The 144179-nt window shown below is 31.5% G+C and overlaps 9 protein-coding genes and 2 long non-coding RNA genes across 14 annotated transcripts in view; 6 read left to right on the forward strand and 5 right to left on the reverse strand.

The window, feature by feature from the left end:
- Nucleotides 1-553, reverse strand: part of LOC108459410 (protein ATAF2-like) — a 1668-nt gene extending 1115 nt beyond the window's left edge. The window contains exon 1 of the mRNA XM_017758773.2: nucleotides 198-553. Coding sequence (XP_017614262.1) covers nucleotides 198-357 — 160 coding nt within the window. The 5' untranslated portion in view covers nucleotides 358-553. The remainder of the gene's footprint in view (nucleotides 1-197) is intronic.
- A 21416-nt stretch (nucleotides 554-21969) lies between these two features.
- On the reverse strand, nucleotides 21970-23068 carry LOC128291746 (uncharacterized). Its single transcript, XR_008281571.1, has 2 exons — nucleotides 22916-23068; nucleotides 21970-22227 (listed from the first exon to the last, which is right to left on the reverse strand). It is a non-coding gene; the product is annotated as an uncharacterized LOC128291746 (long non-coding RNA).
- A 6960-nt stretch (nucleotides 23069-30028) lies between these two features.
- On the forward strand, nucleotides 30029-55505 carry LOC108460715 (beta-galactosidase 6). Its single transcript, XM_017760320.2, has 18 exons — nucleotides 30029-30571; nucleotides 37647-37742; nucleotides 37837-37949; nucleotides 38080-38146; nucleotides 38324-38416; nucleotides 38522-38665; nucleotides 38778-38872; nucleotides 39353-39458; nucleotides 39538-39622; nucleotides 39712-39830; nucleotides 39954-40118; nucleotides 53040-53221; nucleotides 53318-53409; nucleotides 53534-53643; nucleotides 53748-53855; nucleotides 53960-54067; nucleotides 54775-54920; nucleotides 54990-55505. Exons 1-18 carry the CDS (start codon nucleotides 30401-30403, stop codon nucleotides 55138-55140), a joined length of 2151 nt encoding a protein of 716 aa, XP_017615809.1. The 5' UTR covers nucleotides 30029-30400; the 3' UTR covers nucleotides 55141-55505.
- On the reverse strand, nucleotides 55148-61318 carry LOC108460716 (uncharacterized). The gene is made up of 10 exons (XM_017760321.2): nucleotides 60528-61318; nucleotides 58970-59067; nucleotides 58824-58869; nucleotides 58554-58636; nucleotides 58403-58467; nucleotides 57430-57491; nucleotides 56559-56618; nucleotides 56307-56339; nucleotides 55628-55693; nucleotides 55148-55529 (listed from the first exon to the last, which is right to left on the reverse strand). The coding sequence occupies exons 1-10, from the start codon at nucleotides 60978-60980 to the stop codon at nucleotides 55485-55487; spliced, it is 1011 nt and encodes a 336-aa protein (XP_017615810.1). The 5' UTR covers nucleotides 60981-61318; the 3' UTR covers nucleotides 55148-55484.
- A 622-nt stretch (nucleotides 61319-61940) lies between these two features.
- LOC108457770 (uncharacterized) lies at nucleotides 61941-64169 on the reverse strand. Its single transcript, XM_017756899.2, has 2 exons — nucleotides 63887-64169; nucleotides 61941-62901 (listed from the first exon to the last, which is right to left on the reverse strand). Exons 1-2 carry the CDS (start codon nucleotides 64000-64002, stop codon nucleotides 62298-62300), a joined length of 720 nt encoding a protein of 239 aa, XP_017612388.1. The 5' UTR covers nucleotides 64003-64169; the 3' UTR covers nucleotides 61941-62297.
- A 13142-nt stretch (nucleotides 64170-77311) lies between these two features.
- On the forward strand, nucleotides 77312-79432 carry LOC108459528 (amino acid permease 4-like). Its single transcript, XM_017758914.2, has 4 exons — nucleotides 77312-77481; nucleotides 77708-77941; nucleotides 78024-78117; nucleotides 78202-79432. The coding sequence occupies exons 1-4, from the start codon at nucleotides 77382-77384 to the stop codon at nucleotides 79211-79213; spliced, it is 1440 nt and encodes a 479-aa protein (XP_017614403.1). The 5' UTR covers nucleotides 77312-77381; the 3' UTR covers nucleotides 79214-79432.
- A 9439-nt stretch (nucleotides 79433-88871) lies between these two features.
- On the reverse strand, nucleotides 88872-117246 carry LOC108458099 (NAD-dependent protein deacylase SRT2). Of its 3 annotated transcripts, XM_053026945.1 has the most exons (12): nucleotides 116985-117243; nucleotides 116189-116231; nucleotides 115863-116082; nucleotides 115689-115754; nucleotides 114689-114734; nucleotides 113525-113685; nucleotides 113319-113448; nucleotides 112717-112881; nucleotides 111669-111796; nucleotides 111280-111379; nucleotides 111113-111178; nucleotides 88872-89119 (listed from the first exon to the last, which is right to left on the reverse strand). In XM_053026945.1, the coding sequence occupies exons 1-11, from the start codon at nucleotides 117036-117038 to the stop codon at nucleotides 111125-111127; spliced, it is 1167 nt and encodes a 388-aa protein (XP_052882905.1). In that variant the 5' UTR covers nucleotides 117039-117243; the 3' UTR covers nucleotides 88872-89119; nucleotides 111113-111124. The 3 variants fall into 3 exon arrangements, 2 of the variants coding, with proteins under 2 accessions (XP_052882905.1, XP_017612839.1); XM_017757350.2 differs by lacking the exon at nucleotides 88872-89119 and having other exon boundaries at nucleotides 110668-111178; XR_008281572.1 differs by lacking the exon at nucleotides 88872-89119 and having other exon boundaries at nucleotides 111129-111178; nucleotides 111280-111575; nucleotides 116985-117246.
- LOC108460932 (lipase-like PAD4) lies at nucleotides 89628-96103 on the forward strand. Its single transcript, XM_017760640.2, has 4 exons — nucleotides 89628-89773; nucleotides 89904-90237; nucleotides 94317-95039; nucleotides 95110-96103. Exons 1-4 carry the CDS (start codon nucleotides 89754-89756, stop codon nucleotides 95905-95907), a joined length of 1875 nt encoding a protein of 624 aa, XP_017616129.1. The 5' UTR covers nucleotides 89628-89753; the 3' UTR covers nucleotides 95908-96103.
- Nucleotides 117247-129393: 12147 nt separating the features above from the next.
- Nucleotides 129394-130721, forward strand: LOC108459693 (probable carboxylesterase 18). The gene has a single exon (XM_017759093.2). The coding sequence runs from the start codon at nucleotides 129492-129494 to the stop codon at nucleotides 130602-130604; it is 1113 nt and encodes a 370-aa protein (XP_017614582.1). The 5' UTR covers nucleotides 129394-129491; the 3' UTR covers nucleotides 130605-130721.
- Nucleotides 130722-137591: 6870 nt separating this feature from the next.
- LOC108459323 (uncharacterized) overlaps nucleotides 137592-144179 on the forward strand; it is a 9140-nt gene continuing 2552 nt past the window's right edge. Inside the window, exons 1-3 of one of the 2 annotated variants that reach the window (XR_008281688.1) lie at nucleotides 137592-137740; nucleotides 137941-138019; nucleotides 140350-140531. This is a non-coding gene — a long non-coding RNA (uncharacterized LOC108459323). The remainder of the gene's footprint in view (nucleotides 137741-137940; nucleotides 138020-140349; nucleotides 140532-144179) is intronic. The other variant, XR_001867342.2, reaches the window with a different exon arrangement.
- Nucleotides 141910-144179, forward strand: part of LOC128291796 (uncharacterized) — a 3567-nt gene continuing 1297 nt past the window's right edge. The window contains exon 1 of the mRNA XM_053027196.1: nucleotides 141910-144179. This exon is cut by the window's right edge and continues 122 nt beyond it. Coding sequence (XP_052883156.1) covers nucleotides 144057-144179 — 123 coding nt within the window. The 5' untranslated portion in view covers nucleotides 141910-144056.

Below are 144179 nucleotides of genomic sequence, written 5' to 3' on the forward strand. Positions count from 1 at the left end.
CTCTCCCAAATATTTCAAATCGGCAGGGCCTTGGCCCTAAAAATGAATAACTCTAGTTTTAGTCCCTTTTAAAATGGTAAAATTGCAATTAAACTCTCCAAAATTTTGCAATTCAAGTCTGGACCCTAAATTTCTTTACTGGGTTCGGCCCCTTTTTCCCGAAACCAAACAAATCAAGCATATATAAAAGGACAAACCTGGAAGCTGCCATGGATCAAACTTGTAAAGATCAATCTCAGCAATGATGGGCACAGAAATAGGCTGAGAAGCACATTTCCTACACAAATAATGATTCACCAATTCGTCATCTGTAGGATGGAATCTGAAACCAGGTGGCAACTCTAACTCTCCCTTCATTCTCTGAACTCTTTAAACTCTTCTTCCTTTTTAGACTTAACTTTCTTAAGCTCCTCTTTAAAAAAGCTGTAAATATGCCTTCTTTGTGTTGTTGGCTGTTGGTACCGGGTGGTCTTTTGTTGGCGGATGTTGAATTGAAACGCAGAGAACGAGTGAGAGGGAAGATTTTATAGGGAAAAAAGGCACGTGCGGATGTCGGCTGTCTTTGGATTTTAGTTAGAACGCAAAAGAAGCTTTAAGGTTGTCATGTAGTAGCTGACGCAGCCCTATTTGGCTTTTGGAGAGGACGAATGAGGGATATTGTAGGGACGTCATCGCTTCCATCATGGACTTAGGGACCTACTACCTATCCAGTAGTATTCACCGTCGTTGACTGTTTTCTCATCTGAAAGTGTTGGACAGCATCTTATACGCTTCCCACACTGCTACTGGTTGTCCACCTCGTTTGACCCCTTGTTAAAAGCTTACAGTTTTAAGTAAAAATAAAATCATTGTAGGAATAAATAGACTCAACTAAAAATTGATGGTTTCATGGGTGATATAAAATTTTTAATTTTTTTCTTAATTTTTAATTATTGTTGAAGTAATAATTGAACGGATCGAATGAAAAACTGATGATTTAACCGATTTAAAATTTAAAATGTTGATTTAAGTTGTTTTTGCTTAACCTAGTAGATATATTAGCTCTCTTATCCAAAACTCCTCCCTAACCCATAAATAAGAAGATAATGTGCTTTAAGGCACTCGAACTTATGTCTTCCTACATTAACAATAATGCTCATGTCAATCGAACTAAAACTCAATTGACCTTATCCTATTTACCTTTAGATAAACGATATTGTATGAAAGTATGATTTCTTCTATTCTCTTTGTAAGGATTGAAGACTTTTTGATTGGGTGAGTTCAAAGAAGTATTGTTTAGCCTGCCTTATTTTTCTTTCTTCATTTTTTTCCTTATATCAAAAAACATATTAATAACTCAATCAAAATTATCTCCAAGAACAAAATTTTGTTATGCTTAATATCTTTAATTTGATTTGTATCTGTTTTAATTCTACCCTTTTTTCGAGTAGTTTTTTATTTGCCAAATTGCCCGAGGCTTATGCTTTTTTGAATCCAATCGTAGATTTTATGCCAGTAATACATGTTCTCTTTTTTCTCTTAGCCTTTGTTTGGCAAGCGTTTCAGGTCGATGGATCTTCTCAACTGGAAGATCCCCTATATGGATAATATATGTATAATACACATTCAAGCTGATCGAGCCTAATTATATTCTAATTGTTTTGTTCCGAAGCAAAGATATCCACGGGGTGGTCGCCCTATTTAGATATTCACGACCGAGAAGTACTGGATTCTCTTTGGGATAGGTCCTGAAAGGAGAAGGAAAGCTGGAATGCCACTAGGCGTCTATATTATTGAATTCACCCGACCCGATAGTACCCATTTTTGAAACGTCTAGTGCCAAAGTCACGGAATGGGTAAGTCGCCAATCTCTAAAATGGACTATGTAATGTACTTTATCCTCTGAGTTATCGGGGGGCATTTTACCAGAGGTTTATATTGTATCAATCTACCCTTGTGTAAGTGATTCCTGTTGAAGCATATACTTGGAGGTAGGTGCAAGGTGAACAATTTCAAAGCGGACTCCCCATTCATTAGATAGAGAAGATCCCTAAGATCTCGTGATCTACTGCCGAACTTATTCCAATTTAATGAGCATTCTCAATATTATGCCTTGAAAAGGACTTGAACCTCCACGCTCTTTAGCACGAGATTTTGAGTCTCGCGTGTCTACCATTTCACCACCAAGGCATCTTGAAAGTGAATCGTATTCCATGAATATGATATCTATCTAGTGTGATATATGGAATATACGACAAATGTGGAGTGTTGGAGTATTTCTATTGATCGGTCATGTCATATAGGCTCGAGTCGGACATCCAATTGCTTCGATTTGAAGTACCCGAAGGATGTCTATATTAAAATTATATTAAATATATATAGATTATATTAAAAAGATGGACAATCAAACCTATTTATTTCTTGATTCAATAGAAGAAAAAAAAGAGGTTTCAACTTTTATTAAATGTAAATATATATTAGGTCTTATCATCTCTGTATTACATTTAACTTAAATATTCAGTTTATATACTTTAATTTAACATAAATCAATTTTTCTCCTATTATTAATAATAAGTTGATGCTTTAATGTCTTTTATCAACAAAAAAATATTTATGCTTTAGTTCAAACCGCCAACCCCTTCTGAAAAAAAAAATGAAATTCCCCACTCGTTTAGTAGGTGAAGTCAAGGATATTAAAATAATTATGTTTCATGAAATTTGTTATTTTAAAAATAAAATTAAGTTAGTCTCATTATTTAGACCATTGGGTCTTGACCCATGCTCTATGCGGTTCGAACCTAGGGTTCGTATTTAAGGAGCTCGCATTCAGGACATCCTTATCAGCTTACTCAATTGTGATCTCTACATGTAATTTTTCAATATATTTTTAGCAAGGGAGAGACTCTCTTGTAGCATCTTATTCTGCTCCACTAATTTCTTATTTTCTTCATCCAAGCTATTATGTAATTCGTGAGCCATTTCTAGTGCTCCCATGGTAGACTGGTAAGCATTTTTAGTCTCTTTCTTTTTCACGTCTACTTCGTCAATACCCTTAGTGATCCCCACACTGACCATGCCAGCTTCAACTAAGACAACTTGAAAAGAAAGTATAAGCTCCTGTAAAAAAGGGTTTTCTTATACAGCTGGACGATCTAGAAGGATAGATATGCTCTTTTGCCTCTTCGAGTATGAAATTTTTCCACTGTTTTCTCATTTCATTAGGACTGTGAGGAAACTTTTGTATGTTGAGATGCTCGTACCATGAAAATAATTTTCCTGTCTCAACACCAGAAACAGTAAACTTCATGAAACCACTAGGAGGGCCATAATCAACAATTACCCCGAATGTATCTTCAATTAGTGGTCTTGGTGGTGTTTAAAGATCAGTAGGAGAGTTAAGGGGAGAAGCAACTACAACAGGGACTGTACCAATAGGAGCTACATTGTCGAATGTTGCAACATGATCTTTTCTTTTATTCTGACGAAGCTCCTTTACTAGACTGCCCTCATCTTCACTACTCAGTACAATACTAGCAGTTCCTGCAGTAGTCTTCTGTTTCTTTCTACTGCTTACACTCCCTTTCCCAGCAGCAGTACCAGAGGCACCAGCTCATACATTTTGCATAAAGGATCGCACGTTCATGTATCGTTGATCTTTTTGGATAAACTAGCGGATACTTCTGAACTCTCTTCAACATCGTGAACTGTGCCTGCATCAAAAAGTGTATTATCAACACTAACAATTAGCATAAGAGCATTCGCACCACTTTTTGGATCCCTTGAAGGTTTCAAGAACTATGGACGAGGCTTTAGTTTATAAAAACTATAAAAATAATTCTTAAGTTCCTTTTTCCTCCCTAAGTATATAAGCCCCAAATCATCAGTGGTTCCATGCGGCCACGCGAACTGTGTAGGCAGTACTATCACAGTGTTTGCACCATTACCATCATCAATAGACCGTCATCCATTAGGGCTTAAATTTAAGAGGAAGTGCTGAAACATATTTCTAACAATTAACACCTCCTCCAAATTTAGTACGCAACCCTTGCAAAGTCTATAATATTGATCACACCCAATTTCAAACATAATTTCTTGCTTTTTCAAGCATATACTCTTGCTAGGTATCGACCATTCAATTGAAAAATCAAAACCACTTTTAAGCTTATACTTAACAGCTATGTACTTGTAACGATTTAAATGAAGGTTTAAAGACCAATTCAAGATGATTGATTCTACATCTTCAAGAGGAGAAAAATAAAATAAACCCACCAAACTACCCTAATTGCATGTTTTCAATTGGTAAAAATTTTGGAAAACGATAATTAATGACACTTCCTCCCGCTGGCAACATTCAATGAAATATGTCATTGCGACCTGCTACGAAAAGCCAGAAAAAAGTCCCGGAGCTATCCTATATTCATCGAGAATGTGGCAGAAGAAGGGGTAGAGTGATAAATGGAAACCTGCATCTATCATATGCAGTAGAAGTAGGAAACTCCCGTCGATGGTATTGCTCAATCGGTTTAATATTTCTCTTTAGTGGTGCAAACATAAGCCTTTGCCTCCACTGAAGTATTCACTTCACGACGTTATGAATAGATGTTTTGAATAACACAATCACTTCCTCTCATCCTAACCACTGTGTTCTAATAAACCAAGAAAAAATCACAAGAATAATGGAAATTTTAAGAAAATTACATATAATGTTGCTCTTCTCAACAACGACTTCTTCTTCAAAATCTCGATTTCAAACAGTTTAGTTTTTAAGGCTCAAGCAACCTCCTTTTAAAAGGGTATTGTGCTTTAATGATTCATGTCTCTGAGAATAGGGTCACAATCAACTATATCACTCCTTAATACATGGCGAAGTATACGTTACAAGTTAAAACGTAAGTCGCACATAATAAGCTTCTCCTTACGTAACCTCTCGTCTCATAAAATCAGGTTCTAAGAAGAGTCACTTTATTACTTTTTTTTGAATCACGTGGTATTAAACGCAAATTAGATAAGAAAAATTTAGTATCATTATGGCATAGGCGCTTAGGTCATATCTCAAAAGTTAGAATTGAACGCCTTGTGTCTGATGGTATTTTAAAGTCCCTTAACTTCACAAACTTTGATGTTTGTATCGATTGCATCAAGAGAAAACAAACCAAAACCAAGAGATTGGGTGCCAATAGATCTTCAGACGTCTTAGAATTAATTCATACAGATATTTGTGGGCCATTCCCTACGGCATCATGGAATGGTCAACGATATTTCATAACATTCATAGACGACTACTCACGTTATGGGTACTTATATCTCATTCATGAGAAATCTCAATTTTTGGACGTGTTCAAAATTTATAAAGCTGAAGTTGAGAATCAACACAACAAAAGGATTAAAAACGTTACATCTGATCGTGGTGGTGAGTACTATGGTAGATATGATGGCTCAGGAGAACAATGTCCAAGACCATTTACGAAATTCCTAGAGGAATATGGTATTGTCCCACAGTACATCATGCCAGGATCACCAAGTATGAATGGTGTAGCTGAAAGACGAAACAGAACTTTTAAGGATATGGTAAAGAGCATGATTGCTCATTCTACCTTACCTGAGTCCCTCTGGGGAGAAGCATTAAAGACAGCAGCTTACATTCTGAATAGAGTACCCAATAAAGCAGTTGCAAAAACACCTTATGAACTTTGGACAGGTCAAAAGCCTAGTCTAAAGCACTTTCACATTTGGGGATGTCCAGTTGAGGTAATGCTTTATAAGCCACATAAAAAGAAATTAGACTCCAAAACAGTAAGCAGCTACTTTATTGGCTATTCTGAGCAATCTAGGGGCTATAAATTTTATGATCCCATAATAAAGAATATTTTTGAGACAGGAACTGCAACATTTTTTGAGGATGTTGAGTTTGGAGGGAGAAATAAGGTTAGAGACATTGCTTTTGAGGAAGAACTGGATTCTAACTCAATTCCTACTATCACTTTTGACGATGTTCAGGTTCTTATACCTATCATTGATCAAGAAGTGAATCCAGAACCTCTCCAAGACAATGTTGAACAACTTCCCATTCAAAATAAGGTGATTGTTCCAGAAAAACAAACTCAACAACCTCAAGAACAAGTGCCATTAAGGAGGTCTACAAGAGAAAGGAGAAATGCTATTTTAGATGATTATATTGTATTTCTCCAAGAACATGAGGATGATAATTGAATGATGGAAGATGATCCAATCAACTTTCATCAGGCCATGAAAAGTTTTAATTCTCAAAAGTGGATTGATGCCATGAAAGATGAGTATAAATCTATGCAAGACAATAAAGTTTGGGAACTTGTCCCATTACCTGAAGGTGCAAAACTAATTGGTTGTAAATGGATATTTAAAACCAAGAGAGATGCAAATGGTAATGTGGAAAGGTATAAGGCACGCCTTGTAGCTAAAGGATATACTCAGAAAGAAGGCATTGATTTTACAGAGACCTTCTCTCCAGTTTCATCGAAAGACTCTTTCAGGATAATCATGGTACTTGTTGCTCATTTTGATCTTGAGTTACATCAGATGGATGTTAAGACTGCGTTTCTTAATGAAGACATCAAAAAAACAATTTATATGGTACAACCAGAAAATTTTGAGTCGAAAGACTCAAAGAATATGGTTTGAAAATTGACAAAATCCATCTATGGACTCAAACAAGCTTCCTGTCAATGGTACTACAAGTTTTATCAAATAATTGTTTCATTTGGTTTTGAGATGAATATTGTTGATGATTGTGTGTATCACAAAATTCAATGGGAGTAAGTACATATTTCTGGTTCTATATGTTGATGATATTTTGCTTGCCACTAATGATATAGGCTTATTACACGAAACCAAGAGATTTTTATCCAAGCATTTTGAGATGAAAGATCTTGGGGACGCCTCTTTTGTTTTAGGAATTCAGATATATCAAGATTGATCTCGAGGTATTCTTAGATTATCACAAAAGAGCTATATCGATAAAGTACTCAAAAGGTTTGGGATGCAGAATTATAGACTAGGTGACACCCCTGTCGCTAAAGGAGACAAATTTAGTCTTACTCAATGCCCTAAAAGTAACCTTAAAATTTAGGAAATGCAAAAGATTCCTTATGCATCAGCTGTTGGGAGTTTAATGTATGCTCAAGTATGTACGCGTCTGGACATTGCGTACATTGTTGGGATGTTAGGCAGATATTTAAGCAACCCTGGTATAGAACATTGGATAGCAGCCAAAAGGGTTATGAGATATCTTCAGAGAACAAAAGGTTACATACTTACTTATAAGATATCAGATCTTTTGGAGGTCATAGGGTATTCTGATTCTAATTTCGCTGAATGCCAAGATTGTAGGAAATCTACATTAGGCTATATTTACCTGTTAGCCGGATGAGCTATATCTTGGAAAGTGTCAAACAAACGCTTGTAGCTTCGTCCACTATGGCAGCAGAGTTTGTAACATGCTATGAGGCATCAAACCATAGAATATGGTTGCGGAACTTTGTCACAGAGCTGCACATTTTGGAGAATGTAGAAAGACCACTCAAATTATTTTGTGACAATAAGTCAGCAGTGTTGTATTCTAATAACAACAGGAGTTCATCTAAGTTAAAGCATATTGATATAAAGTTCCTAGTTGTAAAAGAAAGAGTACAAAATGCTCAAATATCCATAGAGCATATTGGGACAAACTCCATGATAGCGGATCCGCTCACAAAAGGTTTACCATCCAAGGTCTTTCATGAGCACACTGCTCACATGAGTGTTACATTGTTTGAGGATATCATGATTTAGTGGGAGTTTATATTTCAGACATTTATGTATTTGGTTATTTTTTGATCAGAAATGAAGTATTCAGTTTATTCACTCTGTTTATTATTTTGAAATTGACCTCACTTAAGTTTAAGGAGGACCAGATGGAAATAGACATGTTTAGATCATATTGCATGTAATTTCCATGCTACACATCCATTCTTGATCTATGTCATTTGGTTGTGTTAATATACGTGATCATGGATGGATTTAGTTATGATATTTGTAACAAAAGTCGCCTTGGTTCTATGTTAACATAATTAATAGACGAGATTGTACAGAATGCTTTTTGGATATGATAGTAAAATTTTGAGCTCATAAGGTTATATAATGACATGTAATTATAAAGTAATTAGTATATATATGTGGTCCAAGTGGGAGATTGTTGGAAAATTTGGACATTACATATATAATAAGGATAATTACATGTTATTATTTACTATCATGATAGGTTAGCCCAAATTAAAAGTGATCTAATTTAGTTAGAATTTTATTGGGCTTTTAATTATTAAATAAAGTATGGGTCAAATATGTGTAGATACTCTTCTAATCAAATTCTAATTAATGATGGGCTAATTAGAATTTGATTAGAACTAATATGCTAAGGTTATAAATATTAGGGTTATGGTCCCAAAATTATACACAAGATATCTTTTCTAATATCCCATCATTAGGAAAGAAAGAGCAAATATTCTCTGAATTTATTGTGTGCTAATTTGGAAGATCAAATCCCCAAGTTCCAGAAAGTTTCAAGGAATCCATGGATTCAGGTACGCTTCCGCATCTAGTTTTGTTCTTGATTTATTCTTAATGGTTTGACATGATAGATCCTAGTTTATTAAGTTATATTTTAGATTTATTTTATAAATTCTAACATTTATTACTTTTTTTTGAACCAGGTTGGGGAAAATTATTATGACTCATTACCCAATTAGGTCTTGACCTGTACTCTATGCGGTTTGAATCTAGGATTCACATGTAAAGAGCTTACATCCTTCTATGATAAGACCGTATAATGTAGGTTGGCACTATCATATAGGCGAACCCACACCTTGCAAACACGTGTTAACCCTAGTATAGGGTACGTGTCGACATGCATGGGAATCTACCTATGATGTCACATCCATAAACAGTAACAATATCATATAAATACCTACTTTAACCCGCTTAAAGGGGACACACTCTCTAAAATACTCAACAAGACCTTTAAAAGATATTCACATCGGTGTACTAATCAAATTTTAATCGTATTGTTTATTTAAAACAGGAATAATAATAATTTAAAATTTAAATTATATCAAATTAAAATATAAATACTAAAACATCAAGTTATTCAATAACTTTTAACCTAATGACAATAGTATTATATTGTAAGCATGAAAACTTGAGTTCGATCTCAAATAATCTCATTCTCTTGTCCTCAAATAAAAAAATCATCTAATCCAAAAATAAAGAACTATAATTTGATCATAATATGTATTAATTACTTTTATAAATGTTATCGTAATCCGTATCATTAAACATTTATAAAATACTAAATATCTTTAAAATAATCTTTGACTCATTAAATATTATTGTTTTGTCTCCATGCACGTTTAACGACGTAAATGAGATCACCAGCCCTCTCTAATTTTTTTCCTTAAATTGATATTTTATTATTTAATAATTTCTTTTATTTTATTTGACATTTGGTTATAAACATGTGACCAATTAAAATAATTATAAAATTAAATATCATATGATGATTTGATGGTCAAAAATTTATTATTCTGAGTATAGTTTAGGTTTGAGTTAGATTAATTATATAATTTTTTTTGAGCTTTGTCTTATTATTATAATTTAAAAATATATAAAATTAATATTTATTTTTAATGCTAGTATGAAAAGAAAAATCAAATTGAATATAGAAATGGTCAAAAGTGGAAGAGTGTTATTGAATAAAATAAAGCCTTGCTCGGCCATTGATAAGTTGAATCCATGGGGTTTCGCCGCAGGCAAAAGCTTAAATATTTTTAATTATATATTTTATTTTTGTTAGCAGTGACATTTAATAGTTTATTGAAATGGATTTGCAATTTGAAAATTCCTTTCCTTGCCTCCCAAGTAATCTACTTCCAATTAGGAAAGATAAAACTGGGCTGTTCTATGAATTTCCCATTAATCTGCTCTTTTTTGCTTTAAACAACAAGTGTGTGCACAGTGACCCATCAGTTTTGGTAAATATTATTACTCTCTCTAATTTTACAAAAAGATTCTTTTTAGCCTTTATTTAATTTTTTTATCATTTTAATTAGTCACAAATTTTAAAACTGTTTCACTTTTAGAGTAAAAATCGAACTCTCAATCACTAGTTAAAGTAGAAGAGATTTTTATCATCTCACCTAATTCCAGTGGTTAATGAAAAGTTTATCTTTCGATATTAAAAGATTTTTAAATTCTTGATTAAATGGTATGATAGAAATTATTAAATTTTATGACCATAGCTAAGAAATTTGGATTTTTTTTAATTTGAAAATGAACACATTTTCTTCACTTCCAAATTCTTTTCCTGTCAAAATTGTTTGTTTCCATTTTCATAGTTAAAAAATTATAATTAAAAGAACATTTATATATTTTATGTCATTTGCAATTTAATATTTAAATCTAGTTATTTTTCAACCAGCAAAAGATAAAATATTTACATCCATCCCAGTCCTATTCATCATAAAGTAAATGTTAAATTATGTTATTAGTCTATATATTTTGTAAAAGTTATAAGTTTAATCTATGTACTCTAATTTTATCAATTTTAGTTTATGTATTTTCCGAATTGATCAATTTTAGTTCATGTACTTTTTTAAAATTTGAAATTTAGTCTTAACTTATACATAAAGGTGATCAATGGTTGAGTCGTGTGGTAACAAAATTTTAAGCCCGGTCCAAAAAATAGGCCTAAAATTTTACCCCAAACCCATTTTTCAAGCTTACATTTTTGCTTAAACCCTCCCACTTTTTGGATGGGTTTTTCGGGCTGGGCGATCAGGTATATTCATACAGTAGTAGTTAAATCCATTTGGTTAAATTCAATGACTAGTCTTGTACTATGCGTATAGTTATACATTTAGTCCATATTCACTTATTCGATTATTCCAAGACCATATACTTTTTCAAAATTTGAAATTTAAGTCTTAACACAAATGAATAATAGTTGTTAATCTATTAATTAAAATTTTAATGAGTAATATATGGAAATAACAAACTAACATGACATTACACATATGATAATATGTTTATCGCATCCAATTTTGGAAATAACAGAACATAATGAATTTAACAATTATTGTTTGGTGAGGACTGAAATTTTAAAATTCGAAAGTACAAAAATAAAAAATACCCAATTAAAGTACAAAGACTAAATCTACAACTTTTTTAAAGTATAGAGACTGATAGAATAACTTAATTGGAAACAAATGGAGAACATATGTGTGCTTCTTCAAACCCTGACTATGGTTCCATTTATAATTTGAGGTAATATCGGTTTGGTTCAATTATGTTAGTTTTAGGTTTTTAAACCGTTAATTATAATTTGATTATCGAGTTTTCATATTAATTTTTTCTTTTGGATTTTATGTATTATTAAATTTATAAAAATATTTAAAGTATTTAAAATGCAAATTTATTAACTGTTGTTCTAAATAATATTATCTTTAAATTTTGAATTTATATTTTTCCTTTAAGAAACAATTTATCTTACAATTACGCTTAATATTTATTAATCAAATAAATAAATAAATAATGTTTAAATTTATATTTTTTTAAAATGTAATTTATTTTATCACTGCAACTAACAATTACTGAACAAATAAAAAAAAAATAACGTTAGTAGTAGAGTTGATTTCACCAGCATAACTGATTTCTCACCGCCGGCCAGCCGATTCAACGCTGGCGGGCTGGGAATGGAATTGAAAAAGAAGAACATACGTCAGGAGTCAAACATGATCTGACCTCATCTCTCACGTAATAAAGCCTACATCATTGCTGTCCAAATCCCAAATCTGAACCACTCAGGCACTCACAAAAACTCCTACTTTTCCATTTTCTTATCCTTTTAATTTCACCACATCAAACATGGGGCCTTTTATGTCTCCTCCCTATTCTTAATTGGAATATCATATTTTTTATTTATTTTTTAGGCTATTTTATTAAATTAATCTAAAAAATTTTAATATTTATAAAAATGACTCAGGTTAAAAAATAATTACAAAATTAACCTGAAATGAACAGTAAAATTAGGTTTTGACCTATCAATGGCCGGCATCAACTCGTATTTTACACCCATGATTGCCAAATGATTGTGTGAGGCTTTAAAAAATTAATTTTTTTAATTTTGGCCTGTCAATGGCCGGCACCAGGGTATTTTTTTTTAAATCGTATCATATTAGTATACAAAATACGAGTTTAAAAAAAAATTTTAGTGTTGACCTGTCAATGGTCGGCACCAAGTAAACAAAAAATTCAATTTTTTTTTAAAACTCGTATTTTCGAACAGCAAAAAAAACTTTTTTAAAACAAAACTTAAATTTTTTTTTTACTTGGTGCCGGCCATTGACAGGCTAGCACCTAATTTTTTTTTAAAACTCATATTTTTGGAGAGCAAAATTTTTTTTTAAAAAAAATTTTGAATTTTTTTTTGGTACTGGGTGCCGGCCATTGACAGGCTAGCACCCAATTTTTTTTTTAAAACTCGTATTTTTGGAGAGCGAAATTTTCTTTTAAAAAAATTGATTTTTTTTGTACTTGGTGCCGGTCATTGACAGGCCAGCACTCAAAATTTTTTTTTAAACTCGTATTTTCGGAGAGCAAAATTTTTTTTTTAAAAAAATTGATTTTTTTTTGTACTTGGTGCCGGCCATTGACAAGCCAACACCAATTTTTTTTTTAAACTTGTATTTTGTATACCAATATGATACTATTTAAAAAAAATACCCTGGTGCCGGCCATTTATAGGCCAAAACTAAAAAAATTAATTTTTTAAAGCCTGACACAATCATTTGGCAATCATGGGTGCAAAATACGAGTTGGTGCCGACCATTGACAGGCCAAAACCCAATTTTACTGTTCATTTCAGTTTATTTTTGTGATTATTTTTGAACCTGAGTCATTTTTATAAATATCAAAATTTTTTGGGTTAATTTAGTAAAACAACCTATTTTTAATTAAAAACAAAATGTTAATATATATTTTGACTATTAGAATTTATATTCCGTCAATTAAGTTGATATTTTTACATTAATAACATTAGTTTATGTTAACATGACATTGCTAGTAAATTTAGTGACACCATGTGGCAACCTTGCAATACGTCATGCGACAAATATAAATTAAAAATATAATTTTTTTCACATCAATAATGAACCTAGACAAATGGTTTTCCAGATACAAATATCTAGACAATCATTTATCTAAGGTCATGCTAGATGTGTTTTTAACTATTATCAACAAACAATAGTTAGTGTGTATATATATATATTTTTAATTTTAATTTTTAAAATTATATATTTTCTTCCTTTTTAATTTATATGATTATTATGTTTCAGAGTTTTACTTTTAACAAAATTGAATATAAGATGAATGATTAAAAGCTAAAGAGTATAAAATGCCTTTAAGAATTTTTAAAAATCAATTAAATCATTGTATTTTTCTTTCATTTAATTGAGCTCTTAAAATAAAGAATTTAATTAGTTACATTCTTTGATCAATATTGATTGTTTGAAACTAGTTACAATATCTGTGTCATGTCATCATAGCTAATTTTACGGAAGATCGCAAACTCATGACATTGTCCCGAGAAGCTTTTTGTGGTCGTTCGACTAGTACCCTAAATCTACGGGTTTATCTCAATACTTGTGCGATCTGTAAATTCTCTTATTTTTTCAACTAGACATTTGGGACCCAAATTTGAGACTTATAATGCTTGGATTTTTTTGGTCAAAAAAAAAAATTTCAGCTCAAAATCCAAAATGGAAATAGCCTAAAAAAATTGTCCATGTTTCAGACAAGTATGGAAACTCGAGCCCCATCGGAAATGAAGGCCTTTGGTGGTACCATGTCAACCTTCAAAAGTTGAATAGCAAAAATAAAAATTCTCAAAAAAAAAATTAAAAAATAAATCCAAAATGAATTTAGAAAAAAAATATTTCTTAAGCTTATTTGAATGAGTGTCTAGATTCATTTTAGAATTATAAAAAATAAAATATGATAAAAGTATTCATTTGGACGACCGGTTGTCCAAGTTCATTATGAAATTATTTATAATTTTTTTTTACCGGCACTACTATATTAGTAATCAATGTTGATATGGCATTTGTCAATGGTGATGTCCCTTTTATATTATTAAGCCATGATTAAATTAGCATTAAAAGATTTTTTTTTTTTTTTGATTTCTTAAAGTATCTACCGAAGCAAGCTCAGTAATTAATTCTTCGTATTCTGTAGGTCCATTAAGAGGTAGATGCTGGTCACGAATTTTAAAACTGTTCCATACCCAGGGTAAGGATTAAGCTCTCAACCACTGGTTAAAATATAAAAGACCCTTATCATTTTACCTAACTCCCGTGGTTATTAAAAAGATATTTAATGACAAGTAAAAATATATATAAAATTGAATTTTGGGACTTTTCATGTATTCAATTGTAACGCCCCCTTTACCCGAGACCGTCGCCGGAGTCGAGCACGAGGCATTACTAAACTTATTTGAGCACTTAAACAAATTCAAACAATTTATATCACACTTTCCAGACAAGCTGTCCAACTGTGTCATAGTTGCTAAATAATTCATATCTCGAGTTATAAAACTCGAAATCCAAATCCGTAAATTTTCTATGAATTTATACTCATATATCTACTTACCAATTTTTTCTAGAATTTTGGTCAAGCCAATTAGTACAGTTTATTATTTAAAATCTCCCCGTTTCAGGGTTTGACTACTCTGACCTTTGTGTATTACGAATCAGATATCTCTCTGTACAGAGCTTCAATGACTATGCCGTTTGTCTCTAATAAAACTAGACTCAATAAGGAATCTGTACATATAAAGTATGATTTCTAATTATCTTTGTAAAATTTATGGTGAATTTCCAAAGTCAGAACAGGGATCCAGAAATTGCTCTGGCCCTGTTTCACAAAAATTTAAACATCTCATAAAATATAGCTCATATACCTGTTTTGCTTCTTCCATATGAAAATAGACTCATCAAGATTCGATTCCATAATTTATTCATTATTTAATTCCATTTCTACTATTTTTAGTGATTTTTCAAAGTCAAACTACTGCTACTTACGAAAACTATTTTAGTACAAATATTGTTAACTAGTTTATAACATCTTTACTTCAATTCATTCAAACTCTATACATGCCATATAAATCTTCAAACATAAAACAAAAGCTACCGAATTGATCTGGATAGTGTGCTTTGTTGTGTTGATCCGATCTACCCACTTCACTTCAAGTCAATCTACATAAAATATTAAACACACACAAGTAAGCTTATTGAAGCTTAGTAAGTTCATAGGTTAAAAGTAATGCTTACCAAACATAATATTTCCAAACAATACCAAAACATTTACTAAAGTTTCCTGCGATTCACAACCATTGTTATAATAATTTACATAGTTGAGCTCAACAAGTAACAACTACTCAATCTCTTTCATTTGGATCACTTCTCTTTATTTCTTATAATCAAATTAGGAAACGGCTTACGAAATTGAGTACGTCGTTGCTCAATGCCACGATTCACAACTCAGTATGGTTTTCCTCATTGAAATACCATACCTACATTTTTTAACTCGGTATGGGAAATGCCATACCTACATTTCTTAACTCGGTATGGATTTGATAATACCATACCTACATTTCACATTTCAAGATGGATAATACCATACCTACATTTCACAACTCAGTATGGATGATACCATACCTACATTTCACACTTTGCCATGGAACAACCATGGTCTTATCCGTCAATTCATCACACGTCACGATTGAACGTACTCAATCCTGCGTTTTTCCTAATTTGCATTTCCACATTTATTCTTTCATTAACAAAATCTACACAATCCCACAACAAATTAGTATATAATAACACATTATATACTTCAATCATTCACAAATAAACATCTAATTTCAACCATATGAACTTACCCGGCTAATTTGTAGAAGATATTGAAATTTTGGGACTATTCCGCAACTTTTCTTTTCCTCGTTCTTCTTGGATTCTTGATATGATGTAAAAATATGAAAACCAGCTTTCTCCAGACCTTCTATGGCGTTTTGGCTGAGAAATTATGAAGAAAATGTCTAGATTTTTCAATTACATCATTATTTAACTATTAACTTTTATCTATTTCCAATTTTGCCCTTGTTCACATTGTTTTCTTGCTTATTTCATACCCAAACCGTCCAGCCATTAACCTTTGGGTCTAATTGCTCTTTAAATCCATCTTTTTAAATACTTAAGCTATTTACTCACAATTTAACAAATTTTGTGCTATTTTCAATTTAATCCTTTTCAATTAATTAGCCATCCAAACGTTAAAATTTTCTAACTAAACTTTAATACTAACTCAATGTCACTCCATAAATATTTATAAAAATATTTATAGCTCGATTTTCAACTTTGAGGTCTCGATACCTCATTTTTGACCCGTTTGACCTAATAAATTCTTTTAATTCACTAATTTCACCATTTCACAAATTCTTCTAAATTCTTACTTGACTCATAAATATTAAATTACTATCTTGTTCAATCTTATTTGTCGAATTTAGTGATCTCAAATCACCATTTCCGACACCACTGAAAATTAGGCCGTTACAACTCTCCCCCCCTTTAAAAATTTCGTCCTCGAAATTTGTTACCTGAAAATAGATTTGGATATTGTGATCTTATTGACTCCTCTGTTTCCCGTGTTGCCTCCTCCATACCATGTCGATGCCATAATACTTTAACCAATGGTACTCTTTTGTTCCGCAATTCCTTAACTTCACGAGCCAAAATCTTCACTGGTTCTTCTGAATAAGTCATATCTGGTTGAACCTCAATTTCAGTATGGGAATTACGTGTGAAGGATCGACCTATACCGCCTTAGCATAGACACATGAAACACATTATGAATCTTCTCAAGTTCGGAGGTAAAGCCAAACGATAAGCCACAGGACCAACCCTTTCCACAATTTCATATGGCCCTATGAATCTCGGACTTAATTTTCCCTTTTACCAAATCGTAACACCCTTTTCCATGGTGAAACTTTTAAAAATACTCGATCACCCATCGTGCATATTCTATGTCTCTTCGTTTTAAATCCGCATATGACTTCGACGATCCAAGCGACTTTTAGACTATCTCGAATAATCCGGACTTTCTCTTCGGTTTCTCGAATCAAATCAACCCCAACTATTTTTGATTCACTCAATTCGACCAACACAATGGAGTCTTGCATTTTCTACCATAAAGAGCCTCAAATGGTGTCATTTTTATACTAGATGATAGCTATTGTTGTAAGCAAACTCACCAACGGTAAATACCTTTCCCAACTGTCACCAAACTCGAGTATACAACATCTTAACATATCGTCTAAAATTTGAATCACTCGCTCGATTGTCCATCTATTTGAGGATGAAATGTCAGACTTAAATTCAATCTGGTGCCTAAGGCTTCTTGCAATTTATTCCAAAATCTTGAAGTAAACCTCGGATCCGATGCGAAATGATAGATATTGGAACTCCATGTAGTCTCACAATCTCGACACATACAATTCGCTAACTTATTAAGTGAAAAATCTATTCGATGGAATAAAGTGTCTTGACTTTGTCAATCTATCAACAATCACCCATATCGAATCTTTCTTTCTCGAGTCACAGCAATCGACACAAAATCCATTGAAATATGCTCCCACTTCCATTCAGAATCATAATGGGTTGTAATAAACCCGTTGGCACTTGATGCTCGCTTTAACTTGTCGGCAAATCAAACATTTTGCAATAAATTCGAAATTTCTTTTTCATACCAGCCACCAATATGTCTTTTCAGATCACCATACATTTTGTACTACCGGATGAATAGAATACATACTATTATGTGCTTCAGAAAGAATATCATTCTTTAAATCGAATTATTGGGAACACAAATCCTATTATGATAGCTTAATATACCTTCATCATCAATCTTGAACTCGAATCTAAATTATCCCGAACCATTTGTCGTTTCAAAGACCAATTTTGGATCTTCATTCGCAACTTCGAATTTGTTGAAGAAACATTGGTTTTACCTTCAATTCTACTAATACAACACCTTCTTCATTAAGAGCCAAATGAGCATTCATTGCCGAAGTGCAAACAAGGATGACTTTCGACTCAAGTGCATCAAGAACTACATTAGCTTTCCCGGATGATAGTCAATAACCAAATCATAGTCTTTCAAAGAACTCTAACCACCGCTCTCGTCTTAAGTTCGGTTCCTTCGAGTCATTAAGTATTTCAAACTTTTGTGATCCGTATACATATAACACTTCTCACCATATAAATAGTGTCTCCAAATTTTAAGGCAAAAACAATTGCAGCTAACTCAAGATCATGTGTAGGGTAATTCTTTTCATGTGGTTTTAATTGTCGTGAAGCATAAGCCACTACCTTTCCGATCGCATTAACACACAACCCAAACCACTTAAAGATGCATCATTGTACACAACATACGGATATACGATTTCGGTTGAGTTAAGACCGGAGCTTCATTAACATTTTCTTTAATCGATCAAAGCTCACGACATTCATCGACCACATAAACTCAACATTCTTTCGTAATAAACGAGTCATTGGTGAAGCAATCATGGAAAAATTCTTTACAAAACGGCGATAGTATCCTCGCTAATCCCGAAAACTTCGCACTTCAGTTACATTCTTCGGTGTTTTCCAATTCACCACTGCCGAAACTTTACTTGGATCCGCACGAATTCCTTCAGCTGATATAATATGACCCAGAAATCCAACCTCATGAAGCCAAAACTCACATTTACTAAATTTCGCATATAACTATTTTTCTCTCAAAGTCTGTAGTACAATTCTCAAGTGCTGTGCATGTTCAGATTCTGTCTTTGAATAGACCAATATGTCATCAATAAATACCACCACAAATCTATCCAAATAAGACTGAAGAATTCGATTCATTAAATCCATAAATGCAGCAGGGCATTAGTTAAACCAAAAGGCATTACCAAAAATTCAGTAGTGACCATACCGAGTTCAAAAATGTCTTTGGCACATCACACTCTTTAACCTTCGGTGATAATACCCGGATCTAAGGTCTATTTTTGAGAACACTGCAGCACCTTTCAGCTTGATCAAACAAATCATCGATACGAGGTAATGGATATTTATTTTAATTGTTACCTTATTCAACCGCAGTAATCAATACACAATCGCAACGAACCATCTTTCTTTTTCACAAATAAGACAAAAGCGCCCAAGGTGATGTACTCGATCGATGAACCCTTTATCCAATAACTCTTGCAACTGTGTCTTCAACTCTTTAACTCATTTGGTGCCATTCTATACGGTGTTATTGATATTGGAGTTGTACCCGTAATTACATCAATTGTGAATTCAACCTCACGATCTGGGGGTAAACCGGTAATTCCTCAGAAACACATCAAGAAACTCATTAACAATCGACAATTGTTCCTTCTTCAATTCGAACCCGAGTATCAAGAATATAAGCTAGAAATGCTTTATTACCTTTCCGAATCAATTTTCGAGTCAGAAAGGTGAAATAAATCGACATCATTCTTTTTATCCCCAAACTCAGCTGAAACTATTTCCCCTGTCTGACATTTTAAATCAATCCATTTTTCTCTACAATTCACTATGGCATCGTGTTCAATCAACCAATCCATTCCAAGAATAACATCAAATTCTGGAAAGGTAACAACATTAAATCGGCAGAGAATTCACAACCTTGTATTTTCAAAGTGGACAATTCCGACATATTAAATTAACCAACACACTTTGCCCTAGTGGATTAGTGACTTGCAATTCAAGGTCAGTGGACTCAATAGGTCATTTTCTTTTTCGACACTAATGCAAAGGCAAATATATGAATGTGTAGATCCGGGATCAATTAAAGCATACACAGAATCATCAAAATATAGAAATTACCACTATCACATCCGGAGCGAAGCTTCTTCCCTTGCCGGATAGCATATGTACGCAGGTACTCTTGTCTCGATCGGTCGCAGATTCTCGTTCTCGAATGAACAGTCCCAAAGAGCACTACTTTGACTGAACGTTTACCTTTCGAGGAGTATTTGCTTGCTTCTCCCTTGTTCTCTATCTTCTTTAATAATTGAGGACAGTCCGAATAAAATGATCAGTTCCACCACATTTATAGTAAGCTCGGCTCTTCCCCAACACTCACCAATATGAAATCTACCACAATTTTTACATCTAAGTCTCGAATATTTTGCACACTACTAACACTAGCTGCTGGTTTCTTAGTTACTCCGACATCTTGTTGAGTCGTTTTACTTTTATTCGATCGTTCGGGATTATAACAGTCGACGAATCATCTCGAACTTTTGGCGGAAAAGTCGAAGTTGGTCTAGAGAAACTTCTTTTGTATACCTCTTTACCTCTTCTTTCTCTTTGCATCTTTCGTTATACACTTCTTCCATCTTTTGAGCTCGATCGACAGAATCACAAATTCTCGAATCTCTGTACCTTCAATCATCATTTTGATTTCATCATTAAGCCCTTCTTCAAATCTAATGCACATTTCTTCCTCTCGTTTGCACAACATCCCGAGCATATCTCTTGAGATACACAAATTCTCTTTCATATTCGCCATTGTTTTATTCCCTTGTCGAAGATCAAGAAATTCTCTTCTTCTTATCTAAATATCTCTTTCCCACATACTTCTTCTTAAATTCGTTTTGGAAGAATTCCCTGTAAGTTTATCTGCGGTACCATCGCCTCAATGGTTTCCCACCAATTATACGCTTCTTCTTTCAATAGCTAAACTGCACATCCCAAATAGTCCTTCGGAGAACACATCATCTGCTTAAAACTCTCTCCAAACTCTTTAACCAATACTCGCTTTAACCGGATCATCGTCCGATCTCCCTCGAAATTCTTCACTCCAAACTTTTCGAGTTTTTCAATTGGTGTTCTTTTGCTAGATTCATCTATTAAAGGAGGAGCAACCGGGTTGTAAATCGGTGGTACAAGAGGGGAGGAGGAGGTTGTTGTGCTGACTTCTTCCTTGTATTGTTTCATGAGACCACCGATTCATTAATCCGTAAATCATATTTTTAGTTCTTCCTCTCTCATCAAAGAAATCGGACATTACCACTTGTTCCCCGCTCAGAAGTCTGCATTCTACTATTAACTTCCTCTTCCTGACTAGCACCATCGGGTCTATCAGACATCTTTACAATCTATAACAAAAATTAGTAATTAGATCGGATCATTCACATCACACTATCACAGATTTATATGGCATGTATTTTTAAACACTTTACACATCAAATTCGTTCCGAGAATCGACTAAACCAGGCTCTGATACCAATAAATGTAACGCCCCCTTTACCCGAGACCGTCGCCGGAGTCGAGCACGAGGCATTACTAAACTTATTTGAGCACTTAAACAAATTCAAACAATTTATATCACACTTTCCAAACAAGCTGTCCAACTGTGTCATAGTTGCTAAATAATTCATATCTCGAGTTATAAAACTCGAAATCCAAATCCGTAAATTTTCTATGAATTTATACTCATATATCTACTTACCAATTTTTTTCTAGAATTTTTGGTCAAGCCAATTAGTACAGTTTATTATTTAAAATCTCCCCTGTTTCAGGGTTTGACTACTCTGACCTTTGTGTATTACGAATCAGATATCTCTCTGTACAGAGCTTCAATGACTATGCCGTTTGTCTCTAATAAAACTAGACTCAATAAGGAATCTGTACATATAAAGTATGACTTCTAATTATCTTTGTAAAATTTATGGTGAATTTCCAAATTCAGAACAGGGATCCAAAATTGCTCTGGCCCTGTTTCACAAAAATTTAAACATCTCATAAAATATAGCTCATATACCTGTTTTGCTTCTTCCATATGAAAATAGACTCATCAAGATTCGATTCCATAATTTATTCATTATTTAATTCCATTTCTACTATTTTTAGTGATTTTTCAAAGTCAAACTACTGCTACTTACCGAAAACTATTTTAGTACAAATATTGTTAACTAGTTTATAACATCTTTACTTCAATTCATTCAAACTCTATACATGCCATATAAATCTTCAAACATAAAACAAAAGCTACCGGAATTGATCTGGATAGTGTGCTTTGTTGTGTTGATCCGATCTACCCTCTTCACTTCAAGTCAATCTACATAAAAATATTAAACACACACAAGTAAGCTTATTGAAGCTTAGTAAGTTCATAGGTTAAAAGTAATGCTTACCAAACATAATATTTCCAAACAATACCAAAACATTTACTAAAGTTTCTGCGATTCACAACCATTGTTATAATAATTCACATAGTTGAGCTCAACAAGAATAACTACTCAATCTCTTTCATTTGGATCACTTCTCTTTATTTCTTATAATCAAATTAGGAAACGGCTTATTTAAATTGAGTACGTCGTTGCTCAATGCCACGATTCACAACTCAAGTATGGTTTTCCTCATTGAAATACCATACCTACATTTTTTAACTCGGTATGGGAAATGCCATACCTACATTTCTTAACTCAAGATGGATTTGATAATACCATACCTACATTTCACAGCTCAGTATGGATAATACCATACCTACATTTCACAACTCAGTATGGATAATACCATACCTACATTTCACACTTTGCCATGGAACAACCATGGTTTTATCCGTCAATTCATCACACGTCACGATTCGAACGTACTCAATCCTGCGTTTTTCCTAATTTGCATTTCCACATTTATTCTTTCATTAACAAAATCTACACAATCCCACAACAAATTCGTATATAATAACACATTATATACTTCAATCATTCACAAATAAACATCTAATTTCAACCATATGAACTTACCCGGCTAATTTGTAGAAGATATTGAAATTTTGGGACTATTCCGCAACTTTTTCTTTTCCTCGTTCTTCTTTGGATTCTTGATATGATGTAAAAATATGAAAAAGCAGCTTTCTCCAGACCTTCTATGGCGTTTTGGCTGAGAAATTATGAAGAAAATGTCTAGATTTTTCAATTACATCATTATTTAGCTATTAACTTTTATCTATTTCCAATTTTGCCCCTTGTTCACATTGTTTTCTTGCTTATTTCATACCCAAACCGTCCAGCCATTAACCTTTGGGTCTAATTGCTCTTTAAATCCATCTTTTTAAATACTTAAGCTATTTACTCACAATTTAACAAATTTTGTGCTATTTTCAATTTAATCCTTTTCAATTAATTAGTCATCCAAACGTTAAAATTTTCTAACGAAACTTTAATACTAACTCAATGACACTCCATAAATATTTATAAAAATATTTATAGCTCGATTTTCAACTTTGAGGTCTCGATACCTCATTTTTGACCCGTTTGACCTAATAAATTCTTTTAATTCACTAATTTCACCATTTCACAAATTCTTCTAAATTCTTACTTGACTCATAAATATTAAATTACTATCTTGTTCAATCTTATTTGTCGAATTTAGTGATCTCAAATCACCATTTCCGACACCACTGAAAATTAGGCCGTTACATCAATAATTTTTAATTATTTCCATTCATGTGTTAATCGTGTTATATATGTTCAACATATTGTATATGTCATACAACGATGGTGCCATATATGTTATACATAAATTATAAATCTAAATCATGTTAGTCATGTTTGAACTTAATATAGTCACACAAATTGACAAGTCTACTCTTAACCAAAACCAATAATTTAGTGGGTAAAGTGAGAGAATAAGGAAACCTTAACAAAGTAGTTAATAAGTAATTCTAAAAGAATTTATTAAAATTTGTCATCCTCGTTTCTCTCCTTAAATAGTGTATTGATAAAAAAGAAAGAGTAATTAAAAAGTCCAATAAGACTTTGACTTGATGATAAAGTTAAAGTTTGAAGAATTTTGAGATTTTAGGTAGAGTGTTAGTTGTGTAAACTATTTATGGGTTCCTTTTTTTGTTTAGGTTTTACCGTCATCATGCATTGAATCTTGTGTAAATTCATTCTGATTTAAATCCGTTATGGTGAGATTATTAATTCACTTGTACATTGTAAGATTTTAATTCTAATTATAATTAATAAAACTAATTAATACACACCCACGGATGTGGGTGAAAAAAATTATATAATAAATTTATTTATAAAAATTTTATATGACAAAACAAATAAGAGTTTGGTAGAATTGATAAATTTAGGGTTTCTGAAACCGTGATGGCTTGCTTATCAAGGGGAATATATCTAGAATTTTTTTAATAGGGACATGAATTTAATTATAATATTTCTAAATTTAATATTTATAATTCATCATTTTGAAGGATTAAACAATTTTTTATTTTATTTTTAGGGGTTTAAAATACAAATTTTCTATATATTAATTTATAATTTCTTTATTCATTGAAAGACTGCATTTTTTAGGGAGCAAAAACCCTTACTTACCTCCCTCCAATTCACATTTGAGACATATGTTCAAATCCCACCAAACATATTTATTAATCTTGTAGTAACTCGTGACATTAAACCCACCAAACAATATAAATACGTGTTAATTAGGGGTGTTTAATTGGTTAACTGACCCGAACTAGTATTAATCGAATTAACTAAACTTTTTAAACCATTTACCGTTAATTGAACCGAATTTTTTTCAAAAAAATTTAATTGAACCAAACTTTTTCGGTTAATTCAGTTTGGTTAAAATAAATATAAAATATATAAAAATTAACTGATTTTAATATATATAAAATGTATATAAAATATAAATTTTCAGTTAATTTAGATAATTAACTGATTTCGAACTAAATTAACAATTAATCAAACGTCTAAAAAATTATTAAATAACCTTAGTTAAATTAATTTTGTTCGACCAATTAAATCGATTTTACCCAAAATTTCTACCCATCTATTGTGAATTATGTCTTATGGAGTTTAGGCATTAATTTGAAAAAGAAGAGAAGATGAGGTGAGCGATGGAATTGGAAATGGATAATGATACGTGGGAAGTTGCTTGGATATTTACATAATGGTTTAATATTGACATTGTCCTCGTACCAGTATGTGGAAACTCGTCCCATCACTTATTAATTTTAAAAAAGTCAGCAAGTTGCAAAAATCACCGCCGTCCTAGGACTAGAGATGAAACCATGAACATTACTGGGAAACATCAATGTCAACATGTCATTGAAAAGCTTATAAATATTATTTTGGAAAGGTGGTCCAAGTTAAATGAACATCCCTTCATTTCTACGAACCATCCCACCCTTTTATTATCCCTTGCTCCCCAAGTTGCTGTCCTATTCTTTATTCTGCCCATTTGTCTTTTACTGCTACACTTGCACGACTTGGGTCGGTATCTCGCTATTTGCATAACAATCTATTTCAAATCGTTCATTTTTAGTATAAAACAACACCCTTTCACTTTTTTTCTTTTATCTTTTAGCAATGTTTTCAAAATCGAAATTGTTGAATCGTATAGGGTGTTCATATTTATTGGGTAAATTTTGATAATAATAAATTTAGATATTTAGATTTTTATGTTTAAAATGAAAGAAGATTTACATAATGAATATTTGAATGTTAATATCTATATTTACTATGAATCTTATAGAGATGGTAAATAAAATATTTGAATCTAAATATTATTTGAGTTGAAATATATAGCTATGTAATTTATTTATAGATTAAATTAAATATCTCAAAGTTAAAATATCAAATTTGATGAAATGATTTAAGAGTTTAATTCATTAAAAATTCTAATGACTTTGTATAGTTTAAGAATTATTAATGATGAGAAATGACAAACCACTAATGTCTGCCTATCCATATGATCATCTATGAAGGATATGGGAGCAACCTATGTTCTGAAGATCTATAGAGATGATTGAAAAGATTGCTAAAACTCTCTCAATCCATCCACATAAACAAGGTGCTATAGAGTTTTCGCATTGATTCTTGTCTACGGTGCTAGTGTACATTGATGGAAAAATATGACTCCAAAAACTTTGGAAGAAAAGACAAGATTGGAGAAGATGCCATTTGCTTTGGGAGTGGAATGTATCTTCTATGTCATGCTGTGCACAACACTAGAGGTATAATATGCTCTATGTATCATAAGCTTATATTAAGGTAATCTTGTTAATGGTTATTAGACTATTTTAAAGAATAATATTCTTAAATACTTAGAAAGAGAAAAATGAAGGATATTTTACTAGTCTATCGAGAGTATGAACTCTAAACTAGAGTTATATAAAAGTTATATTATGAGATTGTGATGATAAAAAATCGCGATATGAATTCATGTTTATATTAAAATCAGCTGGAAAAGTTGTAAACATGCATTGAATGCAAACTTAACAACTAAAGCTGAGTAAATGTTTACGAGTGAGAATAAGATTATTTGGATTTTAAAAAATTCGTTATCGAATTGGGTGGGTTTTCGTGCATTGTTGATCTGGTGCCATTATATTGTGATAACAATGCAGTCGTAACGCAACATATGGAATTAATGTATCATCACAAATTTGAACATGTATTGCGATGATATCAATTGATTGAAGTATGGAAAAAAACATTCACAAACAATAATTTAATTAATCCATTCGATTACGTTTTGATCAATAGAAATACAATCTTCACATAAAAATTCCAGCGCCAATCAAGAATTACTTGTAAAAACACTAATCAATATTTGATTATATAAATATTATTATAATTTTATAATATTTAATATATTTCTTTATCCAAAATTAAAAAAGTTAAATATTTAGACTTGCATAGTTAAAGCCCATGTATCATAGAAGACCTTGCAAGGAAATTGTACAATAAGTTTCAATTATGAGATATTCATGGTCAAAGTTGTGATTCTTAAATTGTTCTTGGTTATCATATTATCGAGATAGAGCATCAATAATGCTAAGATATCAGCATATGGTAAGCATCCATGTATGAGCTGCATGCAATTGATCTCATAAGTTGAAGTATGAGAAACTTCACTAAATATGACTCGTTATGAGAGTTTTGTTCGGTAGTTCACTCAAGTGCATATGGAAATACTCTTATGTGTTGGTAGCACTAGTCAGACTTGTAGCACTGACGCTTCTTGAACGTTGAGTGTCATCATTTGATTCATCACAAAATAGGTATACAACAAATGAATGTAGGTTGTTTTGGGCATAATGCATATGAAGGTGGTGGAGTGGTTTAGAAAGGATCTGTCATCCCAATGATTTTAAGGATAGATTCGAGTTATAACTAAGAGTTGCAAGACTAACTAGGATACCATACACTAATGATAGGGCGAAGCTAGGAATTTTGTTTAGGGAACAAGATAAAATTATAAAATTTGATGGAGGCAAAGCTAAAAATGTTGGGTTAAAGATGCTTAGATAAAATTATTTATTTTTAGAGGGGCCAGAACTTTAATTTTTTCATTTAACTAAAAGCTTAAAATACTTAAATTGAAGAGCCTAAAATAATAATTTCACCATTTGATCTAAGGCGCAAGGCCACTACCCCTAGCTATGCCCCTCACTAATGGAAAGATTGAATTGCATATAGATACCATACATCGAAAGGCTATGTTGAAAACTATTTTGACCCTTGCAAAATTTTGGGGTCATGATTGGCTGCAAGATTCTCCTATCTAGATAGGAGAAACCTGTTGTGTTTTGAATTTCGATGCTTTGACTGTAGTGGGTGAAATCAAGAATTGCATTGACATGATTAGGTTGGAAAAGTGAGTTTTGGAGCTAGGGAAGGTTTTTTCGGTTGCCTTGTGTGGGCCACTTTTAGTTTTCAACAGTTGAACTCCACGTATATTCAAAAGCAGAGGAAGAATTGAACAAGGATGCCCTTGCACCTTTTTTTGAGCTACATGTTGTTCATATTTTAAAGATGGATTTCATCTGATCAAACCCAAGAAATCCGACATTCAAGCTTTTGCTTTTACTGCCGTTGCTTTATGTAATTGAATGACAAAGTTTGAAGTTGTTTTTCCTTCTGGATTACAACCACCACCAAAAGATGAAAAAAAAAATTACTTTATTATTAAAGAAAAGAAGAAAGCAACATACAAAACAGGGTTGAAGCAACCCACTCAAACCAGCAACATTGGCACCAGCAAACGCCAACAACCCCAAACTTGTTTCATGAGGAAATCAGTTGACCTTTGCCCAAACTCACAAATAAAGCCCAAATGCCATCTAATCTAACCCTAGCCCTAAACCCAAACTCCTTCAAACCCAACAACCTTGCAAATACTAGTTTCTTCACACAAAATCAAGAAAGGGGTTGCAATGGACGCCTACTGCACCAAAATAGAGAGATAAGTCATTTTATGAAGGAGGGTTGACGTACAAGTAACAACATAAAGCTTGGTGCCGATTTATATTTTTAATATCTTATTTTCGGGGCTATTGTTTCCTACGTTTATATGTAAAAGTTTAGAAGCCAAGCAACGCCACCATTACAAACAATTGTTGCCTTCACTATTTTCATCTTATCTTATTTTATATACTGTTTGGCTCTTGGAGCTGTTTTCATGGACGATGGCCTCAGTTTATTATTGTTTACTCACTTTACCCATTTATCTTATATACTAAATTAAGATGATAACGATAACTATATTTAACAATTCTTGTAATTTTCTTCAGGTTCACACAAATTTGTTTTTAATTAATTTTTTTATGCGAAATTTAGCTGGAAAAAAATTGGTTTTAATTGAAAAATTAACTATACATCACAGGCTTCAGTCTAGTTTAATTGAGAAGAAATTGTATGAAATTGTGATTCCACGTCATCTCTTCTCTTTAGATTTTTTTTTCTTGATTTTTAGCAATTTCAGTTAGATTTAAATTGTTTAAGAAGAGAAAATCTGATTTGTCATTTTCCTATCGAAAAAGGTAAATATGATATGAAATCACAGTTTCATACAATAATTTTTTAGTTTAATTTCTTTTGCATTCTGCTATTTTATACACAAATGTGTTACATGAAAAAAAGAATAAAGTTTCAAAAATCTGAATTGTAATTTTTATTTTTTATTTTTACTATACACATCTTAATTGTTTTTATTTTATTTTGTTTGTACCAAATAAAGATTTTATTTTATATAAAAGATGGAATTATGCGAAAAGGCTTATTTAGATATATAAGTTAAAAGGACTTTTGGATAAAAAATGGATGGAGTGGATAAGATATGTATATTTTTAATTTATTCAAAAAAAAAGAAAGAAAAGAAAGCAATCTATTTATTAATTAATTTATGTTGTTATTTTTACTTTTAATACGTTACATCGTTATATAACCTAGACAAACTTCTAAGTATATATATTCAATTTCGACATAAATAACAATCAAAATAAAATCACTCGAAAATATGTTCTCCAAAATCAACAGCTTAATTGATTCAATCTTATCCAATCTAATCTCCAAATGCCAAGAATTGGTTTCTATAGATGGATCAAAGTATCTTCAATGAAACAACACATAACCATATCCAAATATTTTCTTCATTAAATTGTCAAACTAAATAAGACAAATTTTTAACCACCTCAATGACAGTCTGTAGTTGACATTGTCGAGTGCCACTCAATAACTCTAATCACATTTTGCCTCAACAACTTCTTGTCGTGTTTTAAAAATATTGATTTCTTTTCTTTCTTATATCACAGTTTTGCTTATTTACTCCCTACATTTAATGTATAAAAATTATATTATTTTAGATAATCTAATTTATTCCTTAACTTGTTAGTTGAGATATTATTAGTGTATGAAGATGTGAGTTTGGGCTAAGAAAAAATTTCGAATAATTTTAAATATTGTATTAAAAAAATATACACCTACCAAAACCTGCCAAAAATTCCTTTTTCTATAATTCCATGATAATTTAAGCTATGGAAACTTTATATAAATATTTTTTGGTCAATGAAAATGTTATATCATAGTCGTCTAAACTTGGGATATATACACACGCATAGGAAAGGAAAGGTTTGGCATTCTTGGAAGTATCAATGTCCACAAAATGTCACCTTTAACCATTCAGCACCAAAAAAGAGATAAACGAGAGCTAAGTTTAGATTTTTAGTATCTAAACTTGGATATAATATTTATTGCTTGTTTTAAGAGATATTTATTGCCTTTTTATGAGTAAATGATATATGTTTTATTGTAGGTGAAAGCTGCTTAAAGTGGGCATGAATACTTCCAAGATTGGGAAACCTTTCCTTTCCCATGTGTGTGTATATATATATCATCCCAAGCTCACCAACCTACCCTTCCAACCTTAGTTTCAATATTTGGCTCAAAATTCTTGTTTGTAAAGGCCACTGCTATAGCTGAAAAGAAAAAATGAAGGTGAGGGAGATGGTATGGTGGTGGTGGATATATATAGCAGTTGCAGTGCAGGCAAGCATCAAGGGAGAAGACTATGTGACGTATGATGGGAGATCTTTAATCATCAATGGCCAACGCAAACTTCTATTTTCGGGTTCCATTCACTATCCTCGCAGCACCCCTCAGGTATTTCGTTTCATTTTTAACTATACCTATAGATTTTGTTCGGGGTTTAAAAAGTGTTAATAATCTAATAGATTCTGAATCGAATTTTTTAGACAGTTATGGTAATTGTTTGCTCTACCCTATTTTCTTTTACTATATAAAATTACAATTATTTTATTCTTATATATTTATAACTATTAAAATAAGAAAAATATAAAGAAAATGTGTTAAAAATAAATTAAAGTGGGCGATATAGAGTGGAGATGATACATCTAATTTTTATAGAAGTAACAGTAATTTTCAAGATTATAGATTATGCTAAAGCATCAGCTCCTATTCTATTATGTTTCATTATCTTCTCTATTTGTAGCATCTTTAATACAAAAAGAAAAAGATTAAATTTTATACATACATGAGAGTATGAAACTTAAAACATATTCTAACTAATAAAAATATAAAAAATCAATAAAATAACACAAAAATTTGGATCACGAGGTGTTTGATTTTGATGGGAAAGAGTAGACTTTTGCAAATAGAGAGAGAATGAAACAACGTGAAATATATGACTTAACAGACAAACATCAAAGATCACGCATTTCTTTGTTTCTATCTTTTTGAAAACAACCAAAATTCGTTTCTCGATATGAGAAAATATTGTTAAAATAGTACGGAATTAAATTATAATTTTATAATAAAAAATATAAATTTGTTATTTCAATAGGTTATATTTTTATAATTTTTAAAAATTAAATTAAATTATTATATTTTTAAAAAAATTAAAATATAATTTTATTTTTATTAATTTATGAAAAAAATTATTTTAGGAGGTGGGCGTGGTAGCCACCATAGTTTTGTCACTTGTTATTACATTGTTTTAAAGTTAGGCAAATGAATGATTAGGGTTGTAATTGTGGGTCACGGGCACATTTTTCTTTGGGACATTTCATATTGTCCCTTTTGCAAATAGGTTAGCTAGCCTTCATACTTGTCAATATCATATTTGTGAACATTGTCTCTTATTTTGTCCTGCCCATTTAATGTTTCTAGTAGCTTATATCATATACAAACAAATTATAATCTTTTATATGTTGGTTAGTTAATTATTTGAGTTTGAATTATTTTTGTATTGATTAGAAAGTTAAAATTTCCATTAATAAATTTAAATAATTTAATATGATATATGACATATAGATTTTAAATACCTTAAAGTATTTGTAAAATCACGTATAAAAATAGCTCTTTACAAATTCTATTATAAAATAGTTTATATTTACGTTTTAATATTAAAATTATATACATTTAATATTTTCAATTTAAAGCTTAATTCGTTAAACTGCAACTTTCATTGATATATAATGCATATGATGTTTTTAGTCATTTCTCTTTTAAAATTATAATATTTAGATAACAAAACGATGTCAACAAAAACTTTTGGATAGTCAGAAAGAAGAATTTGAGTACAATTCCATTCATATCCTCTTATAGCACCGAAATGTCTTTATATACAAGGCTAAGTAATGATTTTATACAACCAACCAATTAAAGACTAATAAAAATGACTAAGGAACTAATTAATAATCTTTCCTACTATTTTCTAGATGTTGCTAACAACCCTTAACAAACTTTCTCACCATTATTAATGCCTTAACAACTCTAAATCTTTTAGCTAACTAATAGGTTCTAAAATACTCTCTATATATCATCTCCTCCCCTCTCATTTTAGCCTTAACTTTAATGCTAAAATTAGGGAATCTTTTTTGCAACTCAACAAATATTCTCATGTTACATCCTAGGGAATGAATTTTTCCAAAGCACAATGACTTGTGTATCTACTCTTCAACCTTTTTTAACCATCCTTGTAGCTAACACCTCTAATGGTTTTTGTAACACCCTATACCTGATCCGACTGCCGGGTCCGAGCTTCGGGATGTTACATTCATTGCCCAAGCAACTATGATCAATTACATTCAATTCATGCCATTAACATTTAATTACAAGTAATATAAATATATAATATAGTATACAATTGTTTCCAGGTCTTATACGAGCTTATGAAGGCTCTATTGCTAACCTGAGGTCGAATTAGGACCAATTTGTAATGTTTTCAAAATCACGGGTTAGTATTGCAACTTTGGAGGTTCCTCATCGTGGTGCAACATACTGACTTGCCCTTGTCACATTGACAAATGCTCGACATCGCGACTTGACTATCTATTTCTAAATAGTTCAAAATGACACCAACCTGTAAATGCCTAAACAACCAAATCACACTTTCATATCATATTTCCAGCCAAATACACAATTTTCATGAACTCAATTATGAACCATAGCACTTTATTCATAAATGTACTAATGCCGTACCACCATCTCATCAATACCATACAACCTATAAGCTAATTTCCTAGTACAAATCATTCAAAACATTTGACATGTACAAATATTCAAATAAGCCATGAACAATTCAACATTTTATAGATTTCAAACCTTGTATCAAACTCAAATTCATATTTCAACCATATGACCATTTCCATATACAAATTCTAACCCAAATGTTCACAAAATCACATTACTATACCAAAAACTAACTCAACTTAGGTACATAACGTATATTTAACAAAATGAAACTATACAAACATTGTTGACTTGGGGATCACTTCTTGGATGCTAGAACTACTTCACGTACTCTCGAGGATCGACTATACATGCGCATAGAGAAAACAAACCATACATTGAGTGATAATGATCAGTGGTACTTCCATGATTTAAGTTAATACAAAACAAGTGTAAACAATTGCATACATTGAGTTCAAGTTCAATTCATAACATATTTTTATGCCATTTCATGCCAAAATACTTTCATTTCCATATAGACATGGATATGACCATCTTTACACACCAATTCAATAGGTATACATACAAGCTTACCATTTCTCAACAATTTCACATGTCATTTGATCAATTTCAATTATCATATTTGGTTACATATATTTATTCATTTATCATCATGAATATTTCAATCATCGTTGAGTCTATTAACTCATCAATACCAAATCGATCTCCAAAGCTCCGTTTTGAATCATTTTGTATAAATTTTCACATACTGACGTATAATACATGTCAATTGCATTTCATTTCGTATATTATGTAGCCAAATCATGTTTTACAACCCTATTAACCAGTCATAGACTTAGAATGGATACACAGATTTGTCATCCCGGGTTGTTCGACAATGATGGTTTTTATAATATGAATATCCTGTCATCTCGAATTGCCCGACAATGATGACTTTATATGTACAATCTACCACCCCAGATTTCCCAGCAACAATGGTTTCCAATCAATACCCTGACCCTATGGCATGCCAACTATATCCACACCAGTCCGAACAACTAATAGGGCAACCAATTTTCCAATTTCATTATATAATTCAATTGATATTCCAAAATTCCCAATTCATAAACATTTCACCAATTCAACTCATCATATAACATGTTTCAACACAGTTTCATACCAAATATCATAGATCAATTAAATCATACTACTTTCTATTATATCTAATATAGTCCATATCTCAATATTCAATCTCAATCATAGCAATTCAATTGAAATAACCATTTTTAACTCACCTCAATACCATATAATGCAAAATATCATGAATATGAAATAATTAAATTGATCTTGGATCTTAAAAATAAAAACCGAAAGCACGCGTCACTCATCGTCGGCTCTCGCTTTTCCTTTCTCTCTCGACAATCCGTCATCGTCTCTAGCTACGAATAATAATTCAATGATGGCACTATCAAATTCCATCCAAATTGCATTCAAATAAAAAGCCACACATATTTTCAATTTATTCAATTTAGTCTCTAAACCCGAAACAAGCATAACTTTCGGTCTAAGGCTTTAGATTAAAATTTGATTCATATATTCATTAAGGACCTCCAAATTTTTAGTCTTACCAAAATTTCATAATTGTTTTTATTTTATTCAATTTAGTCCCTAATGTATAAAATTAATAATTAAGCTTTACAAATTAGTCTTTTCTATAACCTAAGCTTAATTTCTATCAAATTCACACCAAATTCATCCATTTCTCAATAATGGAAACTTTAAAAAAATTTAATAATTTTACAAATTAGTACATGGGCTAGCTAAATCAAACTCTCATGGTTCAATTTCCATAAAAATCAAAGAAAAATGGTTAGGGACTTACTTAACTTGAATGGTCGAAAGCTTCAATGTTTAAAAATGGCGTCCCCCTTTTTTTTTTCTTCTTTTGATCGATTGGAGAAGATAGTTTTTCATCTCTCCATCCACCAATTTGGCTTTTATATTAAGCTTTAATCATAATTAACTTTTAGTTAACATTTTTCTTATATTTTAGTTTTTAATTAATTAGTTTAATTGTCATTCCATCTATCACATTCCACTATCACCCATTTACAATTGGTCTATTAGCCACTTTAGACCTTTGAATAATGTTTACTTAAGTCCCCAAGCCATTTCCTAATTAAAAGTTTATAGTAATTGGACTTTTACAATTTAGTCCTTAAGCTTAATTAACCACAATTTTGACTAATTTAATAATCTAAATTTCAATTCATTTATATACTAAATCCATAAATATCCATATTTAAAATTTAAGGATTTGGTTTATGGAAACGAGGTCTCAAAATCGCATTTTTTGGCACTACTTAAAGCCAAGTTGTTACAGTTTTAGTGTAGGTACAACCCTTAAAATTGGTAGCTAAGATCTTATGCTTTGATGGCCTTACCTTCTTTTTCATTTAAGAGACATGGAAGACAACATGCATCCGAGATAATGCAAATTGTTCAAGTCTTACCCTATCTTACCAACAACTTTATAGGGTCTAAAGAATCGATGTGAAAGCTTCTTGTAGTACTTATCTACTAAAGAATTTTGCCTATAGGGTTTTAACTTCAAAGGAACCTACTGCCTGATTTGAAATTCTGATATGTGTTTCAATAATTCTAACATCTTATCCTTTGCTATTGAGATTTTACTTGCTCCACTTGTGATCCTCCAAGTACATAGTGAATGTGCAAGAAAGGACAATTATAATACAAATCCTCAAATGAGGGTAAGTTTGGTGAGGGATGGTAATTGATGTTATACCACTTCTCAGTCAATGGGAGCAACTTGACCCAAAACTTTGGTTGGCCACCAAACACACATTTTAGGTAGATTTCCAAACATCTATTCAACGCCTTTATTTGTTCTACAAGAAGTCCCACTTGATTTCTCTATCATTCTTCAACCACTGCATTCTAAGAACCATGTTATAGCTATCCAAGGTAGTGGTAGCACATCAAGAACAAAATCAGTGCCCTACAAAAACCAAGTCAGATCTTTACACACGGTATCGCATTGCAACTATTATCATCAACAACATTTACTTTCTTAGTTGCTACAATCTTACAACCTAACTTCTTTGCCATTTCTAAAGCTAGGAAATTACGAGTGCTTCTTGGATCAATAAGCTTTTGTAATGGCTTCTTATTTATATTGGAAGTGACCCTTATGGTGTGATAACCTCTAGCTTTTATCTCACAAATAGCTATTGTTGAGATTTGTGGCTCAGTATCACTTAGCACTGTACAGCTGGTCTTCATAGGCCTCATCTAATTCCTCCATTTAAAAAAAATAGAGCTACTGTTTTTTCTTACACTTATGACCTAATTCATACTTTTGATAACATTTAAAGCATAAAACTTTTAGCATTTTTCCCATCAAAGTCAACATTGTTTCTAGCCTTTAAGCTAGTTATAGGCCTCTTCCAAGATTCAGCCAAATTTGTAAGTATATTTCTTAATTTAGATTTTAAGGTAGATATAATGGTTGGCAATAAAGATGGTCTTTTAGGAGTTTTTTATATTTCTTGCTAGAGATTTTTTATTATAGATTGTTGTAGTTAAGCTAATGCATATATATGGGACAAATTCTTAGGCATAAAATCCTTGTAGATTACTGTATATAAATCTTGAAACCCTTAAGGAATAAGGTAATTACATATTCCTCTAATAGCTCAACTCCTTATAACAAAGAAACAAACTTATCTTGATATTCAAAGGCCATATATATTTGTTTTCAAATTGAGAAATTCAATCATTGGAACACTAAAATTTTTATCTTCAATAGTTTCTTTTAAGGCCTATAAATAGGTTGCCCATGTAGGCAACACTCCACCCTTGTACTTGATCCAATTTTGGTGATAGTGTAGTGCTTTTCCTTTTAAATTAATTAGTATTATTTTAAGATTGTTCTTTTCGATTATGGAATATTCTATTTTGAAAAATTGCAAACACTTGAACAACTAGCCTTAGAGGTCATCACCATTAAAATGAAAGAAATCAACCTTTGGTTATCTAGCTGAAAATTACCTAGTTTTGTGGATTTTTAGAGCTTTAAGATGTTATGTTTGGGACATTATTTAGTTATGTTGAACATTCAAAGTTGTGATAACTCTGAGAAGGTTAAGATAACATTTTCTTGGTAAATTTCTTGGCTCTAACTCTTGTTAACCAACTCCTTAATAGTTTCTTCTAATCATCTCATTTAATTTGAAATCAACCATGGTGCTAAGATATTGGCTTGGATACTAAGCTTATATATGCATTTCAAATTAGCAATTTAGGAAAATTAAGAATCAAGATCAACTCTCAAATGTGCTAAGTGCTTGGATAATTGGGAATGTTGAAAAGAATAGCATAGAGAGAAATTGAGTATAATTTCAGTTATATCATCTCATACCTCTTAAATGTCTTTACATACAAGGCTAAGTAATGGATTCTATAATTAATTATCTAATGACTAATCAAAATGGCTAAAGAGCTCAAACTTTTTTGTTATTTCTAATTTTTGCTAACAGTCCTTAGGAGACTTTCCCTCCATTATTATGCCTTTAGCTAACTAACAAGTTCTCCATAATTCTCCATACATCACTATCCCTACATGAACTTTGCATATTGAATTGGTGTTTTGTTGAAGAACGAGCTTAAAAAAGAAATGAAAACATTTTGGTTGAAAGACAAACTTGATTATGTAATTATGAGTAAGTTTCAAGTTTCTATGTAGATGTGGTCATCTTTAATAGGCAAAGCAAAGGAAGGTGGAGTTGATGTGATTCAGACATATGTATTCTGGAATTTGCATGAGCCCCAACCTGGTCAGGTTAGAACATCTAAGTAGAACCCAAGTGAGCTATATTTCTATATTTGCATAAATGTTTATTCACAAAATCCTTTTATTATTTTGCTTTTGGTAGTATGATTTCAGTGGAAGATATGATTTGGTGAAATTCATTAAGGAAATTCAAGCTCAAGGGCTTTATGCTTGCCTTAGGATTGGACCTTTTATTGAGAGTGAATGGACTTATGGGTGAGTTAGACCCATATTTTCTTTAATGAAGCTAGCTTCAACATTATTTTTTTCCATTTGTCTCACATTCATTTGTTACTTTTGGGTTATTGACTTGTGCGTAACTAGAATTTGGTAAATTTGGTTTTAGGGGATTTCCATTTTGGTTGCATGACGTCCCTGGTATTGTTTATCGAACAGATAATGAGCCCTTTAAGGTACATTTGATTTTGACTCATTATTTAATTTGGTTCATATTCTTCTTTTTCTATCTATTTTTAATTTGTAAATTAAAAATTCTAATATATGCACTCTTTGTTCATATTTTTTAAAAAATATATAATTTGTTTTACCTTAATTTGTATTAATTAGTAGTAATTATTCGCTTGTTTTAGTTCTACATGCAAAACTTTACTACAAAGATAGTAAACTTGATGAAGTCAGAAGGTTTATATGCTTCACAAGGAGGCCCAATCATATTATCACAGGTAAATTAATAAACCTAGCTAATCAATTGCCTCATTGTTTAATTTCCCCCCAAAAAGTATGAACCAATATTTCTATATATATGAATGTATGTATGTAATTTGTAGATAGAGAATGAATATCAAAATGTGGAAGCAGCTTTCCATGAAAAAGGACCTATTTATGTTAAATGGGCTGCAAAAATGGGGGTCGAACTTGAAACTGGTGTGCCATGGGTGATGTGCAAGCAAACTGATGCTCCTGATCCAGTGGTTCAGTTCCTCCTATTTACTCATTATCATTTTTTCCTTCTTTGGTTTGGAATTTATGTTCTTAATTTGTTTAATAGACCAAAAGAATGTAAGGTTGTTTATTATGTTGTAGATTAATACATGTAACGGTATGAGATGTGGGGAAACTTTCGGAGGTCCCAACTCACCCAACAAGCCATCTATGTGGACAGAAAACTGGACTTCTTTGTAAGCTTTTACCCATGTTTTCTTTATTACACTCATAAAACACTAAATAATTAACTAAACTTGAACTGACAAATCAAAATACATTTAGATCAATTCATGTCGAACTTGAATATGAAAAATAAGGTTTTTGAGCCTCCTATTTGCTATTAAGTCACTGCATCATATGCTACTTAATTATAAGTTGTTATTAAACATATGCTAATTGATACCTGTAGCTTTTCAAATTGGTTATAAAAGGTTTTTTTTTATTTGTAGCTCAATGGTAAGGTTGAGGCCATGGGTACTTTAAAATCCTAAGTTTAAGTCCCATTTTATGTAAATGTCTAGGTTTTCCTTTGATTTATGTTACTTAGTTGTTGAACTAGTTATTTAGTTCAATACTTGTAATGATTTATTCTAATTGAAACTATTGATATAGTTGTAGCTTTAAAAGGTTTTTTTTTTAATTATAGTTACTAATTTACACATTTATTTTTAAAGCTATCAAGTATATGGTGGTGAACCATACATAAGATCTGCTGAAGATATTGCATTTCATGTTGCACTTTTCATAGCAAAAAAAGGAAGTTACATAAACTATTACATGGTAAGCTTATATGTTAACAATACATCTCACAGTACCTTAATCAATAGTTTAACCAAATAATTTTTCATAAATAATATAGTACCATGGTGGAACAAATTTTGGAAGGACGACATCGGCTTATGTGATAACTAGTTATTATGACCAAGCTCCTCTTGATGAATATGGTGAGTTGTATCCATCTTATAGCTATTTTCTTGCATGTAAAATAATATTGCAACAAGTTGAATATGATTGATATGGAATGAACATCCAGGTTTACTAAGACAACCAAAATGGGGTCATCTTAAAGAGTTGCATATTGTGATAAAGAATTGCTCCACACCTTTATTACAAGGAGTGCAAAGTAATTTCTCAATAGGCCCACTACAACAGGTGATGAAGTGTTTTAGACCAAATACCATATATGATTTTTATTCAAGAATTGCACTTTAAAAGAATTATTCATAAATTAATGTCAATTACTTAAGTTGGATTTAATTATTTTATTTGGATTAGGCTTATGTTTTTAAAGAAGGAACGGGAGCTTGTGTTGCATTTCTTGTAAACAATGATGCTACAAAAAATGTTACAGTGCAATTTCAAAACAATTCATTTGAATTGTTACCCAAGTCTATTGGCATTCTACCAGATTGTCAAAACATGGTTTTCAACACTGCAAAGGTATGTTATGGTTTCGCTCCTTGTTATGAACTCAAGACAAACAATAATTGAATTGATTAATGTATTGAAAGTGCAATACAACCAATAAGAAAGAAAATTATAAAATCAACAGAATACTAGAATAAAGAAAAGAGAAAAAGAGGAAAAGAGAACTGAGTTAACAGCTTGCCTACCTCGCCATCGCCCATTGCCTACCTTTATTAACCAAGCAAAGCGGTTATAACAAAGTAAACATAATTAGTAAGCGCCTGAGGATATCTTCGCTCACGTGTACTCTTCCTTGGCTACTATTACTTGCTGAGATAGCAGTTTTTAACCTAGCTTTGTGGACATAACATTACCTCACGCTTGTAAAGGAACCTTGTCCTCAAGGTTCATAGAAGATTCAATTGAAGAGTCAACCAATAATGGCATACGAGTGACATGTTGTTGTGGACTGCCATAGCAAGGTTTAAAAAGAGACAATGAAAAACGGGGTGAATCTAGACAGAATTAGGAAGCTGAAGCTTGTAAGAAATTGAACCCACCTTTTTAAGTATCTTATAGGGTCCAAAATATTTAGGACTCATCTTTTTGTTGTTTGCATGAACGAATAAAAATTTGAAGATAAGGTTGTGTTGAAAAAACACCTAAATCCTCACTTCTAAATTAACATCCTGACGCTTGTGATTAGCTAGAGACTTCATCCTATTCTAAGCATGAACCAGATTATGCTTTAGTTCTCGTAAAATCTCATCCCTTTCCTGCAATGCCTTATCAACTCCATTATTCCTAGAAGAACCACCATTGTACTTAATCAAGGTTGGAAGGATATGTGTACCAATATTTAGCCCAAGACAAATACCCTTCCTATATCGTCAAACCATCACCAGCAGAGCATCTCAAATACATCTTAAGACAATAGTTTAGGGCCTTCATTTGATCACTTGATTGAAGGTGATAGGCTAAAAAACCCCAGTGAAATGTCATGCAATTGGGCCAACTCTAGCCAAAATTCACTAAAATATATATTGTCACCATCACCCACCACGAACTTTAGAATGATATGTGATTTAACAATCTCCCCCCACAAATACAACAACCATTGTCTCACTAATTTAATATTTTGACAAAGCAAAAAAAATGGCCATATTTGGTCAAACGATCCACCACTACCATAATAGTTTCCTTAGCATTTGATTTTAGAAAGCCAACGGGCTCAATTGATCACTCTCTATTCTTTGACAAGTTTATTACTCAAGCACATACCTTTGTACATCTTTTTTTTTCATATTCACCTAGTAAAAGTTGGTTTTTAAGCTGTGGTTAGTGCATAGAACTCTGGTATGCCCCCCATAATAGTCCCATGAAATTCCCGTAGTAATCGGGCCTTAAGATACGGCATGTTGGGTATCATTATTTAGCCCTTACATAATAAGACATTGGATCGTATAATCAACATACTGTGAATCTCCTAATTGTGCACACTCACTCAAATGTTATACCTCTTCATTGTCACGGTTTACTAGCTTTATATCCTTTAGGATATCAAAACTCGACATTATGAAAGCCAAATAAATACCACTTGGTTTACGTGAAAGAATGTTGACTCTAGGGTTCAATGACCCAAATCTATATTGGATATCAAAATCTAACCCAATAAATTTAAACAACCATTGTTGTTGTTTCGATATTTAGATTGTCTGAGCGGTTAAATCTTTAAATTGTTGGTGATTAGTCATGACCATAAATCAACGGTCCAACACATACTTTTGTTACTTTCCTACAGGTTGAGTGATGGCATACATTTCACAATGATATGTAGAAGCATTTCAAATATGAAGGCTGAGTTTCTAATTGAAATATGCTATTGGTCATCCCCACTGAATCAATACAATCCTAATCCCTACACCAGATGCATCAGTCTCCATTGTGAAATGAGCGCTAAAATTTGTCAAAGCTAGTATAATGGCTAGCTCAAAGTATCTTAACATATTCAAAAGTGGCTTGTGACTCATCAAAACAATGAAATGAATCTTTTTTTAACAAATTGGTCAGTGGCGCAGCCTTTCAAGAAAGCCCTTGAATGAATCAACCATATTATCCTACTAGTCTGAAAAATCCACAAACCTCCTTCATAATAGTTGGTGTGAGCTATTATTATACTATAGCTACTTTAATGGAATCCATTTGCAGCCCATCCTTCGTCACTTAATGACCCAAGTACTCAAATGTTAGAGATATGAACTAAGAAAAAATAAAAGTAGAGAAGAAACGAGTATGATAACAATATGAAATTAATCTACTAATATTCTTATTAATTTTTCAACAAGAAAAAATTACTATTGATAACAAGATTCCTTTCCTTTTACTCTATTAAAAACGTCCAATCTCTTAAAAAACTGAGAAAACATAACTTGTACGCAAAGGCTAACATGACAAAACTAGCATCTAAATATCTTTTCAAGGAGAAGTCAATTATCAATGCATCACTCGCATGATTGTTCGCCATCCTTATCATATTTTGACTGTGTGCCAAATGGCTCATGCTTGGATTGTCCACCATGTGTGTTCGCAATTTATGTTGTTCGCCATGTGTGTTCGCCAATTAAACTGTTTGACATTTATGTTTTTCGCCAATTAGACTGTTCGCCATTTATGTTGTTTATCATGTGTGTTCACTGTTGCATGGTTGGTCATCTCGCAACACTCCTCATTGGCTTTCATGCTTTGAACACCAATTTCATTCCTTAATTTTTTAAACATCACTTTTCTAAGAGGTTTGGTCAAAATATATGTTTGTTGAACTTTTGAACTGTAATGAACCAAAGTTACTTCATTGATTTGTTCAACTTCCCTTACGAAGTGGTACTTGATCTTGAAATGTTTTGTCTTCCCATGGACGACTGTATTCTTTGTAATTGCCACAGCAAATTGATTATCATAGAAAATTTGCATTTCTTCAACCTGTACAAGATTTAAGTCACTTCAAATTTTTCTCAACCAAATTGCTTAGTTGACTGCTTCTGCCACAGTTATATACTTCGCCTTAGCTATGGACTGAGCAACAGTTAGTTGCTTCTTCGAACTCCAAGAGAGTACGACGGATCCAAGTGAGAAAATATCCAAAGATGCTTCACATGTCATTCACTGATCCAGCCCAATCATTTTTAGTGTACCCCACAAGCTTCAATGTGTCCGCCTTCGCAAAGCAAACCTCAAAATTGGTAGTTTTTTTATTATATATATTAGCACTCTTTTAGTAGCCTTAAAATGTGATATATTATAGCAATGCATGAACTTTGATAGCAAACCTACTACATACATAATATCATATTGTGTTGCTATCAAATACAACAGGGAACCAATAAGACTTCGGGAATTTCTCTCATCGACCCTCTCAAAATCTTCATTATTGCCAAGCTTTTCACTAAGTGCTACAGGTGTGCTTGCTGGTTTACACCTATCCCTGCAAAACCTTTCCAAGATCTTTGAGGCAAAGCTTAGTTAACTAATGAATATCCTTTCCTAAACTTGTTCTATTTCCATGCCCAGAAAGTATCTCATTTTTCTAAGGTCTAACATCACAAACATCTTCTCCATTTATAGCTTAAATTCTTTTACCAAGTCATTATTACTCTCAATTACTAGCAAGTCATCAATATATAATGGAACAATCAATGTTGTGACCTCACCAGCTTTCTTAACATAAAGAGTAGGTTTACTTAGGCTCTTCTTATATCCCAAGCTTAGCAAATACTTATCAATCCTTATATACAAAACCCTTGGAGCTTATTTCAGCCCAAGGCTTTGTTAAGGCTGTAAACCTTCTATTCACTTCTTTTGACTGTGAAACCAGGTGGTTGTTCCACGGAAATATCTTATTGCAAGTAACCATTTAAAAAAGCTTATTTGACATCCAACTGATAGATTCTCTAACCTATTTGTGGTGTTAAAGCCATTAGCGATCTGATTGTGTCTAACCTTGCTACTGGTGCAAATGTCTCCAAATAATCAATCCTCAACCAGTCTTGCCTTGAACTTGTTGAGTGAGCCATCAACATTTAGTTTGGTCCTGAACACCCATTTGACACCAATAAATTTTTTATGTGATGGTCTATCAACAAGTTCCCAAATCTGATTTTTGTGAATCATCTTTAACTCAGCTAGCATTGCTTCTTTCCAGCCTTTAATTGCTTCAGCTTCTTCGAATTTGGTTTGGCTTAAAGATTGCTACATCAGCTCTTTCATAGATTTCAATGATTTGTCGAGTGCCTTTCACTAGACTATCATCAAACTTTTCATTTTCAACTTGATCATTGGTAGGTTCGAAACCTAGCTTAAGTTCTCCTTGCTCGAGTAACTCAACTTTACTAGCATCTCAGTTCCATGTTTTCCCTTCATCAAACTTCAGATCTCTACTCACAATGATCTTATTAGAGAAAGGATAAAAAATTCTATAACCCTTCTTATTACAACTGTATCCCAAAAAGATCCCAAGCTGCAACCTCTTTTCAAGTGTACTTATTTTCACTTATGGTATATGAACAAAACAAATACAAACAAATATTTTTAGATGAGAAAATGAAGGTTTATGCCCATACCATGCTTTGAATAGTCTTTTCCTTTACAACCTTGGTTGGCAGCCTGTTGAACAGATATACTAAGGTATTTACTGCCTCAACCCAAAATCTATTTGACATGTTATTTTGAAACAATCAGCAGCTCGCCATGTCCATAACTGTCCTATTCTTTCTTTCACATACTCTATTTTGCGAAGGAGTGTCGAAGTTGGTGAGCTGGTGTTGAATCCCTTCCTTTTCACCAAACTTTTGAAACTTTTTTGAGGTGTACTCAGATTTATTATCTTATCTGAGTATCTTAAGCTTGCTACTGGCTTGATTTTCTACCATGGTTTTGAACTTCCAAAAATTGTCAGCTATTTTAAACTTATGTTGCATAAAATAGACCTAACAAAAACTTGTATAGTCATCAATAAACAAAACATAATACTACTGCCACTCAGTGACCCGGTTCGTATAGGTTCACAAACATCTGCATGGACTAAGTGGAGTTTTTTATTAGCACGCTAAGCTCTGTTCGTTGGAAATGGAAGCGTAGCATGTTTCTGCAGTTGACAGACTTCGCAAACACTTTTTTAATCTTCAACTCTGGCCATATTCTCAACTAGATCTTGCACATTTGACTAAGGGACTTATAATTTATGTGTCCTAGTCTTTTGTGCCAAAGATTAGTTTCATCTACTGTACTGGTATAAGCACTTGAGGCCACTTGATTATAATCCAACACAAAGCTTCTTTCTTTCATTAAGACTGTTAGAATTAAGTGACCCAAATTCTTATTTAAATAAAATACGATGGAAAATAAAATAAAAGTAAAATCCATATAGAACTAGACTTCTTTTATTTTATTTTAGAATAAGGTTTTTAAACCTTATTAAACTCCATCTATTTTATATTGATTAGGATAAGGTGTTTCAATCCTACTAGAATATAGCTTTGCAAGCCTATAAATAGACATAGTCTATTCCTCTTGTATTTGAGAAAAATTTTTCGACATAGTGAATTTTCTTCTCCTCTGCGTGGTTTTTTCCGAAAGGGTTTCACGTAAAATTTATGTGTTCTTTATTTTATTTATTTTATTCTATTTTATTTTTCACAAATTGGTATCGAGCTTAGGGTTATTCATCTCGATCACGGTAATGGCGTCTTTGAAGTATGAAATTCATTGTTGGATCGCAACACCGATTTGCGTTGTGGCAAATTAAGATGCAAGCGTTCTTGCAGATGGATCTAGAGGATGCCTGCTAGGGATAGATAAGATGCCTTCGACATTAACAGATGAAGAGAAGAAGCGTAAGGATCGAAAGGCATTAACACAATTACATACGCATTTGTCCAACGAAATTTTGCAGGATGTGATGAAAGAGAAAAGCGCCATTGCATTATGGAAGAGGCTAGAACAAATATGTATGTCGAAAACTCTAACAAGCAAGTTGCATATGAAGCGGCGTCTTTATGCTCATCGTTTGGAGGAAGGTGCGTCAGACACGAACACTTAATGGTGTTTAAAGAAATTCTCTCAAACTTGGAGGCCATGGAGGTTCAAGATGATAAGGAAGATCTAGGGTTGATTCTACTTTGTTCGTTACCCCGTCTTATTCAACCTTTAGAGACACGATTTTATATAGCGCGAGTCTCTCACAGGTTGATGAGGTTTATGATTCTTTAACCTCGTATGATAAGATGAAGCATCTTGTGGTTAAACCCAACTCTCGGGGAGAGGGTCTCATTGTTCGTGGGAGACAAGACCGGAATGTTGATGATGATCGTGGTAGAACACAGAACGGAATCCTCGTGGTAAATCTAAGGGTAGATCGAAATCTTCAAGCAGAGGTAAAACTTGCAACTTCGCAAGAAGAAAGGGCACATTAAATCTGAGTGCTATAAGCTACAAAATAAGATTAAAAGGGAGGCTGCGAATCAAAAGGAAAACTGACCAGAAAATTCGGTGAAGGCGATGTTGTAGAAGACTACAATGATGGTGAACTTCTAGTTGCTTCATCAATGATTCTAAAGTGGCGAGTGGATACTTGATTCAGTTGCACCTTCCACATGAGTCCCAATCGGGATTGGTTTACAACTTATGAAACGAGATCTGAAGGTGTTGTTTTGATGGGAAATAATGCTTCATGTAAAATCGCGGTGTTGGAACAATTAAAGTTAAGATGTTTGATGGAGTTGTCGAACACTTAGTGACGCGGCATGTTCCGAATTGAAAAGAAATTTAATTTCGTTGAGTACTCTTGATTCAAAAGTGCACAGATACACAGTTGAAAGTGGGGTTTTAAAGATTTCCAAAGGGTCCTTGTTGTGATGAAAGGGCAAAGAAAGATTGCCAAGTTATATGTTTCTGTGGTTCTATCATTATTGGTGATGCAATTGCCTTCCTCTTCCTTGTCGATGATGATATTACTAAACTTTGGCATATGCGCCTAGGGCATATGAGTGAGAATGGCATGGCGAATTAAGCAAAGAGGACTTCTTAATGGGCAAGGAATTTGCAAACCGAATTTCGTGAGCACCTTTGTGTTTTGGGAAGCAAAGAGAGTTCGATTCACTAGAGGAATCCATAACACGAAGGAAGCGTTGGAGTATATCCATTACGATCCGTGGGGCCGTCCGAGTGCCTTCGAGAGGTGGAGCTAATTATATGCTAACCTTTATTGATGATTTTCCGAGAAAAGTTTGGGCGTTCTTCACGAAGCGAAAAGCGATGTGTTTTCCACATTTAAGTCTTGGAAAATTATGATTGAAAAACAGACGGAAAAGCAGATAAAATACCTCCGCATGCACAATGGCTTAGAGTTACGCTACGATGAGTTTAATAGATTGTGCAAGTCGAAGGGATCATGAGACACTTGACGATTCGTCATACTCCACGACAAAAGCGGCGTTGCAGAAAGAATGAACAGAGCGATCATGGAGAAGGTTCGATGTATGTTGTCAAATGCCAACTTACGAAGTCATTTTGGCGACGACCTCTCTCGCATGTTTTTGATCAACCGATCTCCATCCGTTGCCATTGAGAAAAGACTCCACAAGAGGTATGGTCCGTAATCCGCTAATTATTACGATTTAAAGATTTTTGGGTGTCTGCGTATGCTCATGTTGATAATGGAAAATTGGAACCGAGATCCATTAAATGCGTTTTCTTGGTTATAAAGCTGGTGTAAAAGGCTATAAGTTATGGTGTCTGAAAATAGAAAAGTTGTGATTAGCAGAGATGTTGTTTTGATGAAACCGCTATGCTACCTAACTTATCTCTTAAAGACTCTTCCAATAAAGAAAACCAAAAGCGGTGGAGCATCAGTTAATACGAATCAACTCCTCAAGCCGGTACAAAATTGAGAATAGAGTTGCTTCATCACCGCAATACTCTATCGCCAAAAACAGGACAAGAAGAGAAATTAAACCTCCAAAGAAGTATGCCGAGGTTGATCTAGTTGCTTATGCTTTAAATGTGGTGAAGATATAGATGCGAATCAAGAGCCATTTAATTATTACGAGGCGATTAGTGTGAAGACTCGAGAAAAGTGGATGTTTGCTATGCAAGAGGAGATGGAATCACTCCACAAAACAGAACATGGGATTTTGTAAAACTTCCTAAAGGTAAAAAGGTCATTCGTTGTAAATGGGTGTTTAAAAGAAAGAAGGGACTCGGGAGTTGAAGAACCCGGATATAAAGCAAGGCTTGTTGCAAAGGGTTACTGATCAAATTCGAGTGGACTTCACAGATGTGTTCTCTCCAGTTGTTAAGCATAGTTCGATTCGAGCTTTGCTTGGTATTGTTGCCATGCATGATTTGGAGCTTGAGCGGTTAGATGTAAAAGCGCATTTTGCATGGAGAACTTGAGGAAGATATTTACATGCAACAACCAGAGGGTTTTATAGTCTCGAAAAAGAGGACTATGTTTGCTTGTTGAAAAAGTCCCTTTACGGTTTGAAAGCATCACCAAGACAATTGGTACAAGAGGTTTGATTCCTTTATGACTTCTCATGATTTCAAAAGAAGTAGTTTTGACAGTTGTGTCTACTTTAAGAAAAACGTTGATGGTTCTTTGTGTATCTACTTCTTTATGTTGATGACATGTTGATAGCGACAAAAGATAAAGAGAGATAAGAAAGGTTAAAGCCCAACTAAGTGAAGAATTTGAGATGAAAGATTTAGGACCAACAAAGAAGATACTTGGTATGGAGATTCTCGAGATAGAAAAGCAAGTAAATTGTACCTAAGTCGGAAGGGTACATTGAGAAAGTTCTTTGCGAGTTCAATATGCAGAGTGCTAAGCTGTTAGTACTCCTTTAGCGACCATTTCGGACTTTCATCTACCTTATCTCCTCAATCGATAATGAGATTGAGTACATGTCACATGTTCCATACTCTAGTGCAGAGGATCTCTCATGTATGCTATGGTTTGTTCACGCCCGATTTATCATATGCGATCGGTCAGATTAGCGAGATACATGGCGAATCTGGTAAAGAACACCTGGAAAGCGATTCAGTGGATTTTAAGATACTTACGAGGCACTACTAATGTTTGCTTACAGTTTGGAAGAACTAAAGATGGAGTTATAGGGTATGTTGATGCTGATTTTCTTTGGAGACCTTGATAGAAGAAGATCTCTCACGAGTTACGTCTTTACAATCGGAGGTTGTGCAATTAGTTGGAAAGCCACTTTGCAAACTACGATCGCTTTGTCTACCATGAAGTGAGTACATGGCGATTCTTGAGGCTTGTAAAGAAGCTATTTGGTTGAAGGACTATTTAGTGAACTCAATGAAGACCTTCAAATCGGCACGATATTTTGTGACGATGAGTGCCATCTTTCTTACAAAAGATCAAATGTTTCATGAGAGAACAAAACACATTGATATTCGGTATCATTTTGTTCGTGATATTATTGCTCGTGGTGATATTGTTGTGAGCAAAATTAGCACTCATGAAAATCCTGCAGATATGATGACTAAGTCACTTCCTATAACCAAGTTTGAGCATTGCTTAGACTTGGTTGGTGTTCATTGTTGAAGTTAAACCCTTAAGGGGTTTTTGGAAGAGGTGAAGAACTTGTTTATTGAAAGTTCGCGATGAAGAACTTGTTCATTGAGAATTTGTGTCAAGGTGGAGATTGTTAGAATTAAGTGACCCAAATTCTTATTTAAATAAAATACGATGGAAAATAAAATAAAAGTAAAATCCATATAGAACTAGACTTCTTTTATTTTATTTTAGAATAAGGTTTTAAACCTTATTAAACTCCATCTATTTTATATTGATTAGGATAAGGTGTTTCAATCCTACTAGAATATGGCTTTGCAAGCCTATAAATAGACATAGTCTATTCCTCTTGTATTTGAGAAAAATTTTTCGACATAGTGAATTTTCTTCTCTCGCCTCGTGGTTTTTTTCCGAAAGGGTTTCCACGTAAAATTTATGTGTTCTTTATTTTTATTTATTTTATTCTATTTTATTTTTCACAAAGACTATTAGAATTTCTTGTCCCAATGAATCCAATATAATGCAACCACTATATTTAAAAACAACATTATAATTTTTTTCAAACAGTTGACCAATCATAAGAAGATTCTGGTTTATTTCAGGCATTAAAAAAAAATTCAAAATTACTTTAGTACCTGATAGCGTACTGATCAGCACATCACCTTTACTCTTAGCTTGAATGAGTTCGTCATTTCCAATCTTCACTCTTGAAATGCAACTTCTATCTAACTTCCTGAAGATGTTTTCATCTGAGGTCATATGGCTGGTGCAACCATTTTCGATCAACCAACCCTTTGCGACTTTACTTCTAGATGCAAAACAAGAGGCTGCAAACACTTGCTCCTCCTTAGCATGATCTCCCTCAGCTGCTTAGGCCTAAACATTTTGTTATTATGGTTATTATTATTGGGTTCACCATCTGTTCTTGTATACTTTCTCTATGTGTCCAAACTGCTTGTAGGATTTATATTGTATGTCTGGTTTAAACCAACAAAACCTCTCCAGATGAGTGGTTTTCTTACATTGAGAGCATGGTGGATGTTTCTTTTTCCCACTATCTCTCCTTGGCTTCTCTTTCTTTTCTAACCAGCTTTTATTTCCCTCCTAACTTGGACAGCTCGCACTTTCAATTCTTCTAGCTCGAAAAGCTCATTCAACGTGCTTTTACAACCTTGGTGCTCTCCTTTGCTATTGAGCATACAAGGCATTTATCAACTCAGATAAGGAGATCGTAGATAGGTCTCTCAAGTCTTCAAGAGAAGATATTTTTTACTCTTACAGCTTAGTAAGTGTAGTTATGACCTTTTCAACTACCCTGTTATCTATAAACTGATCTCCTAGTAGCATGATGCTATTTACCATTGCCATTATCCTGTCTGAGTATTGATTTACTGTTTCAACCTCCTTCATTTTCAAATTCTCAAAATCTATCTTGAGATTAATGAGTTGCTATTGTCTAGTCTAGTCTGATCTTTGAAACTCTTCATTTAGGTTACCCCAAGCTTGTTTTAGAGTCTCACATGCTATGATTTGTGTGAATATCACATCAGAGACACCATTTTGAAGATAAAACATTGCCTTTTATCTTTTTGCACGATCATCGTTGTGTTGCCTAATTTATGCAACTATAGGATTAGCCCTTAATAGTGGTTGCTCGATATCAGCATTTACAACCTCTCACAAGTCAAATGCTTGTTGGTAGGTTTTCATCTTGACTACCTAAATGTAGTAGTTTTCACCAATGAAGACAAGAGGTGAAGGTGGTGAAAAATTTGATAAAAACATTTTTTTTAAACAAATAGATTTTCTCGACAAAGAACTCAAAAAGGAACAATAGCCCTCTAGGATGATTGGCTCTTGATACCAATTGTTGGAGATATGAACTAAGAAAAAGAAAAATGGAGAAGAAATGAGTATGATAGCAATATGAAATTAATCTGCTAATATTTTCATTAATTTTTCAACAAGAGAAATATTACTATTTATAACAAGATTTCTTTCCTCGTACTCTACTAGAAACATCTAATCTCCTAAAAAATTGAGAAAATATAACTTGTATGCAAAGGTTAACATGATAAAACTAGCATCTAAACATCTTTTCAAGGAGAAGTCAATTATCAATGCATCACTCGCATGACAGTTTGCCATCCTTTTCATATTTTGACTGTACGCCAAGTGACTTATGCTTGGACTGTCCGTCACGTGTGTTTGCCATTTATGTTGTTCGCCATGTGTGTTTGCCAATTGAATTGTTTGCTATTTATGTTGTTCGCCACGTGTGTTTGCCAATTGAATTGTTCGCTATTTATGTTGTTCGCCAATTGGACTGTTTGCCATATGTGTTCACCATTTCATGGTTGGCCATCTCGTAACAATGGTATCTTGTCCAAACACACACTTTGAGCATTTAACTATCGACCTATTTTCTCGCAAGAGGTTTTTGCCATAGACGAGTACATCATAAAAAAAAAAAGAAGAAAAACTAGCACGAACTCATGCAAGAACTTCTTGAATATGTCGTTCATGGTGGCATGAAAATTCGAAGGTGCATTCGTCAACCCAAACAACATGACGAGAAACTCATAACAACCCTTGTGCATCATGGTGAACCCAAATATGATGGTATCATGCTAACAAATCCAACTTGGAGAAAATAGCAACACTCCTAACTTGTCGAACAACTCATTTATCGTGGGAATTGGAAACTGATCCTTGACAATGGTTGCATTGAAGTTTGATAGTCCATATAAAACACAAATGTTATCCTTCTTCTTAACTAGCACCGGAGACGAGAAAGCATTGGTACTTGGGCGAATAACCCCTTCATCGAAAATTTGGTAGACTTGTTTTTCAATTTCTTTTTTTCTAATAATAAGGATATCTATAGTGCCATACATTTACATTTATTTCTTGGCTACTTTTATATGTGTATATTGGTAAAATCAAGTTGGGATAGGGGTGTGTGTCATAAGGTTTGATCCCTGGACATAGGTGTCAATACCCAACATCTTAATCATTGCTATAAAGTGGGTTAACGATGATGTCAAAGTGTCGCTTGACTCGTGATATTAAATTTAGTGAAGCACTTTATTTTTAGTATAAATTAATAGGCTATTTTATACTTTGAATCAAGTTCATTGACTATTAGAAAGACAAGCATAGCTTAAGTTGTACGTACATAAGCTAATCCTTGTATGCGATTCATAAAACAAGTAAGTTCTTAAAATGACTAGAATTTAATCTTGACTTGTATGGAGCGGTGACTAAAGTTCTCATCAAACACATGTTCAAACCGTGTCATCCTATCCCCTACCCCATATACAATACGATACAAAATAACACAAAGTTATTTAAAATGGCAGGTGAGCACAAAGCCGAATAAGAGAATTACAACATTGACCAAAATGTTTAATGAAGTAGATATGTGGAAAGAATTCAAAGAAGACATCCCAAACTTTTTAGATACCTCATTGCGTTTTAATTCATTGTTGGAACACATGAATACAACCCAAGATAAATCTGATTACCTTTGGTATACATTCAGGTACCTTATGTATCTCCTTTTTCTTAATTAATTAGTTTTTTTTCCCATAATAAAATAATAAGTGAATGCTAACAAACGGCATAATATTGAAAACAGCTTTCAACCCAATTCAACTTGCCCTCAACCTGTGCTTCACGTTGAGTCCCTTGGACACGTTGTGCATGCCTATATCAACACCATATTTATAGGTACAATTTTCCCATCTCCTCATAAACTATTTCTTTTACCATAGTATTTATGTCTTATATAAGAATATAATGCACCCTATCAATAAGATTTATTAACAATTGATGTGTACATACGTTTGGTCAGAAGCTGGACATGGAAGCCATGATACTAAAGGATTTAGCATGGACATACCCATTACCTTAATTGATGGTATCAACAATGTATCCATACTCAGTGTTATGGTTGGATTGCCGGTAATCTCTCTCTCTAATATATACATATACATATCTATAAGCAACTAATTAAAGAATAAATGAAGTAATAACACATGTTTAAGTTAAAATGACTGTATTTGAAGGACTCGGGAGCTTTTTTAGAGAGTAGATATGCTGGATTGACTAAAGTTACCATTCGATGCTCCGAATCTTACATATACGACTTTACCAATTATACATGGGGATATCAGGTATATATATATCATCTATATTTTATTTGAAGTGTTTTAAATTCATAAATGAGTTGAAAGAGGTAGGGTATGTGTAGCTGTATTAATTGTTTATGTAATTGTAGATTGGTTTGGAAGGGGAAAAGTTACAAGTGTTCAAAGAACAAAGTTTGGAGGAGGTGGAGTGGAGTGAGATTGATGACTCTACAAATAAATCACTCACTTGGTACAAGGTAAGCTTCAACTTTTGCACATACATTACAATAGCTTGGTGTTAAGAGAATATTTATTGTTTTATTTTTATTTTCATTTAAAAATAATTTACTCTTTAATTTCAAATTTTGGAAAAAATAGGACTCGAGTTTGGTTTTTAAAATATTTTCTATTCTCAATTTTCATTTTCTATTTTTAAAATTGTAATTTTATTTTGAAAACATGTTTGATCATAATTTCTCTATAATATAAACATAAAAATAAAATAAAAAACTCACTTTATATGGAATCGAACTAGGATATTAAATTTAATATTTGAAAAGCTTTTGAAAAATATTTTTTGAATTTTGAGCTTATATAAGTTTGAACCAAGATCAATTCATTTAAAGTTAAAACCATTGTTTTTTAAATTTTTTCACATTTACAAATTATTTTAGTGAAAATTATTTTCTGTCATTTCTAATTTTTCTCATATTTTCATTTTCATTTTCAAAAATCATTTTAAAAATTTTCTACCAATCACATATTTTTCAACACGAAAAGAAAAGCGGGACCTAAGTTTTGTTAAATGAAATTGAAAATATATTTAAAAAAAAAGAAAATATGAAAAACACATTATTAATCAATTAAATTTGAAGTATAAAAAAATTCAACTTATTTAAATTTGATAAACATTTTAAATTAAAACAATGAAACCATATATATAAATAATGTTTTAATTTGGCAGACAACGTTTGATGCACCCATTGGAGATGAACCAATTGCCTTGAACATGAGTTCAATGCAAAAAGGAGAAGTTTGGGTGAATGAACAAAGCATTGGTCGCTATTGGGTTTCATTCCTTACTTCTAAAGGAAACCCCTCCCAAACCTTGTAAGTTATATAATTTCCAATTTGATTAATTTATGCACAAACTTAATCGAATATATGCTAAAATTGTAGGTACCATGTGCCTCGCTCATTCCTCAACCCTACTGGAAATCTATTAGTGGTGCTTGAAGAGTTGAATGGGGATCCTCTTCAAATTTCTTTAAACACCATTTCACTTGTCAATGTTAATTCTCCATTTTCATACCATCATCTCCCTCAGTGATATATCATTATCAAAGCATATTCCTCTATTAAACAATTAAAAGTGTTTATTTTAATTCTATTTCTAATAGTTCTCAACTCAATGCCCACATATGCAAAGGTTGAACCAAAAACCGATTCAACTGCTAATATATAACTGAAAATAGCCAATTGAACTAAACATCAAATCATAATTCGTAAATTTAGAGCAAAATTAACTATCATTTACTCTTTTCTTTTTTTCTTTTTCTTTACAAGCTTTTTTACTTGCATTTTTAGGGGAAATGGGTGGAGAAGAAGTACTAAGGGTTGGGGTAGTAAGTTAAAATTCAGGGGCTACTTCCAAATAAACACCGAGCAAGCCGGTCATCTTTCACCCAACAATGATTCAAGAAGAGCAGCTTCTTCTTCCTGCCCCCAACGGAAAAAAGAAAGGCAGAAAAATCAATAATTAGGTCATTTCAGCAGTAGATTGAGGCGTAAGGTAATTAATTAGTAGGGTGGCATACCACTAAGGCATTAAACTCAGTTTCCTCATCAATGGCACTCATGATAGCAGGGTCTTCCAGGAGTTCCTGTTACCACAAGATACACACTACTTTGAGCCGTACCATAAATATAAATTTGTGCTCACAAAAACTAGTTTAAAAAGCCAAAATGAGGGAAACAGTACAAGACAGCAACACCAATGCGGCATTCACTCCTTTCAACTGAGGAAACTCTTCCAATGCACGTAATATATATATATACACACAGAAAGAGAAATCAGTCTTAATGAATTCAACATTTGATACCCCTTCAGATGATTGCTGCCAAGCAAAATGCTCCCTTGCCTTGGCTCTCAATATGCTTCATAAAGCCCTCAAAATCATAATTTTTGTTTTTGTTTAAAGTATCATATCCAAATTGATGTGGATAGATGGGAACTTTGTGAATTTAATCACACTAGCAGATTATTTAAGTTAGTGGATGAAGGCTTCTAAATGAGAATCAGCGTGTACATGCACATTAACATGCAAGTGAACACCAGGAGCAAGTGTGGTACATTGCAATAGGATATTTTTTTATAACAGAGCATGAATATATAGGACAAATTATTGTCCTGTTATAATCTAGAGGAACATAAAACAAAGTAGTCAAAGTACAAACTTCAATAATATCTATTGCAGGATGTAAAATGTTACTTACATCATCAGCAATTTGCAGAATTCCATTCTGATCCTGCAGAAACCAAAACCAGCTTCATCAGCTTTCCAATTCATAACCTTCATAGTGATTCTTTCTCATTTTTAATTTCCCTGTTAGTAGTTCTCGAGCTATTGCTTGTAGACACAAATTTAAATACAGACTTTAAACACTAGCATACAATTCAATAAATTTTGGAACTCCAACCGCATTCAAGTCCGAAAAAGTAGTTCTTTCAAGGATACATATAGTTACCTTAAAAGCAACAAATAGTAGTGGATCAGATGGTGTATAAATCATGTAATGGGCACCATCCTGCATTTGGTAAGAAATGTCAAATTAAATAATAATAAATAATAATGATGACAACTATGTTATTTACCTCTTTTCAAGAGCCAGCATAGTCACAAGCTAAAACCTCTTTTATAGTATATGTGTAGCAAAAACTCTCTCAGTGCAAAATTACTAAAGAATCTTTATTTGAATTCATTCTTCTTTCTTTTTTCTTTTCTTCCAAGAAGGTTAAATAGCTATTTTCGCTCCCATAGCTTTGAGCAATTTAATGCATTGTATCAGGGAATTTACATTCTCTGTCATTGAACTTAGAATCAACTTTCATACAAGTCACAAATCTTTAATTTCATCAAATTACATCACTATACTTCCATTATTAACAAATTAGATCATTTATACTAATTTCATTTAAATAATTTTAATATAAAAGCTAACTCAAAATGCCTATGCAATTTATTTTCTGAATGAAGTCAACTAACTCTGAGATTTCATGCAGAGCTACATAAGCAAGTTGAGCCATTTTTTTCATTAGAATTACGTAACATAATTAGCATTAGTGACCTAATTTATTAATAACAGAAGTTCAATGATGCAATTTGATAAAATTAAAAGGTTTGCAACATGCATGATAATTGATGCTATATTTGGGGACTCAGAATGTAAATTAAATTAGCCCATTCTATCTACAATTTCACATGTTATCTAAGCACCAAAAAACTTGAATGATAAAAACAACTACAGAGGGGGCATTTTATATCGAGACTTTGGTACCAAGAATAGAGTATAAAGTCTTGAATTTTGAGACTGAGTATTGAAAATCGAGAGTTCTTACCAGATGGAAGCATGTAATCTCTATGCCTTCAGTTGGCAACCCATCTATATCTTGACCATCATCTGCAAAATTTAAGAACCAGGCATAAACATATTATCTGAGACAACAGAACACTGAATAAGTACAGAAAAGACAGTAGAAAAAAAGTGATAGCTTGGACTTTAGAGACCCTAAGCCTTTCTTGATATTTCAATCCTATTATCAACAGAATACCTAATAAGTCTTGAAATATGAAATCTAAAAAGTGCAACACAACTTTACAGACCACCCTAATTCTAACTGCTGCATCATATTTCAATTGTAACACCTCAATAATTTCTCACCCCATTCAACCAAGCAACCCTCCACATTAGCACTTAGAATCCAAAAAGGGTCATGCTGTTATGTTATCTTAATTTAAGGTAGATTGAAAAATAATCGCCAAGGATAGCATCTCTCAATATTTGGAAGCTTCACTAAAAGAAGGATTCTTCCCCCAATTTTCTGCAATTCAGAGGAAAAAAGGAAGGGCAGAACTGAGTGCCTGAAAGGTTTCTAAACAAGCACTAGAATACCTAACCTCTAATGGTCTTTGCCTCGTCCTTCACCCTTAAGGATCCAAGGAGTAATCTAATTCAAACCTGGATTTCTTTCTTATATATGTTTTTTTTTTCTTTTTAAAGGTTTATATGTGATTAAATAGGGAAAACTGCGACTTCATAAATCAATGGTCCTTTTGGAAGTATATGATTCAGCAACTATAGTTCTTGGCACAGTCATGATTAGGTTTTCTACAATTCCAAAACCTAAAAACATACTTATCACACTTCAGACTGCTGGAAAATCTGCATAGACAGATTTCTTCAGTTCAGCCAACATTAAAACTTCAGAGAAGTTGGCATGACTTCAATTTTGGAGGATGTCCAGTCATCCCTATGCTAGAAAATCGTGAAGAGCCAAAAGCAAAAGCATAAAGCTAAAAGAGGAAAGATGCCTGAGCGGAAATCGAAGATGTCATCTTCAGAGTAGCAGAATCCTCCTCGAGCTGTATAACAGAATCTGATGCAACATGAAGAAATTGGAATATAAATATATATTATCAAGAAATCAAGGAAAAACAAGCTACACTGATTTTATGAACATACCCACTGTGGACCAGATGCATATGTACTTTGGCAAGAGCATATTCAGCTGTAGGAAGAATAGCTTCAACTTCTTCATCACTGACCTGAAACAAAGAAGCATGAGTATTGGGTTCCAAGGTTGTACACCCTAAGGAAGAGGGAAAGATTAGCGAATGGCTATTAAGAAAGTTACTCCAAACTATATCTTTTACTGGCAAAATTCCACAGTTCAATAACAAGCCTAAAATGATTGAAGGCACGAATAAAACCAATTTGGCAGAGGACACATACAGCTGACCATCCATCGATATTTGTGCTCTTTAATATCTGAACAGGCCTGCAGAAGCCAATCTCTTATCAATAATATAGAGCCAGCAATAGTCAATGTCATATTTTCTGATGAATTAGATAGCCACAATTAGAGTAACAAGACATACATGTCAACTGGGCAGAGCAGCATACATTCATCACCCCTCGAACTTTTGAATACCCTCCTTATGACACACTCTAACGGGTTGTTGTTGACAGAATCAACCTGTCCATAATTTTTTAGAACTTTGTTAAATCTAAAGATTAAAAAAGAGAGAACTTACCCTTTTTTACTAAATAAAGAAATGGCAAGTAAATCACTCATTTAGAACAAGTTCTGAAATATGTATATAATCATTACAAGCATTAACTATTTGATGAACATGAAGAGCATCAGAACAAAATTGTCAAAGTATCACTTCAACCTTTCTTTCATTTGTACTATGAAGGATTCATTTGCATATTCTAATCCCAAGATAGATATAACTCTTTTTAATTAATGGTAGTTTTAGATATGGATTATTAAGCTGTGAAAATATGTAATCTTCAGACTTCCCTCTGGTTTCTTCCTATTTTCTATTTTCTCTCTCTTTCCCCTGCCTGTTCTACGTTAGAAACACCATTATAACCATAGTTTGGTTAGGGCATTGATTTAGCCAAGTTGGTGGCATTGCCAACACTGACATGTGTTGCAATCTGACCAAACCTCAAGCTAATTTCTATGTTGAGTCATATCAACAAGGATACTCAGTCTGAAGTATATTTGGCTTTTACTAAGCTAGTCCTTACTTTTATCACTTGAAGCTATGTCTCTTTCTTTTCAGCTTATAAGCCAAACTCAAAGAAGGTACTAGGCTGGTCTTGACTCAAATAGTTTGCAGCACTAACCACACATAACCAAGCTCATCAATCATCAATAAGTAACTTCAAAACCTCAAGGTAGCTTCTCCAGTATTGAGAAAAGCTTCTTATGTCAAAATTAGTGAATCGTTTTTCCCAGTGCTAGAAACATCTGCATGATAATAGAGTCTAACAACACCATCTGTCATTGACACCAATATTTATAGACCTGTTGAAATAGCTATGATTCATTTACCTCAAATATCATTTATGCATGTTTATATGTACAAAAGAAGAGCCTTTTCTAAAAACTTAGAGCAGACAGCCTTGTACTAAATAGACACTTATAACATAATTAGTTAATCTATATGAAACTGAAGTTATGCATCTGCTCCATTAAATATTTTTGCAATGTGAATATGAAAAAATCATTCAAAACTATTATAATGTTATCTTTGGCACATGAATTTGAAGATTCAGGTTTCGATCTCATTTGCTATATAAATAGGGAGAAATATGTATACATTGTACACAAATAAGTTGAGATTCAATATGAAATTTATATTTACAAACTCATAAATATTATACGAATTTCAAATTTACTACTAAATAGCATCCAACAAATGAATGGATTTGAAAGATAAATCATTTATATTATATTTATGTGTGTTCTACTTCTATCAACAACTTACAATATTTCTGAAATCCAAGTTACCTTACCTAAAAGTATATTATTTTATGTTTTTGAGTTTTCACTTTCAGAAACAAGCAAGTTGCAAAATCAACAACCAAACCTCAGCTAAGCTAAATAAAACTACAAAGGAGAGGTTAGAAAACAAAGCTTACGATGGTGGCAATTCTCTTGTTTGAGGCCATGAGAACCCTGCCAGTGTCGTCAACCACAAACCCAGCTGGCGGTTTGGGCAGCGGATGAGAATAATATGCTAAAGAACGCGTAGTAGTACTAGTAGAAGAAGAAGATGATGACCCTTCATCAAAATCATCATTTTCTTCCACAATCTCAACATCCCTCAAACTCATCTCCTTCAAATTACCATCATCATTCCCACTTTTCCCTTTTCTCCTCTTCTTATTCCCAGCTGCCGACGACGATCTTTTCTTGACAGGTCCACCCGTCTGGGGTTTAGCAGCAAAGCAGATAGGGAATAGCGCAGAGGCAGAACTGTTGGTGGGGTTTCGGCAGGGAACCCATATTGGAAACGAAGGGAGTGGGTTTTTATGGTGGAAACAAGGGGAAGCGAAAGAAGGTGTTGAAGTGAAGGAAATGGAGGACGCCATTTATTGGTATTATGGATTTTCTAGCTTTTTGTTTAATTTTGAGAATTGCAATACTCTTAACCGTAAATTTACAGTGAAAGAAGAAGATGGTGCAGATTCTAGTGTTTGTAGCAAAGGCACCGCAGCAGCGATGGTAGGCAGCAATGGATAAATTTGGGCCTCGCCTTCTTCATTTTCGTATATCATTATCAACAGCAGAAGCAGATATTTTGAAAGTTGGACTTGGACCGGTTGTACATGAGCGGTTCATTTCAAGTTGTTTGGTTGTAACCCAACCTTACAAAATCGGACCGATGATCAAATTGGTCAGACTTGTATATCCTACCAATATTACAGATCAACGCATCAACCCTTTATACCAAATAGGTACTCCAGTTGATCTAGTTCAGTTTTGAACTTGACCCATATCAGGCCAATACTGCCTATGGGTCTAAATAAGACTGATGTTCATAAGTTATTCGAGTTTAATTCGAAATTTTTTTTAACTTGATTTAGTAATTATCGAAACAAGCTTGAACTTGAATTATCGGTCAAGCTTAATCCGAGCATAATAATTTTCAACTCAAACGACTTGTAAATCTTATCAAACTTTTCATTTTTAATATATATTTTTAATGTTTTTATATCATTAAATTACATTATTAACGTTAATATATATTATTAACTTTAATCTTAATTAACGAATCGAGCTTGAGCTCGAACTTGAATACCTACAAGTTTAATCGAGCTTGAGTACAAAAATTAAAAAACGAACTTAATCTAGCTCAAACTCAAATAATTTGATTATATCTCGAGCTCAAACTTGTCAATATTTAAGCTCGATTCGGATCGACCATATTATTTTTAATCATTTTTAATATAATTAAAGTATAATCAATGCATAAAATAATAATTCACCTTTAAAGTTTTTTTACTCACAAAATACTAATCTATGTATTTATTTAAAACATATAAGATGTATTTACCTACCAATATGAAACTTTGGATCTTTTAAACAGATTCAGCAAGACCAAAATGTTAAAACAAAAGACAAGGACATATACCAAATCCTTAGTAAATTGTTATAGACTGTGTTTGGCGTAACTGCTCAAGTGCATCTGCTATCAAATTGCTAGCCACTTACAACTAAAAAAATGGCAATGTCTGCTGCCAGGAAGCTTGCTGGGTTCAAATCAAAACACACAAAAACCAAAACTTAGCGTAAACAATCTAATCGTAAGGCACTACTCCTACTGTTAGCGTTGCATTAACTGATTCACCATCTTGTAACAAATTTTGGTTCAAGCAATGCTCATGGATTCCACTCTAGCGTTGTCCTTACGAGGTATCGTCATCTTCCTGAGTGTCATCTTCACTGAGATGCTTAAGAACAACTCTTGGTTTCTTAGGTTCTGATACGCCTTCTGGTTTATTGTCATCACCTTTCCTTTTTACACTTTCCTCCTCTTGCCCGTCATGCTCAGCCGCAGTAGCTTCATCATTGGAGTTTTCCGGCTTATCCAACGGTGGCCTTGAAGAATCAGGTTGTTCAACCTTCCTTTTACCACCCGTATTTACTTCCTCAGGGGCCTGTTCACGTTCTTTCAGTAATGACCGAATTTCTTCACTGACTGCAAGATCAAGTGGGGTTTTCCCAGCTTTGGTTTTGGCATCAAGACTTGCACCTTTCTTTAATAAGACTTTGATTACTTCTAGATGGGACCCTTGAACAGCATAGTGAAGTGGAGTGAATCCCTTGCGATTAGTGGCTCTCACTGAAACTCCTGATGAGAGCAGAGTTCGGACAACCTCTAGATGTCCTTTCTGCGCCGCAAAATGAATCGCACCCATGTCATCCATGGCAGCAGCACCGACATCAGCCTTGTGCTTGCAAAGATAACTCACTACCTGTGCTTGCCCAGCCCATGCTGCTAAATGTAGTCTATATCACAAGGTTACCGATGTCAAGGAAACAAATTGAAAAGTGGAAAGCTATCATGCATGGCGAAAACAGCAGGATCCAATCACTAATGATGTTACTGAGAAAAAATATATACAATACAAATCATTCAAAAAGTGCAGAATGCACATCGTTTGAACATGGCACAATTCTGAACCGAGGACCTCTTTCTTACAATTCTGAACCGAGGACCTCTTTCTTAGTAGAGAGCTAATTAGGCTATGCATCCTTCACAACAATTGCAACATCTCAAGCAACAGGTATATTTTGTTCTAATTTTAACAGTCCATACAGTTACACCGGATCAATCCCCCATGGCCTAACATTGTAGTCACCAGAAACAATAAGCAACAGGAGGCAGCTCTCAGAATACAATCATGTCAGTGAAATTAGCTTAACGACAAGGTAAATATGCTATAACATCAAGGAGGTAATCCAATAATCACTACTGAAAATGATATATACATACATAAACACTAGCACAAGCAAGGGTTCAGCAACATTTTCCAGCATGGGGACTCAACAAAAAGAATCCAGAATCTGAATTGAACTGGTGTTGCTAATTTGAGCAATGCTATTTCATTAATTGTCATTTGTGACTAATCCAAATAAAAAGCCTAAGAACATTTATTTCATTTGACTACTAGTCCTAGTCCAAAAACTTGGGCAATTTATTCAATGTTTGTTTTATGATTAGGAACTCATTCAAGCAAAGGCTAAATTTGCAGCCTTCAAATCAGTAACTACTGCCCAAGAGACCATAAAAAATCAAACCTCAAGAGCAGATAACATTCAGTTTAGATAATGGAATAACGGAATCATGTGCGGGGAAGTGATATTGCAAAAATACAGCTAAATTATCAGCAAAGATTCCAAAAAGAAGAAAATAAAAAAATAAAATCAACGAAGGAAGGAAGGATTGGATAAGGATTAAGGATAGACAAGAATAGAATAGAGAATAGGATACGGAGTTCTGGAGTGCTTATCTCGGGAATTAACGGCCAAAGGGTTAGACGCCAGAATTGATTGAAGTTTTGAAAGGTCACCGGACCTGGCCGCTGCGTGTATATCTCCGCCGCTCATTCTTTTTTTTTTTTAATTCAATCGATCCTCCACAGTTTTCACCCTTTCCTCCCAACAATACCAATTTACGCACCCTGTTCCTCTTTCGCTTCCCCTTTCATTTTAGGGTACTATTTAGTAAGCCGAGTTTACTCGAGTTCGATCACTCAATTTAATTTTAAATAAATAGTTAATAAATAACTGACAAAATAGAATTTTAATATAACAATGGATTAAAATATATATATATATATTTCATCGTAACAATTGATTTAAATATATAAATAAAAATTAAAAAATAATATTTTAATATAACAATTGATTTAAATAAATAAACAATTAATTAAAAAATAATATTTCATCATAATAATTTATTCAAAACAAGTATATTTCAACGTGATAATCTATTTAAAAAGTAATATTTTTGAGAAATTTTAAAATTTTAAATCTTGAGCGGCCTATTTATATGGTAGGGAGGGTCATAATATATCTACAAATGGCTAAATTGCAAAAATTTTAAACATTAAGGGGCATGCCCCCTTGGGTATCTACTAAGCTCCGCCAATAAATGTTGACATGAGCTAGTATAATAACAAAATTAGCCCTCAATATTTACCTATTTTATTAATTTAATCTTTAATTTTTAAAAAATTACTTTTAATATTTACACACTATACAAATTTGGTCTTGATTTTAAAAATTAAGATAATGTAAGTTCAAATTTTAAAAAATTAAAATATATTTATACATTATACCAATTTGATCATGATTATAGATATTAAAAATATATATAAATTAAAATTCAAAATTATTAAAATTTATAAAAATATATAATCTATTCAAGAAATTATAAAAATAGGTGGTGTTAATCCTGAGTAACGCTATGAAAGGTTCCCTTTTCTTTTATACTTCCTTTTCCTTTTTAAATTTTTTTTATTGTGTGAATTTTGCATCTTCATTTTTTACTTGTGATCTTACAAATTATGTGTGATGAGCAAAAATGCGAAAGTATTGCAAGAGAAGTTGACGAACAAGGTGAGAGATTGAAGGGAAGCATGAGAATGAAAATGTGGGAAGTAAAAGCAAGAAATAATAGTAGAAAGATGGTGATAATGAGATTATTTTACATTGCAGGGTAAAGAAGATAATGTTATTATTATATTAATTGGATTAGAAAAATCAAATTGTGAATTTGTTTTTAAGTGATTTCCTCTTTAGTAGTATTATATAATTAATTGCATTTCAAATTCTAAAAATTCAGAAATACTCATGGTTTTTCTTTTGATTCAAATAAATAATCTAAATTAACAATGAAAACTTAAATGTAAAATTAATTCAGTTTTACAATTAAAAATAAAAGTCAAACTTATATAAACTCAAAATGATAAGCATAAAAAGTTATTTGATTAAACAAGGAAGAAAAATTGCCGTTGATTGAGAATGATGAGGAGGAAAAGTGAATGTGTGAAAATATATTAAATTTTAACAAATTTTAAATATGTATTTTTAAAAATATTTTTTAGTATTTTATATATTTTATAAATTCTAATAAATTTTATTTTTATATTAACAGTTAAATTTTTTTAAATTAGAATAAATTAATAAAATGGGTAAACATTGAGGGCTAATTTTGTTATTATACCAAGCCATGTCAGCATTCTGTTTAGTGGCCGAACCCATTTTAATGGTAGAGTAACTAAATTTGACAACTTGTCGAACGGAAATGACTAAAATTAACAACTTATCTAACAAGAATGACTAAAATAACAATTTTTTTAAAATGAATGACAGAAATAGAAACATGGACAAACTCGAGTAACTAAATAGATAATTTACCCTTCATTTTATTATACATACGACAATGCCTATAACTCACATGCTTTCCACTTTCATAAAACTAAAAGGAATTATTTTAAAACTTGAGATTTTTAAAACATATATAAATAGGTTAATTTATATGAAAATATTTAAAAAAAATTAGGCTGATTTTCTTAAAATTTATCGATCTACCGCATAAATGAAAGCGCGCCACGTAGAACGCATTTTTAAGAAGAGAAAAAAAATGTACCCTGTAGGACGCGTTTTCTTTTAATGGTACTATTTCAACAATAACTTTTTCAACTGCTAGTAGGGGTCCAACAGCCATAAAAGTTCATATATAAACCCCTCAAATATTCATTCTTTCCACCCAAATACTCCATACTCATTCTTTCTTTCTAAATTCTCAATCTTCAATCCCAATCTTCAATCCCAATTTCCAATTTTATATTTTCAATTTTCAATTTTCAATTTTCAATTTTCAATCCTCAATACTCAAATATTTTTTTAAATTCTTTTTTTGAATTTTATTATCTTCGATTTTATTCTTTTCTTATAAAATTTTAAATGGCAAAATAACTTATTCGTTTGGATGACAAGCATATCTCCAACGTTAAATTACAAATAGTAAGTAAATTTATTAAATTATTTAAATTTAAATAGCTAATTATTATGTTGTTTAGATTATTAATTTTTTATTTTTATATACTCAGCCCGAAGATTGGATTTTGGAGACGTACATAAACAACTTAAGCGAAAGTACACTGGAGGTCGTTTATGGACACTTGTAAGATATGCTTTTTATACATGGCTCACATGCTTGGGATGACTAAATTGGATCCTCCACTCATTAATTATTTGATCGAGAGATCGAGACTGGAGACGCACACGTTCCATCTCCCTTGGGGCGAGTGTACAATTATACTCGAGGATGTCAATTTACAACTCAATCTACCGATCAACAGGGATGCCGTTACAAGGTCAGTTGTTAGTGTCGATTGGAGTACAAGCGAGCAACTGCTAGGGAAGGTGTCAAACAAGTTTAGGGGTAGTCAAATTTTAAACGTGTTTTTCTATATATTATTCATTTAAAATTGTCTTCTTATTTGCTTTAAATTGTCTTATATTATTTATTTTAAATTGCTTCAGTATATTATTTGTTTTAATTTATTTTACACATTATTTATTTTAAATTGTTTTATGCTATTTACTTCAAATTGTTTTATATATGCTTTTGTTTCATTTCCTTTGATCGTTAATATTGATATCAAAATAACTTGTGTTGTATGATTATTGCCATTGTGTTCTATAACTCTTTATTCGTAGTTTCATGTCTTTGTGATCTATTATTGCAATATTTATTCGCAAATTATTATGTCATGTTCGATATCGTCATTCATTCTCGTTTCATTAAAGTCACTTCAAAGGTCATGTATTTATCCAATATAGATCGTTTCATTTTACTCCAAACAAAATAAACTCACATTGCGAAGTGCTGCACTCGTTATTATTCAAAAGGAAAATCTTCAAAATAAGGCAATATTTTGCGTTTCGGGAATTCAAGAAATCGTACCCTAACTTACGGGGTTCCAATTTTCTTCTTAAACCTAAATAGCCAAATACCTTTTTGGATTTCAAAATACACAAAGTTTTCGATAAAAAATTAAAGGCAGACTTATTCTCGAGGATTCAAACATCACATCCTAACTTACGGGATGTGGTATTTTGTTATATCAGGACGAGAGGGCCTTTGATGCTCGTTTCAACTTAATTCAAGCATTTTTCAAAACAAACATTAATAAAAATGGATCATATTTTAATTATTTTCAAGTTTTCAACATTCGACATTAGGACATTAATCAATCAATTAGGTACCAATGTTGGGTATTACGAGGGTGCTAATCCTTCTTCGTATGTAACAGACTCTCGAACCCGTTTTTCTCGAATTTTGTAGACCAAAAAGCGTTGTTTTATTAAATCAAAACGGTTTATTAAAAACAACCATTTTACGAGGTGACCCGATCACACCTCATCAAAAAATATTGGTAACGACTCCATTTTCATTTTTTAAAGTCAACATTTTCAAAAAAATGGTTTCGACAATAATAACAGAGGCATCGCCTTCGATGGTGGTGGATAAGATGCATTACTTAATTGTACTGAAACACCATTGTGTTTTTCTTCCTTGTATTTATGTTTGAGTTTTATAATCCTCTTCTGATGAGAAACTCGTTGTCATACCCACATAACCACCGTCAACTATGACCCCATTTATGCTCCATCCATTGATAGCATAACCTTTGTAAACTTGAAGCCCTATTTACACTTCAACCCTATACCATATAATCATCTTTAACTAGAACTTTGAGTTGCAACGCAATCTAACTTCCTAAGAGATAGCTCCATACTCACATGACAGATGAAATTTGTAGGTCACCCAACTCCACAACACAACTGTAAATTCAAACATTCCTTAAAATTATAACCATGTCTATATCAAACACGGATAAAAATAAATATACAAACTTCTAATTTTCAAATGCAAGAAAATTTTTTTTACCTAAGTTAAAATGCGTCTTCTCTCAAAAAACGCGTCCTACAGGACGCATTTTCACGATTGTTTCAACATAGTTTCTCAATTAATTTTTTCAACATATATATACATAAACTAACCGATATAAATAATACCAAAAATAAATAAATAATATAAAAATTTAATTATGTATGATTATATTAGTAACAATTATTTTCATTTCCGTGAGATACATGTTTATTGTATTTTATAATTAAAATATATTAAATTATTATTAGATTTAAATTGTATAATCGATATATTCACACATATAAAATTAATCATAAATCGAAAATGAAATTATATTATTTGATAAACTTATTAATTTTAAATTTTAAATAAATTCTACTTATAGTTATAACAAGCTGTTAAGAAAAAACAAAAATCAATTAAGTCCTAAATTAAATTTATACTTAGTTAAACTTTAACATTAATTAAAATAATCAATTAAGTCTCTTCATTAACAACTTTCGTTTCTTACTTGATTAATTGTTAAAATCTCTTGATGTGGCTAATGGGCAGGGGAGAAACCAGAATAATTTTTTAGTGGGGCGAATGAAATTTTAATTTTTTATAGTCTATATCTTTATAATTTTAAAGGATTAAATCAAATTTTTATAATTTTAGGAGGGCCAAAGTGCAATTTTACCTTTACTAATTTAAAATTTAAAAAAAAATTAAAAAGCCTAAATAACATTTTTTTTTATTTTAGGGGGTCAAGACCCCTGCCAACCCCGAGATTCGCCTATGCTAATGGAAGCTTTAAAAAGCTTCCACATGTCACTTACATGTAAAAGTTATTCATGTAAATTTCTTAAAAAAATTATTTTTTTTGGTGAATTACAATAAGAGGACAAAGCCTTAACAATAATACAATTAGTACAACTTAAACTCAAACCACATCTAAGGCAATGAATACTCTGACTATCAAACTAATACACAGTCTTGTGTTAAAAAATATTTTTATAATATGTTTAAATGCACAACCATAAGAAAAAAAAATGGTCTTATCTTCAACGAAGCAGAATAAAAGGAGATTAGTGTTTGAATTTATCTTCTTATTTCGTTTATCATTCTTCACACGATTCATCAAATTGAGTTGAAGATTAGTGTATATTGGAAAATCTGCGTTGAAGATTAGTGTATATTGGAAAATCTTCCTTATTTAGGGTTTTGGGTATTTCTGTTTTAGTTTGAATATTAATTTGTTTATCAGTAGAATTCATTGCCTTCTTCAATCAATTGTTTCAACGTTTTTGTTTTATACGTCGGAAATATTTTGAAGATGTGGTTGATTTTTATCGTTTTTCTCTCTTTTTTTATTTAATTTAAAAAAAAAAGGAAAAATTTCATCTGATTATTTGATTCTATTTATGTTTAGGGTTTAGTAATGAGTTTATCATCCTCATCCTATGCAGGCCCGGTTTTGGGGTTGTTTGGAGGCATGATTGTCTAGACCCAAGGTTGAAAATGGTCTAAAATATTGTTTTCCAATTTGTAAGGGATTTAATATTTTTTAACTTTTAAAAGTTAAAAAAAGAATTACCACCTTTAAAGGGATTTAAAAATTAATTTTTTCTAATTTTTAGAAAACTTAAAATCCCATTTTATTGTTTTACTCAGGGCTCCAAAAATATCAAGAACATGTTCTGATACTATGAAGTTCACACTCGCGTTTCTTGAGAGAAATTAGGTGTTATTTTGGAATGAAATGTCCATTGAAATCTAATATTGGGAGAAGATTTTACAGTTGCCAAACTATAAGGTAGCTGATTGCCATCTTTTCACTTGGCATGATAATACAATTAACCAAAAGGGCAAAACATATTACTTATAACTTATGAGCTGAAAAAAAGAATGAAACATAGTGGATGGGTTATACAAATTCACTCCTACATTTACAAAATGGACACATCTATTTATATCGGTGTAAAATTTTTTTTTTATAATATTTTACGCGATTAATATTTTAATAATTCAACTACGAATTTATCAATATATTTATACTTTTCATGTAATTAAATTTTTAATTGATTTGATATCTTTATTTTATTAATCTAAAACATTGTGTATATTAATATATATTTAACGATTGAAATCTTTTTACATACTATAAACAGTTAAAATATTTTAATTTATATTAAAGCTGAATGTGCATGATTTACATAAATAAAGCATGAAATGTGACGGTTGGATTGTTAAAATATTAATCATGTAAAAAGTTATAGAAGAGTATAAAACCACTTAAATTTTACACCAATGTAAGTAGATCATTCTCCTTTTAAAAATAGTATAGATATAAATTATTATGCATAATAATTAGGGTTAGTATTTGGTACACTAACATTATATTTTTCTTATTCCACAAGTAACCTTAAAAATTGACTATCTATTTATTTTAATTTTAATTTTTAATATTTTTCTACGCCTTATAAGACACTTGTCTATAGAGTGAAACCATTATTTTTTTTTAGGGAGGCTGAAATTAAATTGTAATTTTTATGATAGCGAAAATGTAATTTCACCATTTTAATAATCTATATCTCTATAATTTTAAATGATTAAATCAAATTTTATATTATTAAAAATTAAAATATAATTTTATCTTTATTAATTTAAAATTTTAAAAATCTTTAAAACCCAAATGAAAATTTTAATTATTACGATCGTTCACTCAAAATCCTTCCGAACAATAATAACTATCCAACGAATAGGGGTAAGCACTTAATCCCCGAAAAGCAGTCAACTAAGCACACTGTTTTGTGTGTTAATGCAGTCTATTTATAGGCCTCAATAAATTAGCTTCTAAAGGATAAGATAATTCTCAAATACAAGTTAGATTATCTATCTTCATATTATCACTTTATTAATACACCTTCATCTTCAAGTAAAATAAAGCTGGTCTAAATCCTTATAGATAAGGATAAAGGCTTTCCAAATGCTCATTCTCTCATCAAGATGCTTCCAAAGATAAGAATGAGTCCTTCATCATGATTGAATGTTGATTTTATCAAGGGAATTTTTTTGAATAATATTCAAATGAAGCACTTTCGTAAATTTTTTTCTGAAAATAATTTCAAAGTTCTTCTCCAAGCCAATTGAAAGAATAAGAATGTTCAATCCATACTCTAGTGTTGCAGGCCATGGGTTGAAACTTGTGACGGATGCACACAGAACATTTCATGGAGATCGACTGATTAAATGAGACTTATTTGACCTACTTGAACTAGCCCTATCCGTGGAACATATAGAGAAGCACAATTACTTGAAGCTTTGGTGACCTAGTGAAACACTTTGGTAAAACTAGAGTTACCATAGTAAATATGTTGTAATCATAAAATATAAGATTGTATAGTGTTTAAATCCTTTAAGACTCTTATTTTGTAGATAGGTTTTGATCTCGATCATATATTTAATTTAAACTGTACTATTGAATAAAGGGGAATTCAATGATAAATAGAGACATTCTCTCTCATTTGTAATCATCCATTATGTTGGGGATCAACTTGATTTAAGCAACGAACAAGTAAAAAATAATAGCGGAAGAAATTGAGAAATTGAACATACAAATTTAACGTGGAAAAACCTATCCAAAGAAGACAAAAAACCACGCGCAAAGATAATTTTACTATAATAGAAAAAGAACGAAGAGTACAAAAATTGGAGATAAAACTAAACTTGAAAATAAAGAACCCTCAAAATGTAAATACAAAATTCTCCAAAAGTTTTATGAGTTCTAATCTTTAATGGGTGTTTTTTTGTAAGATTGTAAATTAGCCTATTTAGAGGCTAAATTCGTAGGTCAAATAAAAATAAAATAATCTAGACTAATCAGAGTTCAACTGAAACAAATAAATAGAGTTTAACTGTGAGATTATCTTTCAAATTAGACTGAAATATCAGTCATACTCAACAAATCTCCACCTTGACTCGTATTTTTACACTGCCATCTTTGCTAAAGCCCATCACGAGCCTATCTTGAACTATGCACAGAATTAATTGAGTCAAATCTGTGCTTTCGAAGCTGGAAGACTTCTAGCCTTTGACTTGTGCACTGCCAAATCAAAACTAACCTAAGTCTGATTTTCACAAACACAATGCCCTAACTTTTCAAAACCTGCATCTAAAAGAGAATTATTGTTCTTCAACGAACCGATCATACCTTTTTCCCTCCTATGACTAAGTTACCTCCACTCCAAACGAGTTGACTTCGACTCTGTAACGGACGAGAGGCATCCGATTTCACCGGTCACTATAGAACCTTCCAGAATATAAAGACTTTCAGTCATTTTACCTTTTAACAAAATGAGAGCCCCACGAGACACCTTAAGGCCACTCGACTCGATGTTGATTCTGTAACTTTTCAAGTCTAAAATACTTAAAGAGATGAGATTCGTTTGTAAACCAAGTGCATACCTAACATCTGAGAGTGTCCTAATCATCTCATCGTGCATCCTAATTTTAACAGTACTAATACCGATTACTTTATTGGATGAATCGTTTCCCATGCGCACAACTCCACCTTCAATCGAACTGTATATGGATAATCATTCTCTATTAGGACACATGTGGAAAGAACATCTTGAATCTAGAATCCACTCGGACATAAGGTCGGAGCTATCGCTCGTTAACACTAACAAGAAATAATCACAGCTTTCATCGGCCAAATTAGCACCAAGTACATCTTCCTCGTTACTCTTAGCAACCCTTTTATTTTGCAGTTTATAACAATATGCTTTGATGTGACCTAACTTCTTACAATAGCCACACCTTTTGTCTCGCTTCTTTGATGCTAGCAAAATGGAAGCTTGCCTATCTGTCTTGCTATCCGAACCAAACTCATTGTCGAGTTTGTATTTACTCAACAAATGACCCTTCACATCCTCGAACGAGAGATTGTTTCTACCATAAATCAGGGTCTCCCTGAAAGACCTGAATGAAAAGGGTAAAGAGCACAGTAATAGAATAGCTTGATCTTCATCGTCAATCTTAACCTCAACATTCTTTAAATCATTCAAAAGAGTAATTAATTGACTAATGTGATCTCTAAGAAGCTCACATTCGTTCAAACGAAATATAAATAAACGTTGTTTTAACATTAAACGATTAGCTAGAGACTTAGTCGCATAAAAAGTTTCTAACCTTTTCCACAAGGCGGATAATGTTTTCTCCATTAATACCTCCTGCAATACCCTATTCGTGAGGCACAACTGGATTGTAGACATGACCTTTTCATTAAGCTCTTTATCTAGATTCTCAGGCTTTTTACTGGTAACGACCTTTTTCAGGCTGGTCTGAACTGAAATTGACATCATCCAAAATTGTCACAGATTGAAATTTGTGACACCATCGAACTTCTCAATGTCAAACCTTATTGTTGTCATCTCTGAATAGGCTGGTCTATAAAAATTGAACTAGCTCTTGATACCACTTGTTGGGGATTGACCCGATTTAAGCAACGAACAAGTAAAAAATAGCGGAATAAATTAAGAAATTGAACACACAAATTTAACGTAGAAAAACCCTTCCAAAGAGGATAAAAAACTACGGGTAAAGATAATTTTAGTATAATGGCAAAAGAACGAATAATACAAAAGATGAAGATAAAAACTAAACTCCAAAACAAATAACCCTCAAAACGTAAACACAAAATTCTCCGAAAGTGTTATGAGTTCTAATCTTTAATGGGTGTTTTTTCTAAGGTTGTAAAAGAGCCTATTTATAAGCTAAATTCATAGGTCAAATAATAATAAAATAATCTAGACTAATTAGAACTCGACTGAAACAAATAAACAGAGTTTGACTATGAGATTATCTTTTAAATTTGACTGAAATATAAATCATACTCAACACATTATTTAGTAATTAAACACTTTTGAGATCATTTACTTAAACATCTTATATGCATTGCTTTTTTATAGCTCTTCTATTCGTTCGTTGCTTCTTTGTCTTTCAATTTGCTTTCGCTAAGTTCAGTGTCTTAAAGAATTTCGTTTGTAAATTTTTATTTTTTAAAATAAAGTTAATGTAGATAGATTTGAAGCTAAATTCTCGTCTAGTATCACATAATTTACCAAACTAAAATTTTAACCCGTTTTGAACATCAACAATAAATTTTAAAAATAACTATTAAAAATTGAAATACGACAAACTTAATGAGGCATAATATTAGTATACTCTTATCTCCATCAACTAAAAAAATAAACCAACATAAATATAAATTTTGTCCATTTTAACAATCACTACTCTTATTACTTTTTAATATTTTTTGTGCTTTACTTATATATTAAACATATTGGTTTTATAAAATTAATAAAAAAATTAACTAAACCAACTACATTACACAAAATCTTTTAATGAATAAAATAATGGCAAATATGTGTTTATATCTTTTACTCCTAAAATATTTGTTCTTCATATGGAAATCATTATTTTACCAACTTAAATATTCATTATTCATATCTAACATCTTACTTTTATTTTGGAAAACTCTCAAGATAGGATATATACTAGATTATGACTCACTATACGTGGTAAAAATATTACGTAAAAATAATATTTATAAAAAATATATAAGAGGAACGAGATTTTATTTGAAATGATAGATTTGAAATTTTAGAAATTTTAGTGTCTTATATTTAAATTTTACAATATTTTTTAGTCTAAGTTTAAATTATATTTTATACATTTTATAATATATATATATATATATATATATAAAGCAAAAAATCTTATAGTAATACTTGGTAAACTTTGAAAAGAATGGTTTTTAAATTTTTTCGGTTGAAATAAAATCATGCTAATAAAATCATCCTAGAGACAGTATAATCGAAAGATATAAAGAAACTCATGATAATTTCCTAAGAAATCAACTGAGAATCTTCAATCTTCATGGAAATCTGTTTCAATGGTGTTTTTCGAGTTGTTTTCTTAAATATTCTATAACAACTCTCTCCTATATTTTTTATTTTTTTTCATATATAAGTCTTAGAATGCTCGAAAAACTTAAAAACGTATTTCCCTCAGTTCAAAATGCCAATTCTTGAAATCGACATAGCCTGCCACATAGCCATGTGACAGCCCGTGTGGCTCACACAGCTGTGTGGCTCCTGTACCTTGCTCCGATTTTCCAATTTTTACTCTTTTTACTCCCCAATGCTCTCTAAGTATAAAAACATGAATTTAAAGGATTAGGAGTATAAAATTCACAATTAATATCGAATAATCACCAAAAATGCATTAAGAATAAGGTTAAAATATATTCTCTAAAATCTTTAGTAAAATCATAGTTATTTTGTATAAGCAAATCTATTAATTATAATTTATTAAATAAAATGATCGTAATCAAAATATTATTTCAATAAAATATTTAAATTTCACATAAAAATATATAAACCATTTTTTATTAAATGAAGATAATCTTCTTGAATTGGATAATATTGATGTTATTAATATATTGACCAATAGTGCTAAGGTTGGGGATCATAACTTAGGTCGGGAAGCTCGTAAGCACATGAAGAAGAAATGGGAGGTGATTATACAACACATCTACAGGGAAGACAATAAGCTTGTTGATGGCTTGGGGTCGACTGTTGTAATGTTTTGTCTTTTACTCTCCACCTAATTTGATTTTTTATTTACTATATGTTGATGCTCATAGTTGTATAACACCAAGAAAAATGTCTACTTAATATTTTTTTATTTTCTCTTTGATATAAAAAAAATAAAAATAGTCTTCAACGAGTGAAATTAAACATATCAGTTCAATAAAATATTAAGTTCCCTAATTAAACATTCTATTATGATTTTGGAACATAATAAACTTATAAATTGATTACTTGAATTTAACAATTCATGATAAATTAATTAATTTAATTTGATAATTGATGTCTAATTGAACTTGTTAAATTTATGAACCTTATAATTAATTATGTAAAAGAATAAAATAAAATACTCATAAAATAATAGTGCATGTACTTGTTATACACCTTTTAGTTTTGCTGATTTGATTTCTACTTCCTTTCTTTTTTATGAAAATCCATGATATGAATTCTACTGTAGGTTTACAACAATTATCTCTCTATAACAGTATATTGTTATAGGTGTATAATGATCACATCTCTATAACATGCAAAATCTAAATAGAAAAAAGAATTGTTATAAAGAGGGTTGATTGTATTATTATACTAATTTTTATATATTTTAATGGTTAAGTTTTACTCCAAGCATAATTCAATAACTATTTCATCCTTATTTTTTACTAATGACAATTTAGTAAAATGTGTAATCTTATATTCCATTAATCAAATCGTAAAATCTTACATTCTAACTAAATAAATCAAACATGATAATTATAAAACACCATTAAATGAATCAAAAATACCCTTAGTGTGTGAAGCTAGTTCAATCTATTTTGGGTTGTACATATTTGAAAGAGAGACTTAGTAACACCTAAGTCTCCCAGATTAGGAAACACTAAGGATTAGTTACTTAAGTCAATACAAGTGAGGCAAGTTTTTGTGTGGTAAAATTATTTTCAGAATAAAATCATGAACTCAGTTAGATTAACCTGCATTGTTATCTTTATGGTGAAAGTCATATCTAATAGTTTATATATGGAGTGTAAAGCAAAGTGGGATTCCATTAATATAGAAATGAAAAGGAGAAACAGTCTGAGTTCCCTTTCCATTAGGAAAAAAGCTGAGCAAAATTTGTGGAATAGATTGATTAATGAATGCAAATTGGCATAAAGATGGGAGTGTCTCAAAAAGCTTCGGAGGAGGACGAAAGAGCATTGATTCCTCTCCTTTCAACCAACAATGGAGGACAGACTACACACGCCTCACAGCATTACAATACTTACCTTTCTTTTACACTTATTTATTATTATTTTGTATAATATTATATAATATATTCTAAAAACCATTTATATATACCATCAGCTTCCTCCCCGTTTCTCTTCGCACATTCAGATCATACTTTTTTGCACCACTTACCTTGGGTTGCAGAGATGGGAGACAACCAACGCCAAGTCTTCGATGTTTCAATGGCTATCCCTTCTCACAATGTCTCCGAATGTGTCGATGACGATGGTCGTCTCAAACGAACCGGTACACTACATACTTCACTCAGTTAAAACATACCTATTCAGTAGTAGGAAACAATATTTATGTTTTTATAGAATTTAAAGAAAACATGCCTTAGTATGTAATGTAATGTAATGGAAATCATGAAAATAAAAACATACATCGAAAAAATAATTTCTATAATTGAACTAATAATAAATAGTAATATTGCAGCAATATGTAAATGGACATGTTTGAATTGGATGTGCAGGAACTATATGTACCGCAAGTGCACACATAATAACAGCAGTGATTGGGTCAGGAGTTCTTTCTTTAGCATGGGCTATTGCTCAACTCGGCTGGATTGCTGGTCCTGCTGTAATGTTGTTGTTTTCCTTTGTCACTTACTACACTTCTTCTCTCCTCACTGACTGTTATCGGACCGGCGACCCCGTCTCTGGCAAACGCAACTATACTTACACTGATGCCGTTCGCTCCATTCTCGGTACCCTATTTTTTCCCTTGCCAAGTTTTGGAAATAACGCTAACAAATGGACTGAAATATTTCATTTTCTTCGGCGCCTCAGGTGGATACAAAGTGAAGGCATGCGGATTGATTCAGTATCTTAATCTTTTTGGCATTTCCATTGGATATACAATCGCAGCATCGATAAGCATGATGTGAGTAAAGATTTTCATTTCACCCGCAAAAAGTTTCGTATTACTGTGGTTCAAATATGAATTTCCTTGTTCTGAAAATGGCAGGGCAATAAAAAGGTCTAATTGTTTCCACGAGAGTGGTGGGAAGAACCCATGTCATATGTCCAGCAATCCGTACATGATCATGTTCGGTGTCTCTGAGATTTTACTTTCACAAATCCCAGATTTCGATCAGATATGGTGGCTCTCGATCGTCGCTGCGGTCATGTCATTTACCTATTCGGGCATCGGTCTTGGTCTTGGAATCGCCAAAGTTGCAGCCACCGGAACATTTAAAGGCAGTCTTACTGGAATAAGCATTGGAACAGTAACACAAGCACAAAAGATATGGAGAAGCTTACAAGCCATTGGTGACATTGCTTTCGCATATTCATTTTCCGTCATTCTTATTGAAATTCAAGACACAGTCAAATCCCCACCAGAAGAAGCAAAGACAATGAAGAAGGCAACCAAACTGAGCATTGCAGTAACAACAGCTTTCTACATGTTATGTGGTAGCATGGGCTACGCATCCTTTGGAGACTTTGCACCTGGTAATCTCCTTACAGGTTTTGGTTTCTTTAACCCTTTTTGGCTTCTTGATATTGCCAATGCTGCTATAATAATTCACTTGGTGGGAGCATACCAAGTGTTTTGCCAACCCATTTTTGCATTCATCGAGAAATGGGCAACCCAAAGATGGCCTGAAAGCTACTTCATTACCAAAGAGTTCAAAATCCCAGTCCCTGGTTATCGTCATCCTTACAAGCTCAACATGTTTAGACTGGTTTGGAGAACGGGGTTTGTGATGTTAACCACTGTTATATCCATGTTGCTTCCTTTCTTCAATGACGTTGTGGGGATCCTTGGGGCACTTGGGTTTTGGCCTTTGACGGTGTATTTTCCGGTGGAGATGTATATTCAACAGAAGAAGATAAGCAAGTGGAGCAGTCGGTGGATTTGTTTGAAGATGCTAAGCATGGCTTGCTTGATGATTTCGATTGTGGCTGGTGCTGGCTCGATTGTTGGTGTCATTCTTGACCTTAAGGTTTACAAGCCATTTAAGACTACCTACTAAGCATTTGTTAATTTCCACTTTGTCGTCGTAAAATCAAAATCAAGAAAAAAGTGCCGGCGCGGCGGCGGTGGAGGCTGTGGTTCATTCATAGATAAAAGCTTTGTATTGGTTTCGCAGTTTCAGTGGTTACTTGATGTTAGAGAAAGCAAATACTTTTGTAAATTACCTTGCTTTGGATTTTAAATTGTGGTAATAAATGCGTATCCTTTTTCTTTTAAATTGCATCTGTTATATATAATCATTTATTATTTATTATTTATTTATTATTTACACAAATATAAAATTAAAGTAATTTATATTTTTTCTATTTTTTTAATAATTCAAATATTAAATTAATCAAAATAATAAAATACATAAGTTCATTCTTATTCTCTATAGTTTTTAAAATAATTTATTTAATTTTCATTTGTGTTTCTAAACACTTTTGCTTTATCTCGCCTCACTATTTTCTTTCCCTTTTTCGTATGATGGGTGAATGTGACATATTAGTCTGCAATAATCTGCATCAAAACTACTTAAATTGTTTCTCCTTTTTATTCTTTTTTCTGTGGTTTTCATGTGAACAATTGCCTTTTAAAAATAATAATTACTGTGCATTCCAAACTGTGTTTGACTCTAGGGCTAAATAACAAGTGAGAACTAATATAATATCCATCTTGTGATTACCTTTGTATCTAAAAATCTACAACATATTTCTCTCTTACGGACTAATTTCTTATATTCCTTTATAGACGAGGGATGTAACGCTTGCTTCAGTTGAAGCGTGTATTCTGCCTCCACCGTGGGTAATTTTTGTTCTCTGTGCAGCTTACATAAATATTGGCAGCCTAAGTTTTGGCAATGGGATATGAAGAATAAGGTGTCTCTTACTGTTTCAAAGTTAGGTCATACATTTTAGTTGTTGAATTTTCGTTCTCACTGCGTATTTGGTTTTCATTAAACTAGTCTTACACACACCCAATGTATAGGTAGAATAGATAAATAACTTGGTTATCTACTTGAAAAGAAAAGGAGTTATAGGTATCCTAACTACATGAAGTTTATTTGTTCAGTCTCGAATGGTGGAATGTGAAGTCTTGTGCTATTTCTGATTTCTAATTATTTTGTTGCATAAAATGGTTAATGGTGTGACTGTAAACAACTGGATCGGCATGATATTTTCTTAGCAAATCGATGATGAGGTCGCACGAAAGTTTTGTGAGGAACTTGGATGTGTGTGTAATGTCTCTGGCATGGTAAGGGAGTTGTAGTACACTCTGACATTAGTCTGTCTTTGTGATCTCAATTTGGTACTGTTTTTATTTTGAAAAGAATTCCTTTTAACATTAGTTTCTCGTGTCATTTGCAGGCATTTACTTCTGAACCAGTGCTTTCTCTAATTAGGGCTAATCCTGAGAATGTTGAGAATGTGTTGAAAACAATGTATCAAGATGCCATGATTGAACTCCAGCCCCAGAAGAAACAGCTTGACCTGCTTATTGTTATTCTTCCAAATAAAAAAAGCTCTCTTTATGGTATAAATTTCCTGGTCTGGAATTTGTTTCTTTAAAAAAGATTCATGCCGACCTTGAATCATTCTATTTCCCTTGCAGGTGATTTGAGAAGGATTTGTGAGACTGTTCTTGATATTGTTTCCCAGTGCTGCTTGACTAAACATGTATTTAAAATGGACACACGATATTTGGTCAATGTGGCATTGAAAATTAATGACAAGGTTGGGGGCAGAAATACTGTTCTTGTTGATGCAAAATCAGAAGGGATACCTTTTGTCAATGACCGTCCGACTATAATCTTCTGTACTGATGTTACCCATCCTCACCCTGGGAGGATTCAAGCCCTTCTATTGCCGCTGTGTGCTTTCTTATTAATTTTTTATGGAGTTTAGGGTTCGGGCTTAGGGTTGAGATTGGGGGTCTAAAGTTCAAATGTAATTTTGAAAAACGAAATCTTATTTCAAAAGTAACCAAAAGCTTAAAATTTTAGGCTCAAAACATTGAAATTCATCACAACTTACCAATAATTTCTAAGTTTAGGCAATTTTGGGTACTTAATTCTTTTAACACAGAACTCAATTTAGCTAGAAAAACATATCAATGAAAAGATCACATTTTGTACAATATGAATCACCTACAGTTTGATTGGAATGAGCAACAGTAGATGATGGTTTTAAAAAGTCTTAAACTTAGTTATCCAGATCTGTTGAAAGCAGTAAGTTTAGAGTTTCGACTTAAATTTTAATTTAGAGTTTTAGTTTGAGGGTTTAGATTTAATTGTGATTTGAGGTTTCAGTTTCAATTTACAGTTTTGATTCCAAGGTATTTCAGTTGTGTGGTAACCTCCAAAGTAACTAAACAAGTATGATAATTATATCATTTTATAATATATATATATATATATATATAAATTCAACAAAAACTTTTGGAACATTAATTTAATATGATGTTTAATGAAATGAAACATAATTTGGTCAACAATAATATTTAATAAAATGAAATTGAAAATTTTGTTTTCTATATTTTAGAATTTTTATGACTCTTAGACCCAGTTTAAGTTATCAAAATAGAAATATATGTTTAAATTCTAGTCATCCAAATAAAAATGCAGTGTTTGAATTTTATAACCAATTTTCAACACTCTCTCCATTTTTGTTTGGGTCTATCTTTTAGTGATTAATAACTTTGAATTCGAGACGAATACAAGGGGGCTGACAGTGGCCTTGACCCCCCTTAAAATGGAAAATTTATATTTAGACTTTTAAATTTTTTTTAAAATTTTAAAGTAATAAATATAATATTATACTTTAACCCCCTTAAAATTATAAAAATTTAATTTAATTCTTTAAAAATTATAAAGATATAAACTATAAAAAATTAAATTTTCATTTACCCTCTTAAAAATTTATTTTGATTTCGCCGCTGCCTTATAACGCAATAAACGTGTGCAGTTCTCATGCGTACTATGGCCATCATGCTGCATCCCGAGCTTGATTTTATATGGAACCAGAAACATCAGACAGTGGACCAATGACAAGTGGCACAGCTGCAGGTGGGCATAGCACAAGAGTACCTGGTGCTAGTGTTTCCGTCGGACCTCTGCCTGGCCTCAAGGGAAAAGGTCAAGAGTGTTATGTTCTACTATTAGGGAGTGCTTGATGATCATACTGTATTACTCATTTATATGGTATTTTGAACGTCTAGTTTGTTGGGCTTTACTTCTTGGTATTGGAAGAAAACTTTTCATTATTAAAGTGCATATTGTTATGTAGACTTGTACATGGCTAACGTAATAAAATAAAATATTTAAAAATGCATAATTTTAAATTAGTATACACATTTTTTTCATTTTCTCTCGTCTCATCATTTCAATTTAGAAGGATTAATTTTTATGCATTATGATAGAAAATAACAATCTTTCTTATTTTCTTTCTTCTCAACCAAACACACTCAAAATTTATTTTATTCTCATTTTTCCACCCAATCAAGTACAGCCTTAAACTCATATCATCTTCTAATTCATAAGTTTAAAAGCCTTAAGCCGTAATAAAATTATATCAGAAAAAAAGATTTAGAGTGTAAAGATAAGAGAGAGATTTTAACGATATAACTAAATACAAAATATTTTATAGTGACATATAATAATATTTTAAATTCATTTTGGATTTTTTATTTCATTTACTTGATTTATTTATTAACAAAATTCTTAATATGAGTTTAAGCATGTTGTTATAAATTATCACGAAGATTTCTTTTAAAAAAATTAAAAGAGGAAAATAAAAATGAATTTAATTATTTAACTGTTTGCTATTCATAGTAATTTTTATAACAGAAAACGTAAAGAGAAATATAAAATTATTATAAATAATTTAAAATAAAAAATAATGGTGCAAATGAAAGATTAGTTAACAAAAGGAGCAATCAAATCGATTTAACTTTATTAAATAAAGCGTGTTTATGTAAGCAGTTGAGGACAAAAAATTATAAGTCATTCCATTCAGACCGCCACCGCGTCTTTCAACCTTGATGCTGCCCATTAAAAGCAGTGGCGTAATCATGTATCCAACAATTTATATATATATATATATATATATATATATGGGTAAATTACATCATTAGTCATTAAATTATGGGTAAGTTTTTATTTAAGTCACTAAGCCATTATTTTTTTTTAAGTTCCACTAGTAAGTTCTAAGCGGCAACTTGACAATTAGTACGGTGGGTTAGTATCCATTGATGAGTAGGAAAACATGCCTTGGATCCAAGTGGATTTGACAGTTAGTGTTAAAGATCGAACAAAAAATTATTTGAATTTTGATTCGCAGATTTATAAAGTTTAAAATTGTTTCATGAAAAAAAAAACTAAACTGTAGAAAAGAAGAGGAAAGAGAGCTTTCGATTGCTGCAAATAGTGCGAACAAAGAAAGTTATATAGCATCTATTTTAACAACCCAATAAGTTAAACGAAAACTTCTGAATAGTTCAATGATTAAATTGTAATTTTTTTTAGCTAAGTGATCAAAACGAAAACTTACCCATAACTAGTGACTAATGGTGTAACTTACCCTATATTTTTTAAAGAGAAAATATTTAGTTCATTTTTAATGTAGTTTTTAGAAATAAGGTAAGGGTATAAATGTTGCATAGTAAAATATTAAAAATAAAAATATAAAAAATAAGGCACATGGTATTATTTTTTTAACAATTTTACTATATGTTCTAATCATATTTGCTTTTTTTGACATAATGTCTAGAACTACCCATAGTCCCTCTCCAATCTATAAATAGGAGGATAATGCGCTTCAGCACACTCACACTCACGTCCTCCTATATTGGCAACAATACCCATATCAATCGAGATAATACTCAATCGATGGCATATGGTAATTTTTTAACTTTACTATAGAGTTAAAAAATGTATTCTCATTATACCAAATATTAAAGTGGATTTAATTAATTAATATTTTCTTTTTTATAAAGGAGTTCAACTAAAATAAAATTTTAGACTCAAAGCCAATTTATTATTTAAATACGATAGACTCAACATAAAACCTAAAAATTTCCATTACTTCAACTTTAGCATTAAACTCATCAACATTATTATAAAAAAAAGGGTAAATTGTAGAATTAGTCACTCAACTATTAGTATGTTTCTATTTCATTCACCTAATTATGAGAATTTTCAATTTAACCATTAATATTTTAGATTATTTCTATTTTGGTCACTCTCTGTTAAATGGTTAACGGAAGTGATGATGTAGTCTTGTTCGAACTGGTATAATAACATATTTAGTCATCGATACTTACACATTCTATCAATTTTATCCTAATTCTAAATAATTCAATAAATTTAACCCTCCACATTTACTAATTCTATCAATTTGATCCTGAAGCACGTATAATTAAATATAAACATAATTATATTTAAACACATATATTTAGATCTTACTAAACTTATATGTAAATTTGTGATTTTGATAAACCCAAAAACTTAATAAATTTATGCTTTTTATAAACTTCATTCATGATTGTGCTAATAGCATTCTCAATAGAGGAACTCGATTTTTCTTATGAAGCCTAACAAATAATTAACAAATAAAAAGAAAAAAATGAAAAATGAAAAAGCTTTCTATAAGTTTTTTCAAATCATCATATTTTGCATTCTTGTCAACTTTGAAGAATTATGTAATAATCGCACTCTAAGCATAAAATTTATTGTAAAATTTATTTTCATCTAATTTATTTGCAATTTATTTAAGAATATGTAAATTTTCGGGTTTTCAATTTTCTAACTTGAATTTTAGATTTTTTAAATTTTTTATTTTTTAGATACATATATGTTTTATAATTTCTTTTATATTTTTAAAAAATTATATAAATTTTAAATATTTTCTTTTGATTTTAAATAGTTTTATCAAAATAGATTATGACATCACCATATGTATCTTGTATTTAACACCATTACAAAAAAAAAAAGTATCAAAACACTTGACGGAATGAAAATTCGAATACCAACTTGGGACAAAAAAATCATAAGTATCAACTTGGGAGAATGTGTCAACTTCTGGGGGCTAAAGGCATATTTGAGCTTTATAATTATAATTAAATATAAACACATATAATATTTTTCATATAAATATATATAAAAAATAATATCTTTTGTACATTTTCATAATAAATAATTTATATTTAATTATATATGTTTGAGGATCAAATTGCTAGATGGAAGGTTAAATTTATTGAATTGTTTAGAATTAGGATCAAGTTATAGAATGTGTAAGTATTAGGGTCTAAATGTGTTATTATAACAGTTTGAAAAATGCCACATCATCATTTTCATTAACTACTTAACAGAGAGTGACCAAAATTAGGGGTGAGCGTTCGATAGAATCAAATCAAATCGAATGAAAAAATTTTGAGTTAATCGAGTTGACGAATCATATTTTATCATCCTAATTTGATTTGAATTTTTCTCGAATCGAGTCGAGTGAGATGAAATTCGAATCGAATACATTTGTTCGAGTTAAATTTAAAAAAAAGTTAATTTTAGGTTCTTGTAACCATTATCACCCACTGTAATCAAATTTGTCCACCGTAATCAAATTTTTTATTAACTTTCATCACCTCATAATTTATTTATTAATCTTTTATATACGGGTTAGCTTCTTTGCTTGCTTAGTTATTTCAATTATTTTCAGATTCTTGTCACTATGTATTTTAGAATTAAAAATATATTAAATATAAAAATATGAATAAAAGTTATTTTAAAGATAAAATGTAAAATTTGTACCAATCTAAAATTTTAACATGAATATTTTATGGCATTATTAATAATTCAATTTTAATATAAATATTTAATATGACTAAACAATTCAATGATATAAATAATATAAAATGTGAAATTTAATTTAATAATAGAAATAGTAGATATAAATAAAATTATTACTAGTAAAAGTTTGAGGAAAGTAAATAGAGGAGTAAAATTTTGGAGGAAAATATTAATAAAAATTGAGGGGGATGAGTTTGGGGTAGATTGGGGGTAAGATGGGAAGGGAGTAAAAGTTTTAGGGGGAAAATGGGAGGGAGTAAAAATTTTAGGGGAAAATAAAAAATTTTGAGGGTTTTTAGGAGTAATATTTTGAGAAAAAGTAAATGGGAAAGTAAAATTTTGGTGGGAAATGGATTTTGGGTAGATAATGGGTTGGGATGAGAGAGGAGTAAAAGTTTTGGGAGGAAAGTGAGAAAGTTTTGAGGGAAAAGTAAAAAAGTTTGGGAGTTTGGGGTAAAAATTTAAAATATTATAGTTTGATATTTGATTTATTCGAATTATTCGAGTTATTCGAATTCGAAAACTCAACTTGATTCGACCTCGAAATTTGAAAAAAATTCAAGTTGACTCGAATAGCTCAATTTGTTTAACTCAAAATTAAAATATTTTTTTAATTTTTTTCGAGTCGAATTAAATTTTGCTCACCTCTAACCAGAATAGAAAAAATCTAAAACGTGACTGACCAAAATAGAAATGATCTAAAACATTAGTGACTAGATTAAAAATTTTCATAATTGAGTGACAAAAATAGAAACACACTAATAGTTGGTGACTAATTCTATAGTTTATCCTAAAAATTTACATAAAAATTTATTCCTCAACATTTATATCTTTTTGTCAATTTAGCCATTATTATTTTTTAAATTAAATTTGACCATTAATCATTAAAAAAGTCAAATCATTTTTTTACTAAAATACTAACTAAAAATAAATTTTTAATAATGTTGAGATGACAATCCTAATGACAATTTACATGTACTTCATCTTGATATGATATTCATTGTCTTAAATGTCACGTCAATAAATAATTAAAAATTATAAAAATTTATCGAAATTCAAAAAATAGCATCAAGTTCTCGTCGATTGTCATATTTAAAAAGTTAATGTTTTAGTCAATATTTCAATTAAAAACAATTCAACTCTTTTAAAAAGTTAATGATTAAATTAAACTCTTTTTAAATGTTGATGGTTAAATTTAGTTCTTTTAAAAGGTTAACGAATAAATTTAATTAAAAAAAGAAAGAGAGAGAATAAGGGCCAATTAACAGAAAATATAAACATTAAAAATTAAATTTATCATTATATAAAAATATTGCAACTTAAATTTTAGCTTTTTTTTGCTTTGTAAGTAAAGATTTGGTATAATTTAAAAGAAAAATAACAATTTCATAAAAAAACACTTTATAATAAAATTACTAATAATTAACAAAGTTGCTAATAAAACAATATTAATTTCTTAAAATATTTAATTAATTAAATTTATAAAACATATGTTTAAAAGCTATTATATTCATATCTCAAAAATATATATTACATTTGAAATTGAATTATAATGCTAGACAAATGTCGAGTTTCAGTGCTTGACACGTGGTGTTTTAAGGTTTATTTTATTTTATTTTAAAACTTTGGATTTTAATCTTAAAACTAGTTTAAGTGATATATATATATATATATATATATATATATATATTATATTTATTCTCCGATTAATTTTTAAGAGATATATCTAGTATATTTGAGAAATTTAATATTTTTAAATTTTATTAAATTTACTTTTATATATTAGGCTTTATTTTTAAATAATATATTTAAAATGGCTTGCATGGCAAAACTAGGGCCCGGCCCTTAAAATTAAAATTTTTTATTTAGAGTTTTGAAATTTTTAAAATTTTAAATTAATAAAGGTAAAATTGTACTTTTAACACTCTTAAGAATGATAAAATTTGATTTAATTATTTAAAAATTATGAAAATATAGACTATTAATATAATGGAGTCGAGCATATTTAAAATAAATTGAGTTTAAAACATTAAATAGTTTTAAATATAAAATTTTAAATTTTAAGAAAAAAGTCACTATGTGTCAATCAGTAGAACTCAATTTTTACGAGCATATTTAATTTTTAAGAAATTCATATTTATTAAAAATAAGTTTGTAAATTATTAGTAATTTTATTAGAAAACATTTTGCCTTTATTTATAATGGAATTGTTACTTTTAATTCTAAATTAGTTAAAATATTTACTTTCAAAGCAAAAATAAATAAAAATAAAAATTAGAAAATAATGTTGTTAATTGAGTTGATGTCTAAAATCAACTCGATATTAATTTAGAATTGAAGACAACACCATGTTAAACAATTGTAGTGCATTTAGTATTGTTAATATAATATATTTATGTGTTTAAATTTTGTTTTACCCATAATTTAATTTATTTTTATTTTAATATCATACATATTTCATGTGTTATTATGATTAATTAGTTTCAATATTTATTGTATTTTATTTTTAAACATGTATTTGTGTTTTAGATTCACGGTTTCTACGTATATGCGTATAATAGGATTTCTAATATTTGTAAAACCCAAGCCCTTTATTACTTGATTATAGTGCACTTGAGATAAGGTGTCGAGAGTTTTGATATTTTAAGTTCAAGTTTTATAATGTATATGTCTATTTGGGGTTTAAATTATTTTTTATTATAAATTTTATAAAAAATTAAAAAATATATTTATTTTGGGATTAGTAAAGAAAATACAACATCATTAATGTTGATTAAACTATAATAAATAATAATAGTAATATGAAAAAGTAAAACAAAAATCAAGAGTTGACCAATTAAGGGAATTAGGTGATATAGTAATAGTATTTTTTATTTTAACTAATAGTTGAGGATTCGACTCTCATGTTGGGTATGTAATAAGCGAACATCTCACTCCAATAGAAATTAAAACAAAAAAACAAAAAAACAAAGAGTTGACCCACACATCTTCTCAAATGGGATGCTCTTCATCTTACAAAAATATATCCATTCCATCTCTTTCGCCAACGCGGCATTACAAGTTCGACTTGTTCTCCTCTTCTCTCTGTAATAAATATACAAACTCTATTTATTGCCATAAATAATTTATCATAATCCATAAAAAATTCAGTGTCTGCATTGGTCACCCAATTAGTTTGAATTTTGACTCACCATCCCCCATTTACCAAAGTAAACTCTTTTCATTTTTCAATCTTCAAACCCCACCCATCATCATTTCTTTTTTTTTTTCCTTTTTTATTAATAAAGTAGTAATTAAAATCACCCACTTACTTTGATCGTTCAGACTATGTTTTCAATATTTATATATCTGTCTAATTGTGAGTTCCATCCTTTATATCTTAATTTTTCAGAATTCGATTCTTGTAATTTATGAAAATTGAGAAATTAAGTTAACTAGATAATAGTGTTAATCTACATGGAATTAACAAAAACCAATGGTTCAAACCAATTTTTATATAGCAAATTACCAATGTTTGTTGATAATTGGGACTAATTTATGATAAAGTAAAGTAAAATGACTAAATTTTTAATTTTTGTAAAGTAGAGAGATGAAATTTGAAATTAGACCTTGTTCTTTTCTCACTAATAAAGGAGTCTGTCACCAGCATCACGCTACCACTAAGCAGCAAGAAAACAACCAAAAAGAAATCGAAGAAAGAGCAACAACTTTCCATAGTATGGAAACCGAAGCTTCATGGTAAGTTAACTCAGCCCACTTTTTTTTTTTTTTTTTTAATTTTCAACTACAAATTCCAAATTTTGACTTGAAAATTCTTTATTCCGAAATCCTAACATGGGTTCCTTGTGGAAATTAATTGGGATCAAAGCGGCCAAAACAATTTCGAAATGAGCGAGACGCTGGCGACATTTCTTGCGTCGACGCCATTGTTGGAGGAAGCATGGAGGGTGTGCAATATAGCAAACATAAGCTTCCCAGGGGCTTACCTGGTGGAACGGATTGGAAGCGTGGCTTATATTGCGTTTTCCGGCCGGCAAATGACTTCTGGGTCTGACCAGAAATGTAGAAATCTGGTGGCTTTGAGTAAGGAAGACGGTGGCGTTTTTGCTCCGCTTTATCGACATAGCGAAGCAGAGGAGCCCATGGTGCATCATGGGATGTTAAAGCTTTTCTTCTCAATGTTCCCAAGCTTGCAAATCCAGGTTAGCTTTCCTTTTGCTACAGTTACGGTTTATAGATTTAATTCATTTCTGTTTCCTTTGTTTATGCTTGAAGATCTAATTCATTTTACTCAGAGTGATCTAAAGTTGAAAAAAATTATAGAATTTTAGACTTATAAACCTCATCGATTATAGTGTTGATCATGTTTTAGTTTCATGAAATGTATTGAAGAAATCAAAACCAAATCGATAATTAATAAATTAACCTCTAATTGAAAAAAACCCAGCTAGAAAATCGATATGAGATTTTGGGATTAATTTAGATATTGTTTGGGCAAGTATGAATTACAGGTAAAATGGGTTATTGGGCGCTAAGTAATGGGCTTATAAGCATTACTTAAGCGCCGGGAAACTCCATAAATTGATTGAAGAATGAGGGAAAGAAGTTACACAAGGAGGATAAAATATGCTTCAGGTCCTTCTACTTTTTCATACATTTAAAATTTAGTTTTTTTTTTTCAAGGAATTTAATCCTACTTCTATTTTAAGGGATATAGTCCCTCTGCTTTTAAGATTAAAATATAAATCTAATTGTTAATATTGTTAAATTTTAATTTACTACAACTTATTTTTATTACTTAGCTATCAACTTATTTTCAGTTTAACAAAATAATAATAATAATAATAATAATAATAATAATAATAATAACAGCAATTGAACTCAATTTTGAAATTTTAAAATATGGAAGGACTAACCGATTAACTCTTAGCTCGATTGGCATGGATATTGTTGTTAATGCAGGACATGAGCTCAAGTGCATTGAAGCACATTATTCTTCTATTTATGGGTTGGGGACGGGTTATGGGTAGTTCTAGATATTGTATTAAAAAGAATAGATATGATCAAAACCTATAATGAAATTATTCAAAAAAATAGAAAAATTAATATTTTAAAAATAAAAGTAAAGACAGGAAAATAGTAGAGTTTCATAGGTTAAACAACTTGGGACTTAAGGAAAATGAGTGTTGTGCATGGGAAAAGGATTGTATGAAACAGTGACGCCACGTCATCTGTATCCCTTTCCAATAGTTTTATGCCACATCAGTACCCTTATCCTGAATTTCAGGATTTTATCTTGAAAAAAAAATCAAATCTAAATTAAAATACTAAAATTCAAGATAAAATCCTGAAATTCAAGATAAAAATATTGATGTGGCATAAAACTATTGGAAAGGGATATAGATAACGTGGCGTCGCTGTTTCATACAATCCTTTCTCGTTGTGCATGAGTATAATCAACGAGTGTTTGTGAATAATTAAGATTAGGCAAGTGTTTGACATATTTATTTGACTCTCTTTATGTGAAATGATTTATTATGGGGGCTTCATTTATGATGGAAACTTTAGCCTAACAAAATCCCTAGATTATTGGTGTAATGGTAAATTGAAAGTTGAAACCCATCCCAGATAAGAACAAATGAAGAATTAGAATTTGCCTAAACTAGTACTGACTAATTGTAATTGATTTATATGGAAATTAAGAAGCTTATATAGACTTGGTTTGTGATATTAAATTAACTAAAAGCCCAAGCCTTAATCTAAAGCTGAAATGAAAGATAGAATAAGTGACCTGGTTCAGATAATAGGGCATTTTTGGGTAGTGGGAATAAGTAAGTACTGCATATAGTGGGAAACTTCATAATTGGACACTCAATAAAAGAATCAATGGAAGTATAATTGTTGCATTTGTTTAGAATTGAAGTTAATGGAATGTGATACAACTTTAATTATCATCATCAACATGATGCACTCCTGTTTGTCTCCCTCCAAAACATTTGTTAAAACTTTCCATGTATAAAATACCAAAAGCTTTGGGTGAATAATCCTTAACTACAATTTAATCTAATTATACTTTTTCAAATTTAATAACTGTACCAATATCTAAAATATCATATTGATTTTTATATTACAACTCTAAATTGTGAAAGAGAAATATTCCCAAAAGGCAGCTATTTTTTTATTTGATAATGTATAGAAAACCCCAAAAAGAAAATTATGAGAAAAGTACAACATGTGCAAACAAATGGTGCCGTATCTTATAGACATTAGTCATCATAATTGGGCAAAAATTGGGGGAAAATTTGCATCCACCTTTATGTATATCTTGTGGGTTTGATTAGTAGTTGAGACTTGGGATGTGGATATTCAAATTTATTTATTTTAAGAATTTTAATTTTTAATCTTTTAAAAAAATTACTCTCTTTAATAGTTTTACTCTATAACAACATTTTATTATAACATTCAAGTTTGATGTATAATCAATTTTTATGTTTTACTCTTACATTTTATAGCAACTTTCCATCTATGACGACAATCATAGAGCAAGAAGTACATTTTTTACTAAATTAATTCTGTTATAACAAATTTTTCCTCAAGTTTTAGTCAAATTAGTTGTAAAATAAAATAAAATAATTAAGATTGTTTTAATAAAATGATTAATTTTTTATAAAAATATATTAATCATATTTTATTAAATGAAAATAATCTTTAATAAATATAATTGCATTTATAAATTTTATTAAAGATATGAACTAAATATCAATAAATAATAATATTATTAATATATCATAATTTGTTAATTTAAAAATTAAAAATATAATATAATCTAAAATTCACATGTTACATCTTTATAACATCCAAAATTTTAACAAACATAAATTTTATAGATTAACATACAAATGAAATTATTCTAAAGAGGATGGATTATTATCCTTTTATTTATAAATATATGTATTCCGATTTTCTTTTTGGTTTTCATTTTTTTCATTTATATAATGGTAGAGAGGTCTAATTAAATATTTTAAACACTTTGAGGGTTTTAATGAGAATTTTAAAACTTTGTTTCAAAAATTTTATGAGAATTTACAAAACACAAAAATAAAATTGAAGAGTTTAATTAAAATTTTTAAAATTTTTAAAAATTTAATAATAATTCTTAAAAAATTTGATGCCTGCTGAGTATCGCCTCAGGCCTGAGCTGAGGCAAAGCACCCCAAGTAGGATAGAGTGTAGGAGGCATGGGGATATTGCCACTAATTCATCCCAAAAGGAAGAAAAAAATCAAAAGTAACTCAATCACATAATTTCAGCCCACAATAATTCCCTTTGTAAGATATAACTGTCAATAATTGGACCTTAAAATGGCCACATGCTTTTTGTGGTACTTAAAAAGACCAACTATTCAAGGCCACGTTAAATCAATTTGTAGACCAAGTCAATCATGACAAGTGAGGCTGGCAGGGAGTGAGTCACCCCGAACTTCACTCACATTACATTATCTTAAAAACAAGATTCCATTCCCACTTGATGTCGGCTAAATGTTTGTTGGGGTCAACTCCAATCTTAAACCAACCAAACTTGCTTTCATTGGGGTGCATCTTTTTCTCCTTTTTATGGGGGTTGGCTGTAAGATGATAAGTAACCCGTCAATGGGGTTTAACTTTATACAAAAGAAGTACCTTTCCATACCACCTTTTAACTTCAACATATTTAGGAGAGATGGATGCCACAAGTGTTGTCAGATTCTTCACTATTTTATATTTTGATATTTATTAGTTATTTCTAATTATTTTAATGTACATATTTATCTATATCTCAATCTAAATATTTTAAGGTTTATTGTATAATGTATAATTATTTGCCTTTATCATTTTAAAAGTTAAATATATAGATATATTAATTTCAAAATATCATAACTGTTTCCTACGCTCCTTTCAAACAAACAAACAAAAAAAATCGTCTCATCCTTCAAGTGATTCGAGTATTACCTTCCCTAGTTCCTATTAATGCAACTCTGCCATCAATCTTTGTACTTGCTTGACATGTATTGTTTTAAATCGATTAATACTTATTTTGAGAAACCATAAAATTATACTTAATTAAAGTTTGAATAATTCAGATTATCTCAAGAAGTTTGGATTGAACTCATGAAATGAAGTTACTTTTAAAAATAAGAAATGAATTTATTTTTGTTCTAACCTGGAAACAAATTAATTAAGGTAGGTGCGCATTGGAAGATGTCTTAAGTAATAAAACTAATTAAATAGATATGTTGATGCAGATCGCGGATTTAATGGGAAAAGTGAAGTCAATAGTGATATCAGGTCACTGCATAGGAGGAACGACAGCCTCTCTTTCTGCTCTGTTTCTCCTCTGTCATCTGCTCTCTTTGTCAGTATATCCTCCAATGTCCGTCCTATGCATCACATTCGGTTCTCCATTGCTCGGCAATGAAGCCCTCCATCGGTCGATTCGACGCCAAAGATGGGGTGAAAACTTTTGCCATGTTGTTTCCAAGCATGATATCATGCCAAGGCTACTTTTAGCTGAGATTGTAAACCTCATTCCTCATATACAAGCCCTGCTGCAGTTCTGGCACTGCTGCATGGCTTCTCCTCACCTCCCTGTTGCAGGCCTTTCTTCTCAAGTACCCAGTGATCTAAAACGTATACTTTTTATTAGTGTTTTAAAGGACTTGGAATTGTTAACCCAAGCTGACGATCCATCAGAGAGCCTGTTTTGGCCTTTCGGGAGCTATGTTTTCTGCTGCCAAGAGGGTGCCATTTGTGTAGAGAATGTTGCATCAGTTATGAAGATGTTGCATTTGATGATGGCCACTGGCTCACCGAACCAAAGCATTGAGGATCATCTCAAGTATGGAGATTATGTTGCCAAAGTTTCTAGACAGTTTTTGCAGGCTAGAAACTTTGAAGAGGGGATACCTGATTCTAGCTATGAAGCTGGTGTCGCCTTGGCATTGCAATCATCAGACCTAACCGACAAGGTACTCTTTTTTTCTGTAACAATGTTGATTTACAGATTTTCTTTCCGTCTTTAACTAAATCAACTCACAGGAACCAGTTGTGGTTATGGCAAAGGAGTGCCTGCAAATGGCTCAACACAGTGATAAGCCAAACCTGAATGCTGCAAACCTGGCAATAAAATTGTCCAAGATAGTGCCATATCGAGCTGAAATAGAGTGGTATAAAGCATGCTGTGATGAGGCCGATGATCAAATGGGTTACTATGACTCATTCAAGCTTACGGGGGCCTCAAGAAGAGAGGGTAGAGTCAACATTAACCGCCATAGACTTGCTCAGTTCTGGAACAGCGTTATCCACATGCTTGAAAACAACAAGCTACCTCATGACTTTGACAGAAGGGGAAAATGGGTGAATGCTTCTCACTTCTATAAGCTCCTTGTCGAACCATTGGACATCGCGGATTATTACCGAACTGGTATGCACCGCGAGCGTGGGCACTACATTGAGCACGGAAGGGAAAGGAGGTATGAAGTTTTCGACAAGTGGTGGAGGGAGAGAAGTGTTCCAGAGGAAGAAAACAAGAGGAGCAAATTTGCCAGCTTGACACAAGATTCATGCTTCTGGGCCAGGGTAGAAGAAGCAAAAGAATGGCTAGATAATGTGAGAAGTGAGAGGGATGCAACGAAACGACAGCAGTTGTGGCACAAGATCGACAACTTTGAAGCATATGCGAGACAGTTGATCAACAATAAAGAGGTGTCCAAAGACGTGTTGGCGAAAAACTCGAGCTTTAGTCGATGGATGGAAGAATGGAAAGAAATGAAATCGCAGGTTCAGCAAATCACTCCTTTGTTTCCAGGTTTTGTGGATGGGAAGGTGGTTCCTTAGTCTGCTTTCTTAGTTCTTATTTATATAGCAACAAAGATCATCATTAATATGCTGTTATTCCTAGGTTTAATTTGTAATATATATATATATATATATGTAGGATGACGGTTTGATGTGTAGCTTTGGTTAATGATTTTGGGTTCATGAATCTGATTTTCATTTTCAATTCAATATAAGATGTTGATTATGAAGATAATGATGATGGATCAAAACATGACAGATACGAAAGAGTCGCAAAGAGTTATGGTGATGTCTTTGATTAACATCATATTTAGATTTAATCCTCCAACAACCTTTACTCTTATTCTTTATTTAAAAAAAGAATTACAATGGTGCTCTTATTTGGGCATCTATCAGAAATAAATTTTTATATTCCAAAAAAAAAAAAAAATTTAGACAACCAAGACAGGCTTTTGTATCTGATTCACTCCTCAAAACAAAAAATGAATGGCCAAAATGTCCTCTAAAAATAACAAATATGAGCTTTAAATCTTTAATGCTCAAGTTAGGACAAAGCAATAAGAAAAGATGAATGTTAAGTATATTGGGAGTAAAGAGAGTTGACAAACCATGTACTTAAGTATTCAAATTGGATGTTTGTCCAACAATCAATGATTGAAAAGATGCAATCTAAACTAGTGGCTTGGAAATCAAAGAGTCTGGTAGATACACATTGCTCAAATTTGTCCGCTCATCAATGCTTCTTTATGTTTTATCCTGCTTTCGGGCATCCACTTAATGCCTTTGTTCTATATAATGATCTGCATCACGTTCATCATGAATTACATTTCCATCGGTTCATGGATCCATACCTGAAATCTTGCACACTGAACTAATTATACCGGAACAACTTGGAGAAGGATGGCTTCAGGAGCTATGATCGCACGGCTTCTTGGTTTTTCCAGGCTAAGATAATTTTGTGTGGAAATTTGATTTCCGAAGACAGTTCTCTGTTAAGAGTGCTTATCAAGGAGAACACTCTAGATTAGCGGTGAGTGTAACATCTCAAAATTTTTGGCTGGATGCATGGCACTATTCCGATAACAAATAAATGAATCTTATGAAATCAAAGTTGGACATGGTGAGAAAATTTGAAAAAGAAAAGTTGGATAAAAGAATCTTATGGAATCAAAGTTGATAATTGAGATGAGATTTAATGAAAAGAAATTTAGAAGAGGAAATGTGATAAAAGAACTAAATCACAAATTTTGAAAAGTTTAAAGACTAAAATGCAAAGTTAGCCAAAAAGAAAAATAAGAGTTTTTATTTCCTATTTGACATAAGGATAAATTGGTATATGAATTAGTAAGGTGAAAATCACTTCTAAGAACAAATTGAAAATATCAAAAAGCTCAAGGACTCAATTATAAATTTCCAATTTTACTAAGAAAAGAGCAAAGATGCAATTATCATCCATAGATTCATATTAAAGTTCACTAGAGAATTATGAGGTTTGGGATTTACAATTTCTATTATTGAGAAGAAATCATGCAAAGAGTAAAAAAAAGTGTAAAATAATAATTTTGCTATAAAAAGATATTTTAGTCATTTCTCAAGACTTTCATGATAAAAATGATATTTAATTATGGTATTTGATATCCAAAATTATTTTCGACCATTGGGGCTTCGGACTAAAAAAAATGAGCTTCATATGGAAAAGTTTAGATTTAAGTTGTTAAACATAAGTCTAAAGCTCATTTGTTGATATTTTTGAAGGGGATGAGAACCCCCTTCAGCCTTATTTTCCCTTCTTTTCTAGCCACCACCAACAACCTTTGTTACCATTTTTCTCTCCTTCATTTCCTCACTCATTTGTCCATTTTCTCTCCAAATTTTGACACCTCACCTTAAGATTTTGTAAAAATCATCATGTAAAAATCATCATTGGAAACAACCTTCTAAGCTCAATTCCAATTCCATAGGTTTTGGTGTGTTCCTAACTCACTTAACATGATATTTGAATTTAATGGTGATGAGATAACTTGGAAAGATTTGTTGTTGATATTTTTTTTATATTTTTTTTTATTGTATGGAAAAATGTTAATGATGAAAATGGGGTTTCCAAGCTTGATTGATGATGAATTAGAACTTATGGAGGCTCGAATAAATGTTGTGGTAAGTACCCTTAGATCCTCTTACTTCCTTTTTTATGTTAAAATGTTAAGAAAAACAATAAATTTAAGTTGTTAATATGAAAATAGTGCAATAAACATGAGACTTATTATACAAATATATATGAAATATGTAATTATTGTGCGAATGTATTTAATATGTCACTTGAATAATTTGGTTATCAACATTTTGTACTAAAATAATTTTAGACAGTAGTAGTAGTTTGACTTTAAAAATTTACCAAAAAATTGTAGAAATTGAATTAGAAGTTGAGCCATATATGGTTTAAAATCTTATTGATTCTAGTTTTTATTGGAGCAAATGAAATTTGCATCCGAATTATTGGAATAAATTAACAAACCAATTTAGCAGTTGCTTAACAATGAGGATTGAAAACCTTGAAGGCTATGATATCCATACTAGCTTATCAAATTGGTTTGCCAATTTGGATGCACTACAAGATTATGGCCTATGAATTTATACTAATGCAACAACAATCTCTGGGCAATTTGAAAAAGGCTAAATTCCAAAATTTTCTCTGAAATTGACCCTAATCCCACTCAATGGGTTACCCTTATCAGTAAATGATAAAATAACAGACGAATTGCATGTGAATCGTTCGGTGACAGGATCCATCAGTCAGGGCTGTAAAAACTTGACTTCAGAGTTAGAAACAATAGCGGTTCTGTTATGAGAGAGGAGTTGGAATCATTTAAAGCAGGAATAGAGTTGATGATCGGCCAGTTCATGTTGCAGATGAGGGAATTAATTGTTTCTAATCGAAACTTTGATAGGGAAAAGGGGTTGACAGCAGTAACAACAGTGCTGACAAAAACGAGAGTCGACTAGAAAAATAGGAAATTCAATTAGAGACAATGAATGGATTCGATGTGATTCCACGATACACGAAGTCAGATTTTTCGACTTTCGATGGGACAAAAGGCCCTCTAATTTGGTTGTACCAATGCGAGAACTTATTTGCGAACTAGAGGACAGTTGAAATAGACAAAGTCTAGCTTCTTTTCACTTGATAGGAAGGGCACAGTCGTGGTATTATCAAATAGAGCAAGAATAAACTAATCTTTCACGGAAGGCATTCAAATTATATTGTACTCTACGGATTGGACCACCGCTGCATGAAAATCCTTTGGGAATTAGCAAAGTTGAATAAAACAGGATTGGATGGAAGATTATCTTTGCTGATTTCAAAAACTATACGCCTAAGTAGATTTCATTAGACCAGACTAACAAATTAATTTGTTTACTACAAGGTTGTTAGATTCAACCCAAATAGATGTAGAGATGCAGAAACCTGAAAACTTAGTTCAAGCGACGAATCTGACATGAACCTTTGAAATAAAATATCAACTAACTCGAGCAACAGGCCTACGAAGGACTCCTTGGCAAAATTGGGGACCCAATTCGAGAATAGTATCAACTACAACTACTAGAAAGGTTAACTCTAAAGGGTACCGTTGCATTAGCAAATAAGCCCGGTGACAGTAAAGCAAACCTACCAATTTTTAAAATATTGAATCGCACAAAGATGATAGAAAGGTAAAAAGTCGTTGTTATAATTGTGATGAACCCTATGGGATGGGATATCATTGTAAAAGGCTATTTTGGTTAGAAGTAGAAAACCAAGGCGACCCTAATCTGAATCCAGAAGAAGACAAGGAACCAAAAATCTCGCTGCATGCGATCACTGAAACACAAAATCCTCAAGACTATGCAATTACAAGCCATATTAAAATATCATCTCATTTTGGGATTAGTCGATTCCGGGAGTACTTATAACTTTACTAGTGTCATTGTGGCCAAATGCTTGGGGCTGCCAATCCAAGCTCAATCAGGGTTGCGAGTAGCAATGGCCAATGAAGAAAAGGTCATCCGTACGTTCAGGAATTTTCCTAGAGGTAACATTTATAGTTGACAACAATTCTTTTGAGACTAATTTCTTTATTATTCCTTTGGATGGTTTCGATGTTGGACTAGGAATAAAGTGGTTGCAGCCTTTGGGGCTAGTAGTGTGAGATTTTGTGGCTTTCACTATGAAATTCTGATTGGGGGAGAAATAGTCACACTACATGTAATGACTCGATTTTCGTTGGTATCAAAAAAACTCGATTCAAGGTTGAATTCTTTGAATCAAGCTATTAAATATTTCAAACCGAGAAATTAGCAAGTCAAATGTGAATTAATAAATAGAACCAAATAATAATTAAATAAATTAAGTTATTTTATAAATAGTACAGGACTTGATTAAAAAACAAGGTTAATGGAAGAAATTGATTACAAGACATTAAAGGACTTTAACACGTAATTATAATAAGGATTAGGGAGTACTTAAACCATTTTAAATTTATGTTAATGTTAATAATTCATCATGTCATCATTTTCCACTAAAGTAACAACTAAACATGCTTAATTATTTATCTAATGGGTTAATTAAGTTAATGAAGTGTTAATTACTTATATATAATTAGTAGGAGAGACTCTGTTAAAGGAACATTCTATCATCTTCTCCATTATCATACATGCATGGGAATGAAAGAAAATAGCTTTGAGTTTCTTCCATTGCCGTCCTTCAATTAAGAGAATAAACCAAAGACAACGTTGGATGTCAAAAGTGAAAAGAAAGAAAAATGTGAGCATTGAATAGATATTATGGTTTGTGCTTCTAAAATTCATTTTCAATAATCCATTCGTAGATCAACTAGTCCTTATAGACGAACATGAAATAAATGCTGAGGTAACCAGATCTTTCCCCAAAAACTATGAGATGATTTATTGATATTGTGATTGCCCAATCAATTTATGAATGGTTAAATTGTGCTATATAAATTTATATAAATAATGGAATTTGATACCATGTTAGTATGTGTTATATTGATAATAATGACGATCATGCCTCGTTAAACAATATTAGATGTAGTCCGGGTATAGTAGGCATGCCATAAGGTCACTGATATCAATCATGTATTAGCTCTAATTCCTAGAGGGTCGTGAGCAACCTCAATTCCCAGAGGGTCGTGGACATATATCAACATTCAGATTGAATAGTCCCAATTCCCAGAGGATCATGGACTTACTCATTATGTAGATTTGAGTATCTATTCCAATATATGCCGTCAATTAATAGAGGCCGAAAATAGTAAGTATCGAAAATGGCAGTGAATGACATGTTGAAATATTGAATATAATATGATACAATCTTGAGAAATATTGAAATAAGTATTGAATGAGAAAATTTGGGGATTATGTGATTAATGATTTTGTAATGAGTGAGAAAAGAGTAAAGTAATAAAGTTAATATTGAAATTGTGTATTTGCTTCAATTTAATCTTATTGTATTGAATTTGAATTTCATTAACACCACTGAGTATTCAATACTCAGTGTACAGTTATGTTTGTTTTTGTGCGCAAGTCTCAGATGAGAGTTGACGTACATTAAAAGTAGTCAAACATCTAACTAAACAGCTCAACTTGAAAATCAACTTGTCACATATTTTGTATGTATATATGTGTTTTGGTTATATAACATGTACATAGGTTGTTTTGGGCTTGTTGCTTAAGTTAATATTTTGGTATATTTAGTACTTGACCTATAAAGTTATAAAGTTGAAATTTATCCTTTGATTAGTAGATAGTTATGCTAGTTTATATGAGTTTGATTATGTGAATTAGTTGGTTGAATATTGATGCATTGATCGTGATGATGTTTGATTCTGTTTACGTGTGTTGAATTGATGGTCTCACATTGATGTAAAGTTTAGGTATGCGTAAGGTACAAATTGGTATGGTTTGGATACTTGAAAATGTGCTTTTATGGTCATTTTACCATTGAGCCTCAAGACCATTAGAACAAAATTTACCTTAATATTCAACTAAATGCTTAGTATCTTGAGACTTGTCACACTTAGTCTCGAGACAATTCCTTTTAAGTCTCGATAGAGTTGGCCTTTGTCTTAAGGCAAAGATAAATTGAAGCTAAGTTTGTTTTACCATGTTTCCTGTCTCGAGACATTCAAACATCGAAACTAAGATAAGAAAATAGAGGAGATTGATCTTGAGACCAAGTCTTGAGACATGAGGAACCTTGTCTTGAGACATGGATTCTAATGTCTCGAGACATACTATCATCGAAACAAAATTTCCAAACATATAAAGTGTCCTATCTCAAGACATAGAGATCATGTCTAAAGACATATAGTTAAAACTAGACAATTGCGTTTTGATTTGTGTTCTAACTCTTAAATTGATTTAATAATATAACTCCATAACTTGGTTAACATTAAATTGATACACATTATGAATGCATATGCGTGATTATAATGGAAAAATAAATTGATATGACTTGTAATTATACATTGAATGTTATGTAATTAGTTAACTTGAGGTGCTTTGGCAACGTAATATGACATCACTCATTCGGATCCGGTGAATGTATCAGGTGTGAGGTGTTACACTACAAGGTGATAAAAAATCATATGAAGTTCAGATCCATTTCGTAGAGGAGACTACAGATTCAGATCAATAGTTGGATAAATTTTTGAAAGAATTTGATAACCTGTTCTTAGAGCCAACAGGACTACCATTTATCCATAATTATGAGTATTAAATTTCTTTATCGGTTGGAGCCCAACCCATGATGGTTCAACCATATAGGTATCCACACTTGCAGAAAGACAAGGTAGAACGACAGTGTGAACAGATGTTGAAACAAGGCATAATTTGACCTAGCAACTCGCCTTTCTCTTCCTCGATTTTATTAGTTCGAAAGCATGGCAAAACATGAAGGTTTTATGTTGATTATCGTGAGCTCAATCCTAAAACAATAAAAGATAAATTTTCGCCACCAGTGGTAGATGAGTTACATGGGGCAAAATACTTCACCAAATTAGATTGATGATCAGGTAATCATCAAATTCACATGGAACCCAATGGCATTGAGAAACAACATTTTGCACCCATCATGCATAGCGATTCTAGAAGGGCTAGCATGGGCTCCGCCCCTCCAAATGAAAAATTGCCATTTAGGCCCTCTAAATTTTTTTTTAAAATTTTAAATTAATAAAGGGAAAATTACATTTTGGCCCTCTCTAAAATTATAAAAATTCGATTTAATCCTTTAAAAATTATAAATATATAGACTATAAAAAATTAAAATATCATTTGGCCTCGACCTAAACAATTGTTCTGGCTTCGCCCCTGCCATCATGGTCACTTTGAGTTTTTATTAATGCTATTCGAATAAACTAATGCCCCCATTGACATTTTAAGCTATTATAATAAGGTATTTCGTAAGCACTTACGTCACTTTGTTCTCGTCTTCTTTGATGATATTTTGATTTATATTCAAACATGGCTTGATTGTATTATATCCAAGTTGTTTTTGAATTACAAAGAGCTCTCCATCTTTGTTTAAAGAAATCTAAATGCTTTTCTAGGAATCCCAAGTGGCATATCTAAGACATGTTTATATGGAAGGTGTTTCAGTTGACACAAGCGAAGTTCAAACAATTGTTAATTGGCCTTAACCGCAATCCATAACTGCTTTACAAGGCTTTCTCGAGCTAGCACAGTATTACCGCAAATTCATTTAGGGATATGGCACAATTGTAACACCTCTCACTCATATTTTCAAACGAAATTCCTTTCAATGGACCGATGAAGCTTTGACTACTTTCAAAAAACCTTAAAGGCTTTGGTTAGTGTTGGGGCTATCTTACAACAAAAGGGACATTCTATTTCCTTCTCGTAAGATAACCAATAATAATATAAAATTACAGAGCGGGAGTTGATTGATTTGGCTAAGGTGGTGCGACATTGGCAGCCATATGTATGGGGGTGACACTTCTTGATCAGAACTGACCATTATAGCCTTAAGTACTTGTTGGAACAAATCACTGCAACAATATTGGGTCAATAATGTAATGACCCAATTTTTAGTGGTATCAAAAAATAAGGTTTCGGAACCCCATTTTCGTAAATCGATGTTGTAATTATTAAATATTAATATTTATGAGGATGTTATATAGTAAATTAAAGTTGGTTAAGTAATTTTGCCGGGTTAGTAGTTATTTAAGGTTTAGGGACTAAATTGTAAAATTCTAATCGCTATAGAGTTTTAATTGGTAAAAGAATTGAGGACTTAAATGGAAATTAACCAAAGCTCTAAATGATAAATAAGCCGTTTTTAAAAAGTGGTAGTGGATGGTAAGGTTAAAAATTTCTAAGCTTGATTAACATTAAATTTAGGTAATTAATTAGTTAAACTAAACCTTAATATAAGTATAAATATTTGGATGGTGGAATGAAAGAGAAAATTTTCTCTTCTTCATCATCAAATGACTATCCACCATAAGTGAAGAAAAGAATAAAGCTTCTAACGGTTTCCAACTTTCGGCCATTATTTAGGTATTATAATGAAGTCCCTTTCTTGTAATTTTTATAAATTTGAGGTGCCCATGTACCAATTGTAAAACTGTTAAAGTTTTTAAAAGTTTTCATTGGTTGATTTCTTGAAGAACTAGGCTTAAAATTGATAGATTTAAGCTTAGAATATGAAAAGGACTAGATTGTAAAGTTAATTTAGCTTATTGTTAACTTTGTTACATTAGAGACTAAATTGAATAAATGTAAAAATTGTTATGAGTTTATGTTAGAAATAGAAATTTTAAGTTTCCTAGTGAGAGTATTTGAAATTGGATTTTAATCCGAGGCTAGGAATTGAAAGCTATAACTATTCTAAGTTTAGAGACTAAATTGAATGTGTAATATTTTAGGGATATAAAAAAAATCAAGTTATATGGGTTCATGCATATCATAGCATAAAATGGAGATATTTGGTATTGATTAATGTTATAAATAATTGTTTAGATCAAGAATCAGATCGGAGTGGTGTCGATCAGGGAAAAGCTAAAATTACGGATTAGTCCCTGAAATATCCACTTTATGTATTTTGAACAAGTAAGTTCATATGAAACCTACCACGCTATTCTATTTTATTTATGAATTATACTTGAATTTGTACTTATATATTAGAGTTGAGTAGAATTAGTGAATTTGACACATATTTTGAAATGGACTAAATTGTAAATTCATGTAAATATCGACTACATGGAATTAATACAGGATGTAAATGTGATTATGATTGATTATATGACTCAAAAATGAGAAATGAAATTATATACAGGAATTGGTATTAACAATTATACAAAAATGATGCCTGAGTGAGCTTAGTAAAAGATTAGGATATGTATGGCATGTCATTAGGGTTACACACGTGATTAATCAAGGATTATACATGTTATTACGAGATCTAGCATGAGTTTTAGATTTTCAAGCTATATGTATCGAAGGTTTAGCCCAGACAGGTAACCTCAATATAATGTCAGCTTGTGTGAGCAATTCTGTTAAAATGTGAGCTTGTGTGAGTAACCCGAATATACTGTTAACTTGCATGAGCATTATATTCCCGTGTATCCAAGTTCATTTTACTATAGTTCCATCGGGCGATATTCAATGGATTGGAATGGAAACTTAATAATAAATTAAAAATGAATGGTAATTATTGATGTTTGATATGTGGATGGTTACATGATTCTATTCAAGTCTTGATATTACTTATGATTCGAAAATGTGACTAACATGCTTTTTTGGAGATGTTGTTATATGCTTAATTAATTCATAATGTGCCAAATGATAGTTAAGTTGAATTCCAATTTGATTAGTGAATTATGCCTTAAATGTTCAAGGTATGTTTAAATTTCATTTTTGAGCTTACTAAGTATTCTGAATGCTTATTCTAGTTGTTTTCCTTCCTTAAAGATTTTCCACCTTGTGAAACTGTCGAGCCAGATTAGCAAAGAAGCACACGCACTATCTAAAGACGATAGTTATATGTTCATTTTAAGTCTAAACTATGTGGTATGTACATATAGGTCTTAGTATGCTTGTGGTTATTTTGAAACAGTGGCATCTGTGTTTGTTGTGAGGTTTAATGTTGGATGTATCCTTTGGTATATAATTGATAGTACACATTTTGGTTAAGTTATTAATGTATGAATGATGAATTTACCTTTAAATGGTTTGGTATGTTAAACTATCATTTAGACTATTTGATTTGAGTACCTAAATAATGTTATAGGAATGATAAGGTTTATGATAAGTATGTTGTGTAATTAGTATATGTTTTGACTTGTTCATGTCAATCTCTTGAATTGGTGAGTTTCAATTAGTAAGATGATTGTGTTGAGTTGGAAATTGGAGGCATTTTGGTAGGAATAGATGGAATGGTCATGTATATAGCTAAATGTGAATAATTAGTTAATAAGGTATAGAATGGATGATTTATTAGTTTATACATGAGTTAATTGTATATTGGTTTAGTCAATTGGCCTTATTTTGCTAAAGATTGGATGAAAACATGTTTGGTATGATTTGGAATTACTTATAGTAGGTACCAAATGTGCATTTTTGCAAAAACAAGACCAACATCGCGACGAAAGGTCTGTGGCGTCGCGATTTTGATTGGCAATAAGTGACGTTGCGACGTGGGTATACATGTCATTGTAACGTGACTCACTATGATAATGTCACTACGATGAGGAAGCTTGAGGTTGTGACGTCAACTCGAAAGTTTTAAAAACTTTACACTTTGGTCCTACTTCATACTCAGGTTAGCAAAAGAGTTTTTGTAAGCTCGTGTGAGACCCAGAAATGATTGTGTATCATGTTGTGAATACTTTTTAATTTTGAATTCATGTTTAACTAGTTGAAAAGTATATGATTGCCCGTAGTTGCTTCGACAACGATCGTAGCATCTAGTGACTTAGACTCGGCGATCGAGTCGGGTAAGGGGTGTTACAAATAAGTTACTTGATTTAGATTTTCAAGTAGAATATAAAATAAGAAGCCTTAACAAAGAAGTCAACGCATTATCCTATCGCAAAAAGGTTGAGGGGATATCGTACACAGTCAGCTAACCACAAGTAGCACTCTTAGATGCAATTAGACAAGAAATCCAAAACAACTCCACCTTACGAAAGTTACATGAGTGTATTGAAGTGGAAAAGTGTGTGAGTCATGGTCAATGCATGATGGGTTGGTTTTCTCTAAAGACCAAGCTTATTTGTTACCAACTTCTATTGGTTTTTTTGGTCTTATCGGGTTTTCATGATGCGACACGCAAAGGCATATAGAAAACTTTACAATGGGTGTGTAAGGACTTCTATTAGAAAAGGATGAAACTGGCAATTAGTGATTATGTGATAGCTTGTTTGGTGTGTCAACATAATAAGGTCGAGCATTTGAGCCCAGTAGATTTGTTACAACCATTACAATTGCCGACTAAAATATAGGCTAATGTCTCCATAGGATTTATCAAGGGGTTGCCCAAATCATGAGGTAAGACAATTTTATTGGGAGTAATGGATTGATTCTCAAAATATGCACATTTCTTACCCATGACACATTTGTACACAACGAGTGTGACAAACTTATATTTTGCACAAATTGAGTGATTACATAGGATATCAGAATCAATTGTATGCAATTGAAATGTGGTGTTTACCAATAAGTTTTGGAAATAGCTTTTCCAAATGCAAGGGACCAACTTAGCCTTCTTTTCAGCTTATCTTCCTCAAACTGATGGTCAAAATGAGGTCATTAATCAAACCATTGAGATGTATTTGAGGTGTTTGGCGAGGCATTAACCAAAACGATGGTGGATTGGATTCCATGAGCCAAGTATTGTTATAACACTCCATTTCATATGTCATTAGGTATTTCCTATTTCAAGGTAGTTTATGGTCATGAGTTGCCTCACTTGTTGTCCTATGAAATAGGTACCTCGAAAGTTGATATTGTTGACCAAGCCATATTTAACTATGATGAGGCCTTGTAGGTAATTTGATCGCGTATTCAACAATCACAACATCGTATGAAGACTTATTATGATAAAGGACATCGTGATGTTGATTGTGTTCTTGGTTCTTAGGTAGGGTTATGTTTGCACCCACATTGAAAAAAATCAATTCCAAGTAAACATCGACATAAGCTTGCTTCTAAGTTCTATGGGCCATTTCGAGTACTAAGTAAGATTGAGATAGTTGCTTATCAATTGGACTTGCCAACCGGTTCTAAAATCCATGATGTATTACATGTCTCCTTACTCAAACCTTTTCATGGAGAATCTCCAACAACCATGGCTAGCTTACCTCCTACATTGGATGGAGAAGTTCTTCCAACTCCTGCCACAATTCCTCGTGCTCGACTCAACCGTGGCAAATAGGAGGTTTTAGTGCAATGGATTGGTCTAGCAGACACTGACGCAACTTGGGAGGATGTGCAAGAATGCTACAACTCTTATCCAACTATCGAGCTTGAGGACAAACTCTTTTTTTTTCCACAGAACGGGTAATGTTATGGATATATTTGTCGAACAAACCTATGTGCGCCATAAGGTGCACAAAAGTGGGATGACAGCAGATGATGTTAAGGGAAGTATTTTTACGCTAGTAGGAATCAATTTTATTATTATTTTATAATATTAAACATTTTAAGGTAAACTACACTCATAGTCACTCTAAAATAAGGCCTGTCCTATTTTGGTCACTCTAATTTTTTTTCTCAAATTAGTCTCTAAATAAGATAATTGTGCGAATTAGTCACTACTATTAAAATTTTGATGTTCTTTTAACGGATTGTTGATGTAGCACATTAGCACATTGAATGACTGACATGTAGCACTGTTTGTTGGCTTTTGACTAAAATTTAAGGACCTCGCTATAATTAGTCCAAAACTTTTTCCATCTAAACTTTATAGAGAGGTCCCTAAACTTTAGTCAAAAGTCAACAAAAAAATGTCACATGTCAATCACTCGATGGGCTATGTGTCACATTTGCAATCCATTGAAAGAAAACGAAAATTTTAACAACAGTGACTAATTCAACAATTATCTTATTTCAAGTGACTAAATTGAGAAAAAAATTGAAGTGACCAAAATAAGATAGACCCTGTTTTAAAGTGACGATGAGTGTTGTTTACCCAAATTTTTAATTATGAGTATTTCTTATTTTCTTAGAAGTCTTTCCTTTGTATAATTATTTCTTAGGAGGTCTTTTAATTTCAATTTAACTTTGTAATCTCTATTTAAGAGAGAATTGGGGATTTGAATAATACAAATGAGATTAAACCAATTTTTATGAGATTTAAGATTCTCTTCAACAAGTCTTATGGTCTAGAATTCCCTTCAACTGGTTTCACTTGTTCAACATAGGTATTTCGGGAGGAAGAGGTAAAAGCCAAGGAAAGAGCCCTAATAAGACATAAAGATTGCTTGTCTAGCAACAGGATCCATCAATCAGGACCATAACACGATGGGAATCATATAATAATCTGGCATACATTAGCTGGTTATACAAAACGACATTTTCGACATCTCTCCTTGTTCATGCAATCCTTTTACGATTGTCAAGCTCGGCTCGGTGTGGCTGCATTTGCTAAAGCATGTATAAGAAATGGAAGGCTATCTTATAGAACAGAGTGACAGTAAGTTGGAAGCTTGAGCCTATGTTAACAGACATTCGGCAACTACTACAACTACTTATCTAATGTATTCAAAGTCGACCATCGTTACAATGCCAAGTCAATCAAATGGCACATCAAGCGATCGTCCATAAAATATCGTTTAGTTGGCCCTAACTTTGCTAGGTAAAAGGCCACCAAAAACTTGGTAATAATGAAAAATCTCACCGCCGGCGGTGGTTTATTTGGATTAATAAATTTATGTTTCTTATTGGATTTTGTAGGTCATTGATGATTTTCTGGAGAAGACCTGTCCAGGAAGTACTGGACAACTTAGGAGCCAGCAAAATAAGAGTAATTCTACCTCCTTTGATCCATCAAGTAGGATTCCTTTAGCACAAGGATGGTTGCAAGGAGACTCTGTATGACCAGCCATAATAATAATAATAATAAAGGATTTATTGGTTTTAAACATTTGATTTTTAAGTAATATTTACATTTATACTCTTTTTTAATTGGCTAGAATATATCACCCGAATGTTTAAAGAGTTCTCATTAATTAAGAGCTATTTTATTCCTATTCTTGTACTTTGGCCCAAAAAAACCTAAGTCACCCACCTTAATCATGGAATAAGAAGTTGTCTTCTAACTTAACGTAATGAGTGAGATTCTCCTTTCTTAGGGGTTTGAGTTCGATTGTTGACATTTAGATACAAGTTATCATGGAGTTTCATAGGCACAATCTATCCTTCTCTATTTCCTTTATTTCTTAATTTTCATATTTGAAAGCAAAACATCCTTCAAAATAAAGAATTCCAATCCACACGCCCTTCCCATCTAGGTCGAATTCAACATCATCAACCCAATCTTCTTTCTTATCCTTTACATTTAATTATCATGTCTAATTTCTTCTTTGTTTAGTTACTACATCTTAGATTTCACATCAAACTTTTCTTTAAAAAAAGAACCTCCTGTTGTTTTGTTTTTTTTAATATTTGCCCCAAACCTGCAATGACTTGTAAGAGAAATTTGTTGTCCACCAACTAGTATCACGGGGCTAGACCGCGCGGCCCGTGACATTAGTGGCTGCCTGGCTGGTTCACTAATGACTCCAATTAATTGAAATTTATCTAGACATGAATAAAAATTTAAAGACAAAATTGAGTTGCGAGTAAGATTCAGTTTACAAAGGCATCTCAGCACCTAACAGCTTGTAAATAACAAGCAAAATTATCTCAAACATGTAAAAGGATTTCATGAATGACTGCCCTAATAGCACTTGCTAAGATCACTGTCATTAGTGGGCCAAAAATCCACATAATTTATAGTCAAATACTTTAACGTATGCATTCACTCTCAGTCAAACTACTCACTCCCTCCATGAAACTCTTTCAAGTAATCATCAAATTACATATGCAGTATACTTCTTGATATATGTGCACTATAATAAGCAACATGATCTTTTTGTTCCCAAATTGATCTACCTATGTATATCATAATTAATAAAAATATGTTTTTTTATATTTAAATATCGTTCAAAATGAATTTTTGGTATTTTACCTCTAGATCATTTTAGTGAAGAGCAGGGATGCTAAGAGAGCCTGTGTTGAGCACTCTTGGCAAAATCTGCAACATGCAAGAATTTAAAAGATATGAACATGATAAACTACATGTGGAAATATCAAAGCAAAAAACTACGCAAAAGTTAAAAACTTCAAAAACAGTACCTCTCCTAATCGAGCATTTACTTTCAAGGATACAAACTCATCAGCTCGGGTCTTACCGATATTCACAATTGCAGTGGAGGCACCTGCCTCATGAGCAGCCCTGTCAACCTCAAATACCATTAGCTGCAGACCAAATCCTCTTCTAGAAACAAGTAATAGATATATGTAATGTCCTTGGAACTTGAAATACTTAAAATAGGGGAAAGTTACTACATCGAATCCTGAAACTAAAAGTAACGAACTTTAGGACTGCTTGTTGCAAGCAAACTTTGAAGTAATATGGTAGTACATGACATCTGCAACTTATTATTAAATAAATCATGTTCAGATAAATAGAATAGTGAACCAAATATTTCTGGCGAACACCACTGATCAACCAAATTGTATACCTGACTAGTCGGAAAGCAGACATGGTCATCACAGATGATCCTAATACAAGGAAAGCATCACATTCTCTTGCAACTTCCATGGCTTTATCAGCTCTTTCCTTGGGCACATTGTCACCAAAGAAGACAACCTTGATGTTTAAATACACAACAAAAACATTAAAAAAAGTGTTTGTATTTCACTTAAATTTTAATTGTACAACTACTTGACCCAAATCAGTCTCAAACTAAATGGGCCAATTGCACAACAAAATCAATTGTCATTTTCTTTCAAATGTACAATTACAAAATGTCAAACTAACAGCAAGATCACTGGGGCAAAATATCAATATGAACAAAATAAGAAATGGGAAATTAATAAGAACGCCTCCTCCAACAAATACAACACATATTCAAACATGGATGTGGGGATCTCAAAATACATGGAAAAACTTCAAATATTTAAAACATATCTGCACACTCACACACTAGTCCAAGTAACATAGTTGTTCATCTTAATAGTTTTAAAGCGCACACGCACACGCACACACTAATAATAAAACCTACGACTGATAAGATTTCAAAAGTTAAGTGAAAACTGACACCAACATAGTCGAGAGAATTACTAAAACTAACACTAAGAAATTATAATGATTATAGAATATGGAAATTAATGTCTCTCAATGTTTATCTGAAAAAATATTTTTTTTTAAATTTACAAAATTTATATATTTTTATATTAAAAAACTGCATATTTCTCTTAAAAATAAAACCTGTTAAAAGAAACTTATGCCTACCAGATTCCTTGATATTTGTGCCACAGACATGCCTCAGAGCATCATTATTGTGAATACCTCAGACTATCATTTGAGTTGAGAGCATATTTTCAACCTCTATATGCTTGAAATCAAATTCTTAATATTCATTATGTTCTCCATCACCACTACCATAAACTATTGAAAAAAAAAGATGTTCAGGGAATAGGAAATATAACATCTTAAACACTCTAGATTCTGATTATTCAAAAAACAATGTAGTATATATCAGGTTTCATAAAAGCAAAGTATCTTACATCAGGTTTCAGGACCCCATTGCATTTATGGCAAGTGGGAATGTGGAAATCCTCCTCCCAAAATTTCTCATCGATCTCAATGTCACCATCAGGTCTTTGCTTCATGCCAAAGCTCTTATCTGATCCAGCATTACCATAGTCCAAGCTTTCTATTGCTGCTGCCCACTGCAATAGGAAGAATTCATTGCCTATTCCAGTAATGAAAGCAAATGTCTTTGCGCACAGAGGAACAATAAAAGGGGTGAGGAATTTTATGGGAAGTAATATTCTATTTATCAGTAAAAAATAATTAAAACATAAAATGGACAGTGGTCCTGAATTTTACCACAAAGTTTCATTTGATCCATAAACTTTAAATTGGTTTATTTTAGTTCCAAACCTCTTTAAATCACTATAATTTAGTGCTTTAGATTATTTGGTTAAAAATGGATCAAAGGTGCTGACATAGACAACCACCTCACTGGAACTGTTATTTCTGTCTTTTTAACAGTGCCATTGGTAGATAACACACAATGGGAACAATTTAAAGAGATCTGCTATATAAATGAAACAATTGAAAGGTTAGGGACAAGAAGTGAAAGAGTAACTTGCAGATCACTAACCTTTGGATTAAGGGCCTTCACTTCATCTTGAAATAAATTTCGACAAAATGAAAAACCACAATCTAAGCAAATCACACTATAAACAGTCCCATGCAATTCAAGTGGGTTGCTCCCAGCACGATGATGCAGCCTGAAACATAATCTTGATAAATTAGTGCCATCAACATCACTTATGAAAATGAGATGAAAGAAAAACAGTTTGTTACCTGTCAACATTCTGTGTTATCATAAAATTTATTCGGCCAGCTTGCTCTAGAGATGCTAAAGCAACATGTGCAGCACCAGGTTGTGCTGCAGTAAACTGCCTCCATCCAGCATAGCTCCTGGCCCAATACCGCCTGCGGGCACGAATTGAACGTACAAACTCCTGGTGAAAGAAAATTGCAAATAGTTAGAAGTTGAAAATACAGACATTGATTATAGAAAACCACTTATGGAAAACCAATTAATAGTGAGTCATGCAGAAATTTGGTTAATAGCACTTCGGTATTTGACATGACCAGAGAAAAATATCAGGAAACTAGAGAGGTTTTCAAAACAAAATAAGACATTTGATGTTTCAAGAAATTGTTCTTGTATTCTTACTACTTTGAATGAATGAAATTCGATCATTCAAAGAAAAGTTGGGAAGGTAGGTGAAGTTTACTATCCAGTACAGAAGACAAGTAACTCTGATGATAAGGAATGACGATTACATCCTAAGACAAAAATACCAGAAGGGGACTGGCCAAGAGTCTCAAGGCACCTACGATGCTATTGACTGCAAAAGTTATTCACTAAGGAAATGATGAGATCGGCAGCTAACAAGATAATGCAAATTCACAACTGTGTTTCACTACAACTCTAGAGAAGCAACTTTCCTAACCTTCAAAAGTGAATGATCTGAAACTTCTGGAAACACTTCTTTTGTTTATCACTCCAGAGAAACATACAAAAATGTTCTAGAACAGAAATCTGCTTTACAATGACTAGCTTTGTACCAGCTTTCCTCTCTTTCCAATTGTCTCTTTGACATTAAAATAGAGAAGCGCAAAGAGTACTGAAACCAACAAGAGAGAACCTTCTCAGAAGAAAGAAGTCAAGGAATTATATCAAGCTATGCTATTTTTCTCATCATGTACTCATGCTCTAGACAGCCACTCTTGTTTATCTTTCTTTAATACCTCTTTTGTCCTTCGGTAAAATACTCAATTGTGAAGGAAATAGTAAATGACATTGCAAAGTAATGAAATCATTTATAAGCAGAAAGACAACAAGTTACTTGTAAACAAACAATGTACCAAACTTCTTCAACACATTAGCCAATTAGCATATTAACTGACCGCTAATGTGTATTTGTTCAGTACTCACAGGGCATGCCAGCACATCACCTGATGGGTTATTGGCTTGAAACCAGAACTATAAGCTCCATTTGGGCTGCCAAAGAAAAGAAACTTGTTATTGAGAAGAAATGGGAAACATCTGAAACCTTGATATTTGAAAAAGAAGAAAATAGGGAAGTCAGAACTACAGGGAATTTTTGGTGTAAATGACCTGAACCATGTACAATTTAGAGGCTGGCAGGCTGGTGACACAACCAAATGGGTAACAAAATGTAAAGGTACGTACAAAAAATTACCAAGTATACCAGTGCAAACAACTAAATGAGGAGGCATTCACAAGAGTTACTACCTATTATTTTGAAAGGGGATTTTCAGTTTGTCACATTTTTTTAAGCATGGGTATTTTAGAGAGCTTGTCTTTCTGTTACTCTATTAAACCCTGGCTTGACTTGGTTACATTTATTATGTATATGAGAAGAAACCAGAAAGAAGTGATAGTAGCAACGAACAGTTGATTAAAAACCTTAACATCGACAAACCCACATTTAGGAAATGCTATGGTTCAAAAGCTGGCAAAGAAGTTGCCTCGCTGTTTGCTAGAGTTTCTTCTTTCCTCAATTAGTTCAGCAAAAGAATCATCTTATCCTTTGTTTTTAAATTTCTCTTGCCATATCAGCATTTAAAATTCTTAATAATTACCAAATATCAAGATCCTGAGAAAAAAAAGTTAAAGAGACAATAACCAGTCAACAGGAATGTCACCTTGAGGAAGAGGATTTGCACAAACGAAGAACAGCCTAAGAATAAATACTTAATGGTCTACAACTCTTTACTTGCTTTTTGTGCCTACACTTAATTTTTTTTTTAAAAAAAACTAATTTAATCTGTTATAAATATAAAATATATTTAATTATATAAATTATGGAAGGCTGGAACCTAAGGCAAAGTTGCCTAATGCTAGATTTCTTCAAATACTGCTACTGCAAGAAGAAAAAGGTTCAATAACATTATGAGTCCAATTGAAAACAAAGCAAACAAGAGATAGAACCTTCTATAATCAGGAATTCCACATTCAGTGCTAATTCCCGCTCCAGTCAATACCACAAGCTTGGTGCTGCAAAATACAAATAGCAGTCAAATATTTAACCCATTCAAATAAATTTACATCGTTTATTGTGTGACTACAAAAGGAACAGTATGCAAAACCAAGGACAAGAATAACCTTTGGTCAATGAGTTGATACAAATGGTTTATGTCTTCAGCACTCGGAGGATCTGCTTGGGGAACCACCTTCTTGTCTTTCAAAAAATTTGAAGGTGGTTGTGTCTCTCTAACTGGCACCCCTGGGACTGATATCCGACACGATGTCTGTAAAAATTTGATAGAGCCTTGAGAGAATTTTATCCTTCTTCTTGAGCTAAACAATTGCCTAAACTTGTGACCTGAAACGATGCAGTTGCAAGAACATGGTAACAACTACGCCAGCCACACTTACAGAATGATCAAAGCAACATGTTATGTGATGTATAAGGCTAAAAGAACACCTGCCTGTCAAAAGACTTCGAAGCACCACTGATCTACTTGTAGAAGGCTGCATAATGAACATAGACACTTTAAGCTTAAAAGCTCCTATCAGAAATAGAAAACAACCACAATAGCAGAGGACCGCATCAAATCAAGTTCAAAAGTGCAGGTTTGTACGCTGAGAATGGTCACTTGGTGAAAAATGAAGAGTAAAAGTTAATATGAATTCAACACCTAGCTTTAGTAATCTAACGACATAGAAAATGTTCTTGGTGGTGGGTTTTTTTTCTTTTGGGGAAGAAGTAAAAGGCATGGTGTTTTGACATCACGCTCGTCTCCTATCACCGTTATTAAGGATGCCTCGATCTCACCACTGTTCACACTCATTTTACCTTTTTGTTACTTTCTCATTCCCATCCTAGCTTATCGGATGGTTATTGCCGTAATCATAAGGCTACTAGCTAAGCTCCAGCTATACAGAATTTTGAATCAACAATATATTATGCCCATACGCTAACCTTCTGACGTAAATTGCTTCTATAACACAGGACAGATAAATTGACTGAAGTTGAAAATCTATAATATAAATTTACATGAAATGTGGCTAGTAATTAGCTTTCAATTGAGTTTCCAAGTTTGATTAAAGTAAGAGAATTGAAAATGTATAATTCCTGATTCAACAACAAAGTTACAGTAGATGGGAAAAAAAAGGTTAAATTTCTTCGCTTAGGAAAATAAAAATAGAGAATCGAAGTTGCAAGAAAGCGCAGCATAAGATTTCGAAGTATGAGCAAGTACAGGAAGAAATAAGGAAGCTTACAGAGATAAAGGGCGGAGAAAGCCATGGGAAACGCAAACACATAGGCGAGAACATGATGATATTGGCCTTGGTGCTCGAAATCTCGCTGATTTGAATTTATTTTCCTTTCTTTACATTTATAAACAAGGTAGAAAAATTGCGATATGGAACAACGTTAGTTGGTATTGTCGTTTTTAAATATTTTATGTTTCATTTTTGCAGCGAAATTGTTCATTCCAAATTTATCCACGTTTCCGCCTTCTCCTTTCTTCTTTCTCATCTCTCCCCCCTTGTATTTTATTTACACGTGTCTCTATAATTTAATTTTAAATAAATTAAAAACTTTTAGGTATTCTATCCATCTCATCTCATATGTAAGCCTAAGGGCACGTTTGGTTGTGAGGAATGGAATAGAGCTGTAATAGAATAGACTTAAAATGAATAATTCAGTTGTTTGATTGAATGGAATGGAATAGAGTTGTAATACTATTCTTGTGTTTGGTTGAATGGAATAGATGTTGTAATAGCATAAGGAAAAAGAATTAAATGACTAAAATACCCTTAGTAGAATTTTTTAGATAAATGATTATTATTTTAAATTTTAATAAAATTATTATTAAATATAATTTAATAAAATAATAATAAATAATAAATAATTTAATCATATTTTAACACAAATATTATTAAATACAATTTAATAAAATAATATATAATTTAATAACATTCTTAATATTATTATTAAATTATGAATTAATAAAATCTTAAAATATAATATTATAAAATAATATATAACTACTTTATTATTTTTAAACACATATTTAATGTGCTAAATGTTCCATTATCCATTTATTTTTCCTTGCACTCTTTTTCTTCCTTTACTAAATTTCTTTTATCTTTTATATAATAAAATCAAGTTTATATAATCTTCAATTGAGTTAATTGGAAGATTCGTCTACAACCATGGTTGAATCAACATATTATCATATTTATAAACATATCATTTATATTTTATATAGTTAAATTAAAACACTTGTTCCTTATCAAACAACTGTAAGGAAAGTCACTCCAAGCTAAGGTGCTATACTGTAAACAAGCATCAAAAGAGCACATAAAATATATATTTCAAAGTTTCATCTCAAATTGGATTATCCTCCACATTCATGCAACCAAACATTGCAAATGACACACATATCTACATACAATTTACATTCTGATCAACTACATGTTGGAAGAATACTTAATAGCAGTACTTTTTCGAGTAATCTTTCAAACCACGGCCTTTCCATGCCTCACGGTATACAGTCCCAATGATGTCTCTAAACTCCTGTTTGTCCTTGAGAGCCCAGTTAATCTTGTTATTATCGATGCCAAGATCAATCATAATGTGCTTGTTTCTGAAAAAAAAGTTCACTTTACGTTAAATCAGCCTAATAGCATCACATTCAAACTGTTTTATTAGCCCTATCCGACAGCTTAATTAACACCAATTTACATCCCCTTTAACAACGAATTTAACCTTTTCGATCAGCAACAAAAACTAATATTTAACAACTATTGTTTTTCTTTTATTTCATACATGTAGCAGACCAATTGCTCTACATATTACAACACATTCAAATAAGAATTTATATGCTGGAATAATGAGCTTTCAAGCTGTAGTTTCCAGCAATCATTTAAGCATTTAATTGTCAAATTTTCACTTCACTACTAACAACCGAACTTAGAAAGAATAACATAATATTTTAGCTACTAAAATCGATTTATAAACCCCTACAACCATAGCTTACCTGCATGCAAACTTCAGAATTTAAACATGAGAATTTGCAAAGTTTCCTTTGAAAAACTCACTCAAAAGCACATTTAATTTGTCCTATTTTGGACAGCACAAGACAGCAACATGCAGGGCATTTGTATCCCGCAAGAACACACTCAATAGTATTAAAATTTATTAGTTCATCACAAGAACAATCCATGATTTTTAATCCAAGAATACTCAATTATTTGGTCCCAAAACTGAATAGCATAATGCAACAAATGGGACTGTCTTTACAGCCCTCAATCAACATGAAAATAGAACCATTAATTTGTTCAAATTTTGGACAGCAAAATAAAGGCACAAAATTGGATAGCAGTAATTTTTACACTATTTCCGAGTAGCATTTAAACTTACAATAAACGAATCTAGCTAATGCCAGATAGTAAGTAGCCTTGAAAATTTAAAGAACATTTTCAGCCATTAAATCAAAACCGAAACATCAATTCTAATTTAATATATATATATATATATTTTAAGCATGAAAATAACAAAACGAGTTTAAAGAAAACTCACCATTAGCAACACTCAATTTGTACTTCTAAAATAACAAGTCATTCGGCAAATAAAACGCAGTTTACTCATTAACGACACATCATCAATATCAATCCTAGAGTTATACATTTTAACCACGGCACCAAAGCACTATAAATCACAGCTATAACCCCTCCTAATTTGTCATTTGAAGATACCACAATTTCATTATTAAGACCGTTTAAATTACGACAATTAATCCACTTTAGATAATGGTTTAAGACAACATAAATACTTACAAAGATAAATGCTTACATTTTAATCAAGATCAAGCAAGAGGAAATCTTAATTATAACTATGACATCTTCTAATTTCAGCTTAGGACATTAATATTTAATCAATTCCAGCAGCAGGTTACCTTAATTTCATTACAAAAAGTCATATTCGACAAAGATGCATGGAGTTTGCATTCCTCGACAGTTCACTCAACAACTAACAATCATCAAGACTTTTCTTTCAATTTTCATCACACATACCAAAGATTAGAGTACAATAAATCATTCAAGAAATAACTTAAACTCACACCATAACCAACAACAATCATTTTTTTTATTTACAACCATTTCTTCAAATTTCCAACATGATTTATTTGCTCCTAACCAAAAATCAACAGCAGCTAATTGACAGTTTAATAATAAAATTCAGACAACTTAATTGAAGTCACCAACTAGTTTAATTCGACTTGACAATTAACTAAATGAGTAAGTGTGTGTAAATTTCAAGGAATACTTACCGAATTCTTCCTTACAAGCACAAAATTTCTCCTTGCCTTTACCACTTTAACCATCTCCTACCTCTCTAACTTCTTAATATGAAGAAACAACTATTTAATATGCCAAATCCATGGCCTCTCCCTCCATGCTAAAAGACAATGAGCAACCCTTTTTGAACCCCCTGTGATGCCTATGATTCCTCAACAACAATGCCATGATCAAATTACAACATAAACCAAAATATCAGACTTTTTAGGGAAAAATAGATAAATACTATGATCTAAGCACAAAGATGAAAGAATCATCTTCCAAAAGAAAAAAAACTAGGTCATGCCATTAAGTAGAACTTGTGAGATCTCGCTTTAATTCCCAAAAGGCGCTTTCAATCTAAGTGCAAACCGCAACAAATTAAACCCAATAAACCTAATTGAAAATTTTTGCGAAATCAAAATTTCTCCCAAAAGAGGAAAAATTCTTCCACAGGAATTCAGAATCAAAACTGAAATTCGAAAGATCAAAAGGTATTTCTCTAAATCCAATGAAAAAGAACAATCAAAAATCAACATTGAGAAACCAGAAAGAAAATAGAGGAAGAAAAGTAATGGGAAATTGGAACGATTAAAAAGAGGTACCCTTGGACATTCTTGAGGGTTTGATTAAACCTGGAATCAAGGCTTTATTTGTGACGCTAATCTTTTTCACCATGGCTGCTGCTGCTGGTCTTTCAAACCCCTCTTCTTGCTCACTCCAAACGTTCTATACAGGTATATTGGGAGAATGGTGAGGGTAAATAGAAAGTAAGAAGAAAAAGTTTAAACAAAACAGAGAAATTTCATACCGCACGATAGATTTGTTGAAAACTCTCAGATAGGAGTAGGGAATTTGAAGAGATGTGAGATGGGTAGAAAAGGAAAGAAAAATAATTTTTTGTATTACTGGAAGCGTTGAATAGCCATTCATTAGTGATGGCGTTGAATTGCTATTCGATGATTTTGAGGAATAAGGTCGTAATAGCTATTCCATTGAATAGGCTTTGACCAACCAAACCCTGAATAAGATCATTGTATTGAATAAGGGAGGAATGGCTAAGCCATTCATGTGAACCAAACAAGGCCTAAAAGTTTAAAAAGACGAAAATTTATCATTTTGTAAATATTTAGAGTTAAAATAAAAAATTTATAATAAATTTTTAAATTTTTTATATTTAAGAACAAATTGATAAAATATATAAAAATTAGAGAGCTAAAATTATTATTAAACCAATAAAAAGCTCATGTCATCACTTTAATATTCAAAATGCTCTTAAATTCGGTGACGAAAATATTTGATTTTGTATAGTTTAGTAAATTTTAGTGACCACTTTACCCTAAAATTAAATAGGCAATAATACAATATTATTAGTTCTTATATTTTGATAAAATTAAAATATAGTCCTTGTACTTAAAAGGTTAAAAACATTCTACTTTTATAGTTTTAAAATCTCAATCCAATCATTAACATTGTTAGTATTTTTTTGTTAATTTGTCAATTTGGCATATTAATCCTAGCCCTCATATAACGTGCCATATTATTGACAAAAATAAAAATGTTAAGTTGACAAATTCGATGAAAACTAGTAACAAAGATAATGATTGGACTAAAATTTTAAGTTAAAAAAAGTAAGAGGATTGAATTTTTAACTTTTAAATATATGGATTAAATCTCAAATTTTGTAAAAGTACAGGACTAATAGGATATTTTAACCTAAAATTTATGTTAAGTTGTCTGAATTTAGAATTTTAATAAAATAAATATAATCTAAAATATCTAATATTAAATTAAAAATAATATGAGTAAGCCTAAAACAAGCTTAATTAGTTATTTACAAATATAGGAAAGCTTAGATAAAATTTACAAATATAGGAGAGCTTGGATAAAATTCCAAGCTCATATTTCATGCTAGGTTGGACTTGGGCAAACATAAAATGTATTAAAATCACACATAGGCCCAACCAAACCCGACTCAACTCATGAACATCTTTAGTCTAATATATTCACGAAACAATCTACTTACCAAGCCTGAAGGTCTACCCAAAATTTAAAAGGATTTAAATAAAAATATTATGGTCGAAAAATGGGTTTGAGAAAAAAATAGACTCATTTAAAATATGGCTTTGATATAGGCTTAAACATTCAAGACTTAAGTTGGACCCGACCCAACCTGTTTTTAAATTTGTAACATATTATATTATGTTATTATATATTATGTAATTTATAAAACATAAAAATTAAATCTTTAGTAATATATAATACTATAATGTAAATATTAAAAATGATAAGTTATCTATATAAAATTTAATAAATGAAAAGTATTAAGTATTAAATTAAAATAATATAATTTTATTAAAAATAATGTAAATGAATCTAAAATAAATCTAAAATGACTATTTATAAATATAAATAAATGGAAATTTTTTAAAAACATATTTTAAATTAAATTAATTTTAAATAAATATAAAATATATTAACATCATTATCACTATCATAAACTATTTTTATTATAATTTGTATCATTTATTACACTTTTATAAGAAAGAAAGGACTTGGATTGTTCAATTAAGTAGCTTAAGTGAATCAAAACTTGTCATTACGTTGCTAACTTGATTAACTCTGTAATTATTATTAATATAATTCTAAGAATTTATTCAATACTCTTAAAAATATGTTGATATTATAAAATATATATTTCAATTTTTTACAAAATATAAACCTTAAAAGGTTAAGATCAAGTTTTTCTTTATAACTTTCACCCTTTATTCTATAAAAATAAAGAAGTTAGTTATTTCATATATAAAATGTAATTTTCATCCCGTCTCCAAGTTATTCAATTTGGTATGGATCTAGGATTATTGTCAGTAACCCTCAAAAGAGATGTTCTCACGGTGATTAAGAAGGTGAAAAGCAACTCATAGATTAGCGCCATTATTTCATATATAAAAGTTATACTTTCTAATTTTAAGGTTGTTAAGCTTATGCATGGATCTAGAATGCCAAAGAAAGTGGCACATTTAAGCATCTAATCAACTCCAAACATCCATTTCAACATAACCAAATTTCAACCTAATCAACCATGCCTTTAAGCTATTCAATACCATCATTTACCATTCCAATTCCTCAAGCAAATTTTTCGTTCAAGTGTCACATTTATAGCTTATTACATTACCAAACTTACACACACACACATATATATATATATATGAACATTAGCATTTCATAATTCAAACATTAGTTAAGTTCAAGCCAAACTATCAATCCCAAAGTTAACACATATATTAACACCTATGTCCATGTCACATAGCCAAATTTTAAAACATTTGAAGAACTACATAATCAAACACGAGATAGTATGAGCATCTCGTAGATCTGATCAACACATTCCGCAAGTTAGCAATCTACAAGGAAAAAGAGAAGGAACGGGGTAAGTATAATGAATTGTTAGTAAGTCTATATAAAAATTTACTTAACGTACCTTGATAATTCAACAACTAAGCATTAAAATATATTGGAATAAAGCATGACAATCCTTTGGCATCCTTATACTTTCATATGCATATTAACAAATACATTCAAAGGTTAGTTCATTTACATGACATGAACTTATAACATAATCATATACAATTATAACAATTCATTTTAAACATGTATCAACCAAATCATAAACCATATACGAGCCAATATATTTCCATTCATGTACACGAGACTATAGTGCTCCCACAAGCTGACTATATAAATTTGCTCACACAAGATGACATTTTTGAAATGGCTCTCACAAGCCTTAAATAATGAAATGGTTTGCACAAGCGTTAGGTAATGAAATGGTTCACACAAGCCTTAAAATCTGGGTTAGGTAATGAAATGGTTCACACAAGCCTTAAAATCTGGGTTACTCACACAAGCTTCAAATCAAGATATACATATCATTTCAATCTCTTTAACATCATGATATACATATCATTCAATCATATAAACATTTCATATCCACTTGATATCTTGTACCTATTTGTAATTGTCATATATTTCATACTTTATGATTTAGTCCATTTGATGCCAAAAGTCATTACAGTCACATCAATTCAAACTAATAAGCAAAATTATACAATACAAACATAATATGAATTAACATAATAAGTTTCATATGAACTTACCTTGCAAAACAACAAATGAACAACTCTCTAAGGACTAATCAACAATTTTACCTTTTCCCCGATTATCTTCGATTTGGTTCAATTCTTAATCTATATAATAATTAAATTCAATTTATCAATTCAAAACATCTTATATCATCCTATTATATGCATGTATCAGTTCAATTTCATTTTGCAAATCCCCCTAAATTTTTGCATTTTATTCAATTTAATCTCTAAAACTAAAATTACAATATCTTTCAAATTTGAGCTTTGATTTCGAAATTGATCTCACTTACATCCTTCTATAACCCTCTATCATCTATAGTTACAAAATTTTAACATCAATTTCAAAATTTACACACATTAGTCCCTATGTTCAAAAACTAGCAATTATATTTTACAAACTAGACCTTTTTTTCACTTTTAAGCCTAAAATCTAACAATTTAGTATCAATTTCATCAAACATTCATCAAAAGAAACTTTTGAAAACTTTAACAGTCTTACAAATTGGTACACAAGATAGCTAAATCAAGTTCCAGAGACCTAAAAAATATAAAAATTACAATTAATGGACTTGAAATTTCTTACCAATTGAAGAACCAAATATTGATTTCAAAATTTACACACATTAGTCCCTATGTTCAAAAACTAGCAATTATATTTTACAAACTAGACCTTTTTTTCACTTTTAAGCCTAAAATCTAACAATTTAGTATCAATTTCATCAAACATTCATCAAAAGGAACTTTTGAAAACTTTAACAGTCTTACAAATTGGTACACAAGATAGCTAAATCAAGTTCCAGAGACCTAAAAAATATAAAAATTACAATTAATGGACTTGAAATTTCTTACCAATTGAAGAACCAAATATTGAAAGCTTTAAACCCTTATTTTATTTCTTTTCTTCATGAGAAGATAAAGATGACAAGGAAAATTATTTTCATTTCTTTTTAATTTTGCTTATATATATTAATTAGTTTATTAATTATAATTAACTTAATTAACCTATATTTAATTAAACCTAAGCTTAATTATCAATTTTGGTGGGTTAAAACTAATCCTCACCACCAATGGCTTTATAAATATGGTCAAATTGCTTAATTGGTCATTCAGTTAATTAAAAATCTATAGCGGTTAACTTTTACCACTTTTACAATTTAGTCTTTGCACCTTAATTAACTATCTAATTGACAAAATAAAGGGACCAAACTTAATTCATGATATTTTGTGTTGATTCTTTGCTCGACGTCCATATGCCGTTGTGCGGTCAATACCCTTGGTAGTAACGATGATGTGACGTCCTAAAATAAGACATGTTAGGGCGACTAGCAATCAATTACTCAAGGTCTCCACATAGCCTTCACATAGCTTTAGAGGTTCGCCGAGTTGGGGTTCGCTAACTAGTTTGCGAACTAGGCTAGGTTTGCATGTGTTTAGCTTTCTACGAATACAAGGTATAACAACATCTTAACCGGAATAATTAAAAGTGCTATCTGTTGAAGTGACTAATGTCATTCATAAAGTAGAAGACTAAATTATATCAAATAATATAAAGTTGAATGTAAGCAAAATATAAGGATTGAAACTAAATTTTACCATTATTTTTTAATAATTAAAACACCCGTATGTGTGAAAAAAATAATGGAGATTGCGAATATCTCCATATTTAAATTAAGTTAAAAGAAAACGTTAAAAATAAATGACAAGAAATATCAACCAATCGCAATATAAAACTTAATATTTTTGCTTAATAGCATGAATCTAAACCTAAAATAGATAAAATATAATGTTTGATTTCTAGTTTCTCAAGGAATATTGGTCACTACTCAGTTATTGATGTTGAACTTTGGGGAGCTCTGGAAGGTCTCCAACTAGCCTGGAACCTTGGGCTAAAATGAATAACTCTCGAGTTGGACAGTACTAAAGTTATTCAGGTGATTCAAGAAAATGTAGTTGATCAACATTACTCAGCTGTAACACGTACTATTAAGAACATGTTGCAACTTCCTTGGATGGTTAAAGTTACTTATACCTTCAGAGAGGGTAACAAGGTAGCTGATGGGTTATCATCAATGGCATTCTCAAATCGATGGGTAGGTACTTTTTCATGCAACCATCTGATGAAGTCCTTCAATCACTACATGATGATTATTCCAGAGTGGCTTGGTCACATATAGTTGAAGTTATGGTTTAATCATTATTTTTGCACAAAGAAAAAAATATCGGGGGTAATTATATGGTACTTTGCACTTTTAATGAGAGATTTATAATTGAATTTTTGAGACAATATTATTAGAATGGACAATTATGAACCTCAAAAGAATTAATCTCCATGAACCGTAAAACGGACACGAACGATACCCTTGATTCCAAAACAAATCATTAGAATGCAAAATTATTTAACAAATTATGAGGGCATATTACATTATCATGTTTAGCTCATTTAGTTCGAAGATAAAATTTGTTGTTAGGTAAATGAAATGTCACTAAATTATTGTTGTAATAGAGTTTAGTTCCTTTAACATTAATTAGAAAATATTAATATGACTCTAAATTTTTTAAAGAAGAGTAAACTTACATTTAACATAGTATTATTATAATCATTATATTTATTATATATTTAATATAGTAAATTTTTTAAAGAAGAGTAAACTTGCATTTAACATAGTATTATTATAATCATTATATTTAATATATAAATTTTCCTCCAAGTGCAAACCTTATTTCATTATTTGAATACACCAAAGTTTTTTATGCTTAATATCAATTTTTATTAAAAAATTTAAATAGTTTTTATTTGTTTAATACACTATTTATATTAAATATGAAAACTGATAATTTTAGCCATTTTATTAATGTATTGAGTTTAAATATTATATCACATGCATGCATATGAATACCATGTATTCGAAGCATATGTGCATTTATAAATAATATATAATAAATAATAAAATGAATACATATGCAATACATATGAAATTAAAATAATAATTTAAATTGTGAGTGCTTTTTAAAAATAAGTAAATACAACATATTAAATATTAAATGCACTCCAATTGTTTGTCATGGTATTATTATTTTTCTTAAGTTGGTATCAAGTTGACTTGTGACACCAACTCAATTGACGACATTATCAATAAGATTATGGTGTACTCACAATATGGTTGAAAATAATTATATAATATATTTATTTAGAATTTATATAAAAATAAAATATTATATTGTTTTAGGTTCAAATCCTAACATAAGTATCAATTTTCTAGATTTCATATAAAAGAATAAAAATACCCTTAAATTAATATTTATTATATTTTTAAAATAATATTTTTATAATTTAATAATTAAATTAGGACTCGATTATGAATAATAACAACTCAATTAAAATCTTTATATGTAGTATAATGTATTAAAATATCATAAAACTAAAAGAAGAGTTACTAAAATTACTATCTTTGCACTATCAGCTCAAAAAGAATTATCTAAAGGAGTTTTTTTTTTTTGAATAATTTAATTAGAGGTTTTGATCACATATGTTCTGGTTTACACGATACTTAGAATCATTCATAATCCCTCCCCGACCCATAAATAGGAGGATAATGTGCTTCAGCACATTTGAACTTATGTCTTCTTACATTGACAATAATACTCGTGCCATTCAAACTAAGACTCAATCATAGGCCTGACCCTAGGGGTCGTCTGGAGGTGTGGCCGCCCAGGGCCCAAGGTTGAAAGGTGTCTAAAATATTATTTTTTAATTTTTAAAGGCCTAAATTTTTTTACTAACTTTTAAGGTACCTAATAAATTTTTTTTTTAACTTTTAACGAGCCTAAAACCTTTTTTTTATTATTTTTCTTAGAACCTTAAAAATGTGAAAAAGGGGTGTGCTCAATCCGTACTTAAACCAAATCCATTAAATAAAAATGAATTAAAATGAAGTTTGATATGATAGAAGAGATATTAATTGAATTCCCTTATTTGACTCAAGGGAGTCAAATGCTATTTTGTAGAATAGAAAAGAGGCCGGAGACATGCATGCATAGCAGCCGCAACAACATGCCCATAATTAGTTTCAACTTTCAACGAATCATCAATGTCATAAGAGACGCGTGCATTAATTTCATTTCCGTCTTTGTGTAACCAATAAATTTGGTTGTTTTTAGATTCCGACTCCAACTTGGCCCATTTCATCCTAAAACACTTCGTTTTAACGTATCACTCTGTCTTTTGTGAATGAATATACGGTTGGTGATATTTATTAATTTAATTACGAAATTATTAAATTATTATTTTTATAAAGTAAAAATATTTTTATTTTTTATATTGACATAACGTTTTATTTTACTATTTAATTTTAAAAAATATTTTAGTATTCCATTTAATTTTTATTTTCTATCCTTCAACATGACAATGAATATGTGTGTCATATTAACAAATAATTAATTTTTTAAAATTAAAATATTAAAATATATATTTTAGAATTCTTATATTTTAATAATTTTAATAATTTTAAAATTTTAAATTTTTAAAAATAATTAATTATTGACATGGAAATCCACATCATCAACTTTAATAGTATTTTTAACTTTTTATCCATTTTAAAATGGTTTGACAAATATCGTAAGTTTAAGGATTAAAAAACGAAAAAGTAAACAAAAACTAAAATAATTTTTATAGAGTTAAAAGGTCAAATAAGTCACTATATCTTTTATATTTTTATATAAACTCTCAAGAAATACAAATTTAAAACTAAAACATTGCAGACTTTATCCTATCAACTAAAATCATGTTTAATTTTTATATCAAATTTGCATAAAATTATTATATAATTATTCACTCCCATTTATGATATAATCTAATAATTCATTATTTAATTTCACTTACCATTTTGTACGATAAATCTGTGTCATTTTTAATTCTTTAATATTTTATTTATTAAATCTAGATTATATTAATATTATATTCAGCCCACTGCATATCCATGGGATAATGAATCCAAGTTGATGTTGAAAGGCACTAGTGAAGACACGTCATTTTCATTATTTTTTAATGAGAAAAATGGTTTAAAATTATGATTTCTCTTATCCTTTTTAACGTGAGAATGATAAATTAATTTTTAATATTTTTAATTGAATTTAAATTTATTTTTAATATTTTAATATTACCATTAATAATATAATATATACTAGTTTTTATCATTTAAAATTATATATAAGCACAAGGTTTGTCCAATCCAGAATGCATTCCCATTCTATCATCAAAACTAGCTAAAATTCTCCCAAAAGAATAAATAAATAAAGTATGATCCCTGAAAGGCCTCGTCATCAGGGCAAAAATGAAAGGCCGACACTCCCTTGGGCAGTAAGGCTGGTCGTCTCAATGGTCTCTGCCGTCGTCGACAATGCCTGCCGTCCTAATGGCACTGTCAACCGTCGTCTCATTCACTTCCTCGACTACCAGACCCCTCCCATTTCTACCACCTCCGTCTCCTCCACCGACATCTCCATCGACGCCACACGTAACCTCTGGATTCGCCTTTACTCTCCATCCAACAACCAACTCCTTCCTGTTCTTATTTTCTTCCACGGAGGTGGATTCAGCTTCCTAAGCCCCGCCTCCCTCGCCTTCGACATGGTTTGCCGTAACTTCGCCACCAACCTCCCCGCTATCGTTATCTCTGTCAACTATCGTCTAGCTCCTGAACACCGTTACCCTTCACAATGCCATGACGGGTTCGACGCTCTCAACTTCATTGACGAGAACTGGGCCACAGTCTTACCCAAAAACGCCGACCCAGCCCGCTGCTTCTTCGCCGGCGATAGCGCAGGTGCCAACCTGGCTCACCACGTGGCAGTCCGGGCATGCCGAACCAAGCTTCATACAATGAAGATGATTGGACTGATTTCAATACAACCATTTTTTGGTGGAGAAGAGAGAAGCCAGTCGGAGATGCAGCTAGTAGGGTCCGGCCTATTGGTGTCTGTCCCTTTAACCGATTGGTGTTGGAACGCATATTTGCCTTTGGGGTCGAACCGAGACCATGCAGCGGCGAATGTGAGCGGTCCCAACGCAGATGACATATCAGGGTTAGATTTTCCGGCGACGATGGTGGTGGTTAGGGGATTTGACCCTTTGAAAGATTGGCAAAGAAGGTATTATGAATGGCTATTGAAATCTGGCAAAGAGGCGAGGTTGATCGAGTATCATAACGTAATCCATGCGTTTTATACTTTCCCACTTTTGCCCGAGTCTTCCCACTTGGTTGTGCAAATCAAGGAGTTCATTGCCAAGTGTTCATCCAGAGTTTCAAACCTCAAATCTGAAACCTACATGTCTCAACAACTTTCACCGCGCAAGCTCAACTTAATCCATTTACCAATTTTATATTTATTTGTGTATTTTCTTCTTGGGTAAATATGCTTTTTGGTACTTAAATTTGTATTTATTATTCAAATTGATACCTATATTTTTTTTCAATTAATACTCAAATTTAACTTTCTTCACACATTTTAATCCATTTTTGTAACTTCCTTAAAATTAGATGAAGTGGATTAATCAGATTGCTGTCATGGCAAGTATATTGGGTGATGATGTAGCATGTGTGTCACGTGTTTAAATTTAATTGATTCCATATTATCTAATTTTAACGAAGTTAAAAATTGAACTAAAATGTGTGACAAAAGTCAATTTTGAATTTTTTTAATTTTTCAACTAAATGTAATAAAAGTATTATATATTATATGAAGTGTCATTTTAAGTAAAACGAATCAATTTCCGGTAGTCGGTTAAAATTATAGGTGATATGTTTATTATCAAATTTGGTATTTGAATTTCGACAAAACTTTTAATTTGGTATTTAAACTTTTAAAATATCTATTTTAATACTTAAACTTTAACAACTCAATGCACTACATGTGAGTAACAGAGTTAAATCTTGATTTGTCAGGACACTAAGGACCAATTGTATGGTGCCACATGTCACTTTTATCAGAATTTTTTTATTTCAAATTATCCAAAACTACCTTAATCAGATTACCCAAAATTTACTTAAACTCAAAAAAATTTAAAATATAAATTTAAACCGATTAGAATCATTTTCATGTTAGAACAATATTTGATGCGCCGTTGATGTATAAGTCTCATGCACCATCTAAGATTAATAACATGACACATTATCATTAAAATATTAAACAAAATATGTAAAGGATTTGTAAATAAATACTAATAATTTTATTTAAACCTAACTAAACATTAACCATAACCAGGGGCGAAGTCAGAAAATTTTTTTAGGGGGCGGATAAAACTTTAATTTTTTATAGTTTATATTTTTATAATTTGTAAAGAATTAAATTGAATTTTTATAATTTTAGGGGGGCCAAAGTGTAATTTTATTTTTACTAATTTAAAATTTTTAAAAATTTCAAAGGCCTAAAATAAAATTTTCCATTTTAGGGGGGCCGGGGCCCATGCCAGCCCCTGGCTACCCCTGACCATAACTATTATAAATAAATATTAGAATTTAGGATTTTGAGTTAAAAAGTTTAAGGTCTAAGTTCATGAAGTTTAAGTTATAGGGTTTTAGTATTTATTTATTTATATTTAATTATGTTTAAATAAAATTATTAATATTTCATCATGTGATGGCCTAATGGTTAAGGATATTTACTGCTCTAGGTGTGGCTTGAGTTCGAGTTTCGCCGATTGTGTTGATTGTTTGAGTTTTACCATATTATTGTAATTCACCAAAAAGAACAAAGCCCTCCATTACTTTTTGTTTTATTTAACTATAACGTGTTATGTTATCATCCACTGATGATGCATAAGTTTATGTACCGATAATGTATCAAATATTCTCATTCTTTTATATATATATATATAAAAGAGTTATCCTCTCAATAATATTATCCACACCAAACACTTATTTGGTAAAGTATCAGATTAAATGTTAAACTTTGTGTTCCATGCTAAATGAATATCATCTAAAAGACCCCAAAGTTCTGCTAAATCAATGCTGCAATTGCTGATCGAAAAACCAGAAACCCATCTCCCATGCATATCTCTAATTATCCCCTGCCTGTCTCGAAACCAACTTATTTAATTTGCACCATCGATCAGCCAACTTATCCCAATAAAGAAGCTCTTACTTTATTTGCATAGAGTTTAATGCATCTGCACCATGACCATATTCTTTCAAAGATTTGCAAATAATCTCAATTTTACGACTAACTGGTGGAAAAACATTCATGGTTTCTCCAGCACATGATTGCAAAGATGAATGGCCAAAACTACTCCCCAGTCAACTTGGATTTACTATCAATAAGATCCAAATGTCCTTAGCAGCAGGGTAGTTTGTACATCTTCTGGAATATGACCACAAACTGAACAACTCTCACTTTCGGCTAAATTTGTTGCAGCCTTATTAACATCACTCAAGATTCTATCTTTCCAAGAATAATTGCACTTTTGGTTGAAAAGGAATCGTCCATATAGCACAAGCAATGGGATTTACAACCCAATTATTCTTGATTAGCATAGAGTATGCAGATTGAGTCGAAAAGATGCAGATTCACCCCAAATCAATGTGTGTTCCATAGTCGCGCTGAGCAAACTCGTTCTCGCTCTAAATTGATCAATGACCTCATTCGGCAACAGTCCTGCAAGAGGCTAAAAATATCTATATGGCCCATTATGAACATCTTGAACTGAGCTATTCAGAGAATCATGATACGGAGGCTGAATACAATTGATTAATGGAGCTTTGGAGATCCAATTATCGAGCCAAATTGTACCTTGTCTCCTTTACCCACTTTCCATGGAAGCCCTTTAGGAAGAACTTTGACGCCCTGCAAGAATACTCTTCCAAACATGTGAGCTATCTAGGCTTTGAAGCATATCAAAGAAAGAACCTCTTCCTAGATATTTAACTTGTAGAACCCGTACCCAAAATTTATCACCTTCAACAATCATTCCAATCATGCATAGTCCTTCGGTCTAAACCCCAAGCTTTTTTAGGTAAACACAATTTCTCCCAATTGACCAAGTGAATTTTCCTCCTCTCGTCTGAAGAACCACGATTAAAAGCTCTGCAAATCTTGTCAATATGATCACAAACACCCAAGGAAAGCTGACCCATTTACACGGTATACAGGGAATATGAGCCGCATGTCCTGTCCTCCCAGCAAAATTTATTAATTTTCCAATTGGAGAAACCAGCTTGGACCCTCTCAACAGGATGCCAATAAGTTTTCCTTGTAACTCTACTATGAATTCATGGTACTCCCAAGTACTTGCCCAAATCACTTGTCACCGGAATCCTCACCAATCGACTAATACATCGCACACTATCACCAAGTTATTGGAAAAGAAAAGCTTAGACTTTAAGAGATTCACCATTCATCAAGGCTCCTTTGGATTTGTCGTAGTTGGCCATCCAAACTTGAGGAGAAGGCAAGCAAAGAAAACATGGGAAATTGAGGGACCGTCTCTGCAAGCTGTAACAGGTTGAAGATCTCTCGAGGGCCTAAAAGATTCTGTAATTTCACCATTCCATAAAACCTGAAACAAGGTAGATCGAACACAACTCGTGATAAGAGTAAGAGTAAGAGTAGATTGGATAAAATCCCAATTCATCCTTCTCAAGGTCGACCTTCCCCTAATCTCCCCTTATTCTTCTTCATAGAGAAATTTGATGCCAATATAGATTTCGATTTGTTCGGTCTTATCTTTGAGATTATCTTATACACCACCTTCCAAAGTCTAATTGGCCCAAGTTGGTTCATGCTTTCCTGTTCTTTAACTTGAGGAATAAATGTGAAATGCTTCTTCAATCATAAAACTCACATCATCTCCAACACACTCCCAGTTCTATTGGAAGAAACAAGCTTGAAACCCATCTGGGTCCGGTGCTTGAAAAGCACCCATACTAAAACTAAATCTTTAATCTCATCATTGTGTAAACATTCAAACTCTTGCATAGTCAACACCGGAAAGGAAACATTAATATTTGGTATACAAGCTGCGAACATAATTAACAGCTACCATCTTAATCTCCTCCTCATCATGAACCCATACCCTATTCTCATTCTTGAGAGCCCGTATTTTTCCTCTACTACATTTGACAAGTGCTAAAGTGTAGAAATAGGATGTGTTTCAATCACCAGAATGAATCTCCTCGTGCTTTTATAACTCTCAAGTTCTTTCTGCAATTTCAATTCCAAGCTGGAAAGGAAAATGTTGAAAATTTAATTAAAAATATGTTGATGAATAAATCTAATATATAACTTAATATATGATTTTTCGTATTTTCTTTGATGGTTCATGTTTAAGGTTGTGGCTCATTCTCAATAATATGTCTCCAATATTCAAATATACATTCTTTCATTTTAGAGTGTAATATACATTACTAGTGTATCCAACACTTAATTATATATATTCAAAATTTAAAAACTTGTGACTATAATATATATTAACTTAAATCAAAATATATTTAGATAAAACTCAAAGTTATCAAAATCTTAATCTTGCTATTAAGATAATTCCCGTTGACTTATTGGCAAGTTGATCATTTTATACCTATTTCTAACGTTTATTTTTTGTACTCATCAATTTTAATTAGATGATATTATAGTCAAATAAATTAATAAAATGGACTATAATTTTAAATATTTTTGTGGTTAAAATTTTAAAATTTTATTTTATATATAAACAAATATATTATATGCAATAAAAGTTATATAAGAATAAAAGTCAAATTTTTCATTAATCATTCTACTTGAATTTAAGCTTTATATTTTAATTTAATCATAAATCATTATATATCAATTAAAATAATATGACTCCTTTGTGAGTATTATGTAAAAAACAAAAACCAAATTTGCTGCATAGCATTTAAAATATAATAGAATTTAATGGTTGCATTTTGAATCAAATTTGAAAATTTGAAATTACAACAATTAGAGTACAAATACTAAAAAATCCCAGAAGAGAGATAATTTATTAATTTTGGAATAGGAGAAATGGAGTTGGACCTTCTCAACAAGATGACAATAGTGGCTACACTTGTAACACCCTTAACCCCAAATCGTCATCGGAACAGGGTTACGGAGCATGACCGGACCTATCGGACAAATTACAATTTAATTCAAAATAAATGACATGCACATCTTGATTTAATTTTAAAACCCCTATAATGGACCCTCGAGGTCCAAATCACACGTTAGAATCGAATCGGGACTTGTTCGGGTACTCCAAATTTTTTTTGTGCGAACTCAATATAACTCATTTATAAATATCTAACGTTCCCTACAAATTCAAATCGAGACCAATCCAAACAAATTAATTCATGAATTTATACATCTCTAATTATAACAAACTAATAATATAAAGTTCTAACATTTTTATCATTACAAGAAAATAGACTTTTAGCGGCGTTTGAACAAAAAACGCCGCAAATATTTTACACTGCAAAAAAAATAAGAAATAGCTGTGTTTTTATCTAAAACGCCACTAAAAACAGATCAATAACGACGTTTTTGTCTAAAATGCCACTAAAAATAGATCAATAGCGGCGTTTTTGTCTAAAACGCCACTAAAAACAGATCAATAGCGGCGTTTTTAACTAAACGCCACTAAAAACTAGGGAAATAGCGGCGTTTTTTCCCAAACGCCACTAAAACTAATCAATAGCAGCGTTTTTATCTAAAACGCCATGAAAAACTGGAGAAATAGCGGCGTTTTTGTCCAAGCCACTAAAAACTGATCAATAGTGGCGTTTTTATCCAAAACGCCACTAAAAACTGGAGAAATAGCGGCTTTTTTTGTCCAAGCGCCACTAAAACTAATCAATAGCGGCGTTTTTAGGCCCAAACACCGCAAAAATTTTTATCTATAGCAGCGTTTTTTTGATCAAACGCCGTAAAAAATTGAGCTACCATTTTTGAGTAGGGTAATCGACAGTCGTTTCGATTTGATCGATTTAATTTTCATATTATTTTCTTATTTTTTGAATTGATTTAATATAAACTAATTCACTTAGCTATGAGAAAGTTTCATTTTAATTACTTAATTATGAAAAGTCACAAATTGATAACTAAATTGTAAAAACATAAACCCTATATAGTAATCTATAAACTCTAAAACCCTAAATCCTAAATAGTAATCCATAAACTCTAAAACCTTAAACCCCTAAAAAATTCATATGGATGTTTATGCATGTATATACATAGATAATGTAAAAGCTTATATATGTTTATATTAATAAATTGTGGAAGCAGTTGATTAAATTTATTTTTGGGTTTAGTGTTTAATATTTAAGGTTAAAGCCTATGGTTAGATTGAAATGGTAGTATATATTTTAAGTTTAGGGTTTAAGGTTCAATGGTAGTACGTTAAGTTTATGGTTTGAGGTTTGTTATTTTGGGTTTGGGGTATAGTGTTTTAAATTAGTTTGTTATTTGGGGTTTGGTGTTTTAAAGTATTTAGGGTTTAGGGTATTAGTGTTTAAGGTTTTAAGGGTTAGGGTATTAGGGTTTAAGGGTTAGTTGATTAAATGATGTTCTGGTTGAATCTAGGTTTTAATTTGGAGTGCTCGGAGTGTGGTTTAATTAAATACTTGATCTCATGTTTATACATATATTTATGATGTATATATATGTTTATATTCCCAGATAATTACGCAAGATTTAGTATTTACTGAAATTTGATGAGGTGGTTCTTAAAATTATTAAATACTGAAATGTTAACATGAAATTCTCAAATTTATAGCCTCATGATTAAATATTGAATTTGAATTTATTATAATTTCAAAATCTAAAAATAATATCTATTTAATAACTTTCTTTGCATGTAATCGACTCTAAATTAAACTTGTCTTACTTTAATTTTAAGATGCAGATAATAACAATCTCTTAAAAGAAATTTTTAATAAGTATTGCTCACACCTAGTTAAAAATATCAATGACAACTCTTGTATTTTTAATAAAAACCTAATGTTTTAAAAATTTTCATTTTCTTTTCAATGTTGTTCATTTTATCAAAATGATTTTGAAAATATATTTTTTTATCTCAATTCATTTCATGTTTTAAATAATTATTAGAAATTATTTTAAATTGATTTTACCTTAAATTTAAATATTAAATATTTAAATAATAATATTCAATATAATTAATTTTTTCAAATTAGATATATTGTTTGAAAGAAAACAAATTAACTATTAAAATTTATTACTATCTAATGCATTAGTGGCGTTTTTATCAAAAACGTCACAAAAAAAATTCACTTTAGCATAAATGACGTCATTCTATGTTTCCATGGGAATTAACATCGTTTTTAAAAAAAGCGCCGCTAAAAATTTAAATAAAACTACGTCGTTTCTTTTGCAATTTACTGACGTCATTATGTTTAGCAAAATGACGCTATTTTTGTTTCATCCATTTCACCCCAATACAATCCCGAAACCCTTATTTTCCCCTAAATCAAAATTTCCCCTAAACCCCAAATTTTCCCCAAATCAAACCCATTTGCCGTCTCCCTTTCTCTTTTGGTTCGACAGGTTATTATTATTTCGTTTTTGTTTTAATCTATTGTCACTGGGTTAAATATGGTTTTTGTTCCAACCCAAATTTTCTCTTTCATTTCGATTTCTAATCAATCCCGAAGCTCCTTGTTTCATTTCGATTTCATTGCAACAAGCAAGCAGTTTATTTTTTATTTCATTTCGATTTCGATTTCACTTCTGTTTTATTTTTGCAGCAAGCAGAAAGATTAAGGGATTTCATTTCGAAATCAAAACCCGACTGAAGGCTAGCTTTTGCGAGTCCAACAAATCAAGGTACTCTCATTTAGTTGTTCTTTTGAACCCTAGACTTTAGCATGCTGACATTGGTAATGTTAGATTGTTGTGCTTCTCTCTCTTTTCGGGGTTTTGGAGATATTTGGGTTTTTTAAATTTCGAAATTTGATTTAGGGTTTTGATAGAAAGAACATACGTGTATGGAAAAATCTTAAAGAATTTAAAGATTTTTACTGATCAAGTATATTTCAAAGATTGTCTTCAACTTTAGTCTATTTTCAATCTTTGTACTTCCTTTAGACTCTTAGTAGTAGTAGAAAAGTATTAGCAATTGATTACATTGAAATATTAGCAATTGATGCTGTGTCATTCAGATGCTGTGTCATGTTTGAGTTTAAATGAATGTGCTGTTACAGCATTAGCAATTGATACAGCTGGTTCAGTTTTATTTTCTGTTACAGAATTCTAGGTAAAGCCACACAGATGTAGGAGTTTTCTGAACTATGTAACTAAAATTTTAGTGTTCATCTCAGTTTTATAACTAGGAGTAAGTTTATCTAGTTGCATCTGAACGAAAATTTGGAAGGCAAATTTAATGAATCTATAAATTGTCAATGAATTAGATAATAACACATCTTTTAATTGTACTTCCTTTAGACTCTTAGTAGCAGTAGAAAAGTATTAGCAATTGATTACATTGAAGTATTAGCAATTGATGCTATGTCATTCAGATGCTGTGTCATGTTTGAGTTTAAATGAATGTGTTGTTACAGCATTAGCAATTGATGCAGCTTGTTTGGTTTTATATTCTATTACAGAATTCTAGGTAAAGCCACACAGATGTAGGAAGTTTCTGAACTATGTAACTAAAATTTTAGTGTTCATCTAAGTTTTATAACTAGTAGTAAGTTTATCTAGTTGCATCTGAACGAAAATTTGGAAGGCAAATTCAATGAATCTATAAATTGTCAATGAATTAGATAATAAAACATCTTTTAATTGTACTTCCTTTAGACTCTTAGTAGCAGTAGAAAAGTATTAGCAATTGATTACATTGAAGTATTAGCAATTGATGCTGTGTTATTCAGATGCTGTGTCATGTTTGAGTTTAAATGAATGTGCTGTTATAGCATTAGCAATTGATGCAGCTGGTTCGGTTTTATATTCTGTTGCAGAATTCTAGGTAAAGCCACACAGATGTAGGAAGTTTCTGAACTATGTAACTAAAATTTTAGTGTTCATCTAAGTTTTATAACTAGTAGTAAGTTTATCTAGTTGCATCTGAACGAAAATTTGGAAGGCAAATTCAATGAATCTATAAATTGTCAATGAATTAGATAATAACACATCTTTTAAAATAAAATAATTTTTTTCAAAAACTTAAAAGTTTTAAGTACATTTATTTTAAAAAAATTTAGATGATAGGTATGATTGATTGTTATGGTAGCAAAATTGGATATTTTAAGTATCATGGTTGATTAGATAATAAAATTACTAGTGTCATTATTTTTGTGAAAGGTGAGGTTTGTTAGAACTTAGGTGTGATTGTTATTTGGTATAAGTCTAATTCAAAAATGGTGCCCATGATGGAAAAGTTGTGATTAGAGAGAGAAGAATGTGAGATGAACCGAACTCACATTCATTTGTGTATGGTTTGGACATAATTATTTGATTTGAATTCAACATAAGTTACCCCTATGACTTGATTGGATTTTGATGCATGATTGAGACACAACTCAACCCAATTTGGACCTTCACGTGCTTTTCATCAAGGATCTAAATTACATTTATATTGTTGTCTGGAAAGGTCCTTAGATTGCGTGGAGCTAAGTTGGATAATATATTAATACAAATTATTTTATTTTTTTCATTAATTTGTCCAAGTTTTTTCAATATATGGAGGTGCAATTACTTTTGTATATAAAAAGGGATGTTTTATTTTGCAAGAAAAAAATATTACCAATTGTTCTTCCTTTTCTTAAGTTTATTAAAGTTGAAACTTTATTATGAAGTATTGAATAGTGGAGAAGTTTAGATTTTATGATTGAACTTTCAAATATCCTAATCCAAATCTAAACCCTGGACAAGTTGATGGAGAGTTGGAGAGTACTGTTAGTTGGGCTTAGAATAGCATAGGGAGGAGTGTTTCGGCCCAACTTTCTTGGAAGCTTATGCCTTTTGTAAGTTTACCAGTTTATGACCCTATCATCCCAAATGTCTTGATGCCATATGGTTATACTAGTAAAATTATTATGAAAAATGTTAATCATCGTGTTAAGTTATTGAAATTAACTCTTAATCAAATAAAATCAAAGATACACATATATATTTGATCTGGAACTCATATATATATTTGTTAATGTTGACAGTTGGTCAAGAATTTTGGATTTACGTTTGCTGCATCGCCTTCGGTAGTCTTTCACATCCTCGTCGGCAGCCTTCTGCTACATTTTCGTCGGTATCCCTCTTCTACATCTCCGTCGGCATTCCTCTGTTGCTTCTCCAGTTTTCTGTCATCCAATTTGCTTAGCTTCAATCCACATTGACTTAGGTAAGGCTTTGGGTCCTCCATTGTGGTAATTGCGATAACCATGACTTTCTCCTTTCTTCTTAGATAGTGCAGCAGCATGCCTGCTCTTCCTCCAATGCTTGCCTCTTCTACCAATGCATGTTTCAATACTTGAACACCATACAAAAATGCAATTAAAATCATAAATGTGAGACTTCTGAAGTTGGTGTTTATATAGTATAATTATATTATACTTTATCTGTTAAAAAATTATACTTTATCTTATCAAGCATATGTTTCTTCTATTTTTTACAAAATGGTGATTGATTGGTTAACCATTATGGTTGTATCAGTTTTTATGTTATAATTATATTATACTTTATCAGTTGAAAAATTATATACAATTTTTATAATTATTTATATAACTCTTAATAAATGTTCATCTTAATTTATAAATTTTCAAGTTTATTATTGTACATTTTGAACTTGTGCATTTTTTTTTTTGCAATCAATTAGTTGCACAATTTCAATGTAATTTTGCTATTTAAATATTAACATGATTTTTCAATATATTGACTAAAAATATTAATTTATTATATGATTAAATATTGTCTTCTTGACTAAAAGTATATATTTAATACTAATTAATTTTTGGTATTAATAATGTTTGATTTTAATATTTAATATTTTTAAAACGTATAAATATATTTTATCAATATAATAATATTGATCATTATTTAAATTTATTTTAATATAAAAATCAAATTACTATTCTTTTTTTCAAAAAAAATGATTTAAAAGCTTTTAAAATGAAAAGTTACTTTTGTTACTCATCAAATTATATCCCATGCCTTGTATATATTTCTAATAATAAGCGAATACATCGTATTGATTAATTTTTATATTAATAATGTTTGATTTTAATATTTAATATTTTTAAATGTTTTTAAGACTTATAAATATTTTTTATCAATATAATAATATTGACCATTATTTAAATTTATTTTAATATAAAATTAAATTACTATTCTTTTTTCCAAAAAAAAAACTTGTAATAAGGTTGGGTTTCATCCATTTCCTCATTTGCAAGTTCAATGTAATTAGTTAAACAAAGTTTCAATTTAAGTTCGTCATTCTTGATTGAATAGTTTATACTTTAGTTGCAATATTATCTAAATCCCATCTCAAGATAAGTTTTAAATATTATTTAATACATAACTCACATAACTTATATAATACACAACTTACATAATTTACATAACTTACATAATACATAACTTACGAATTTAAAGATCAAATTCCATAACTTACATAATTTACTTAACTTACATAATAAATATCTTACATAATACATGACTTACATAACTTTATTATACTTATAAATAAACAACTTACACGTGTAATTTATTGTAAACTTTAGATTTCAAGAACTACAAAATGGATAGGAGTTGGATGAATTTGTCAAGGGTAAGCAATCCCTATCGAAATGGAGTACAAACTTTTCTAAATTTTGCATTTCAAAATGCAAGCCAAGAGAATATGATTCTTTGCCCATGTAAGAAGTGTGGCAACATCATTGGCATTTTCGTGAAGTTGTCTAAGAACATCTAATTGCTGATGGCTTTATTCGGGGGTATAAAAAATGGATTTTTCATGGTGAGTGTACATCTAGTGGAACTTCTTCAACGATTAATCTGACTTATTCTGATACTGCTTTCCACCAGTATGTTAGACAAGATGACATGAAAGGTATGTTGCGGGATGCATTTAATATGCACAGTCATGGTGAGCAATCGTTTCCACCTGACTTTATTGCATCCGATGATTGTAATATTGGTGGAAATATTTTTTGCGAAACGGGAACAAGTGCATCTGATGAGGAGCCAAATGAAGAAGCGGTGAAGTTCTATAATTTACTTAATGAAATGAACGAAGAACTTTACGAGGGATCAAAATATTAGAAATTGTTTTTCTGTATTCGTCTATTTCACTTAAAATGTTTGGGAGAGTGGACCGGAAACTCTTTTACAATGCTGCTAGAGTTTCTGAGAGAGATGTTTCCGTTTGCAAAAATACCCCAATCTTATCAAGATATGATGAGACTCATAAAAGATTTGGGCCTTGGGTATGATAAAATTCATAGTTGCCCACATGATTGCATGTTGTACTGGGGTGATAAAAAAAACCAACAATCTTGTCATGTTTGTGGTAAGTCTCGTTGGATGGATAGGAATGTAGAATATGTGAATGCGGATGAAGGTGGGGCACAGTTAAGAAAGAAGCTAGTCAAGGTTTTGCGATATTTTCCCCTAATACCAAGACTTCAAAAGCTTTTCATGTCGTCAAAGACGGCCGAATCTATGAGGTGGCATAATGATCAACGGACTGATGATGGATTATTAAGACATCCTGCGGATTCTTTAGCTTGGAAATCATTTGACAGTAAATTTTCAAGCTTTGCAAGTGATCCTCGAAATGTGAGGCTTGGGCTAGCAGCTGACGACTTTAATCCATTTAAAATCATGAGTACTTCGTACAGTACTTGGCGTGTAGTGCTTTTTCCTTACAATTTGTCTCCATGGATTTGCATGAAGCAATCTTCATTTATTTTATCAATGATTATTCCTAGAGGGAAAGGTCCCAGAAATGATATTGACATCTATTTGCAGCCACTTATTGAAGAGTTAAAACAATTATGGTCGAGTGTTGAGACATATGATGTACTGAGAAAGGAGAACTTTAATTTACGTGCAGCTTTGTTGTGGACAATTAATGATTTCCCGGCTTATGCTAATTTATCGGGTTAGAGTACTAAAGGACGTTATGCTTGTCCTTGTTGTGCTACGCAAACTTGTTCGAAGTGGTTGTACAATGGGAAGAAGTTCTCTTACATGGGCCATCATCGATGGTTAGATGAAAATCATAAATTTAGATTTTAGAGGACTCTATTTGACGGAACTAAAGAGTACAGAGGAGCTCTTGAGCAGACCGTTGGATTTGAAATCTTGTTTATGTTAAAAGATATCAACTTTAGTTATAGGAAGATGAATCAACCACCTAACACACAAACAAAGAGAAGATCGAGGTATGAATCTGATGATGAATCTGACGAATAGGATGATCCTAATGAGGCGAACTTGTGGAAAAAAAAGAGTATTTTTTTTAGTTGCCTTATTGGGAGCACAATATTTTACGCCACAATCTTGAATGTCATGCATATTGAGAAGAATGTCTGCGAGAACATAATTGGGACAATTTTGAATGTCGATGGAAAATCAAAGACAATCTTCAGAGTCGACTTGATTTAGTTGACATAAGAATTCGGCCTGATCTTCATCCTCAATACTTCCGAATGGGAAATATCGGTTGCCGCCTTCTATTTTTTCAATGTCAAAGGAAGAGAAAGAAGTGTTCTGCATGGTGTTGAAGGATATAAAGGTCCCAGATGCGTATGCGCCAAATATATCTCGATGTGTGAGTCTTAAAGATAGAAGATTATATTCATTAAAATCACATGATTATCACATCTTGATGTAAGATTTACTCCCAGTTGATTTACGTTGTTGTATGTCAAAAAACGTAACGTCCTGTATAATTGAACTATCCAATTTAATGAAAGCTATTTGTGGCAAAGTTTTGGATGTTGAAGAACTTGAAAAAGTACAGGATCGAGCGGCATTGACTTTATGC

This window comes from Gossypium arboreum, chromosome 4 (assembly GCF_025698485.1).
Source record: "Gossypium arboreum isolate Shixiya-1 chromosome 4, ASM2569848v2, whole genome shotgun sequence".
NCBI classification, from domain to species: domain Eukaryota; kingdom Viridiplantae; phylum Streptophyta; class Magnoliopsida; order Malvales; family Malvaceae; genus Gossypium; species Gossypium arboreum.

What these genes read in the sequence shown, in the direction of transcription:
- LOC108460715 (XM_017760320.2), top strand. Translation starts at nt 30,401, where the DNA reads ATGAAGGTGAGGGAGATGGTATGGTGGTGGTGGATATATATAGCAGTT. An exon ending in AGCTCCTCTTGATGAATATG is followed by an intron (nt 39,623 to 39,711) that starts GTGAGTTGTATC and finishes ATGAACATCCAG; the next exon opens with GTTTACTAAGACAACCAAAA. An exon ending in ATTATACATGGGGATATCAG is followed by an intron (nt 53,856 to 53,959) that starts GTATATATATAT and finishes ATGTAATTGTAG; the next exon opens with ATTGGTTTGGAAGGGGAAAA.
- LOC108460716 (XM_017760321.2), bottom strand. Translation starts at nt 60,980, where the DNA reads ATGGCGTCCTCCATTTCCTTCACTTCAACACCTTCTTTCGCTTCCCCT. An exon ending in ACAAGAGAATTGCCACCATC is followed by an intron (nt 59,068 to 60,527) that starts GTAAGCTTTGTT and finishes AATTATGGACAG; the next exon opens with GTTGATTCTGTCAACAACAA. An exon ending in CATCTTCGATTTCCGCTCAG is followed by an intron (nt 57,492 to 58,402) that starts GCATCTTTCCTC and finishes TAAATTTTGCAG; the next exon opens with ATGATGGTCAAGATATAGAT.
- LOC108457770 (XM_017756899.2), bottom strand. Translation starts at nt 64,002, where the DNA reads ATGAGCGGCGGAGATATACACGCAGCGGCCAGGTCCGGTGACCTTTCA. An exon ending in GATAAGCACTCCAGAACTCC is followed by an intron (nt 62,902 to 63,886) that starts GTATCCTATTCT and finishes CTTGTGATATAG; the next exon opens with ACTACATTTAGCAGCATGGG.
- LOC108459528 (XM_017758914.2), top strand. Translation starts at nt 77,382, where the DNA reads ATGGGAGACAACCAACGCCAAGTCTTCGATGTTTCAATGGCTATCCCT. An exon ending in TGGTCGTCTCAAACGAACCG is followed by an intron (nt 77,482 to 77,707) that starts GTACACTACATA and finishes TTGGATGTGCAG; the next exon opens with GAACTATATGTACCGCAAGT. An exon ending in GCAGCATCGATAAGCATGAT is followed by an intron (nt 78,118 to 78,201) that starts GTGAGTAAAGAT and finishes TGAAAATGGCAG; the next exon opens with GGCAATAAAAAGGTCTAATT.
- LOC108460932 (XM_017760640.2), top strand. Translation starts at nt 89,754, where the DNA reads ATGGAAACCGAAGCTTCATG. An exon ending in ATGGAAACCGAAGCTTCATG is followed by an intron (nt 89,774 to 89,903) that starts GTAAGTTAACTC and finishes TTGGGATCAAAG; the next exon opens with CGGCCAAAACAATTTCGAAA. An exon ending in CATCAGACCTAACCGACAAG is followed by an intron (nt 95,040 to 95,109) that starts GTACTCTTTTTT and finishes ATCAACTCACAG; the next exon opens with GAACCAGTTGTGGTTATGGC.
- LOC108458099 (XM_053026945.1), bottom strand. Translation starts at nt 117,038, where the DNA reads ATGTTCTCGCCTATGTGTTTGCGTTTCCCATGGCTTTCTCCGCCCTTT. An exon ending in TATCAACTCATTGACCAAAG is followed by an intron (nt 115,755 to 115,862) that starts GTTATTCTTGTC and finishes TGTATTTTGCAG; the next exon opens with CACCAAGCTTGTGGTATTGA. An exon ending in TCAAGCCAATAACCCATCAG is followed by an intron (nt 113,686 to 114,688) that starts GTGATGTGCTGG and finishes TTCTTTCACCAG; the next exon opens with GAGTTTGTACGTTCAATTCG.
- LOC108459693 (XM_017759093.2), top strand. Translation starts at nt 129,492, where the DNA reads ATGATCCCTGAAAGGCCTCGTCATCAGGGCAAAAATGAAAGGCCGACA.